Source organism: Mustela lutreola, chromosome 12 (genome assembly GCF_030435805.1).
Source record: "Mustela lutreola isolate mMusLut2 chromosome 12, mMusLut2.pri, whole genome shotgun sequence".
Classification (NCBI taxonomy): Eukaryota; Metazoa; Chordata; class Mammalia; order Carnivora; family Mustelidae; genus Mustela; species Mustela lutreola.
Genome location: NC_081301.1, coordinates 97,632,626 through 97,776,309, shown reverse-complemented (window position 1 = coordinate 97,776,309; position 143,684 = coordinate 97,632,626). Strand labels below are relative to the sequence as shown.

The 143,684-nt window shown below is 50.2% G+C and overlaps 2 protein-coding genes across 8 annotated transcripts; both read right to left on the bottom strand.

Annotated features, from left to right (window-relative positions):
- Window positions 1-19,494: 19,494 nt before the first annotated feature.
- NXNL2 (nucleoredoxin like 2) lies at window positions 19,495-27,276 on the bottom strand. Its single transcript, XM_059142273.1, has 2 exons — window positions 26,611-27,276; window positions 19,495-20,036 (listed from the first exon to the last, which is right to left on the bottom strand). The coding sequence occupies exons 1-2, from the start codon at window positions 26,910-26,912 to the stop codon at window positions 19,868-19,870; spliced, it is 471 nt and encodes a 156-aa protein (XP_058998256.1). The 5' UTR covers window positions 26,913-27,276; the 3' UTR covers window positions 19,495-19,867.
- A 21,847-nt stretch (window positions 27,277-49,123) lies between these two features.
- Window positions 49,124-127,622, bottom strand: SPIN1 (spindlin 1). Of its 7 annotated transcripts, XM_059142998.1 has the most exons (8): window positions 126,839-126,931; window positions 99,505-99,754; window positions 87,994-88,175; window positions 87,319-87,528; window positions 72,052-72,100; window positions 60,897-61,150; window positions 56,610-56,843; window positions 49,124-52,619 (listed from the first exon to the last, which is right to left on the bottom strand). In XM_059142998.1, exons 4-8 carry the CDS (start codon window positions 87,368-87,370, stop codon window positions 52,420-52,422), a joined length of 789 nt encoding a protein of 262 aa, XP_058998981.1. In that variant the 5' UTR covers window positions 87,371-87,528; window positions 87,994-88,175; window positions 99,505-99,754; window positions 126,839-126,931; the 3' UTR covers window positions 49,124-52,419. The 7 variants fall into 7 exon arrangements, with proteins under 7 accessions (XP_058998981.1, XP_058998979.1, XP_058998978.1 ...); XM_059142996.1 differs by lacking the exons at window positions 99,505-99,754; window positions 126,839-126,931 and adding an exon at window positions 127,483-127,622; XM_059142995.1 differs by lacking the exon at window positions 99,505-99,754 and having other exon boundaries at window positions 126,839-126,956.
- Window positions 127,623-143,684: the final 16,062 nt, after the last annotated feature.

Below are 143,684 nucleotides of genomic sequence, written 5' to 3'. Positions count from 1 at the left end.
GCCTCTGCCTTCGGCTCGGGTCATGATTCCAGGGTCCTGGGATGGAGCCCCGCATCGGGCTCTCTGCTCAGCAGGAAGCCTGCTTCCTCCTCTCTCTCTGCCTGCTTCTCTGCCTGTTTGTGATCTCTGTCTGTCAAATAAATAAATAAAACCTTTGGAAAAAATGACCTTTTGGGGCACCTGGTTGGCTCCGCCAGTTAAACATCTCTTGATTTCGGCTCAGGTCATGATCTCGGGGTTGTGAGGTCAAGTCCTGCATCAGGCTCCGTACTGAGTATGGAGCCTGCTTAAAATTCTCTATCCCTCTCTCGGTCCCTGCCCCACCCTCCTGCTCACTCTCTCTCTAATTTAAAAAAACAAAAACAAAAACAAAAACAAAAGTTTCCCTTTCGCTGGCTTTGTGGTTTGGAGATTACAAGAGTGGCTCCTTGAAACAGAACTGAGTCTGGCACTGCTCCACTGTTCACACGTTCTGTGTTCTCAGGAAAGTTACTCAGCCTCATTCCCTTGGACATGAAGTAATGAAGACCGGTGTACCTGAGAAGTGGAAAACCAATAAGGTGCGTCCTCCAAGGACTGACATGAGGGAGTTATCAGACATGTGGCAGGGAAGATGGTCCCAGGAAGAAGCAGCTTACAGGTTTCCTAGAGACACTGCTGAGAGTCCAGGGAGACAAGTGGCTACAGTTCACAAGACAGGGTACCAGAGAGAGAGAAGAGCAACAGGCAATTCCAGGGACCTGCAGAGGGTTTCCCTGAGTGTCCATCATGTGTGCAGGGCACCACCCAAGGCTGGTTCCAGGACTGAAGGCTAGCGAGACCCATGCTCAGTGCTCCCACAAGCCCAGAACTGCCATGTGACTCCACTAGCCAGGCCTGAAGCTTCCACAGATCATACATTCACAGGTAGGGGCACTCAGATAAATCTTGCCACAGAACTGGGGGATAAGTCACCCTAGACAACACTGCTAAGACCACAAATCTTAAAAGACTAGAACAAATCAAACTGAGTCCATGAAATATAACTGCCCCAGAACAAAGCTTGAGAATATTCATGAGAATACAAAAATATCCAGCACCCAACAAGGTAGAATTCACAATGCCTGACATTCACCAAAAAATATTCGGTATGTACGAAGCTCATAGATATAACCCAGAATGAGGAGAAAAATTCAATCAGTTAAACCAACCCAGAACAGAAACAGATGGGAGAATTTGCAGAAAGGAATGTTAAAACAGTGTAAATGTGTTCTGTAAGTTTTAAAAAATTAAGTATAGACATGGAAGATATATTTTTAAAGCCAAGTCAAACTTTAGATGCGAAAACTATAATGTCTCTGGGAAAAAATAAAATAGATGAATCTACCAGCAGATTAGACACTTCTGAGGAAAAGATTAGTGACTTTGGAGGCATGGCAATAGAAATTATCCAAGTTGAAACTGGGGGAAAGTGATTTTTTTAAAAAGAAGGAAATCAGAAAGAATCAGTAAGTTATAGGACAGCTTCACAAGACCTAATATACACTTAGTCGTGGTCGTGGTCGTAGCAGAAGGGAGTGAGGAGGACAGAAAAAAAATTTGAAGAAATGATGAACAATATTTTCCAAATTTTATAAATATGCACAGATGCATGAGATTCAATTAAGTCCAAACACGAGAAACAAGAAGAAAATGACACCAACTTACATCACAATCAAATTGTTCAAAAACCATTGATGAAGATAAGATTTTTTTTTAAGTGAGAGGGAATAAAACAGTATGTACAGAGGGAAGATGGTACATACAAGAGCAAATTTCATATCAAAAACTATGCAACTGGTAAACAGTAGAATAACATCAACAAAATATTGGAGAGAAAAAAACCTGTTAATCTAGAAATCAATATCCACACACACACAAAAAAAACCTTTAATTTCAAAAGGGCAAAATTCAAACTACTTCAGATTCAAAAATGCTGACAGAATTCTTCACCAGCAGACCCATACTTCAAGAAATGTTAAAGGAGGGCGCCTGGGTGGCTCAGTGGGTTAAGCTGCTGCCTTCGGCTTGGGTCGTGGTCTCAGGGTCCTGGGATCGAGTCCCGCATCGGACTCTCTGCTCAGCGGGGAGCCTGCTTCCCCCTCTCTCTCTCTCTGCCTGCCTCTCTGCCTACTTGTGATCTCTCTCTGTCAAATAAATAAATAAAATCTTAAAAAAAAAAAAAAAAGAAATGTTAAAGGACATCCTTTAGACAGATGGATAATGATACCAGAGGGAGACCAGGATCTAACAAGGGAATAAAGCACCAGAAATGGTAACTACATGAATGCATAGGTATGAGTTCTTCATATTACTTCAACTTTTAAAAAGGTAACTGTTTCAACAAAAATAAGAACTATAGGTTTTTCAATTTCTAACATACATATTAGAAATGTCTGGTGACAACCCCATAGAGGGTGGGAGGGAGAAGTGCGAGCATATGACTGTGGTACAACATCACTGGAAAGAAAACCCTCGTATGTACGTCCCTAACCCTAAATGAACCACTGGAATAACAAAACAAGGTGTTATCCTTAATTACTTGATGGAGAAGATACAGATTATCAATAGTGGGAATTAGAAGTGCCATCACCGGGCGCCTGAGTGGCTCAGTGGGTTAAGCCGCTGCCTTCGGCTCAGGTCATGATCTCAGAGTCCTGGGATCGAGTCCCGCATCGGGCTCTCTGCTCAGCAGGGAGCCTGCTTCCCTCTCTCTCTCTCTGGCTGCCTCTCCGTCTACTTGTGTGATTTCTCTCTGTCAAATTAATAAATAAAATCTTTAAAAAAAAAAAAAAAAAAAAAAAGAAGTGCCATCACCACAGAATCCACATATGTTAAAAAGATAATACAGAAAAACTATGCACAACTTTATTCTAATAGATTTGATGATGAAAAGAAGAACCTAATAGAACTAAAATAAACAAAAGCCATATAGTTAAGATACATAAAACTTGCTGTTCTATCTAAGCAGGTTCAGAGACTCAGAATCTTTGGAGTTTGCCCAGAATGTCTGAATGTGATGACTGGCTTCTGCATTAGCTTGTTAATTAATTTAAATCTTGAAAACGAGCCCACTTCATGAAGTTGGCCAAGGCACTCCCATGTGAGGAAATTTAACTTGTAGATAAAACTGTTCCCACAAAGGAAAACTCCAGAAAATTAAAGAGGAGGAAATATATCCAACCTATTCTATGAGGCCAGATACCTGGTACCAAAACCAGATATGGACATTAAAGGAATAGCAGACTGAAGATCGATATTCCACATAAATGTAGATGTAAAAATTCTAAAAACAATTTTAGCAAATCAAAGCTAATATTGTACAAAAGGGAAAATACATTATCATCAAGTTGGGTTTACCAGGAATGCAAGGTTGGTTTAACACTTGAAAATCAATGCAACTGGAGATAGTAATAAGCTTTAAGATACAAAATATTAAAAATAAGAAAACTATGTTATTATTTCAATAGACATAGGAAAACCCCTCAATAAAACCTCACATCTATTTCTGATTAAGAAAAATAATGTCTTTGAGAATTCGGATTGGAAAGGAGCAGCCTCAAGGTGATAAAGAACATCTACAGAAAACTTAGAGCAAACATAACACTCAGTGGAAATAACTGGATGAATTTTCCCCAAGATCAAGAGACACAGATGCCTGTTCTCAGGACACCCAGTCAACACTGCGTTGGAGGTTCTGTCTGACGTGAGAGGCAAGAAATAGTGATAAAAGACAATCATACTGGAAAGGAAAACTAAAATTGTTTTGTCCACAGATGACATAATCCTCTACGTAAAACTTGATGGAATCTACAAAAAATCTGCTGGAACTAATTAAGTTTAGTAAGTGTGCAGGTTTTGAGATCAATTACAACTGTTATTTCTACCTTTATATGCTAGCAACAAAGAGTCAGAAATTGAAATGCCATTTATAATAGCATCAAAAAATATAAAATGCTTAGGGATAAATCTGACAAAACTGTGCAAGTCCTGTACACTGAAGAACCAAAAACACACCCACATGAATATGGGCGACTGATTCTTTACAAAGACACGAAGGCAATTCAGTGGAGAAAGGACCGTCTTTTTCAACAAACAGTGCTGAAATATTTAAATACCCATAAGTAGAAAATATCCACTTTCATCCATACCCCACACCATATGCAAAAATTAACTCAGTGGGTCACAGACTTCCATGTGAAAGAAGTGTTCAAGAACAGCACCTGGGGGCAGGAGCCTGAGAGAGTCTGAGTCAATAGTCTGCAGGTACTTCACGCACAAAGTGTTGTCCAGGGTCTTCCACACTGTTCTCATCATGAATTGAGAGACATTGGGCTATTTTCATAGGTGCCAAAGGGCAGTAATTGTGGGCCCAGTAAAGAATATTTACGGGGTGCACTTGCTGGGGTACCTGGCTGGCTCAGTTGGTTAAGCATTTGACTCTCAATTTCCTCTCAGTGCATGTTCTCTGGCTCATGAGATCAAGTCCCACATTGGGCTCTGTGCTCAGTGGGGAGTCTGCTTGAGATTCTCTCTCCCCCTCTGCTTCTCCCTATCCCCATGTGCTTACCCTCTCTCTCTCTAAAATAAACATTTGCTAAGATTCTAAAAGTTCTCATAACAAGGACAGACACATGTCCATAGCTGTATGAGATGCTGGGTGCTGACAGTCTCACAAGCTGGCGTCCTCCTGTCTGCCTCAACTTACCCGGTGCTGTGTGTCCATGACACCCCAATAAAACTGGAAAAGTAACATAAACCAAACACGGACAAGGGGCAGACCCGGGAAGACATTTGACATGCAAATGAGTCATCGGCGGTCAGAGAGGCATACTCTGCGAGTAGAGCAGGTGCCGACTGCCTGCCGTGGCCAGGATGGGATGCAAGGCCCGCCCCTCCCTTCACAGCTGCCGGAACTGCAGATGGAACAGGTGTCTGAAAATCAGAACTTAACATTGTGTGCCAAAACCACAAAAATCTCCCCAAATCCCCTGACCTCATAACTACACTTCTGGGAATATACACAAGGGAAATCAAGTGAGAAAGAGACAGAACCACGTGCACAGGGATGTCACCACAGCGTCCATAAATGCAAGCAGGTGGAAGCGGGTGGGAACAGTCTGAGTACCCACCGCAAACCATGCTCCAAGGGGACATCCGCAGCTCTTGGAAACAGCCCGTGAGGAGCATCTTTGGGGACGGCCTTGGGAGCACAAACCTAGGAGAAGCCAGATGTGGGCTACAGGAGACCTAGGCGGTGGTTTCCTTCCTGCATTCTGCTTTCCTGCCCTCGGCACATCCTAGGGACTTCCTAGCCTGGAGTTTGGGGCCCCCTGCTGGTAGAGGGACTTCTAAGTATTTTCGGAATTGTCCAAAAAACAGTACGTGTGTGTGCGGTTTTCCCACTTACAAAATAAGCCCCGGCCATTATGAAATCCTACACTTCCGCTCTGGCTCCAACCACAAGACAGCAAAGCACAGGAGGCTCCGAGCATTCTATTCCCTGAGCTCAGTGCACCCGAGCGAGGCTGGAAGAGCCCCTTTCCCTTGGGCGGGGAGGCCCCTGACTTGAGGGCCTCGCTTGCCAATTGGGGGGTTCATTCTGTACCTTCTGCATGTTTGTGTGTGCCACTCCCATCGCTGAACGAGATGTGAGGAGAGGTAGGTGGAACGTGTCTCTACATCCCCACCGCACGTCCATCCAGCCCCGAGCCTGAGAAATCCAGACTCTCTAGAACAGAAGGTGTCACCAACCCGGTTGCCTTGGGCTCTTGGTCAGTGACTGTTAGGACGACAGAGGCAGAGGGTGTGGGTGTCTCCCTAGGAAGGGGGGTAGATGCCCCCGCCCCTGCGGAGCCCAGACAGACCAGCATGACCCTCTCTGGGGGGACATCAGCCCCTGTGCCAGGCCACCGGCGCAGCCAAGATGCTCAGTGGTCATTTTCATCATGACTATCTCCTTCTGGCCCCAGAACACCTTTCAGAGCTGAGTCTCCCTGTGTGTCCCCCATGCTGGGGAGTCACATGGCCCAGGGAAGAACCCCCCAGGTGCCAAGTTACGTGGGGCACTGTCCTCTACATGCCGCTGCTCAGAGTGGACCCGGGGCCCAGGTGTCCACCTGTGAATCCCCCAAAGCCCCCGTGCTGTGTTGCATCAGCCACTGAATGAGCTGAGTACAAGGGTCCCAGGCTCCCGGGGCTCCTCAGCACCACACAAGCATGCCCTGTACTGGCTGCTTGTTCCCTAGCCCTGCACTCCCTGCTCTGCCTGACCGCATGACCAGGCCCCACACAGCCCTCCCCGGAGCCACACGTGTGCCCACAGCCTCACAGGCATCATGGTCCGGCCCCTGGCAGCCACCAGGCAAGCCCGCCTTGCTGCTACAGCTCAGACTCGGCCCAGAGTCAGAACGCATAGCGTAGGCCAGTCTGTAGAACGTGCACCGTCCTGGCGCTCCCACCCGTGCCAGCCTTGCCATGACCTCGAGACCCGCCGCAGGACATGATCCCATGCTTGGGGGAACGGCTGCTTTTCCTAGCACCCCTGCCGCGGGGCTGCTGGCCAGCACACCCGGCCCCATGGCGTACTCAAGACAGTCCTTCCAGAAGACTCATCGGCATGCAGACACCCCAACAGTGACACCCCTCCCTCTTCCAGACGGCCCCTTGCCAACTGTGACTGCACAGTGCCAAGGGTGGTGCCCACTCCTCCGGCCGGTGGCTGAAGGGCCTTCTAGTTTCATAGGAATTAGAGAAAAGAGGCAATGGCAACCGCCGTTGTAGAAAACACAGTGTGGCCCGAGTTTGAATCACCCATGGTTCTTAGTCCCGCTGCTGCCAAGAAGGAAGCGGTGGACCAGACGGAGAGTGGTGGGCAGGAGCGCAAGGCTGACTGGGCAGCCAGGCAAGGGAGGCGGGCCCCAGTGCATTGCCCACAGAATTGCTAAGTGTAGGGGTTTTTAGTAGCTCCTTTGAGGAACTTTCTTAAGCCATCAGGGTATGCTAAGTTGTGCCAGTCAAGGATTTCATCATGTATCTGTCTACCTGTTAGGTTCCTGTCCACGAGCTGATGGTCTTTTTCTTTTGCTGACATCTGGGGGCTCAGATCTTAACTGCCTCTTGTCCATGATATTGACAAATGCTACTGTGACCTATTGTCTTATTTTAGGATGTTCGGCAGAAGTCATTTCTGCAAAGGCCGCAAAGCAGAAAGTCAGTGCGGTCCTGTCTAGCTTCAGAACAGGATGGCAGGGCTGTTTGCTCTTCGCTGTCCTGGCTCTGTGTTTCCTCGTTGGGGACCCCAGCCCTGACCCCCTGACTGTCTAGCTCATTCCTAACAGTCACCAGAGAAACCCTATGACTTGAGGGAGCCCCACAGGATGCAGGGTGGCCCAAGGAGGCTGCAGCATCCACACAGAGGAGACCCGGGAGTCCATCTCTAACCCCGGCTTCCCTCCTGGTTTCCCCTGGGAGCCCCAAGAGCAGCACAGCGACATCCCTGGGGGACGCTGTACAGACACACACCTGGTACACACAGTACTCAGCAATGGGGTGTCTAAGTCCACAGCCTGAGGCCCATTTCCCTAGGGTGACCCCAGAGTAGGACGTGAGGTCCAGCAGTACCTGCCCCACAGCCCAGCCGAATGGACAGATGGGTCCAAATCCAACCGCTTCCTTGGTATGATTCCTGGGCACCATGTCCACCAATTTCTGCAAAGGGGGGTGTGTCAAGGTGTCATCTCCCGATTCCAGGAGGACCCCATGGACTGGACAAACACAGGCCTCCCTTGCTCGCTTGTATGCTCTCGTTGAGATCAGAAGCACAGGGCAGGAGGACTTCGGGGGCCATTCAGAAGGTTACCAATAATAGAGCGACAAAGCAGACCATGGCCACATGCATGTGACCAACACACTCCATGTTTCTGCAGGACCTCGCATCTGGATGGCAGTTCTCACGGGGTTGGACACTGTGGGGATGTCGACGGGGCGTGTGAACCCCGGTGAGGTCAGAGGTGGAACTCTGCTGCCCAGCCACCATATTTGCAGCGTTGCCACTAGATGTCCCCAACCTATGGGATCTTCACCAGGTTCCTATTTTTTTTTTAATGTAAAGGTCACAACTTGGCCCCATCAGCAACAAACTAAGAAGGCCCCTTTGGGTCCTTTCTGGGGTTAATTTCAACACATCACAGTCGGTCATCGTATAGGTTCCCATTGCAGCCATAATGGAGAACCAAACATGGGCCGTAAGGAAGGGAGCTGGGTCCCCACCGCTCTGAGCTCTGTGCATCAAAAGATGAAACCAGGTACACCTACGCCAGAGAAAATTATCCAGTCTCAGAAAGGAAGGGAGTTCAGACACGCACCACAATGTGGATGCCCGGCGTGGTGCTAATAGGAAGACGCCAGTCATAGGGGGAGAAATCCTGCATTTTTCCACCCAGACAAGGCACTGGGAACTGTCAGAGTCATAGAGAAAGTAAGCAGAATGGTGGCCTGTAGGGGAGGGAGGATCTGGCCGTTGTTCCACAGGCATAATACTGCAGGGGAGGGAGGAGGAAAAGCTCTGGGCACTGATGGTGGCGATGATGTCACCAAAAAGTGAAGGTACTCCACACCACTGGGTTGTATGCTCAGAAGTGATTAACACGGTAAATTTATGCTATGGGTATTTTACTACCATTGAAATTTAAGAACCCAGAAAAGGATGAAATTTAGTTAATAACCAAGTGAAATAGATCAAGACAAAGATGAATGGCAAACTACCCCCCCAATACACACACACAAATTGGACGTTTTCCTAGAATCCAGGGGTAGGCGTCTGGGTGTCCACTCTTAACATATCTGTATGGTTTGGGGTTTTTTAAGATTTTATTTATTTATTTATTTATTTGAGAGTATGAGTGGGAGGAGGAACAGAGGGAGAGGGAGAAGCAGACTCCATGCTGAGTGCAGAGCCTGACGCAGAGCTCCATTTCATAACCCTGAAATCACAACCTGAGCCAAAACCAAGAGTCAGACACTCAAATGACTGAACCACCCAGGCACCCCAGTGTCTCTATATGTCTGAACATTTTCTTAATGAAATAGCAGGGATCACAGCAGCTGGAGGGGACAGTGAGCCATGAGGAGCCCAAGCTCCCAGGAGCAGGCACTGACGCCTAACCGTGGTAGAAACAGTGTGGTCCCTTCGGAGAAGCTGGGGCCGGGGCAAGGGACTGCCCCAGGCTCCATGTTGGGCTGTGGGACACGGCCCTCACGGGAACCATGACGTCCCCATCCGTGCATTCAGTTCCCCACACTTGGAGGACACTGCCACCCCGTTACCACTTACAGATGCTTAGCAAGTGCCTGGCAGACCGTCGGGGTCAGAATGCAGGGTGGTTGGCTGGTGGGTTAGTTGGGGTAGCAGTAGCGTTGTGTGAATCACCTCAGTAACGCCCATCAGTAGAGCACAGCTTTCCTTTCTTTCCAATTCTATTGAGACAGAACTGACATACAGCATTGTGTTAAGTGTGACAGGCCTTCCCCAAGCCCATGGGGACACATGCCCCAACTTTCTTAGAGCACCTGCCCCCCCTGCTGGCGGGGACCAGAGATGCACAACCCAGGACAGGGGGACCAGAAGGCCCACCCTCACAGGAGATCTGGGGACAGGGCCCCCTTCCCCCAACATACACATGCGTGAGCACACACACACACACACACACACACACACACACACACGTGGGGACGCGGAGCCCTGGACCCCGACCCACACCCCAGACTGAACCAGGGCTGGCCACCCTCATCTGCCTGGGATGAGCGAAAGACACCAGAAATAGTGTCTTGGGAGAAAATAAACTTGCAGTTTCTGTTAGCAACCAAAGGGGCTGTTCCCTGCCTGGGGGCAGTTTTAAATCCCATTTGTGAAGTGCGTTTCTGAAGGTGGCTCATGTTCCAGGCACCAGAGCATGGGGGTTTTTTGTCCAAAATTAGAATTCATTTCTATTATTGTCACTGTGAGACTTTCAGTTGTGTTTAGCGCTTCTGACTATGAGCATGTTTTACATTAATATTTATTCATTTTAATAAATAAATATTTCCAGTAACGACCAAGCCAACGTGTATCTGTGGGGATTGCAGGGGTGGGGTTGGGAAGACAGAGTGGGAGGCTGGACTAAACCCTGTAGGGAGGGGCAGGGCGGGCCCACTCGGACCCACAGAGGAGCCCTGTCAGGTGCAGCACTGTTTTTTACTTTCCTGGCTGGTGCTGGGAAATGTCTTCTCCCGCAGTTCCCAGACACGTGGCGGGGCAGGACTCTGCACTCGTGCTCGTGAGCAGGACATACCTGGGGAACTTGTGCTTCAGGAGCCCGAGAAATGAACTCCCAGCAGTGAGAATAAACACGTTTACTACAGAAAACTGTCTGTGACCGGAAAGATCTGCTGGGGTTCAAAAGAATGTTAACACAGCTTCTCAGGGGAGAAAATCCCCGTGATAGGATAATTGCACAGAACTGACCGTTTTCCAAAACAATGACAGAATCTCAGCTTCATCTAAACTGTAAGTGGAACGTCTGGCTCAGAAAAGCTTCCGGAACTAGCTTGTCAATGGGACCTTTGTTGGCACGCTGGGACATATTTCTGATGTGGACATATCTGAGAAAGGACAGAGCTGTGCAACACAGACGTGATAAAATGAAGAGGACTGGCTTTCTCATTATTTTATTTAAAATATGGTGCTTAAAGCCACATCAGCGGTGGCTTTTGTCTCTCACCCTGGGCAGACAGCTGGCAAACAGGGCCTCCTCGTGCTCACACCCCCAGGTGGCTTCCCCCACAGGACTTTGGGCAGAGCTGCAGGTGGGAAAATAGCAAATGTGACCCGAACAGAGACCTGAATGGAGCTGCACCTGCCTGGAGTCCCCAAATCCCCACGAGAACGAGGCCAGGTGTGCCTGCTGCGGGGCAAGAGCCATGTGCCCAGCTGCCCTCTGCCCAGCGGCCATGGCACAGTGGGACAGCCCAGCAGAGGCCACCATGTTGGCCCAACCAGTTCTTGGACTTGTAAGTTGAAGAAAACAAGGTGGTGTTTTACTCCTCTGAACTTTGCAGCAAACACTACCTGTGCAGATCCCACATAAGAACAGTCTCCCCTTCCCCACACAAAATGTTGCTTCTCTTTACAAAGACGTGGCTGGGGTAAAAAGGCGCAAAACCAGCTTCAACTCAAATATCCTTCAAGAGCCCAGGTGAGGGTCGGAAAACCAGTGAGTGAGCATGCACAAGGGGCCCTGCGGAGGAGGGAGTAACAGGAGAAGAAGCCAGGGCCTCCCATAAGGACACTCGCCAAACACCGCTGCTCCCCGCAGGCCAGCGTTCCCTGGTGCCAGCCACCTCCCAACCATGGAGAAAAGCTTCTAAGTCACCAGGTGCTGTGCTCAAGGAAGTTCACTTGAAATATGTTTCTGCAGATCTGCAAACAACACTTCCACAAACAAGCGGTCACTTCCCTTAAATCTCTGCACTCAGGGCACCAGGTGGCTCAGTCGGTTGGGCATCTGACTCTTGGTGTCTGCTCAGGTCATGATCTCTGGGTCATAAGATCAAGCCCCACGTTGGCCTCTCCCCTCGGGGCAGACTCGACTTGAGTTTCTCTCTCCCTCTTCCTCTGCCCTTCTGGTTTGTGCTCTCTCAAATAAATAAAGAAAAATCTTAAAAAAGAAAAAAATCATCTGCATTCACTCTTTGGACCAGAAAAGAGTGGTTCTATCTGCGTTGATCACCCGAGCCCCCCCATTCTGGAGCTTGTTAACTGGGTACTGATGGCAAACCCAGTCCTGCATCGGCCCCTTTTACCTCCTGCTCTTCAGCGGCACGTGTCCGCTCCCTGCCGGCAGGGCCTGAGGACGGAAGCTTCTTCACAAGGACGAGGGCGAGGCTGTGGCAGGCCAGGGAGACCGGTGTCAGATGTCCCAGTAGCAAGTCCGCAGGTGAGTGCTGGTACATATCCTCATCACGCAGAGGATAGGAGCAATGACAGCCTTACAGACAAGCCACTGACCCATCTCAACGTGGGCCGATACAAGGGTCTCTCCAAGGATCCACATTATGGTGTGCGCCCGTGCGTCCATCCCTCTGCTGTGGGTGACAGCACAGTTTTAATGGACCACGTCTCTTGCATGTGTTTGTCAGTTGATAGCCTTTGGCATGGTTCCCCATCTTCAAACACTTATGAATATTTATTTACGAGTCATGAATATTTATGAACAGTGCCACAGTAGGCATCTGTGCATGTGTATTTCCGTGGACATACATTTTCAGTCCTCCTCAGTGTGTATGTACAAGTGGCTGTCTACAAACAAGTGGTTGTACAACCAAACACAATCACCTGTCTATAGACACAACACTTCCAAGTCTCACCGGCACTGACCTCTCCATGGGAGCGTAGCTCAGACTTTACCCCAGATATTGTGGGTATTTCAGATTCAACATTATTGTATGTCCTTCAGTCGTGATGGCATTTCCAATCACAGTCTGACGGCAAGCCAGTCAGTGCCCCTTGGATGAAAACTCTCCAGTCCAGAGTCCCAGTAGAAACCAGTGGCTGGTACTCACAGGCTTCCATCATGAGGCTCGTCTACACCCCACATTAGGCTATGTACCACACAGAGGATTCGTCCACACCAGCGCTCCAGTGTCTAACCCATACCATTTGGAATTAACAACCCGTGAGGACTCGGGCAGCCTTAATGGTTCCCGTCCAAACGCCCAGTTCATACTGTCAGCAGGACGGGTTTACCAGTCTCCTGTCTCATGACACCCCTACCCACACTCAGGGAAAAGTCTGTGCAGACACATCGATTTGTCCGAATGCTCACCCCCATTCGGCTGCCTGCCTTCCTCACTGTGGGCCCTCACCAGCAGCAGGGGACGTGGTCTCCAGTCAGACGTGATATCCACTCCCAGAAAACGTACATCTTTCACACATAGAAACAGGGCTTCAACCAACCGAGAGAAGGCAGGTGCCGAGCCCGCCAGCTACTTCATCAGTGTGTTAAGGCTGGCCTACCTGCAGGCCCTGGTGCTCCTGCCCACACACAGGGGCCCCTCCACACACCAGCAGTTCGAGCTCCAACCATCTGGGGCCATTAAGCTGCAACTGGGCTCCACCAGCTAAACCTGGCATTCTGGGTTGTTAGCAAATGAGCAAGAGTATTAATTGTAACAAGAGCACTTACAGTTTACAGTGTGCTGGATGCTGGTCTTAGACGTTTGTGAGTGTGTGTGTAATCTGTCTGCTCTCCCAATGGCCGACGAGAAAGGTGTAGTAGCTAGCTTACAGGTGAGTGCATGGCATTTCTACACATTTACAGGTGAAGACGCACACGGGAGTTTATTTATAAACAAAAGACTGAAGCCTGGGGAGCATGGCTCCATATTCCCTATTTGCCAAAAGAAAAACACATCTTGAGAAGCACAAGCAAAGCCCAGAGTCCCACCCTATGTAAGAGCACCCAGCATACACCAGGTGAGCGAGTGGACAGTGACCTGGGTGGGCACCCAAGTCTACAAAAGCAGATAGTGCTGAGAAAACAGCACCAAATGAGCAGAGTTACAGATGAATATCTCTGCGAACAGCCTCCAAAAACATTAACAAACTTAATTCTAAATCTCATTAAAATAAGAATAAGAAACGGCCAAGTAGGATCCACCCCTGAGAAGGCAAGGATAGCTCAAAGCGTGCGTCTCGTCGCCAAATTCACAGGGTGAATAAGTCCAAGAAGAAAAACCACATCATCGTCTGCAGAGAAGCTAAAATGGCATTTAAAAAAAAAAAAGTTCCACAGGGGTGCCTGGGTGGCTCAGTAGGTTTAAGGTGTCTGACTTGATCTCAGTTCAGGTCTCGATCTCACAGTCCTGAGTTCAAGCCCTGTAATGGGCTCTCTGCTGGGCGTGGAGCCTACTTAAAAAAAAAAAATTCAGGGGGCGCCTGGGTGGCTCAGTGGGTTAAGCCTCTGCCTTCGGCTCAGGTCATAATCTCAGGGTTCTGGGATCGAGCCCAGCTTCAGGCTCTCTGCTCAGCGGGGAGCCTGCTTCCCTTCCTCTCTCTCTGCCTGCCTCTCTGCCTACTTTTGATCTCTGTCTGTCAAATAAATAAATAAAATCTTTTAATAAAAAAATTCAATATTCATTCCTGATTGAATTTTAATAACACTTACCATAAGTGGATATTTTCTTCTTATGATAAAAAAGGATACCTTAAACCAAAAAACATATCAAACAGGACGCTGAAGAACCAGACACATTGTCACCACGTCCCCACTTGGCTACAAGTCCATTTAAGGAGAGAGATGAGCGCAAGAGAAGCAAATCCAAACAAAGAAGGCAAAGGGGCCATTGCTGGAAGCAGGTGCCCCTGTGCACACTGAGCGCTGGGGGAAAAGCAACACCCTGGCTGAGGACTGGTCTGCGTGCTAAAGGGGCCTCTTTTCTATAAACAGAAACCAGATACAGGGAGAAAAGGCAAGGAAAGCATGCTTTTTACAAAGGCAATAGCACCAAACACACGGGAAGAGGAACAAGCTCGCAGGGCAGCCGGGGGAGAGACCGAGAAGCCACGGATCTCAGCAGCTTCTCCTCCAAACTCAATGTCTAGCTTGTTGTGGAAAAACTACATACTAGAGAATACCCAAGAGAATTCTGAAAATTAAGACAAAGCCAGGGAAGATTAGCTACCAACGTGCCAAACGAGAGTGTGCTTGCCGTGTGAGGCCAGGAAGACCGAGAGAACAGGGCCGGAAGGCTGTCCGGGTCCTCAGACCAGCCACAGTACCGCTCAGAGCCAGCGTCACGGCACCAGCTGTCCACTCGGGCCAGCCAGGAAACGGAGTCTGGGCAGCTGAGTGTGCCATCACTGACACAGTCCCAGGTGCGGCCGTGAGCCACAGGTGGCCACTTGATGGGATATAAATTAGTTACAATGAAACATTGCCAAACACTCAGCTCCTCCGGGCAGGAGCTGCGTCACAATGGGCTGGATGCATATTTCCGTGCACCCTGGCACCTTCCTGACATTTCCTAGGTTCCCCGGCTGGGGGGCCTAGCCTGGCGTGACAGGGGCCACCTGTGGCCACACAGTAAGTGGCCATCCCTAAGGCGGGGCTGGACTCAGACAGGGAGCCTATAGGCAGACTCAGCGCTCAGGAGGAGCATGGGCACCCTGCCAGACTCACGTCCGCTGCTGCCCAGGGAAGCAGCAGGTGCACTTGGCCTCAGGAGGGCTCCACTGTGCTGTCGCCCGGACTAAAGATGCCTGAGCTGTCAAAACGCAGCCACTGCCCTGACCAACCGAGCAGAGAAAGGTTTATTCCCCACACGCACCTCAGAAAGGGAGAGACCTATCTCTCCTTCACTCTTTACCAATTCATGCACAAATTCCTTGTGTCCCAACAGAAATGCTAGGAGTCACCTGGACACAGGCGCTCAACACAGCAACAGTTCAAAATCAGCATTGAGCCCACTGATCTGCGGCCAGACACAGTACTCTACGGGGCCACCCACAGTCATGCTCAGTAGACGTTAGAATCCAGTAAGTCAGGAGCGCCTGGGGGGCTCCATCAGTTGAGTGTCTGACTCTTGATTTTGGCCCAGGTCTTGATTTTGGCTCAGGGTCATGGGATTGAGCCCCAGGTCGGCTCTGCGCTCAGTGATGAGTCGGCTGGAGAGCCTTTCCTTCCCCTTCCCCAGCCCATACTCATGCACTCTCTCTCTCAAATAAATGAATACATAAATAAATAGAATCTTGGAATTCAGTCAACAAGTAGTCATGCGGCATCGAGTACATACCGGTTCTATGAACCAGATATGGATGCAGTTTCTGCTCTCAAAGTAGTTACCTGCTGGTCAGGGAGAAAGATGTAGATAGACATGATGGACGGATACGTGGATGGACAGATGGATGGATGGATGGATGAATAGTTGGACGGATGACGGATATGACACAAACACACTAGAACAATGTGATAGATGATAGATATGATGAATGACTGACAGACAGCTAGAGAGACAGACGGAAACCCAGAGAAGTCTGTCCATGCCAGTGACGCACGAAGGAGCAGGGTGCCATCTGCATAGGAGGGTCAGGGAAGGAGCCTCTGAGGAGCGACACAGGCAGCGTGAACATGGTGAGAAGGTGGCCGGGACATCCACGGGGAGGGAGGCCGAGGGGTTTGTCTGGGAGGAGCGAGCGGACCCAGATCAATGGGAGGGCGATCCCAGGAAGACCTGGCCGCAGTCTGAGGCACTGGGAAGTAGGGACATAACACGACCAGATTTCCACGTGAAGGACAGACCTCCTTGCTGTGTGGACTGCACATTCTGGGAGGTGGGGAGTAGACACCCGGAGCGCAGACAGGGACCGTGGTGGCCATCCAAGTGACAGGCAGGGGGCCAGTTCGAACCTATGCCACCCCAAACAGGAAGCCCTCAGCCTATGCGTGTTGTACGTTCTCAGCGCTCAGAACGCGCTCTGTGGAACAGGCCTGCCCACGTGGGTGCCCTGACCAAGGGGTGGGCGTCGGCTGGCGGCCTGGGAGCCCGGGGACCCTGCTCAGCCTGCTGGCGCTTCTGTGGGTCCCTGCTGACCCTTCCCGTCCCCTTGGGCGCTCCATGGACAACATGGGCAGGAGTCCCTGTGTGTCTGGGTCAACTGCTCTGGTAGTCACCTGTCCACTAGTCCTATCACAGAAAAAGCCACTTCTTATGTAAACCCGAGTCATACAAATTCTATTTATCATCCAGACTCGGAGAGCTTTCCTCACACAGCCCCAGAGCAGTCCCTCTTCCCCATGGCCTGTTCCTTCCAACCGTCGGGGTCCTGCACTGACCCTCTGGGCCTTTAAAGCCCCGGGGGAGGCAGGCGGGCAACCAGAGGCAGAGTGTGCAGAGAGCACCTGAGTGTGGAAGGCTCATGGCCACGGGGAAGGCACCTGTCCCGGGCGGACGGTGGGCAGGGATACAGGAAAGATCCTCTCCAATCCATCGATTCCGCACTTCGGGATGAGCTCCGACTGCACAGGCCGTTTGTGTTCATGTGTGCATTTAACCAACTACGCTGTTAGAGCAGCCCCCAGAAGCCTGAGGCAGCAGGCCCTCTGGCTGAGACCTCCACAGCAGAAGCCGTGAGGCGCCCCCATGCCCACCGGAAGGGGAGCCCCCCACACATGCGGGTACTTTTCCTTCTAAAGCTGGGAGGCGGGGAGGAGAGAGGGACCCCGCAGAGAGTCTTACAAAACCCAGCAGCAGCAGAGAGCTTTGCCATGGCTGGGAAAAATGTTCTTCCTGGCCCCTGTCGTCCAGAAGTCTCACGAAACTTCTTTCCCTAAGAACCTGCTCCATGGACAAGTCCACCCCATCCCCTGGTCCTGTCCCACTGGGGCTTTCTTTCATTCAGTGGGTTAGAGTGACTCTTCCAGGAAAGCCAGGCCCCATGTCCGGGATGCAGCATCAGGAGGACCAGGGAGCCTAGCAGACTGAACCCAGACACTAAACACACTGTATGTGAGGAACTGAGAGAGGAGGGGCAAGAGACGGAGTGATTCTGGAGCTGTAATTGGGGAGAAGCAGGTGGAGGCTCAGGAGGCAGGTAACCAGTGGAAATCCTACTATCTACCCCTGCTGTTCTCCGATGGCAGGACTGAGCCCATGGCTGCAGGGAGCTTCCCTGTGGGGCAGAGAGATGTGGTCCAGGATTCTAACCCACATCCAGATTCATCCAGGGTGACTTGCCACCACACCCTCGGCGTGCAGAGACAGTCCTGAGCCAAACTCCTCCTCCACAACCATGTCAGGCAAACGCAGAGGTCACGGGAAACATGGAGACACAGCTGGGGGCCACGGGAAGATGAGTGATGCCACTCAAGACAGAAAAGGAGACTCACGCAGCACTTGGTCAGTTCACTAAATTAAATAAAAATTTTAAAAAGGAACCTTCCCTGTGGTAAGCACACTGAAAATGAACTTCTCGCTGCTCAAGCAAACCCGCCATTGGAACACATGCAACTGCACAGCCTCACAGAGTGAAATCAGAACAGGGGTTTTAAATTTGGGGAAACACAAGAGCGAACAACAGTAGGATGTGCCAGGAGGCCTAGTGGGAGCAGGTGGTGCCGACCCCAAGGACCACAGCCGTGCGAGCTGGGCCGGCACCAAGGACCATGGACATAGTCGGAGTCATCAGACCCGCCCCAGGGATCCCCTCCACACCTGCATCCAGAGGTGGCTATGAGGCCTCTCATGCCAAAGATGGGACCGGAGCATGGGAGCCCCGGTGAATCGGAGGGCTGTACCCAGGGCGACCAGAGGAGCCGCGGCCAGGCCTCTGCCCACAGTGGGCCAAGGAAGGGGGTTTCCTGACAGACATGGCCAGCGCAGGAGGGGTCACCTTCAAAATGAACCAGCAAGACCACTCTAGAGGGGAGTTCAGAGCCCAATCCCACTGTGGTCTCACCAAACCCATGGGGTCCCTTTGATCTTCGAAAACGGATGATGGGCTTCGACTTAATTCCCCAAACCCGCCAGGGTACCCTGGAGTCCTCCTCAATAAACAAGGAGGGAAAGAACTCAGATTAATAGAAACTACACAGAAAAAAAGACATTAAACTCCTGCTACTGTCCTGGGATGCCTGGGTGGCTCAGTGGGTTCAGCATCTGCCTTCGGCTCAGGTCATGATCCCAGGTCCTGGGATGCTGTCCCCCACTGGGCTCCTCGCCCACCACGGAGTCTGCTTCTCCCTCTCCCACCACCCCTCCTCCGTTCGTGCTCCCTGTCCCTCTGTCTCTCTCTCTCTCTCAGATAAATAAAATCTTAAAAAAAAAAAACAAAAAACTGTCCTGACAGATAGACACACCACACGCTTTCTGTGTATCCATGAACCCAGAGCAGAAGCCTACAGAGGAGGGAGGTGAAAAGCGACTCAGGGAACACATTTGGGGTGTGTGCTGTGCATGTGTTGTTTGTAGCATGTGTGTCTGTGCAGTGTGTGTGTGTGTGTCCTGTGGTGTGTGTTTAGTACATGGTGTGTCTGTGTGGTGCCCTCTGAGAGAGCCACGCCGCAAACCCTCAGCCGAGGGTCCCGGCCAGGGAGCAGGTGGGAACTGGGCCAGAGGGGACCCGGTATTTCTGGATCCCAGCCGCATGAGCACAAGGGGAGGCAGGAGCTGGCGAGGAACCCCAGACAGACCACCTCCTCCTCTTCTTTGCAAAGATAGCGCGTGGGCCTCTGCTTCCGGGATCCACCAGCAGCCCCTCAGAGACGCACATCGGATCTTGAAGATGCAGACACAGCCTGGAAAAGCTCAGGGACTTGGAAACACAGAACCAAGCGTTTGAGAACGGTTTCCCACAGCACTCCTCCCTCCTTGCAAGCGTACTTGGTTTGCCGCAAGGAAGATGATCAGGGGCTCCAGTGGCAATAAGTTTCTTTATTAAAGCATGTGGCTTCTGCAAACCTCGGCAATAAATGGAGGGGTTAGAGCCAGTCACCAACATAAATCCAGACGATGATCCAGACGATCTATCAATAAATGTGCAATGTATCAATAAATGTATCATCTCACCTGAAGAGCAGGTATAAATACATGTTTCCAGGAGCTCCACATGAGCCTGTTCAAGCTCCAGCTCCCGCTGAGAAAGCTATGCTAATAATCACAGGAACTCCTCACCGGCTGCCAGAGGGCACTCCTTCTGGGCGGTGTTCGCACCCCTGCTCTGACATGAGTTCCTCCATGGTAGGCAGAGACTGGAAACCAGCCAGCTCCCCTTCTCCCGTGCTTGCACACCTGCCCAGGCCTGGAGACCCCCATGTCATCCGGAGAAATTCTGAAAGATGTTGGCGGCTGTTACCCAGTTCTGGAAGCAGGCCAGCCCCTGTTCTCGGACCTGCTTCCGCCCTTTGTCGGTGATGACCTCCCCGCTCGGTTTCACAACCACCAGCCTGGGGGTGACTGAGATGTGGTACCTGGTCCTCAGCTCACTGCGGGAAGAAGAGAGTGAGGAGGGCGGGGTCAGCAGGGGCCGCTCAGGTCCCCACGGGCACGTGTGAGGGGACCAGGGCCTCCCCGAGGGCTGCGGACGCTGCTAAGCCTCTGCGCCGGCCGGCCGGCGCGCCCTCCCCGGTGCCCTCTGTACCTGCTCTCCCTGCTGCCGGCCGGTCCTAAGCCAGGGCTCTGCTAGAGGAGCGTCGGGAGGGAGGGGGGGGACTCCAGACCGGAGCTGCTCAACCCACAGCTGCGTGGGACCTCGGAGCGGCTGAACGGTCCTGCAGGCCTGAGAAAATGATTTTTTCATCTCGGCTAATTTAAATCTCAGCAGCCGCATGTGGCGGGTGTCAACCATACTGGACAGCGCAATTCTAAAACCACAGACACCTCCCGTCAATTTGTATCCCTCCTACATTCAAGAAGCGGAAAAGTATCGGGGACACACAGCAGTGCAAGGGAACACTCCGTGAGTTCTAGACCAATGCAAAGCCGTGTGAGGCTTTCTGCCCAGCAAACTCGAGGACAGGCTGATGAACGCTATGACACATTTCTTGGCTCTGTTTCCTGTCAGATGCAGGCCTGTAAGACCTTTTCACAGATTGTGTTCATTTATGGGAAGGAGCGTCCACCTTCTTGATTCTTCCCCATAACCTTCCCCGGGATTGCTATCCTCAAGACAGGGCGGCTGAGGGAAATCACTCCCCACTTCCCAAGGCTCAGGGCTCCCACGAACAGTAAGTGATCTCCCTGATCGTCCCCTCAGGACTATGGTCTTCACGGAACGGAAAGATTCACGTGAGAGCCTCCGCGCCACACCTGCCCGTGATCCCTCCACCACGGTCCTCCTGCTGCCTGGTCCTCCTGCTGCCTTCCGGCTCCCAGATCAAACAAACACAAGCCTAAATCAAGCAGGAAAAAATGTATCCATCTCCACCCAACAGAGATGGCCTCATTTTCAAACATCCACGAGACAGTGACAAAACCAGCATGCTCTCAGCCACAAAGGGATCTTAACACATTTCAAACAAGCAGGGACACCTGGGTGGCTCTGGCTGAGCATCTACCTTCGACTCAGGTCCTGATCTCAGGGTCCTGGGATCAAGTCCCTCCTCAGGCTCCCTGCTCAGCGGGGGGTCTGCTTCTCCTTCTGCCCCTCCCCCTGCTGATGCTCATCCTCTCTCAAATGTATTAAAAAATCTTTAAAAAATAAATAAGTTTCAAATAATCAATAGCACACAGAAACTGTGCTAATTGGAAATTGGAAACCAAACGAAACAATTTTTAGAATGAGTTTAAAAACTAAATAACGGTATTCTACCCATAAAACAGCAGCTCGGACTACAACCCCAGTAGAAGAGAACAACGCAGAATATCCTCTGGACCCCCAGCTGCAGACACCATTAGACACAGAAAGCTGTGGTCTTAAATACTTTTCTGAACAAGTCTCTGTGTAGACGAGCCATGTTGTTTGATCCAAGACGCGCGCCCAGTGCCGCCACGGCAGATGCTGGGAAAGGCACGCCAAACACACGTCACAGACAAACCAGACCTGGCTCCAGGGAAGATGTGTGGAGCAGGGCTCTGCCCGGACCGCCTGAGGGAGAAAGGAAGACACGGGAGCATTGGGAGTCTGGCGGTGGCCGGTCCTGGCCCGCAGTGGACTCCACCTGCTCGTGGAGGCCCGCGGGTGGGTGCGCCCACTCCTGCAACACCCCACCGCTGCCCAGACTGCAGGTTCCCCAAAACCCCACACTGGGCTGGCTACCCCTCCAGCAGCTTCTAGAAGCCAGTTTGCACAGTGTCCCCTAGTTACTCACATAAGGAGTCACAAATGTCTGAGAGAAACAAGTCAGCTACCACACACATGTGGTCATTACTGACACAGACACCGGGCCTAACAAACGCAAGACACAGATGTGGAGAGACAGCAACCGGGGGACAAGCCCGGGCCTCGCTCACCAGCCTGCAGTTCTGGCAACTTGGGGCAGTGGCTGGGGGAGTAGTGCAAGGTGTCACCCAGGTAAGGGGGGGAGACGTCCCCCCCCCCAGTGTTTTCAGAATCCTGTACAACCCCAGAAATTTGAATTGCCTAACAAATTAGCTTTCCCCCAAAGCATAAAACAAACATGAAGAAAAGAGGAACCTCCCGGTAGCCCTTGGTGTAATGGCTGCAGCAAACAGCAGTGGCCCATGAGAGGCTCCGTCCCGCAGCCGGAGCTGATAGGTTCTGTCTGGGCCTCTGCTGTGGGCAGCGTGCCCACCGTCTCACTATGGTCCCAATGGGGCTTACCCCCAAGGCTATGGGTCCCTGGGGCGCCCTAGAGGGTGGTGAGGGCCTCTCCTGGCGGAGCCCACACACACTCCTGACTGCACCCACAAGCCGGCCAGGTGGGGCTCTGGGCATGGGGTCACCCGACCAGCAGCAGCTACCTCAGCAGGGAGAGTCTCCTGCCCCTGCTGGTGGGGGTGGAGCCCACGATCCCGCAGGGGTTCAGGCCTGCCAGTCTCCTGCATCCCCTAGCCCACCCTGCCCCCACCATCCAGGCAGCCCAAGGAGGGAAGCTGAGAACATGCCCTTGACAGTCTGGGTGGTAGAGCCTGGGGCTTGCTGCCCGCCCTCTGCAGCCCTGCACTTTCTGGCACGAACTAGCTGAGGCACAGGGGCCAGCTAGCCGGCCTCCCTGCACCCCAGAGTCCTCACCTACACCATGGGAAAAACGGAACCCTTCTGCCTGGGTTATTGGGAGGGTGAGATGATAAACAGACGTACAGCACCACTAAGGGATCGGCACATAAATGCTCAAAAAACACTAGCTGTTATTGATGGGGAGCCCCCGCCAGTTCCAGCTAGGCTACTGTCCAATGGCTCGGCTAACCAGGCCCGGGATGGGTACCCAGCAGACTTAGAACCCATGAGCCTCCGCAGAGCACTTTCGTGTGTGCCAGGGAAGAGAAGGTGTGAGGGTATGCAGCCAGAGATGCAGCAGCTCTTCTGATCCCTCGAGGAGGGACTGGATGTGCCCGGTGGCCATAGGGGGCAGCATGAGCACGGAGCACACACGGCAGAAACGCGAAGAAACGGCCCTCACCGGCCTCTCTACCCCTTCGATACTGGCTCCTGGCTACGGGGTGTTGAAGTTAAGCTGATCAACAACCTTCACTGTTTAAGATCTGAGCTGTTGCTGTGCTCTCATCCCTCGCAACATAAAACCGGCTCTGACACCACTGGTGGGGGCACAAAGCAAGCCAGGCTTAGGGGAGTGAGGTGGAGTCTGGAATAGACATTTGCTCCAGAATATCTTCAGAGTCAGCCTTCTGGGCCCTCAAATCCCCACCCTGGCAGCCTCCACCTGGGGACAACTGTAACCTTGGAGCCACCTGGAGAGGCTCGTAAGCATCTCCACTGTGTCCCCAGCGAACAGGCTGTGGCTTGGAACGGAGAGCCCCGTAGCCGCGCGCGCACGTTGCCGGTGTGAGAACTCGGAGCACTGTGACTGTCTGGGGGCATCCGAGCTCCCCCCGGCCCTGGGCACCGGGTGCTGTTGCAGTCCCGGATCCCTCCGTTCCCCAAACACAGCACCTCCTCCTCCCTGGCAAGACCCCTTCCGGGTTGCCATAGCAACCCCAGTTCCAGCCTCTCCACCCCCCCCCCCCCAGCAAATCTCTCCAGTTGCTGCAGCCGCCCACTGAGACACAGCCCACAGGCAGCAAGCCCTGAACAGGGTCTTCCCCAAGCTTAGAGACTTCAGAGGCACTTCGCACAGGGGGCAGCGTCCCCAGGGTATGTGGAGGGGCTGCCAGCGGGGAAGGGGGGCTTCAGCACCTGGACAAGCTCTGGAGGTGGGAAAGGTATGGGGTATTCTGGAACACCAGCCATCCAGTCTGGGCAAGAAGAGTGAGTGTGGGGCAGACTAAACATGGACTGAGCCCCAGAGAGCCAGGGTAGCCCCGCTGGGACCAGACTGCCTTTGACGAGAGGAGGCAGGTTCCAGAGCAAGAGTTCATCAGATGTGGACTCTGAGGCAGAGGGAATGAGTGAGAATATGCCAGTGGTCCAGGGCCTAAGGGAGGGAAGTAGCAAGGAGGAGAAAGCCAGACTCCGCAGAACCGGCACCTGACAGGGACGTACTGACTCAGGAGGCCGGGGAGCTGGAACATAGGGCTTGTCGAGAAGCTTAGCAGCGGCATCCACTGGACCCCACCAAAGGGACAGCTCTCATGGGGCCATTCTCTACCCAAGAAATGAAGCCACAGCCAACTGTCTCTCCGTCCAACACAGACCTGTCAGCCTGGACGCTGAGGCATCCATCTGCTGGGCCCATGGTGGGGGCAGTCGAAGCCAGAGCGGACTAGGGGCCTGCTGAAGTACCAGAGCGATCATAACTTGCATGAAAATGGCCATGGAGTGGATTTTGCACGTGACAGTGGAAGACAGGAATTCCTGCTGGCAGACTCGGAACTGGAGGCTCGGGCACTTGGCTGGTAACAAAGAGCAGGAAGACGGGACATACTGTCATCCCTACACCAGCTGCGGGGACACCAGTAAGCAAGTATGTGCCCAGGAAGGAGGGCTGTGGTCGCCCAGCAGCCATCGGGGCCACTGGCCATGCCCAGGGAACCCCCGTGTGAGTTCTCCTCCTCATGCTGGACTCAATAGGTCAGCAGTCGCAGTGGGTGGCCATGAGGGAAGACAGCCCAGGGTCCCTAAGCATGACCAACTGAGTGGGGCCCAGGTGACTCCTTTCCTGGCCTCACCTCCCCAGGCACCACACAGTGTGCCTTGTTCCACACACCTCCAGAAACTTCCCCAAAGGCTGCCTGCAGGCGTCCCTGTGCGAGCTATTTCCATGTTGCCTATGATCTGATTCTGTGTATTCAGGCTGGAATGAGCAGACCTCGGGGTGCAGCTCCAAATAGTCCCATGGAAGCGCCCACTTCCCACCACGGAAACTGCAAGGAGCGCTAATGAGGTCCCATCTGGGAAGTGGAAGGACCAGGAGCTAACCTCACCGAAGGAAAACTGAGGCTGGCTTCTTCCGGGGACCAGGCTGGCCACCTGCCCCGATCTGCTCGGCTGCAGGCAGCGGACCTCAGGGGCTGTGACCACATCCCAGGAGAACCAGAAGGAACCCGGCCAAGCCCTCCCCAGGCGAGGCTGAGCAGAGGGAGGGGCTGAGGCTCGTGGTCCCCTGGAACCCCTTGGAGAGGAAAGGAAGCACCAGGACATAAAGTCAGGTTCCAGAGCGAGGAACACAGGCCCCTCAGTGCCTTGGCAGCGCATCTGTGAAATGGGGCACACAACCACCACCACAGCTCCAAACTCACAAATGAGACACAGGAACACCGTGACACTGGGCAGTGAACGCCTTGCCTCCATCACCACTCGAGAAACCCCAAAGCAGACTCTGCCCAGACCCCCAGCTCTACCCGACTACCCACACGGTCACAGTGTCACCTTCCAAACTGAGTGTGTTCACTCAAAAGCTGCAAGTGACTGGAGTGCTAAGCAGATCAGAGCCATTTCACAGCTACCACGAGAAAAGACCTGGTAACACCTCTTCTGCCAGGTAAATCCCTGAGACCCATCCTCGCTACATCCCTGTCACGTGCCCTAACCATCGACCTTCCCGGAACGAGGCGTCCACCTGGAAGTCTTGAGACTCACCTCCTCACGATCACCCACCCCGTGTGTCAAGGGAGGGGGGGGGTTACACCACACTGACTAACACCCCCCAGAGACAAGAAGCGTGACCCTGGAAAACACACCCAGAAACTCAGTCCACATCTGTTACAGGGATGCTGGGGTAACACAGTTGCGAGGAGCTGGGTACACGCCAGTCTGGAGGCTGTTGCCACAGCACAGACCTCAAGGGACAATCGGTGTCCTGCTCACTGCACTCTGCCAGCCCTGCTGCGGCCGCACCGGGCTCCCTCCGGCCTCTGCCTCCTCACCACCACCTCCTTCCTCCCTCCTCCCCGCACCTCCACGCCCCCACCTCCCCCTCCCTTCGATCTCTCTCCTACCTCCTCTGTCCCCCCCCCCCCGCGCATCCCCCTCCTCACCGCAGGCCCCCCTCCTCACCCCCCCACTGTTGCCCTCCTCTCCGTGGTGAACTTTCTTGGCCTCTGTCATGAACTCTGCTGGACTCCAGGCTTGGTTCTTCCTACAGTTTGGAAATCACAGTCAAACGGCACCCAGGCCAGCAGGGAAGGCGTTCCTCCAGCCTTGGTGACCCGGCTGCCCCCCCACCCCTGAGGGCCGCTGACCCTGGCAGCACCCACAGTGTCCCCAGTTCTGACCTAAGCCTCCTGAGGCTCCCTCTTCTGCTTCCACACTCCTCCCCAAGTCCCGAGCCCCTCCGAGGGGGGTCTCGACCCCTGCAGCAGCCTCAGCGGCCCGGCCCAGCAAGGGGAACAAGGCAAGGTTCCCCAAGCCCTGGGAGAGGTGGCAGCCCCTCTGGAGCCGCTGGGTGGCTGGAGTGGCGAGCACTAGGGACGGGACAGGGGAGAGGCCTGCACGCGGTAGGGGAGGGGCTCCGGGGGGCTACCCAGCCCCGACCCACTCACTGCCGGAGGGGGTCGTAGAAGGGCAGCGCCAGCCAGGCGCCGTGCTGCTCGCGCATGAAGTCCAGCATCTCCTGCTCGCTGCGGTCCGCGGACACGAACACCACCTCCAAGGGCGCGGGGGGCCGCGCCTCGGCCACCAGCTCGGCGTAGAAGCGGCGGAGCAGCGGCGCGAAGTCGCGGCTGGACGCGCACCGGCCCGCGGCGAAGTACAGAGCCACCACCTTGTTCTGCAGCGCAGCCTCGGCCTCCACCCACGCGCCGTCGCGGGTCCGCAGGCGCCGGCCGCCCAGGACGTCCACCATGGCCGAGGTGCGGTGAGGGGCACCCGCGGGAGCGCACAAACTGCCACGCGGGACGGCCCCCTGCCCCGGACGGACGCTTGCACAGGAGGGACACCTGCGCGAGACAGACCCCTGTGGGGGCGGACACCTGCGGCCGGAAGATCCCCGGGGGGGGGGGCAGCAGTGCCGTGCGGGGACCTGGGGCCCCACCGGCTCTTCCAGCCGGCCTCGGCCTCCGCCTCTCGCTGGGGCGGGGGCGTGTGCACTGGGGGAAGTAGGGACACTCACAGACACCCGCAACCCAGAAGCCGCGGGGTCTGCAGCAGCTCCTGCCTCCAGGAGGTGGAGCCGCCTGGCCCGCCCCCGCGCTCCGCCCTCCACACCCTCCCGGGATCCCTGCCCGCCCTCCGCCAGTCCCTCCTCACCCAGTGCCTCCACGCGGCTTCGCAGTCGCCCCTCCCGAACCGCCCCAGCCCTCCGTCTCTGCTCCCCTCCCCCACTGTCCCTTCTGCGCCCCGATCCCCACGCCTTGCGCACCCCGCACCCCGTGCTCCTGCCCCAAGCATCCCGTTGACTCAAGAAGTGACAGTATTAATGTAGCAGGCACGCTGGGGGCCCTGGGGACCCAGGCAGGAGCAAAGCAATTTCAGCTCCTGCCTGGGCAAGGGCAGGGAAGCGGCAGGTGAAGCGGAGGGTGAAGACATTCTGGCAGGCAGCAGATTTAAGGGGTTTAGTGCCCAAAAACTCAGTGACCAAGATAAGTCACATTCTAGGACAGTACTTTAAAAACTTCAAAATCAATGCAAAAACTTCACCATGCACAGAACATCAAACATGCACATAAGGGCGGGATCCCAGCCGGATGAGGTTCTGTCCGACCCATGCCCCTCCAAGCAGCACCTGGGTAACTTCTAGGCGACCCGGAGAAAAATGGCTGAGGAGGCCCTTGCACGTGGAGGTCTGACTTTTGTCAAAACTCAGGCAGAATGGAATGCTCCTAAATTCTAAATGTCATCGAGACTATTTGGACCTGTTTGGGCTTTCTTCCTTTTATCTCAACGGTGAAATTTCCTATGGGGGAAATTTCCAGGTATTTGTATGAATACTGCGTCCTGCTGTGGGAGCCTTCCTGAGACCGTGGTGAAGCCTGGGCACTCTCCCAGGGAGGGGCGATCTGGGGGAACACCCCTTCTCCCCCGGGGACCCTCCTGTGGCTGTTCTATGTGTGTGTATGTGTGGAGAGGACTGCCCTCAAGAAGTCCTGTGGCCAGCAAAGGACACCAGTCCAGGGCTCCACCAGTCTTCAAGGGCCCTTCCTGCCACGTGAGCCTGTGTCACTGGCCTAGGACCCCATCCCGCTGGCTACTCCTTAAGGTGGGAGGGGGCTACAGGGCCATGAGAGGCAGGAGGAGGCACAGCCCCCCACCCCCACCCCACCGCTGCTGGAACCCAGTCTCCTACACACCTTCCACCACCTAACTCAGGAACAGCCACACATGGAATCCCAGAACCAGGATTAGGCACCCCTAATCCTAGCTGGGGCGCTTCAGGTCAGTTCACACTGGACCTCCTTCCGGGCATCTGCTAATCAGCTTTACGCCCTAGATAACCACGGCCAAGTTGGACAGTGCTCCCACTCCTGTTGCTTGTGAACAGCAGCATGAGGGCCTTCTGGGCTCGCTCCACCCCACCCCCACACCCGCCAGCGCCCTCTCCCTGCACTCTGCCACCACTCTGAACAGTCTGTGACCTCTATTCTGCCCTGTCACCCAGTCCTCACCCAGACTGAAGCAGTCTCTTCTGCATGTCCTCCTATCTGATGATCAGACTCTCCTGAGTCCTCCTCTTGCCTGGTGGTTCCCCCGACCCTCCCTGCCTCCTGCCTGTTAAGCCAGTCCTGCAACCTTGAACTGATCAACCTGGCTTACCTTCACCAACAGTCCCCTGCCCTTGGGGTCTCCTCTTAGTGGTTTTCCATCCACGGACCCCACCCTCTCCCTTGGTGGTAAACCCCAAGTCTGCCTGTGTCCAGAGTTGAGCTCAGCTCCTTCCCCACCACAGCAGTACGAAATAAAATCTGCCCAGAGCCTTTAACCAGTATCCAGCTCTGCTTTCCAAACACCTTGGTTGGCTCACAGCCAGGGCATTGCCAACTGACACTGGCTGGCTGGCACATGCGTCATCGAAGCTTCCCGGGGGAGACACTCCAGAATGACCACGGCTCTGCCCTTCTGTGGTCAGCATGCAAGCTCCCCACACTTCTGAATGAGGCTACTCCGCACCACAGACATGTGTCCATGCTATCCATGGTATAGTCTCACTTCCTCTTTCTGAGCGAGCATATGTGGGAAGCCCAGCCAGAGCACCTCTTCTCCACCGTGCCTTTGGATGCTACACCGCAGAGGAACACACGAAGAAAACAGGACCCCAGCCCACTTGACATGAAACGGACTTTTTCTTTTCACTACAAGATGCACACATGATGACTCGTGTATTTCTACCACTGCTTATGAATGCACAAATATTCTCATGGAAACTTTTTCTGCTCTGGTCAGCATAGCAAACAAATTAGACATCCTGGTGTGCAATATTACACCCTGAATTTCCTGGCTTTCAATAGTCACACTGGAGTTATTTATCTTCCCATATTTAAACATTTGTGCCTAGGGAATGATATCATGAGGTCTTCGTGACTCACTTTCAAAATGGTGATTGGCCCCTTGCAGGGAGATGATGCCCAAGTGAGGAAGAGAAGTCTGGCTTTCTCGGTGACCCACTGGGGCCACAGGCAAGTCACCCCCAGGGCCTGGCTTCCCATGGACACCTTCATGTTTAGACTTGGTCAAAACGGTGGCTTCGGGCTGAGGAAGTGCTCCCTGGCCCCACCAAGGGCTTCCCAGGGATGCTTCAGATGATTCTAGAAGCACCTGTGTTGCCCCCGCCAATGGTCTGAAGCACAGAGAGAAGGCGGCAGTGTGTGCAGTCCCCTCCGGCTGCCAGAACAAAGCTACACAGACAGGGACAGCAGAACTTGTATCTCCTAGCCCTAGAGGCTGCAAGTCTGAGAGTGAAGTTCTGGGGAGCCCCCTCCTGGCTTCTGGGCGGCCACCTTCTTGGTGTGTCACCACCTGGCAGAGAGAACCCTCCTCCTCTTCTAATAAAGCTACATCCTACCAGCTCGGGACCTTGTTCACGCAAAATTACCTCCTAGAAACCCTATTTCCAGAGACAGCCCCACCAGGCATAAGGGCTTCAGCATGTGGATTTGGGGACAAGGCTCAGCCCACACACAGTGCTTTGGGGGAAGGCACAGCATGACACATCTCTTAGCCTAAATGTTTAAGGGTCCCGTGTGTGAGAGACCCCAGGCTCCAGGGCCCTCGGAACAAGGAGAAATAAGATGTGTGGGCAAAGAGCAGCCCTGTGGGCGTCCTGGCCAACAGTAAAGCCCAGGACAGGGTGATGGTCCTGGCGGTGGAGGTAGTGGGTGAACAAGGACAGAACAGCTTGTTTGCCAGGACGGAAAGGAACTTCCTGTGAGACCAAAGCTCCATGCTGCCCGTGGTATAGTCTCACTTCTCTTGAACGCCCCCCGCCCCCATATCCCGCATCCCGCCAAACTGTCCTCAGAAACATGCCTGGTGAGCTGCAGGGTGCGCCAGGTTGGGGGTGCCCATGCCAAGGGCTGTGGAATCCCGGTTCACACACCTGCCCCCATCTCTGCAGGAGCAGCCTGGCTGACCCTGCATGCAAGGTGTGAGGTCTGGCGACTAGACCGCCCTCCCCCCGGGAGCATGACCACCTCCCCGACCTGTGTCTTCCTGAGGTTGCTTGTCCCATTCTAAGCCACCAGAAATGGCCTCAGGCTGCATCAGTTCCACATTTGGGGCATCTCTCCGTGGCTCTCTGTGGCTCCCAAGCAGGGCCAGCCACAGCAGCTTGTGGGCTGCACAAAATGAAAACTTGGGGCTAAAGAAAGTGCTACAGTACACAAGCTTCTTCCCTTTTTCCATGGCTCTCTTGCCTTGGCCTGTCATGGCATCTTATTGGCTGCTGAATGTCCCGTTGTGCTGGGCAGAGGGTGAACATCGACCTTGACTCTGGCCAGGGGGTCCTGCCCTATAAGTTGGCCAATGAGCAGCCCCACCACTGTTGGGTTCCTGTCCTGCCAGCTGTTCCCTCACCACTGCATCCACCCTGAGACACTGCCAGTCTCACACATTTCAAGGTGACCCTCTGCACCGAACACCCAGGTGGTGGGGACAGGAGGCCAGGTGGAGCTGGACACTACGGACACCAAGAGGATGGAGCATTCTGGAACCCATCCCCAGGAGGCAGCAGGAATTGGGAGGTGGGACCATGCATGAGCCAAGGGCCTGTCAGACTTCACGTACCCAAGACAGGTTCAAAGATAAAATTATGAAGAACCTCAAAATGGTGACTGCAGAGCACTGAGGCCCAAGCTCAAGGTGGGGCCGCCCAGATTGCGGGAGTCCACACCCATGAACAGCCTTGCTCCCAACTCGGCAACAACCCTATTTCCAAATAATTCTCAGGTCACCAAGCAGCTCCGGGGTCTGCAGGGGCCCTCCGGCCTCAGGTCCTGACCACCTGCGGCTCAGGGCTGCTCGCAGAGGTGAGGCGCTCCTCCTAACCCGTCCAGCGCCCTCGTCCCTCTCCCCAGTGGCCCCACTAGACAGGAAGGCAGTTACCGCTGGAACAGCCATGATTTCGGGAGTCACGGGCCAGCACATGGCCCTTCGGGGTCTGCTGGGAACAAGGAAGGCCCAGGCCCGTGCAGGGCAGGCGGCCTCATAACTACAGACGCTGGCAGCTTGCGCAGAAAGGTCCTACCCTAGCAGAGCGGCCAGCCAGGTGAAAGGCCACCTACAGGTTGTCTCCAGGCCAGACCCAAGTCCCTACCCAGGGCTCCCACCTGCTATGTCCATACGGGACGTTGGGAGATGCCCCATGGTCTCCGTCCAAGCCTCTTGATGCAGAGAGATCCACTCGGTATTTCTTGACCCCCAACTACACCTGTGGAAAACTGTGCACCTTTTTCCTCTCCAGAGACAAACCGAGCGCAGCCACCTTCAGTTTGTCAAGATGAGCCAGCAGCTGCTACAAGTGTCCACTAGAGGCAGTGTCCCCATCATGCCGGGGGCACCGCCGGTCACCGCCGGGGGCTGGGGCTGCAGCCTCTCAACTGAGCAGGTCACAGGCTTGCTCATTTGGAAGCTGCGTCTAACCACAGTCAGCAGGGGCTCTGGGGCAGCTGGAGAGGTCACCCTGCTGAGCAGCCCAGAGAGGATCCACGACACAAAGGAATGCCGGCCATGGGAAAACCCCGGATTCCCACCAGAAAGCAGGCAGGACCTTCCTCCTCCCGCTGGATCTCTCGCGTCTCTTTCCAGACCAGCCCCCACATAAGCTCACCACACACACTCACACACACATGCATGCACACGAAGCCTCTGCTCTAAGACACGCCATCTGCAGCCGCATCTGCACGGGGAGATCGGCTTCCCTATCGGGATAAAAAGTGTGAAGACACAGGAATCACTGTCCTTGTGCTGCCACTGCATTGTGAAATGGGGCTGTGGCACCAATACAAGTGACCAAGCAGCAGACGTGCTCCCGAACCCTGATTTGGGTTCTGGGAAAGCTGGCCCTCTGGCAGGTGAGGGGTCCTGGGAGGAGGGCCCGCCACTAGGCTGGCTGGAACACCATGAAGAACTTCAGCGGGGGCGGGAGAAGGGCCGTCCCAGCCCCAGGCACCCAGCAGCCCAGTCCACTTCATTTCCGACAGGACTGAAGACTTTCCTGGAAGGGGGAAGGCACTGCTGGGGGCTCATTCTGGGGTCACTAGCCCCGACCTGCTGATTTTGCAGACACACTCCCCAGATGCCACGATTAGAACAGAACAGAACCCCTGGACCGGACCTCGTATCACCAGAAACAAGAGGTTCCTGAAGGTTCTGTGGTGCCTTTCCTGTCCCTGACGTCAAACCCACGGTTCTCCCCTCATGGACCCAGACAAGGGGCTTATACTTGTCTGCCCTGTGGACGCTCTGCATCTGCCTCTCCTCCTCCAAGAACAGGAGCCCTGTCCAACCAGGCGGGGACACCTCAGTGTGTGTCTCTCAACACACACAGCCACGCCACTCTCACACCCAGTAAATACTCGGTCTTTGACAGCATCAAATGACAAGCCACATTCACATTTCCCAAACGTCCTCTTCTTATACTCTGTCTGCTCAGGTCAGGACCCACAGAAGAGCTGCCCTTAAATACGGACAGTCAGCCCCTGAACTCTGTCCCAATCTATAAAAGCGCCACCCGCCCTCCCCGCCGCTGTCGTCCATGCGATCTAACTACTGAAGCCATGTCAGATGCTTTCTTGGGGGGAGTTTTAGTTTTCTGTCCCTGGTTTCCTAGAAAATGTTGCTTTGAGGCAGATGGTCATGTTTTCTGGTGAGACTACTGTCCAACTGATGCCATGGGGTTTCCTGCCTCAGTTCAGCAGATACCGATGGACGACTGGTGGTCCAGGTGTGGACGCCCCTGTCCCCGTGCACAGCTCCCCACCAGACCTTCCCTAGGCGGTCTTAGCGCACACTGATGACTCTCCTCTCCATCCACGACTTCGTTGTATTGTAAATGGCAGTTTCCTAATTCTACCCCCGATCTGGGTTCACAAACCAGATTTTTCTGTTCTTTAAAAAAACAAAACAAGGGGCGACTGGGTGGCTCCGTGGGTTAAGCCGCTGCCTTCAGCTCAGGTCATGATCTCAGGGTCCTGGGATCGAGTCCCACATCGGGCTCTCTGCTCAGCAGGGAGCCTGCTTCCCCCTTTCTCTCTGCCTGCCTCTCTGACTACTCTCTCTGTCAAATAAATAAATAAAATCTTTGAAGAAAAAGTAAACAAAAAAACAAACAAAAAAAAAAAAACTCCCTTTCTCTACAGTGGATTTTGAGATGTACCCCAAGCAGAAATGTCTGGATGAACACCTCTCTCCTCACCGGTTTTTACCATGAGTTGACGCCTGGCAACCTTGGAAGAAAACAGGTCAATTTCATCAAGTTGTAGAATGAACTGGTGGATTTTTATAAATCTGATGTGCTCCAGCCTACTGCAGTCATCTCTCTAGTGCTCAAATTGCCACATCTTCCGCCAGTGGGACCCCATTCAAGTTCACTCCCGTGTCCTTTCAAAGTGCCCCTGTAGTCTTTGTTTTTGGGCACAAGTAGCCTCTCCCGTCTGTTTCTTGCCTGAGATACAGAACCAGGCATTTTTCCAAAGAGCCTGGCTCCTGCTTGAGGGATGTTTACGGACCACGCTGGTGGAGAGCAACGCACACTGGCATGGACAGAGCTGGGAAATACGTGTGTTGTGAAAAGAGAAAAACAGAGTCCACACCACCATTTCTAACTTTATACCTATTTCTGTCTCCTTTTGCCTGATTACGCTTTATTCCATAAGACTTAAAACGACTGATAAACTCTCCACTATAAATAGCTTCAAAGTAACAATCATAGTGCTACAAGAAGTCCGTCCCCACCTGAATACAGTTTAGGATCCCCTTGAGGTTCTTCTGTCTTTAGGACCCTTCCAGCTGTGGATTAAAACTGTGCGTTCAAGAAATAAGACCTTTACAGATCATTTACTTCTTAGAAGATGTTTCCACCCAACTCAAATGAAAACCTTATAGTGCTTTTTACTCATTTCTTTGGCTCCCTTAAGCCTTCCTTCAATCATCAGGCGGCAGCCACTCACTCCGTGAGCAGAGATGCCTGGGATCCTGTGTTGCACTTGCAGGACAGACACAGGGCCCCTCCTGCTCCTCGTCCTCAGAGACAGTGGTAGGAGCTACGCAGGATCCACTCCGCAAAGGGCATGTCATCCTCGTCCAACAGCAGCACCGTGACTTCCCTTCTGCACACAGATCACTGGCATGCGATGCTTATTCAGTGGTTAGAGGTTTATTCAGATTTTATTCAGTGAGTTTAGGTTAGTTTTCTAGGAAACCATCCATGTCGTCAGAAGCCCTCATCAGAAGCAATTTGTTGTTCATAATATTATCTTGTAAACTTTAAAAACATCAACTTTGTCTATAATTGGGACTTTTAAATTAAAAACTGTCTGCGGCTTCTCTTCTATGAGCCCTGTTCTCTCTGTCCTCATGTTGGCCACACTCCCTCCTCCACCTGCTCCTCACTGTCTGCCCACATTCCTCTAGCTGCTTCCTTTGGGTTTATTTTCTTGGCTTGAATATTGATCAGTTTTCAATCATTACTCTTTCACAGGTGGATTTAAGGCTACATGAATGTCCACTGAAATCGATCGGTTTAAGGCCATCCCATAAATTTTGACGGGCACTTTTTGTTGAAGTCAAAACACGTTGTAATTTTTATTATGGATTCTTCTTTTGCATGTTTGATATTAGGATGATGACTTTCTTATGCTGTGTCAGGCTTCTGTCACTGATTACTAATTCTGTCTCACTCTGGTCGGGGCTGGGGTCTGTGTGCTGTGACCCAAAGGCCTTCCCAGGGCTTGTTTCCATGCCTGACACCTGGCTGGTGTTTGTAACAGCACTGTGTGTGCTCGACAGACAAGGACACACCAGCTAACTCTCCTGGTGCAGGGGTCTAAGCTCACTAATCGTATTATTCAGATTTTCTCTGCCCTATGACTCCTGTCCGACACAGCCCCCAGTTTCTCAGCGAAGCATGACTCATTTTTCTGTTGTTAGCCTCCAAGAGATCCTGTGCCCCCTCTCCTACGTGTTTTGAGGGTGTGTGCTGTCTCTGCATGGTGACATCATTAGACATTCTCTATACTGCTCTTCTTTGGTCACCAAGTCACGAAGGCATGACTTTTATTCTTACTGATGCTTTTTAACTTAAGGAATGCGGTCTGTCTGATGCTTCCACAGCTACACTGTCCATTTCCAGAGAGCTTTGGTCTCTTTTATCCTGTTATTTTAAATTCCTTTGTTTTTAACCTTTTTTGTGATGGTGCTTTGAGTGTTTGTGCTGCAAACAAGAAGGAACCTGGACTTGTGGCTCGAGCCTTAGAACGTCCCACTTCTGAAGGGCGAGGTCCACCACATGCGCGCATGATGATCACCACAAATCGAGACTCATTTCCACCGTCTTTCTGCTTGCCACTCACTGATGAGCTCTGCTCAGCTGTTAGCCAGTGGTTTCAACAGGGGGCCTCTGTGTGACAGGAAGTCCTCCTCCTTCTGCTCTTCTGTAAACGTCCTCTCTTCTCCCTCCTTCTGGAATAATCTGGGCAGGCGAACCGTCAGCTTTTCCTCGCTCTTTCGGTCTTCACCCAGCTGCATTAGGACGCTGGTTGATGATCTGTTTATGGGGTCTGGGTCTGACTATGCTCACCAGCCCTACAGAATTCTCAGCCACGGATCCCGAGAGGACCACCCCACCCACGCTCTGTGCACCCACCTTCCGGAACCATCCCTGGACATGTACCTGTCTTCTCGCTCTGGCTCTCCCCCTGGGCACCTGGGGTGGCTGCTCACACCTGTGTCCCACTCTTGGTGTCTCATGGTGTCTCTCTTGGGACTTCCGATTGCTCTCAGCACATCTGTCGGAGATTTTGTCACAGGGACTGTGTCGACTGCCTCCAGAGCCTCATTTCCTCAGCGCAGGGCTGCCCATGGCTTCGGAGCATCTCACTCTGCTACATCACCTGAACACACTTTTCTACAAACTGCTCAGAGCAGCCAGCCCCTGGTTCCTTCTGTTCTCTTGGGAACATTAGCAACCAGCAGGACCATGACCTTCCAGTCCCTGCTCCACATCCTCCCCTTTCTAGCTCGCGCCAACACTTCTCCAGGGCAGAGCCAGTCTTGGAAAGTTTGGGGGTGAGGATGTTCTCTCTGGGGGTCCCAGGGCCCCACATGCGGGCAGAGCTGTTACAGCTGGCGCTCTAGACATTCCCATGCCGGTGCCAGCTTTCCATCACCTCCTCACCCTGCGCTGCTGGCGGAAAGCTCGGCCGGAGCAGCGAGGACACCGGCGACCACCCACGTCAGGCGACGGCCAGCGCCGCCTCTGCCCCGGCCACGGAGGCGGCCACGGGCCACAGGCCACGGCAGTGCAGCTTCTGCCCGGCACGTCCCCTCATCGGAGGGTTCCGAGCAGCGCTCCGCCCGGCATCCCCCACGGGAGCCTGACCCGCCGGACGCTCAGCCGGCCCCCGGGGTCACCCGCGAGTGACGCGAACGGCGACCCGACAGGCGGCCACTGCGGGCCGCAGCGTCTCTCCGGGAAGGCACGCGGGCCGCCAGTCCCGGGTCCAGGCCCCTGTCCCCACGCCCCGACGGCCGCGTTCCGTGTCCCCGCGGGGAGGGAGGCGCGGCGCAGATCCCCGCGGCCTCTTTTCCAAGGTCACCAACCCTCCGAGGTTCCCCCGGGCGGCCATCGCGGCCCCCAGGCCCGCGGCGCACGCTCGGCCCCGGCTCTCGGGCGACACCGTCGGGGCCTCGGAGGACGCCTCGGGCCGGGAGACGTGGGCGCGCCTGGCGGAAATGCCACGCCGGGCCCTGCGCTTCCCCGCGGCCGCTTCCACCGCGCCCGGCCCCACGCGCACACGCGCACACGCTCTGACCACGCGCCGCCCGCCCGCGACTCGCCGCCGCCGCGGTTCTTCGGAGCAGCCCGCGCGGCCGGTGTCCGCGGGGTCCGGGTCAGCCGCGCCGGGCGGCGTCGCACTTACCACAGCCGCTCTGCGGGGCTCCCGCCGACACCGCCCGCGCCTCCGCTCCGCCGCGCGGCTGCTTCTCGTCACAGCGCGCCCCGCACAGCCCGGCACAGCCGCGCACAGCCCCGCACAGCCGCGCCCAGCCGCGCCCAGCCGCGCACAGCCGCGCACAGCCCCGCACAACTCGCCAGAAGCCCGCGGAACCACGAACGCGCGCGAGCCCGGCCCAGCCTCCAGGGCGCGCTCCGCGCGGTGCTGACAGAGGGTCGGCGGGGCTCGCAGGAAGCCGGCCCGCACCGCCCTCGCCGGTCACGCAGGTCACGCAGCCCCGCCCGAGTCGGCCGGAGATCGCGCCGGCGGCTCCGCTCCCCGCAGGGCTCCACTCCCCACAGGGCTCCGCTCCCCGCAGGACGCCGCACCTCCGGACCGACCGCCGGTGGAGCGCGGAGCCCCGCGTCGGGCCGCGTCCAGCCCTCGCTCCTCGGCCGCGCCCTCCGCTCCGCAGACGGGGACCGTGCCGGGCCGCGAGCCGGTCGTCGGTGCGGCGGCCTGAGGCCCGATCGCGCAGCCCAGGAGAGGGCGCGGCGCCACCGCACAGGTCCGAGTTCGGGGCCCCACCCGGCGACCCGCTGCACTCCCGCTGAGCGCGACCTCAGGTTCCAAGCTCCGGGGAGTGAAGGGACAAAACCAGAACAAACCCGCAGAGCCAAGGGCTACTCGCCGGCTTCCGTGTTGGTTTCCTCGTTCTCGGCGCTGCGAGACCCGCTTCTGGGTCTGCCTTCCTGCCCGCCCACCGCCTCTTCCACAGCGAGCCCCCCGGGGCCCCCGCTGCAAACTGTGCTGCTAACGGCCGCAAGGGCCCCAGGCAGACAAGTCGGGCTCAGCACGGGCAGGTGCACCTGCCACGGCCACCACAGGGGTCTCCCCCAAGGACCCCGGCCCCCCAGCGACGGGGACATCCCTCCCCTTCCCTGCCTCCCCCAGCCTTGAGCAGGACAATCCACTCGTAAGGACCCCTTCGCCCACTCCCCAGTTCCCACACTCATCATCCTGAAAGGGAAAAACCTTACTTTCTCGAGATTTTAGGCCGGACACGGTTGCCCGGCCTTCATCCTGGGCACAGACGCCGGCCACTCAGCATCAGCATGCCCCTGACCCGGCCCAACTTCCACGGGAACGAGCTTCATCAGTGTCACACACACAAATTCCCAGGCAGCCTTGACTTGGTTCAGACTTCGGGTCTCACGCGGCCATCTTACAACAGCTTCACGCAGGCAGAGCTGATATGCGCACCAAGAACAGCCTCCTTCCAGTGAACGTCCACTCAGTAGATTTATCTACCGTCCACCAACACTACAATGCAACCACAGACACCTCCCGGGCCCACTGGCAGGTAGCCTGCCTTCCTGCTCAGCCCCACAGCCCGAAGTCCACTCTCCGTGTCCTTCACCCTCCTCAGGATGAGGCAGCTATAAAAGGAATCACACACCGTGCTAGTTCCATCTGCTCCCCCCACGCTGTGTCTTGCAGTCCCTCCGGCACAGGCCATGCTGTCCACCCAGGCACACTTCCCTCCGGGGCTCTCACAGACAAGACTCCGACTGGCTTCCAAGTTCCTGCAGACGAGGGCTTCCAGTTCTCACAAGTATCCTCCAGAACCCAAAATCAGATGCCAAGTCTGCATTAACTTCTCAGGCAACCGCGACACGTCCTCCCTGTCTTCACCAGCCTCTGTCACTGCCTGTCACATGTGGGACGGCAGTGACACTAGAGAGAAGTGGCAGCTCTGCGTGCGCCTGCCTTCCCGCTGAACAGCCTTCCTGAATTCAGTCTCCCGCAGATCTTCTCAGAGCGTCCACTCAGCTCCTTCCTTTTCCACTTGGTTTGTCCTCTTTCTGGTGTTCCTTCTAGATTCCAGACACCAGTCCTTCATCAACGTGCCCTGCAAACGTGGCCCTCAGTCTGTGGTTTCCCTCGCTTTCTCGGCAGAAGCTTATGACGCACACATTAGAACTCTGAAGAAGTCCTACTGAGTCGGCCCTAACTTTTACACACCGGGTTTCAGAGCCCCCACAGGAGACTGCTACCCCAGAGCCATGAAGATTCTCACCTGGGATTTCTTCGGAATGTTACAGTGCTGGCTCTTACCTTCAGGTTTATCCACGCTCCATTCTGAGTTAGTATTTGTATATAGTAAAGGCTCTAAATTCACACTTTTACGTGTCGACATCAAATTCTTCCAGCCTCATGTGCAGAAAGAACCACCTTCTCCCCCGTGAGCTGCCCTTGTGCCTTAGAGAAAAACCCACTGACCGGGTGTACAGGCGATTTCAGGATTCTCCACTGTGTCTGAGACGGATCCTGATACCAGCATCACACCATCTTGGTACGATCTTGCGGCAAATTTATAGTAAGCTCTGAAATGAGGAAGCAGAACTTAACAATTTTCATTTTTCAACATTCTTTTGGCCATTTTATTTATACACACACACACACACACAAATATTTTTTTATTATCATTATATTTGGAGTCCTTTCCTATGTCTGTAAAAATTTTAGGAGCAGCCTGCTAATTTCTGCCACAAAACAGGCAGGATTCTAGGAGAGATCGCCACGGACGGAGGAATCCTCCAACCCATGAATGTGTAATTTGCCACGGCTGCGGTGTTCAGTCCCCAGCCTCACTTCTGTTCAGTTTGTTCCCAAGCAGTTTGAGCTTCCCGATGCTGTTATGGATGGAATTAATTTCACTTCAGATAGATCACTACCGTGTTGTCTGCAGAGAAGGGGTTGACTTCTGTATATGGACCTATGGAGCCAACTAACAAATTCGTTAGTTCTCGAGTTTTGTGTGTGTATCCCTTGACATTTTTAACAGAATCGTGTCATCTGCAAATAAAGACGGGTTTATTTCTTCCTCTCCTGTCTGGATGCATACTTTTTTCTCATTTGACTGCGTTAGTACAATGTTGAGTAGAAGGGAAGAGAGTGGATACCCTTGACATTCCTGATCCTACAAGAACATGGTCATTCTTCCACTGTGTAATACAACGTCAGCTGTAGATTTCTTTAAAAAAAAAAAAAAAAAAAGATTTTATTTTTAAGTAATCAATACACCCAGCGTGGGACTCCAGCTTACAACCCTGAGATCAAGAGTCACCTGCTCTCCCCACGGAGTCAGCCAGGCGTCCCAGCTGGGGGTTTCTTACAGAGGCCCTGCTTCAGATTGAGAAACTGTCTTCCTATACCGTGTTTCTAGAGACTTTATTGGAACGAGGTACCACATTTTGACCAGTGACTTGTTTCCTACCTTTGAACGCACCAGTGCCTTGTACCCTTCCACCTAGTAACAGGATGGCGTATGTACACTGCTTTTCTGACACTAAGTCTCACGTGGCTATGCGCCTGAAACCTTCCTAGACAGACACACATCATTATACAGCACCTCACAATTAAGCGGTTTTTCTCTTAAATCAAAGGTTTCTGCAACCCCACACTGGTCAAGTCTATCAGCATCTCCGACAACATTTGCTCACTTCGTATCTAGGCATCATGTTCTGGTGATTCTTGCAGTATTTCAAATTTCTTCATTATCATTATGTTGCAGTATTTCAAATTTCTTCATTATCATTTTATTTTTTACGGTGATCTGAGATCAGTTAATTAGGACCCCCTTAAAACTCAGGTAATGTTTGGCATTTGTTAGCTGTATTTTTAAATTAAGGTACATACATGTATTTTTAGACACATCACTATTGCACACTTAAGAGACTACGATACGGTGTAGGCAGAACTTCTGTATGTACTGGGAAACCAGAAAATTCATCTAACTTGCTGTATCGTGATGCTACTTTATCAGGGATAGAAACCACAGAATGGTGGAGGAGTGCCTGGGTCACGGATTGTTGAAGATTCTGTATCTCTACTCAGAACTCGGGAAGGATACTGGTCCACAGCATCTGGTGACGTTTCTGTCTGGCTCCGAGCCCACAGCTGGCAGGCAGTCCCCCTCTTCTCTTTTCTGAGGCTGTGAAACACAGGCATGATTTCTTCTGCAAACGTTTGGGGGCATTCACCAGCAAAGCTATCTGGCCCTTGGCTTTATTTTGTTTCAGTTTCGTTACTTGTTTTAAGCCCACTGAAATCTCCCCTTCCTTACTGTCTCAGCTGTTTGTGCCGAAGATCTTCCCACCTCCCTTGAGCGGCCAAGTGTGCTGGCATGAAGCTGTGCACCTATTTCCTTACAACCCTAACGACTTCTGTAAGGTTGGTGGTAACGTCCCCTCTCCACTCCTGATAATGGCAATTCGCATCTCTTTTTGTCCTTGGAGCTAAAAGTGCACCAAACTTGTGCATCCTTTCAAAGAACCAGCTACTTACTGGTTTCACTGATTTCTCTCCATTGTCTTTGCTTCCTATTTCAATGATCTCCATACTAATCTTTATTCTTTCCTTCTGTTTGCTTTGGATTTATTTTGCTCCTCTTTCTCCAGTGTTTTTAAAGTAGAATCTAGGACAATGGATTTGAAATCTTTTCCATATTTACAGCTGTAAGTTTCCCTGTGAGCATGGTCACCTGCTCCTCATAAATTCTGCTGTGCTGTGTTGTGATTAACGCTTACTAGGACGTCATATTCAGTTTACAAACACCCAGAAGGCATTCATGAAGGCCAGCAGCAGACCACGGCCACCTGGCTGAAGTCATGGGGACAGCCCACAGCCTGACTCGAGATGGCGAAACACAGGAATGCCAACATGCCGATAATCTGAGCAACCACAGAAAGCATTCACAGAACTCCAAACACAGCTTTCCATTTCAGGAGTTCCAACATCCTTTAAGAGTAAGGTTCTTGAACTAATGCAAAACATAACTGGGAGGGTTAAAACAGTCGGAACAGGGTCATTCGAAACATTTTCCCATCATCCCAGTGTCGAGCTCTGCAAATACTAACAAAGAGGAACACCCATGACTTCTCTGGAGCCCTGAGCCCCTAGACGGCAAGTCTCCGACATGAGTGCCTATCACGTTACTCTGGTTTGGGGAGTTTTCTTAGACTGCAGTTTCCGGAGCCCCAGACTCAGGGAAGCCCAAGACTCCGCATTTCCACTACACCTCGCAGAGACCTCGCCACATCCTGAGGCTCCCTCACAGTGCACTCGGGAACACGAGTCCAAGGTGCACTGGCATCTCGTTCTTACCGCCAGTCCCAAAGACGTCCACTTGGGATGGCGAGCAGCACCTGTGTGCAGTGAATTCCTCTCTCGGCTCTCGGACCCGTGTGCCACAGAGTCATGTTGGACACCAAAGGAAAAGCACACAAAAGCCACGTTTTAGAGACAGAGGTAGCAACAGAGTTTTCCAGAAGGTCTGGTGATGACCATTGTCAGCAGCCTTTGTAAAAAGTACATTAAGTGGTGACAGCATGACGATGACGAAGGTATGAAGACTGAGGCCCACCTGTGAAAGGCAACAGTCCCATCCCTGGGCTCGCTGCCGCCACACGTGGCGCGGCTCAGGCACCGGCTCCAACATGAAGCCCGGGGCCCACCGGCCACACGCTCTGCAAGCTCTGGTCAGGCAGGGAGACCCGCAGTGGCTCCCCAGGCACCACTCAGAAAGAAGCTCCACGTCACACGGTGGACCTGCTCCCAGGTACCACGGCGAGTCCCACCTGCACACACCAGTGTGCAGCAGCCACAGGCCCGGATGGCCACAGCCCGAGGGGGGCAATCCAGCAGGGCCACCTGGGGCTGGGGTTTGGTACGTCTGTGACGCCCTTTCCTCATAGGCCCCAACTGCCCACAGCAGGACCGTCGTGGAGAGAGTATCTACACGACCTGTCTGGGCACAGGAACCAGTTCGGTCATCGTCCTCCCTCCGCCAAGGGGCCTGAGGGGAAGCCAGACGGCTGGGGCCAGGGCCGAGGATTGTCCAGCTTGTCTCTGTGCCCCCTGCTGACCACACAGCCACCATCACCAGGAACTACACTCACACTGGCCACCAGGCCACAGCACAGACTTCAAGGAGGTGGTCCCAGGAGACAGCACCAACCTTCAGGTGGCCTGGGATACCAGTCACATGTCATGGAAAGGCTCGCCGGAGGACAGGCACTTCCAGACTCTTGGCTGAACACTCTGCTTTGCAGGAATGCCCACACACTCAAGGCTGGCGGGCAGCCGACCGGAGCAGGGAGCACAGAAGATGGGCTCCCCGGGGACCCCCAACACACCTGCTCTGAGCAATCCTTCCGAGGTCCACAGGCACTGCTTGGACGATGGTCCTTCTTCCAGCAAAGCACTTCCATGTGTGTCCCTGCGGGAGGATTTTCTTCTCTGGTCACTCAAACCCAGAACGGTTTCGGAAGTATGCTCTGGACAATACTTCCCAGTGACCTAGGTCGTAACCATCTGAAAACATCCATGAGGCAAGACTCTTACAGTTTTGCAAAACCATAAAGAACAAATAAATCAAGCACAAAATTATGTTACTGTGATCCTTAAAAAGGATCCCTAACTAAAGGCATAATTTCACTATACAGACATTACAGGTTTCACCAAGTACAAAGGGGTTTTCAGGTGTTTAGTTATAAAAGGAACTTCATTTTCTTAGAAAAATTAACAACTGGTCTCAAACTAAAGCAGCTGATTATAAGAGCCTCTCAAATCAATTCTGGAGAATTTCCAATTTACCTTCAGTTCAGTGATGTATCAGCATTTGAACAATTTTGTAAAACCCAGCAGTCTTTCCACAGTAGAAGGAAAACATTGAAGCGCAAGTGCCTTGGCTTTCTAAAGTCCTATTTTAAGTTTCTTTCATTTAAACTTTTTGAAATCCACCAAACGGAACAATATCCCCATGAGAAAGGGAAGGCTGGTCTTTTTTCCAAAGGAAGCAGAGGTAACCATATGGAGGGAAATTCAGGAGCTGCTGCCAGGATGGGCGAAGCCACGTCCAGCCCTTCACCCCATGGCCTGCGTGGCAACTAGAACGTGAAAACACGAGACACACAATTCCAGAACACCTACATTAACTAGGACAAGGGTTTCGGGCCTTTCTGCTGCTCCCGGGAAATGAGGTGACAGCTCTCTCCAAGATCCATGCCGAAGCCGCCAGGGTGCACATGCTCTGCCCGGCGGCCCCGTGGACTCCACGGCCCTGACACTCGGTGGCGGCTGGACAACTGGGAACGATGCCAACGGAGGACAGGCTGCAATCTGCGTTCTACCGCGTTGCACACGGCTCTCTGGTTTCACAGAGAAGTAAAATGTCTATGTGGCAGTGCTCACCGGCCAGCGCCCAGGCGTAACTGGTGTGAGGCCACCTGCTGAAAGGTGAGCACCAACAGCATGACGGCTGTATACACACCACGGATGGCCACTTACCAAGCCACTGTCGTAAACGCCACTTATCTCTCCTAAGTGCTTTAAAGAAACGGGAAACATGTTATTCTAGAAAAACAAATTTATAAGTTTAGAGAGTTTAAAGCAAATCCTGCGAGCACAGACACAGAGACGTTTCCAGAAATGGAGACCGGACACCAAAGCCTGCCACGCTGGTTTTCTTGGGTCTGGCAACCCTGCTCCCCCGGAATCTACCTGCCACACAGCACAGCTCCTGCAGTCCCCAGATCACAGCCACTGTGTAACCACACCAACCGGTAACCACGAAGCTGAGGAGGGTTTCCTGGATGACCTGCCTCTCGGAGGTCAGTGCTCTGAGGAGGGGCCACATCGCACGCATGTGTGTTATCTGCAATCTTGCACGGCACCACTGAAAAGCTCACGACTGAAGGATGGAGAACTTCAAGAACAAATATCCCCAGTTTTGTTCCAGGTGCCAGGGAGCTTGTGAAAGTGTTCGTGTACACCCACAGTTACCAAACAGACTAGAAGCGTACGTGCTCTGAAGAACACCTCCGCGTATGGCAGCCGCAGGTTCTGACCTAAAACCTGCTTTTTTTTTTTTTTTTTTTTTTTTTTTAAGATTCTCATTTATTTATTTGACAGAGAGAGATCACAAGCAGGCAGAGAGGCAGGCAGAGAGAGAGGAAGGGAAGCAGGCTCCCTGCTGAGCAGAGAGCCCGATGCGGGACTCGATCCCAGAACCCTGAGATCATGACCCGAGCCGAAGGCAGCGGCTTAACCCACTGAGCCACCCAGGTGCCCCTAAAACCTGCTTTTTAACTAACAACTGATCAGGCCACCAGCGGATGCGGAGGCCTCCAGCACCATGTCTCATGAAAGCAGCATGGCATTCCGGGCCCTGTGACAATGTGAAAACACACGAAAGACTCGTGTGTGCACCTTTATGCACGAAGACTGGGTCACACTCTCCTCAGTCAGGATCAAACAGACTGAGCAACAGCTCGCCAACACCTCCACAATCTTTATGGCAACGATGTATGTGGACCCTAGTGTTCAGGAGAAGGACCCACGAGAACCTTCCTGCCGATGTCCCAGGATGCAGGACACGGGAGCTTTAGTCAGGCATGGGGAGCAGGACCCGCAGGACCACACCACCCTGTCAGGCAGGCCCTGCGCATCGTGCCGTGCGGCCTCTGCGCCAGGCTTAGGTCTGCACCATGCTGGACACAGGCGGGACTGCAGGGAGCCGGGCAGGGCTCTCCCGGTGCACAGCGAGAGCAGGGTCAAGCTGATCTGCCCGCGAGCGCCGGGGGAAGCAGCAGCCGCACCTAGAATTCCGCCACTTCACACTTTCCAGTGCATGAAATTTTACCCGCCCCTTTCATACCAGAACAGCACCTTTGTCACCACCTTACAAATAGTCCGTCAAAAATAATGCCCGGCCAGTACGATTTCTTTGCCAGAGTTAACAGTAAGCAAGCCCTCCTAACTTTTAACATGGGCTGTGGGCTGCATGTGTCCCCCAGATTATGCCCCCACCTCAGAATGGGACTGCATTTAGAGAAAGGGCCTCTGAGGAGGTTACTAAGGTTAAATGAAATTGTACAGGAGGAACCTCACCCAATGCAGCTGAGTCCTTAGAGGCAGAGATCAGGACACAACTACACGCAGCGGGACAACCGCGTGAGGACACAAGGAGCACAGCCATCTAGACGGCAGGGAGAGGCCTTGGGGGACGCCAGCCCTGCCCTGTCTGCACACCGCCCTCCAGCCTCCAGCACCGGGAGAGCAGCTGCTGCGTGAACAACCCCATCCCGTCCTGTGTTTGCTGCTGCTGCAACGCAACCTCACACGTGTCGCATGCAGAGCTGCTTGCACAAACAAACATGCCCTCGGTGGCTTCCCACAGGCCTCATCAGTCAGAAAACGACCCTTGGTGAAAACCGCAATTACGAAGTAACACAGAAAGAGGGCTGGTGAGGACACATCCGTTTTGTGAACATATGAGAGTCCAGCAGACGGACCTTGGGTAACAGGGGCCGGGCCCCCGAGTGAGGACGTGACCCTCCCCTCCGGCTGCAGGATGATGCAGACTGTTGGCTCTGTCCCCTCAGACGCAGTTCTCAGCGCCCGACTGCTTCCCCGCAGGGCCATTCTGGAGAGGACACACCCGACCTTAGCCCAAGCAACATTCTGCTAATAAGGTCCCCACTGCCTGCCACACGCACGCCCGCACACCCATGCGGCCCCCAGGAGAGACCCACTTCCGGGATCAAAGCCCCCCTCAAATCCCTGGAGAGGACACCGGCCGCCTGTCGCACGCACATGGCGCCTGGGCAGCAGCTGCCACTCACTTACACAGCCGGAGGGACAAAGTCAAGGTAAAGCTCTAACGCTACTTTGGCCAACGGACCCCAAAGTCCACACAGACTCCGGAATTTCAATCTGAAGTCGCCAGCTCTAGGTCAGCACCACAGTCTGTCGGTCCTGCTCAGGCGGCATCTGCTGCAGCACCGAGTCAGAGTCTCGAAGTTACACGCACGCAATCCTAGGAAAGGTCCTGGGTAGTTCCCTGAACACCCAAGCCCGGAGCGTGGCAGTTTGACGTGCAGGGACGCGCCCACACAGCAGACAGTAGCCCACTCACCCAACACCAACAGCCAGCGCCGAAATGAAAGGCCAGCCAGGGCCCGCATGTCAGTGTCGCAGTCGCCTGGGCTGGCTGGGCTCAACATGCCCCCCGGCCCAGCATCCTCAAGAAAGAACTATGCAGGAAGAATGCAGGGTCATTTTTAGGCAGAGCGATGTGCACACAATAACCCTAAAGTCGTCCGCCACAGGCTCACGGAGCTGAAGGACTTTGCGGCACAGACAGAAACTGAGAACACCCGCAGAAAAACGCAAAGACTCCCCTAGTTCTCTGGGGCTCGGCGGCCTAAGTGCCTCTAGCCCCAGGGCAGAGGACGAACCAGCTGCTAGACATCAGGAGGGAGACCGTATACTGGGGGCGTAAGGAGACAGGTTTACAGTTCCCCCAGTCCCGGGGCGGAAATGCCCGTGTCCTCCGTGTAACTGGAAGCTAAGACAACACACATTTTGCCAGCGACTTGCGATGGAAGGTTACGCTGGGCTGTGGGCTCTCCAGACCGCACCAAGGCCACTGTCATCCTGGACCCCACACGCCCCCACACCTCCCTCAGGGGCGCCACGGATGAAAGCTGCGCCTCCCGCGACCAGGGGTCCATGTGACGACAGCCAAGGGCTGCGCGACACCTGCCACCCTCGACGCACCACTAGCACTGTGGCCATGCCAACAAGGATCAAACAGGCAGGCCCACTCACCATTCTCCAAGCAGGGACCACTCCCAACAGACCCAGTCACCCGCCTACAGACAGCGGCCAGTGACCGCCAATCCTCCCACGAAACCTGCTGTCGGTTCCAGGGAACACGCTTCAAGAGCTGCACCCGTGGAGGCACAAGGGCTGGTGCGTTGTCTGGAGGGCATGAGACCGGGCGCCCCTGTCCCACGCCTGCCTGCGCCTCCACACAGCCCCAGCCTTAACCATGGGATGTACAGGCCCAGACCAACAGGGAAACACCAAAAACCAAATCTAACTAAAGGCACATCCTGAATCTACTTTTTACCTGACTTGTTAAAATAAAAAATTACCCACGAAGACACAGCACAGAACACGCACCTGTCAACGGTGAGACCTTCCTCGTCCCGCCACCAGGCGATGGAGATCTTCCCCCACACGCTCGCTGGCGGTACTCAAGTACAGAGCGTTAGACAGTATGTAAAGCAAAAGTAGATATGAAAATAAAAAATACACATTATTTAATTCTATTTAAAATAATCAAGTTTAAAATTTTATGATAAATTTTCTCCTTATAAGGAATCCACAAACTTGAGTATTCTGACTCCTGCTCACTGCCCCTCTCCCCTTGGACAACCGAGTGTTACCACACGCGAGAAGCTGGAGCTCCTTCCACTTCCGCTCACATCGGATGGTTCACATGCGGTAGAGAGAGTAAAGGTTACTTAAAATGCTAAAGTCAAACTTTAAAAATGTTTCCAGAAGCAGGTTTAACACATCACATTTTGTTCATGAGCACAAAATTTACAGTCAGAAGTTGCACATAAAGGGTTTATTTTAAATGTTTTAAGGATAGGATAGAGTTACATCATAATTATAAAAATTACTTACAGAATTAACAGATTTATATTGTTTATACTTCTAAATGCAGAGAACAGGGAACTGTCTACACATCGTATAAAATAAAATTAAAAATGAATTCAAGCCTGAAAGATGAGGTCATTTACCTAATTATCAGGTGCGAACACGAGGACCTCTGAACTATGCACATCCGCTCACACCGCACTAATGGTGGAAATACAAAAAGCGCAGCATTTCCAAGGAACCACAGACATTTCAACCATAATTATTTTGTTATAATAATTGTTCCTGTTTTGTCTTTGGAGAACTTTCTTTTTTCTTTTTTTCTTTTTTTAAGACAATCCGCTTGCGCATGTTTTCAGGCACTACAATTTGTGACAATCCGAACAGTCTTCTAATGGGTCCACAGGGTTCAGAGATTCGAGCCCAATGCACTGCGGGGTTTGGCACGTAAAACAAGAATAGGAATGAACTCTGGCTGAGAGGTGACTGGGCGCTTCGAGAATGCACAGTCCCTTCAAATGCTGCACGACAGACAGAGCTGGGAAATCACCTTCTGCTGGCGCTGGCTCGCCAGTGCATTCTCATCCTACGACCACTACAACGGCACAGGAAGCAAATATACAGAAAACAGAAAACAAAATCAAAACAAAGATAGAAAACAAAAAACCTAAATATCTTCCACATGCAAGTTCAGTTAGTTACATTGAACATTCTACTTAGAATAGAGCATGCAAAAAAGGATGGTCTGCGTTTAAGGTTCTCCTCGGAAGCTTCACGTGGCAGCCGGACGTCACACGCACACGACACGGGAACACGATAGCAGGTCAGTGAGGAAGGCTGGGACATTTTATACAGGTTCCGGGCTTGTGTAGTCACAAGTCCCATGATAATTTTGGAAACTCATGTCAGGCTCCTACAACCAGGAACCAACATTCTGATACCAGGAAAAGGCAAGCAATGCATGCAGATCTGAAACGTGAGCCTAGAACGAAGCCTGAAGTACCGGGCGAGGGAGTGGAATCAGTCACCACGCAAGTGTGGGTTAAGCCACCAAAAGAAAAGAGAATTGGGGGGGGGGGGCAGGAAAACAACAGAAAACCCCTTCCCCTTCCTTCCGCCCTCAAGGCAGCAAATGGAAATGATGAAACTAACGGTGATCATCATGTGTCACGTTCATCGGGAGAGTGGCAGACCATGTAGTATCGAAGGTGCTAAAGGTACTCGCAGGAAAACCATGATGTGAGTTGTCAAGTGACGCTGGGAAGGTTGCCACTGACCCAGCCCTCAGGATACTCCAAAGAACACTGGTTTTCAGTCCAAAGTCACTGTACCATGTTCGTACTGTGCACACACCGGACGCCCTACTCTCGGGGCACACGTGTCTACCTGTGCTCGGGGAGCAGACTCAGCCTGGAGACTGGCATGCAGGGACTCCTGACCAGAGCCACTGGGAAAGAGGTGATGGACAGTCGTGCAGCACGACCCCTGCTGAAGCCAGAGAAGTGTGAGACCAGGCAGGCACCGCAGGGAGAGGCGCAGAGGCAGACAAGCTCCCCTCCGCGGCCCGAGGGGAGGCACTGCATTCTAGAGCGCGGGGGTCACTGTCCAACAGCATGACAACGCACAGCCTTCCAAAGGCAAAGCAGGCACCGCGCGGACCGCGCACAGTAAGGCCACCAACAACAGAACCTCCAGTACTGAGAACAGCCGTGACAGAGGCCGCACGGACTGCTGGTAGTCAGCTGGCAACACGTGCATTCAGCCTTCTGCCCGACCCTCAGGTAAGCTCTCCAACCTCCACAAGACACTGCATTCCGTGCGGCCTCTCTCCTGGCTTTCAAACTGGCAGGGCTCATCTGAAACAACGTGACAGATGATGACCAAGTCGCTGCCACCCAACCACTTCTGTGATTCTACTTCGGTCAAAACCACCTTGCAGGAACAAGCCACGAAAGGGCTGTGAGGCTGAGGGCCACAGTCACACCCACAGGCTAGCACGATGACAGGAGAGTCCCCGTCAGCAGAACACCGGGAGCCAAGCGCGCTCAGCACCACAGAAAGTGTCGGGGACCCAGGCCGTGACATGTCTACATACTCTCTGTGGGGAAAAGCTGGGGGAAGCCTTCTGACCACAACCACGTATCAGTAAGAACAGTAATAAAAATAAAAGTGTCCCAGAGAACTTGTCAGAAGGCCACAACACCACTCTCCAACTTGTATGTCTCGGATCAAAGCACTAGGTTCCGCCAGGAACTTACCACATGCACACAAACCACTGGCGCGCTGTTGCCTCCCAAATCACGTACTAGAATCCAGACTGCTGATCGTACAGACTAACAGACCAGGTTGTGCTGTACAAAGCACCCCGGCATCACACCGTGTGGACCAAGTACCTGGGCTTTCCTTTAAAACAAAAAAAGTATTTATGATAAAAAATGTAAACAAAATTCTACAAAGCTTAGAAATTAAAGGCAGCTTTTTACCCAGCTTTCTGTTTTGTTAAATTCTAATGTGGGTCCAGCAATTGTTCACAAATGATTCCTATTCGGACTCATGGTTTAAAGCCTCCAGACTGAAAAGGTGTCTGAACTTCTGACTTCCAAAACACGCTGAACGTCTCTGTGTCTCCTGTGCCCACATTTACTTTTAAGTAAACAGCAGTAATATACGAAATCAGACTGACTGAGGACAAGCACTCCTGTTAAACTGGAGAATATTACTGAACCCCCGCCCCAATCCACAAGGAAAGGACTGCCAAGGAAGCGTGTGGGGGTGTGTGTGTGTGTGTGTGTGTGTGTGTGTGTGTGTGTGTGTGTGTGGCGCGTATGGACACACACGGATGCGGACAGGGAGAGAGAGGTCCATACACGTCTCGACGAAGAAGGCAGTACCGACAGCGCCAGACCATGCTTGCAGCGTGGCAGCAGGTGGGAAGAAGTACGGTGCTGGGGGGGGGGGGGGGGCGGTCCAGTCCAGTTTACACGACCGCGGTGCTATCTTAACTTCACCAAACTTGCCTGTAACTCCCCTCCAGACACGCAGACTTCTCGTAAGAGGAAGGAGTTCTTACACAAAATGCTCTGTGTTCACATCAATCTGTACTATTCAGAACAAACCGGTTCTGCTGGCAGAGATTGTGGGTTCGCAGGGACATTTAAGCTTTCATTAAACTGGAAAGCAATCAAGTCTTTATGTCTACAAATTATACATTTAATAGTTCCACAAATTTGGCCAAGTCCATGATGACATCTAGGATGTTTTCACCAAATCGTAGACGTAAATATGGAAATCGTCATCGAACTTGATGAAGTAGACCGACGGTTTGGCCTCCACCTGGTGAATGACCATGCCAGTCCTCTTGGAGCCGTCCTCTTTGGCGTACTCTACCTGCTTGCCCACCAGGCTGTCCACAACTTCTCCCGGCTCCCGTTCTGCTGGAGGAGAATCGTCTGCGTGGAAGACGGCGGAAGAAAGAATTCAAAGTCAATTTTTACGTAAGTACCAACTCACGTATCTATTTCAATAACAGTGTTTAAAACGTAACATCCGGATTCATCCTAATTATCTAGAGCAAGAGTCGGCCCACTTCTTCTTCAAGGGCCAGAGGCTTGAGGACATAGGTCTCTGCACCCACCAACTGCTCGGCCCTGTGGGTCCTGTGAGAGTAGCTGCGAGGGGCACAGAACCGAAAAGTGTGCCAATAAAACTTTATTTACAAAAACAGTGTGCTGTTCTCCACCCCCTCAGGATGTAGACGTGTCAAGAATTTTGAAAAATCATAATCAGAAATCCCTGTGGCTTCTATTTAATTACAGCTGAGACTGGCTGAGGGGGTGAGGCAAGGAACGGCCGGAGAAAAGCCTGGATGCACAGAACTTCTCAAAAGCCACAGTGACCCTGAAACAGGCCTTCAAGACAGACAACACCTCCTAGGACACGGAGCGTATGCCACTCTCGTCAACACTCTGCTGCTGAAATGAACTGGGACTCCTCAAAGCTTCTTCCTCCCCAGGTTCGCTGCATCTCATTGCTGGTCTTCCTACCCGAGCTCTCGGGTAAGATTTCCCAGGCTCTGGAGATAGGTGCTGAGCGAACCCCTGCCCAGACTAATCAGGACGGGACCTCCAGGACAGCACTGGTCCACAGCAAAGCCCGTGTGCTGGGAATCCTGCCCTGAGCCAGCAGGGCTATGCGGTGTTCTCAGAGCACAGAAACCAGAGCAAACCTCCAGCAGCAAAGACCCAAAGGGCAGGGGATGGAGCCGGGAGGCTACCACCCTCTCTCCAGAAACCCCTGCAGGTCCTGCGTGGGGCGAGCCATTTTGCAAGGAGCAAGAGAGGGCTTCCAGATGCCCTCGGGGGGTGCTGCACCCCACGCTTACCCCAGGCTGCCTGTGCTCTCGCTGCTGGCACATCGCCCCCACCCCAGCCTCACACACAGCCGGCTGCAGTCCCGAGCACGTCTGTCCTTCAACTGCGGACACAGCCCTACCAGGCTAGTCTGACCGCTGGTGCTGACATCACGCACGATGCCAGCCACAAGCCCGCGTCCAGCGGTCATCAGTTCCTCTGAGCAGGAAAGCGATGCCGAACCCAAAGCTCCAGTCCTCTCTTCAAAACTGCTCTTTCCTCAGCAGCGGCGCCAGCCCCCCACGCCCTCGGGGTGCTGCACGCTTACAGAGCATTCCAAAGCCACGACAGCCGGGCCTCTCCGGCGACTGAGCCAAGATGCCAGAGCCTCACACGAAGGCCGCTGCAAGCGCCCGGCTCTAGGACATCACTGGTGGCAGCTGCACTTTCACACTCACAAAACCAGCTGGCGAGCAGGGGAGGAGGCTGAGCGGCTGAGGAAGGGGTAATGGGAGGCCAAGGGGGGCCAAGCGGAGCCCGAGCAGGGGCTAAAGGGGGCCAAGGGGGCACTGGGAGACTCTGCAGACAGCCCAGATGGCCCAAATGCCCCTACACTTTCATGCAGCAAAGCAACAGTTCTTACTGTGGCTCTTTCTCTACAAAAAAGTTAAAAATCAGGGGCACCTGGGTGGCTCAATGGGTTAAAGCCTCTGCCTTCGGCTCAGGTCATGGTCCCAGGGTCCTGGGATCGAGCCCCGCATCGGGCTCTCTGCTCAGCGGGGAGCCTGCTTCCTCCTGTTTCTCTGCCTGCCTCTCTGCCTACTTGTGATCTCTCTCTGTCAAATAAGTAAAATCTTAAAAAAAAAAAAAAAAAAAGCTAAAGATCAACTTCATACGAACAACACTCCTGATAATTAAATTCCTGCCCATAAATCATCCCTGTACAGATTTAGAATGAAAGTATACAGAGCCAAGGACAAAGAAGGTGGAGAGTCAGGGCTGAAGAGCACCTGGCAAGCAGGTTCACGGACTTGTCAACAGAAGAACCTGTACAGGCCCAGGGAACCCTGTGCTGGAGGAAAGCAATGGAGTAGTTTGAAAAAGAACAGGTTTACCCCAAAATGAAACTAGGAAAATAATTCCACTCACAACCACATCAAAAAGAGCAAAGTAGGGATGTATGGGTGGCTCAGTCGGTTAAGCCACTGCCTTCAGCTCAGGTCATGATCCCAGGGTCCTGGGATCCTTGTTCAGCCTGCTTCTCTCTCTGCCTCTGCCTGCAGCTCTGCCTGCTTGTGTTTGCTCTCCCTCTCTCTCTCGATCTGACAAATCAATAAATAAAATCTAAAAAAAAAAAAAAAAAAGCAAAGTATTTAGGAATAAACTTAACAAAGTGTAAAACTAATACTCTGCAAACTACAAGAGACTACTGATGAAGATCTTTAGTTCTCAATAAATGGGAAACTATCCCGGGCTCCTGGGTCAGAAGGCTTCACAGCGTCAAGGCGATCAGAGATTCAAGACAATCTCCGTCAGAATCCCAGCTGACTTCCTTGCAGAAACTGACAAACGGATTCCAAAACTCAGAACACTGTCAGGGACCCAGAAGAGTCAAAACAATTCTGAGAGAGAAAAAGTAGGACTCGGCACCTCTCAATGTCAAAACTTACTTGAGAGCCACATGACTGAGAATGGCACGTGCCCCAGCAGACAGGAGCACAGCCGTCCATCTGCAGCCAGCTCCCTTTCACCACTGGCACCGAAACCAGCCGGCAGGGAAGAAAAGTCTTTCCACAACATGGTGCTCAGGCAACATGCACAAGAACGAAGGGGTGCCCTTCCACCACATCATAAAAATGAACTCAACATGTACTGAAGATCTAAATGTAAGAGCAAGACCTGTAGAACTTGCCAAAGAAACCAAAAGGGTAAATCGTCATGATTTACCAGAAGCATGAGCTCCGAAAGAAAACACTGGACTTCATCACAATTAAAAACTTCTGTGCTTCAACAAGCACCAAGAAAGCGAACAGAAACCCACAGAATAAAACAAAGTGTCTGCAAATCCTACATGGGTCCAGAGACCCCCATCAAGATCCAGACTCTGACGCCGCAACAGAACAGGGGCCCAACTGGGAAACAGGCAGAGGACACCAACAGACTTCTCTCCGAAAAAAACACCAAAAAACGGGGACACTGTCTGGGTGGCTCAGTCGGTGAAGCATCTGCCTTTGGCTCGGATTGTGATCTCAGGGTCCTGGGGTTGAGCCCCACGTCAGGCTCCCTGCTCAGTGGGGAGCCTGCTTCTCCCTCTGTGTTCTCTCTCTCCTTCTCAAATAGATAAATAAAATCTAAAAAAAGAAAGAAAGAAAAAAAGACACAGAAACGGCCAATCACACACAAAAGGATGCCTGACATCTTGAGTGCTCAGGGAAATGTAAACCAAGACCATGACAAGGCAGCATGTCGCAACCACAAGGACACAGTGAAAACATCAGTTATCAGGCTGTGTGTGCATCAGAGCCCTCACACGCAGCTGATGTGCACGGAGAAGGGTGCAACGGGCGCCCAGGTGATTCAACAGTGACCACAGAACCATCAATCCCACTCCTCGGTATGCACCCAAGAGAACTGAAAACATGTGCTCAGACACCCGCAACCCAAGGGCTGGCCGCAGCATCCTTCACCATCGGCAAGAGGTGGACACGCCACAAGCCCCGCGACGGATGACACGCGTGCGCGCAGGGCCGCTGTATGTGGCGTGTAAAGAGATGAAGCACGGACACTCGTCACAACATGACGAGCCTTGAAAACCCTGAGCTGAGTAAGGACACCACATACATGGGCCCACCATTCTCGTCCACGTGCAAATCCGCAGCCTGAAACAGTGCAACTGCACGGAAAACACGTACCCTTGGCAAATGGTGCGAAGTTTCACAAGGCATGCTTGGTGCATGGTGAAAAGAATGATCACTCAACCGCAGTAATCCAAATAAAGAAGAAGCAACTACAAAACGGCTCATCAAACATCTCGTTCTAACCTTCAAGTTCCTCTGGAATCAACAGAACAAAGGCTGTCGACGCACTTACTAGAATCAGGCATAATGCGAAGGTCGCCTTCTTTATAATCGTCTAAAAGCTGGTACATGTACAAGACGGGGTCCTTCTCGTAGGTGATGTAGAACCACGTGTTCATGATGGGGGCGCGTGCCAGGACCATCCCCCTCCACTCGTCCTTGGAGCCGTCCTCCGTCTCAAACATGTGCTCCACCGCCTTGCCGATCATCGTGTCGGCCAGGTGCGCGTCGCTGATCCGGGAGGTCGCTGGGGACGAGAAGCAAACAACGGCTTGCACGGGGTTTTAAGAGACACACGCCTCGAAGGCTGAGCTCACGCGAGGGGGAGGCTGGAAGGACTGACCACACCAGCGGCCCCGGGGCCCCCGGCAGGCCTCAGGGGCCGCACGATGCCAAGCCCCGCGGGCCCCAGACTACAGGATCCCACGAGAACCTGCCATTCTTCTGTGCGCTTTGCTCAACTCCTGCCCGTGGTACTGTGTCTAAATTGGAGATTCCCCGGTTTGCTGGAGGCACAGCGTGCTCTCTGGTACTAACAGTCACTTTCCATGTTGCGGGAAGGACAGCCCGAGGGCAGAAACACTGAACAGGGGCGTCCCGCGCAGCCTCACTCACCTTCCCTCTACGAACACCTACGTCATCACGGGCCAGGGCTGAAAACTAAGAAATGCACTCGTGCCAGGCCCGAGAGGTCAGCCTCGCATCCACTGTGTTTTCGACAGTGGTGGTCACGGAGCCGGAGCCCCGGACGAAACGCCCAGCGCTTCCGCTGCGTCATGTGAAGAACCAACTGCTTCCCTGGGCCTGCCGCCCCCCTCCTTGCCTGTCCCTGCCCCCACGGGCCTCTCCCTCTCCCCACCAGGCTCCCCCGTCTGCGGGACCAGGAGCCACTGTCGCCTGCTCCCACTGCGTCCCCCAGTGGCATCCGCCACCACGTGCTGACACCGTGACGGAAGGAGGACCCTTCCCGTGCGTCTCCCGAGCCTGAGATCCCAGGGCGTCCACACCTGCCTACAGACTAACCCTCAGCCCTGCTCTGCGGGCTTTAGGAGGCAGGCGGAAACTCACCACCTTCCTCTAGCAACACTGGGAAATTACGGAGAATCCTAACGATTTTAAGGTTTCTATGGTCCTCACGTTTTAGACAACTGTCTTTAAAAACAATCAGCACTTCTGTTTTACTCATTCACAAGTGCATCTATCTCTGTTAAAGTACAATTCAAAGGCATACACATTACCATTTCTTTCTCAAGACACCGTTACCCAATTTGATCAGAAAGACATCGTAACACATCCGGTGGCTCTGCTTCCACACGCGACCATTCTAGAATACATAAACCCCCCGCACACTGGAGTAAGGCCCACTGGTTTCGAAGTTCTCAAGCTTGCCCATCTCTGGACTCCCGTCCACGATGCTGACCCATTCCTGAGGATCGGAAAGCGCCCTTCTTCCCGCGGACAACTACGAGACTGCCATGTCAGAGGTCACAAACGACAGCGCTACACACCGCATCTCTCACGAAAAAGACCCTTCCTCGCCAACACGCAGCACGGGGGCGGTGGGGCTCTGCGACTCTCAGCCTCTGCGGTGCGGCTTCCCGGGAGACGCCCGGTTCCCCGCCTGCGTCCCCGCCGACCTGTCGACCTGTCGCGCGCTCCTGGCACACGCCCAAGATCCAGCCTACAAGCCCCTGCTGCTGCCAAGGCGCGTCTCCCGGCGTCTCCCGGTCGGTGTTTTCAGGAAAAGGAGATGCTCCCGTGGGACGCTACGGGACACACAAGCGGCAGCTCGGACGCTGACGCGCAGCACGGACCCTGCGACCCGTCCCCGCGGACCGTCCCCCGGGCACGTGCCCTCAGGCTCTCCCACGCGCACAGAGAACGCGGGCAACTCTGCAGCGAAGCCAACAGCGTGACCCGGCTCCGAGCCCGGCCAGGCCCGCGCGGGCACTTCTGCACAGACAGCAGACGCCGGCAGCGCTCCAAGTCGGGGGCGCAAACCCAAAGCCAGAGCGAGGGACGCGGGCCGGCACGACGGCAGACGAACCCGAGCCCGAGCCCGCGGCGGGAAACCAAACGCCGCCAATGCGTGGAGAACCGAGCGCCGACTCCTCCGTCTCCTCAGTCAAACCCGGAACGCCACTGCCGGGACAAGCCTCCAGGGAAAGGACAGCAGCGGCGGGAGAGGGACCTGACCCCGCAGCGGCCCAGCGGCAGGCGCGGCCCTGGGCCGACCGCGGTGCAGGGGGCCTGGAAGGGGCGCACGCGTGCAGCGCAGTGTCGCGCGGCCTCGGAGGGAAGGAGACGCGGCCACCGGCTAGACGGGGCGAGCCCCCAGCACGCCATGCTGAGGAAGCGGCCGGCCACAGAAAGACAAACAGTCTCAGTCCTGCTGACGGGGTCTGAAGGGGCCGACGTGGCGGAAGCGGAGGGCGGGCGGGGCGGGGCGGGGGCCGGGGAGCTGCGGCTCCCGGGGACAGAGCTGCAGCCTGACAAGATGCAGGGATGTGGAGACGCGCTCCGCAGCAGCGCCAGCGGAATCACCGACACTGCGGAACCGTCAAGGCAGGACATTTCAGGTCCCATTTTTCTTTCCACCAAAATAAACAGTCGGTCAGTCTTGGAGGGGATCCTTTACTGACACGCGATCCCACAGAGAAGACACCGCGTGTGCCGAGTGACGCACCGCGCGCCGCCGCCTTCCTGCGCGGGACGGGCTGAAGGCCACGCGACCCCCAGACTGCGGGGTCGCAGGGAGCACCACAATTAGCTATGACGCGAAGTCCGGGTGCGACACACTGCTGGTCTGCAGGGGGCCCTTGGATTTCCTTTTTAAAATGCTCTGCTGTTTACAAAAGCAACCCGCCTCCTGCTGGGAACTTCTAGAAAAACACTGGACAACTCTGAACAGCCCATCAGCAGAGATACTGACAGATTTCAGGGTATTTTGGTCAAACCAAAATAAAAGGTCTTTTCCTGCCCTACGATGGCAGAAGAACTCAGGAGAATGGGCACAGGCCGCGCAGCAAAATGCAGTAAATCTCACAGGAGCAGACAGTCTCGCCCCAGGGGAGATGCGGACCCAACCTCTGGGTCAGAAGAACACATGACAATCACTTCCTACGAACAATGGAGATGAGCGTTTAGACAGTTTTTAAGACCTTCAGGCTCAGACGCCTCCACGGGAGTCTCTCACGCTGGAAACAGGCCAGCGTCAAGACCAGGAAGAAACCGAGGCTGTGTCTCGGGAGGAAGAGAGGCGTGCGGTGGCCCAAAGGACAGGCGTGCTGCGACAGCTGGCCGAGACGGCGCGCTGCCCGATGAGCTCGCTGCCTTCCATGAATGGGTAGAACAGAGGGAAAGCAAGCTTTCTGAGAGAAACGAGGACGGACACAGCCCCGCTACCCACAGGGAACCCCAACAAAGGACCTGCTGCTCTGGCCGAGCATCAGCGTGGGGGGAGGCACCCGGTCCCAAGAGCACAGCAGCAGAAACAAAGGGCACCGACTGTCCGACCCGACGCTTCCACCCGCCAAGTCCACCTCTGCCAGGACTCCGTCTGTTAACCCGGAGGCCTCTGAAGCCCATCCCCAGAGCATAAACCCGCGCTCACGCACGAGGAGCACGGCCGTCTGCAAACATCTCCGAGTGAACACACGGAAGAAGGTGCTGCGTCCTACTGACCACAACAGTAACATTTTACTTTATTCTTAAAGGTAAAATCAGTCATTACTGTTATTAATTGACAACTTGTGCCTTAAGGAACTAGGTTATGAAAGGGAAGCACGCTGTATAACACTTAAAAAAAGAAAGGCTGTGCTCACTTCCCCATCACTGTGCAAACTCTAAAGACTGTGTGAGCAAGCCCACGGGTTCTGGCGGCCCAAATTCGGGCTGACAGTACAGTATCACTTACGTAGTAATACACATGCTGAGATCACTTCACATAAGGATTCTACAATAAAGGCATAAGCTACTACAATCAGAGTAAGTACACAGCACATTTGAGCTAATAAGAAAATATTCTTACCCATCAGAGTCCACGTGAACAGTGAGCAAAATGTGGGAAATAACCATGTTAGAAATCATCAGATCGTCAGTTTCTTCAGCAACAACTTCATACATCGTTATGTCCTTCACAGTCCCTCAAACTGTGGTTTGAGAGACTGAACTGTGTATCGGGAGTGCGTGCACTCCAGTAAGAATAAAAACACCAGTAATGCAAAAGAATCATCAAAAAGCATCCATTTCGATCATCATTTTTAAAGCATACAACGCACAAATAGTAAAGAGAACTTACCAACTCTATCAGGGAGGACTTCGAGCGCAGAAACTCTTTCATCTTTATTAAGTTCTAGTCCATAAACACAGTCAAATCCATCGTATTTTATAAGATACAAAGAAGGGTTTACAGGCACCTGGTCCAGCACGGTTCCTTTCCACTGGGTGACAGGGCCGTTCCCCTCCTTCCACCCATGCTGAATCCTGCAGCCCACGATGTTCCGCCGGGGCTGGGACACAGGTTTGCTCGGCCCCACACTGCTCCGATGTTTTCTGCATTCACACATATATACACGTAAGGGATCATCTCAGAAGCACCCACCCCTCGATCCAACGCTACCGCTAACCAGCATGCTCTCCTATGGGTCCTCCCAGGCCCGCACTAGCTAGGGGTGCCACTCTCCCGGTCCAAGTGCCTCAAGCTGGGCCCTCGGGGTCACCGTGTGTGCACACGGAGTGCTGGCCACAGGGCTCCCCCTACACCCACTGCGCCGGGCCGAAGAGCACTGCTGCCTTAGGCAAGCTTGGCCCTCATACTGAGCACGAGCACTGCGTTCTCAGCATTCCCGTCCCCTCTAATGGGTGAGCTCACAGTGATCCCAGTTACCAGAGAAAGAGAAGGGCTGCGCACGGGAAGTACCACACATGCGCGTGAGCCCGTTGCTCGTCTAACAGAAATGGGCAAACCGTTCAATCTCACCCACTCAGGATCCCACACCACGAGCCCCCACCACCTTAATCAGTGAGTGAGAAGCCACTAGACATGGAGCTTCTCCTCCTCCCCCACCCCCGGCCGGAGTCCAGGCCGGCTGGCACCCCCATGTCGTACCGCCAGTACTCTCTAGAAAACAGAATCTTACACATTTGCATTTGTGACAAATACTTAACGTAATGTAAAAATTATTGCAGCAACACCAAACCACGTTCTTCCCAGATCATTTAACAACTGAAAAATCTACACCCGATGTTTATTTACAAGCAGTACACGTGGGTCTCGTGATCAGGGAAGGAATCCTGGTCCCTGGGAGTCCGCACATAAGGCCTGGGCTGGCGTGAATATGAGCTGAGGGCCAGGCCCCGCCTGTGCTGCCAGGAGAGCCTCCGGTGGCAGAAAGCTCTCGGCTGCCTCACCGCGAGCGCAAGTGATGAGCGACTGGAGTACACACAAACTCTGAGACAAAAACCAATTTATTGTAGGCTATGAGGTATACAGAGGGATGTATTTCAAGTAGTCAATCCGGTAAACCCACTGGTTCTGTGAGACAGAGGCTCCAGCAAACCACGGCTGCCCGATGAGGTCAAATAGGTGGCTGCAGACCTTCACCTCAGCAAGAAGGGGGCATGGCCCAGGAGGACATCGTGTCACGTCGGGCTGGAGAAGGGTCCCAAGGTTTCGTGCAGTGCTGTAAGGACAGCTGAAATCGTGGGTCTGCCTTCCCCACGCCCTCGCCAAGACTCAGAGGCACCCAGCAAACCTGCCTCCCAGCAAGACAGGGCACACAATCCTTTCCAGGGGCGGGCGCTGCAGGAGACAAAGGAGCTGGGCCTCAGAAGGGACGATGGGGACACCCCCCAGAGGCCTCACACACACAGGTCTCAGAGCTCGGTGGGGAGGACCGCCGTTGGGAGAACCCCAGGCCTCCTCACAAACAGGTGCCTCACAACGGGACTGAAAGGGAAGCACGGCCCAAGACAACACGCCCACTATCAGGCACACAACAGAGGCCAGGACGAGGAAAGAGAGACAGAAGAGCCCAGAAATGAGAAGTAAACTGGAGGAACCCAGCTACCAGACACCCTAGGGCACGCCTGGGACAGAGGACAAGGGGACAGCAGGGGCCAAGCAGTCAGGAAGAGACAGGGACAGACGTGAATTCCAGCTTCTGTAATACAGGAGGACACCAACACAACTGAAGAAAACTTCCCCGGAACAGAAGACAGACATGTGCACAGGCCACCTTGGGAAAGTGGACCTTCAACCACAGACACTAACATTCCAGTGAAACAAACGAACTTCAGAAACGGAGGATCTCGTGGGCATCCAAGCGAAGGACACATCTCATGTAAGGAAAACGGAACATGACGGTGACGCTGGGGCCACCAGACAACAGAGTGCAGTGGGGTTCAGGTTCTCAGCAGGGAAATGTGAGCTGAGGGTTCTCCGCTGCCGTCCGAGGCCCAGGAAGAAATGTCCTGGTCGGGGCCTCCTGAGAAGTCACGGGAGTTTCTGCAGAGGCCAACTGCAGGCTGGGAGCACCTCCAACTGCACACAAATGTGAGGAAAAGGGAAGAGGGGCATACAGCTGCGGTCTGCAGGGGCGAGTGTCAGAGCTACCCTGTGGGGAGAAGACACAAGACACGGCAGAGCGGGACAGAGCGCATCTGAGACCGGCGGGGGGAGGAGAGTGAGGCCCAGACTCAGAGCTGCTCAGGGCAAGGAGCCCCAGGCCCTCCCCAGACACTGCAGCGTGCAGCTCGGTGTAGAGGGAAAGGCCAGGACCACGCACCACTGAGTCTGTGCCCTGCAGCTACGAGCACCGCTCAGCCCCGATGACCGCGAAGTGCGCAGTGTGGGGAAACGGCTGGAATGCTGCCAGCACGGTGTTTCTCCTCCATCCATCCTTCTCCTACTTCTTGGGACATTAGGGCAGAAGTCCGAGTGCTGCACAGTGTGGACGGGGTCAGGCTCTCTGCACAGAGGGCAGAGGCGGGCTCCCAAACCCCAGCAAGGAAGGAATGCAGTCCTGTGCAGCATTCCAGTGGCTCACACAAACACTCCACCGTCACTACCAAAATGACGGACTGACGCTGCAGGTGCACAGTGTCACCGTGGCTGTCACCATGGCCAGGCCACAGTACTCAGGTATGTGGCCAATCATGGCCCCAAGCGTCCTCTGTGAGGGCACTCTTCTACAAGACACGGGAACCAGCAGATGGCCCCACACATGGGTGGGCCTCATCCAATCAACTGAAGGACTTAAAAAAGTGCTCTTATATGAAAGTGCAATCTTCCCTTTTCCCTGGGCTCCAATCTCCGTCCACACGTGTGCATGCACACCTACACACCCACTCACATGCATAATAACCACTGGTTCTGTCTCCTTGGAGAGTAAGACCACAGCCAGAAAAGCTTCTATCCAAGATTCCGAAGCAGGACATCTTCTATTACTGTGATTCTCAACAAAACCACCCTAACTTGGCCAGTTTAAGGGCACAAAGGGGCAGCTGGAGACGCAGAGCAGCAGTGTTCTAGCTCAGCTCTGCGTCCCTTGTACACGCACGAGCAGCGCTGCGCTGTGGCCCATGGCGGTTCTGGAAGAGGAAGCATGGCACCATGCATGGCCATGTTTCTGCACAGGAGGCCCTCGTCATGGCTGTGTCTAGCAAGAGACTCAGAGGTGCCAGTAGCACTCTCCAAAGTGGCTCACGCACCCTTTACCCTAGAACACAGTGGTCCTTCCCTCTGCCTTCATTAAGGGAACCGGAAGTAGCACGTCCTGCTGCCATGCGCGGGACACCAGGGCAGGTCCAGCATCTCTGATATGTGTTATACAGTAAGCTCTTCTGTGTGTCTGTGCGACGTATGTCTCCGCCCACCCACCCCGTGTCTCTCTCGGTCTGTGCGCCTGGGAGGACGGAGGCTTTTGTGCCCCACGCCTGGCTTAGCTCTGGTCTTACAAACCTACCTCTAACCTGTAAGCTGCTGCATTTATAGCTGACGTTCTTCTACTAAAATCTACAATTAATCAAAACCTCAATTTTCCCTCTCCTAGCTCTAACAGGACCAAAAACAAGCAAAAAATTCATAGTAAAAGAAGGAAAATTTCTAAAACAAAAACAAAAACACCCTGGCACATAGTGACCCCACCTGACACTGCTCAAATGTGGGCTGCTGTTCCAAATTTTGTTTTCATTCTCATCTGAGTAACTTTGCAAAAACATTACCTTACTTAGAAACAAACAAGAAAAGAAGGATTTTTGCTACTTCTTGTAACATTCCCATCTCTGGATGTTATCTCTTTCCGAATACACCGGGCGAGGACTCGGATGCCTCCGATGGGTTCAGCGTCACGGACACACTGCCGTGTGCCTCCACACGCAGTCCCGGGGCCCACGAACCGCCTCAGTCCGCGCATCAGGGTCAAGACTGTTCTCTCCCCTCAGAGCCTGTCACTGTCTCCCACCTCCCAAATTACAGAAACCAGATGCCAACAGATCCTTCTGCGTTCTGACTGGTCTTTCTGAGTTGCTTTTAGAATTTCCTTTGCTCCTGCAATCAGAAATGTCATCAGAACGTGTGACTTGTGTTTTTCATCACCCCTCAACTAGCACGTGGTCCGTCTGGAGAGGGCTGTGCAGAACGGTCTCTGGATCTCCTCCCTTCTGCAGCAGAGGCACAGGGTCTCCAGGTCCGTCCTCCACAATCCACCTTCCCCAATGCTGCTCACCTTCCAGAAAGCCTCAGACCAAGTGTTCCTGAATCAGGTAAAAGCAGGTAAAATAGACGGGCTTGAATGTCAGCCTATCTACTGAATATCTTACAGAGCATCTTTAATTTCTAGATACTAATGGCTTGATCTTCTCTTGAACAGCGTCTCGTCAATCACCAAGTCTTTCAACATCAGGGGTAACGTTCATGTCCTTGCCGGATTCCTCTACGGACTCTGCGGGTCGGCCTTATCTGTGCTGGGGGTGCCGTGTGGCCCCCCGCTTAGCTCTCCCATGCTGTGCGACGCTCTCTCCTACCGTCAGCGCTCCTCAGGTGCCTGCTGGTTCCCGGGCCTCCCGTGCTCCATGCAAGCCGGGGTCACGGCGTCAGTGGCTGGGAGCACCTCCTCAGGCCCAGGCGAGCCCGGGCATCGGGCGGGGGCTGCGGGGAGGCCAGGAGGTAAGTGAGCGAAGACCTCAGGAGGGCAGCCAGGACAGGCAAGCGTCCAGGCAGGCGGTCTCTCCTCTTCGGCTGCAGCCAGCCCTGGTGGTGTCCGACCGGCGCAGATTCCAGAGCCTACCCAGGCAGTCACTGTTCACACAGCTTCCTTTTCTCCTCGAAGTGGCAGAGTTCCTCAGCTCGGCTTAGTTTTTACATAAATCTGTTCCAACATGCTTTAGGTCTCCCAGGAATTTCTAAAGTTCTGGCCTGCCAATAGGATGAGGTAGGATGAACCAGTAACAACAAAAACTGCCAATTTTGGGAAGTTATTTTAATGCAAATTATGGGGACGTACAATCCTCTCTCTGCTTCTGGTAGGGATACAGCCCTCCTTACGCAAAACTCGGCAATCCCCCGTCCCAGTGAGTCCAGGGCTGGGAATTTATCTGAAGTGGTGCAGAGGCCCAGCCGCCGCGCTCTGAGCCGAGTCCGTGACGGGAGATAAAGCACGTATCACTGCACACCCCCCCGCCCCCCAGATGCAGACGCTCGTACCACACAGCTATTCGATCCAAGAGAAATGTACAAAATAGGACATGAAAAACTTGTGCACATATAAATACCCCCAGACAGGGAGAAAAAGGGCTTCTCAAACATTTGGTACAGTACCAGCAGCTGTGAGTAGTCCTTGAGCGGCACTAGAAATACTAAGGTTGTCTTCCTGTGGGTTAACCTGTGCTTTCAAATTTTCCTACGATGACTTAAAAGCAGTTCTTTTTACGAGCATGCGAAGCACAATTTTTAAGTTAACGCAATGCGTATCTTCCTTCTGCAAGAAGCTGGACACAAAAACAGATTTACACATCTCCGGGTTACCACTTCCGAACTTCACTCCTGTGCCTGCACTTTAGGCAGGGGTAATGCTACTTGTGGAGCATCATGTCCCTGGCGCTAAAGGAAGATGACGACTCATTAGCAGTCGGGTCCAAGAGACAGAGGTGACAGAGATCATTTTCCCCATGTCAGCACTAAAGGCAAACACAAGCACTTCATGTGACACACTTGTGTTTCAAGTGGAACTCAAGCTCCCCAACTATGAGGACAGGACTCTGCCCGAGGCTCTAGCAGCCAGGGCTTACAGAAGAGTGCTCTAAAATGTCCGTACACGTGTTAAAATATCACGTGTTATTTCATAGTAAGCGTGCACAAATATATGTTGTTTGTAAGCTGATTTAAGTTCTTCCACCCAGCATCGACTGGGCGTCGAGGCTGGGAACTCCCCTGGGTAACGAGTGGTCCGCTCGGGCATCATCTCAGAGTCTATCATCAGGCAAAATGCTGATGGTCACTGAAGCTGGCTGACAGGGCTCAGGACTTACTGTTACTCTATTTTTGTGGACATTTTAAATTGCTCATAACCAGAAAGGTTAAAAATTATATCCTAAACAAGTTCTTAGATTTTATTTTAATTGCAGGGTGACTGGGTGGCTCAGTCGGTTAAGCGGCTGCCTTCCACGTGGGTCGCCATCCCGGAGTCCTGGGACCGAGCCCCGTATTAGGCTCCCTGCTTGGTGGGGAGCCTGCTTCTCCCACCCCCTCTGCTGCCGCTCTCCTGACGCTCTCTCTGTCAAATAAATAAATTCTTAAAAAAATTTTTTTTTAATTTTAATTGCTAATTGCTACTTTAGATAAAAATCAACAGAAACCCTAATAAAAACTAAAGCTGATTTTCACATGCCGAAACAGTACATATGAAAGCAAATGAAGAGCAATGTGTCCGGTTCCCGGGGAAGGCGGCAGCAGACACGCCCTTGGGTCATCTGTGGTGGTTCAAAGCACAGCACCCGGATGCCACACACAATGGAAACAGCTTCTCTAATTTTAAAATGAGGGCTCCCTGAATGTGGTGATGCTGACTCAGGTCCTCCCCGGACGCCCATGTTTTTAACCGCTCTCAATTTCCTGTATGTTCTCGTAACCACTTGCCAGGCCGACACACAGGGTGGCTGCCGACAGACACCCAGACACTTCGCTCTGGGGACGTGGTTGGAGCCGCCGCCAAGTGAAGGACAAGGGTGCCCCGAGTCACCACCCAAATGATTCACAGGTAAAGCACAGAAGCGAGGTGAACCCCTAGGATCACACTGCTCGCTCCTTCTCTCCAGAAGCCACCTCTGAAAGGACTGGCTTCTGATGCCACTGGGAGCCCCTATCAGTCTGCAGGGACAGTGGGTGGGGGCGGGCCCCTCAGCAACCACTCTCACTGCTGCCGAAGGACCCGCGAAGCTCCCGGATGAGGCTGAGAGGAGCCGCAGGCAGGCAGACGGCAACCCAGAGCATGTGCGGAAGCCCACGCTGGCCCCAGAGACCCGAGTCCACAATCCCAAACCTTCTAACCTAAGAGGCTCCCGGGCTCTCTACCCCAGGCACCGCAGCTGGAGAGCACAATTCAGAACCAACACTCATGTCTACGCGTCCACATTCCCAACAAGGTAAACTGCAAATGCAGGGGGCATTTCTGTACCTTGCTCGACACTTTCAACGCTTCGAGTAAGTTCTGACCCGACCACACTATTCGCTCTGCCATCCACAAAGGAAATTCTGTGTTGGAAGATCGTCCACCATTTAACCAGACTCCCTAAGTGCCCGGGACCCACCCCCTAACTGCCCCCCAGGACTGGAAGATCTTACTTTGGTAGCCAGCAGTTAAAGAGGCCACACTTACTCAAATTCCAACCACCACAAGTCTGCGGTGAACCAGCAAGTGCCTATCTCACGCCACGTACATTGTTGTATCATCAACTCCTGCCCCTCTTCCCGTACTCGATTTAGTACCGTCCTAGAAAGGCAGTTCCCTTACTCTGTGTTCCAGCACATTTCAGCATAAAATACTGATTAAACCAAAGTGACTGTCTTTTCACAAGATGCCCACCAGCAAGGAGAAGAAAAAGCTGCTTTTCTGGGATGTGCTGCTTAACACAAATTCTACAGCAGAACCGCCACTGCCGGCTCAACAGGAGAGAGAAACAGCGCGAGCGTCTGACTTCCACCCAAATTGCACTGGGTTCTCGGGCTACTCCGTCTACACGCCAACAGCTGTCCACAGAAGCCTCCCAGAGCCGAGGGCCTTGCAAACGCTGCCCACTTCCCTGGTGTGGAGAGCAGCTCCTCACAAGCTGAGGAAGACATCGTCTCGGTTTTGATGGGCTGAAGTCAGGCAGCACCAGGCTCCATGCTCAACCAGGCCGCGTGCTCCCCACGGACACCACCACTCTGCAGACGGGCCGCGAACACGCTCCCTGCGCAGGCACGGTGTGGGCGCCGTGAGGCCTCTGTGCGTTAAAGGACTCGGGGTTCCTCGACAGGGCTGCCACCCAGGGACTTGAGGATGAGGTGGAGGGGGTTTCTCTCCACCCTCGTCACTGTCAGTGACTAACGTCTTAGGCAGAAAAGTGCTCTCCAGAAATCTCTATACTCGGTGCATGAAAGCCCCGGCCCATTCTCTAAATGCATGTCAGGGGCAATACACCAAAACCCGGAAGCAGAAATACATTCCACGATGCCAACTAGGGGAGGAAAGCAGCAGATTCCCACCTGGAAACTGGAAACAGAACTACGACAGGTGAACTGACCTCAGAGGCCGCCCAACCGTACCTTCCCTTCAAATTCCACCACTGACCCTTGAACAAAGCGGGACTGGAGCACTGAACCCCATGTAGTCTGGGCGAAAATCTGGGTGTAACTTCTGACTCCCTCAAATTTAACAGCTTGGCTGGAAGCCTTACTGATACCCAGAACAGTCAGCTAGCCTCTACTCCACACAGAGTTCTTACCATCCAGCAGCCTGGAGAACAGTGTTACGAACACAGTCCTAAGGAAGACAACACACACACGGCATGGTCCCATGTTTACAGAAATAAATGCAGGTGTGTGTGGACCCGTGCAGTTCCGGCCCAGGCTGTTCGCTGCGACGCATTTCCCAAATCACCTCCTACGAAACCAGGAGACGCCTGTCACCAACTTGTTCCCAAAATGCAATGAGGGGCCCAGCTGCCAGGAGGCACGGAAGCTTTTTCCGTTTACTGGAAGCAGAAACAAGCCACCGCTACACAATTTCTGGGTGCCACGGTGCTCCAACACAGTAGACCTGAGTCCCCGCCGGCACGTGTTTCCTGAGTGTCCCTGGGACTCCCTCCAGCAGGCAGAGGCGTCCACACGTGGGGTTCCTGTTCAGCCCCCCTGGATTGAGGCATGGGTCAGTCCTGCATGCCTGCCTCGCTTGCCGGAGGCCCCAGTGGAGGAAGGCTTGGCTCCAGGCCTTCTTCTCCGTGTGCTTTCCATAAACATGGCACTTGTGGCGAGGGCCCGTCCTGGTCCACGTCAGCGTTCTTAGGCCGGGTAAGCACGGGGCCAGGCAGATGGGAGGAACGTGCCGAGGCGCCCAGCTGAGCCGCCAGCTTCCTGCTTCGCGCCAGCTCCCGGGCAGAGGCCCCGCCAGAGGCGGCAAGCAACGGCCATTCGTAGTGCCTTGTGCAGACCTGCGCGTCCTCGGTGTTTGCGTCCGAACGCCTTCAGATGTGTGCAGAGGTGCGACGACACGGGCCAACGGGAGCAGCCTTCCCTTTCCTTCCGGCTCCCGCTGGCTGCAGAGTACCTGGGGCGCGGCCCTCCGCTCTCTCAATGGAAGGAGCACCAGGTCAAGCTCTGCACACAGGAGCGCACAGGGGTCAGACGCCTTCCGCTGGTACGCATACCAACAGCCCAGTTTAAAAGCAGGTGTTTATTCCTTGTGCTCTGGGGGGAGAAACAACCAGCACCTCGGAAGCAGGAGTTAACGGATGACCACCGTGCTTCAGGTGAGGCTCGTGAAATCCTTGGACAAACCCAACAAGGCCCAAAATCCTAACTAAACCTTCTAGTCCTACCCAGCAATGTGTAAAATGGCTAAAACTGAATGCACATTACATCCTTAAAGCCTTTTATCTTTAACTGATCGGCATGAACTGCTCCGGTCTTGCCAAGTTGACATGTCCCTTGCCTGTCTCCCACGCAGCTACGTTTCTAGCATTACCTACTAGTTAAGGCTTGTATCTGTCTGGTTACCTTTCGCTCAGACCACGGCACTGGTTTACCACTCATGGTAATGCTATGGTAGGGTAACGAGGGGAGACAGTAACATGAATCCCCACATCCCCGGACGTGGCCGAAACATGAAGGTAAGGGGCAAATCCACGGAATCTGAGAAATGCTTTCTCAAACCTCAGGGACACATACATTCACCACAAGGTCACACCTTTCTATTCCAGGTCATTTCTTGAACCACACGGGACAGATATTTACACGTCCACATGTGCTCTGAAACAGGAGGCACGTGTGCACCAACCACCGACCATTAGGAACAGGCGCCTCGTGCTCTTCAGCCCCGCAGGGTGGTGGCCGCGTGCTCACGAGCCTCTCAGTGTGAATAATGGGGAAAGCAAGGCTATAATGAGAGGCTCAGGATGTGCTAGCTGGGGCCAAAGGGTCTCTTCCAGAGTTAACGGTCTACAATTAAGACTCAAAACAATTAGAACTGGTTCGTTAGAGCAATGTCCGTGGTGTGACAGAAGCAACCAGAACCTGGTGGGTACTTGTGAAATCTGTTAAATGTAACTCAGTATAAGCACCGTATTGTCATTTAAAATAGTATCCCAATTTTCTTTTTAAATGTAACTGTGTCATACACAAAGATTTAAGGGAGAAAAAGTGGCCTCTTTATTCTGGTACCTAAAGAATTTAGGATTTATAACATACTGGTCACTTAAAATACATGGCTTTTTAATTCTCTTTCAACATGCGAATGTGTTCCCTAAATTACAAGCTTTTCATTTATTTGAAAATGTTATAAAGCGGTAAGCGAGTGCACCCCTCAACATGCTAGCCAGACCCTCAAGCATGAGCAAAGGCCTCTGTCCACAAGGAGCTCCTTGTCCAGCAGACCAGAGACTGAGGAAAGAACTTGCATGCCAAGGGTGTACAGCCTTCCAAGGAGAGGAGAAGGAGGGCTCACCGCGCACCTGCCACCGTCAGTGGACACCTCCTGCTGTCAGTCCAGCCCCTCGGAGCTGGAGGGGAAATAATGACCCAGAGGCTTTAAGAGGTGGATGGATAGGCCTAGGCAGCCGTAGGCCAGGCCAAGGCCAAGGGAGGAAATGCGCAGTGAGGCAAGACCTTCTCAACCGGGAGGGCATCACGCTGCTTCTCAGACCCGACATGACCCACAGTGGCAACCTGCTATCTAAAAGCAAGTTTCAGGGGTGCTTACTTGTGGGACGTCCTTTTCTTCATCATACTTGCAGACACACCAGCATGGCCTAAAAGAGAAGTGAATATAAGTCAATAAAAGCTGGACAGAAAATACTTCAGAACTCGGAAAAAATTAACTTCTGAAAAACCACTGCGTAAAGCATGAAATGAAAATAAACCATAAACAAGCCAACATATAGAATGCCATCTGTTTATCGAATTCTAAAAAAGGAGATAAAAGGAGTTCTGGGAAGATAAAATGACAGGGACAACAGCTCATCTCCCCAGATCACCCTTACAAAACCACCCAGAACCACATGGACTAAAACCAAAGAAGTGACAATCTTAGCCATAAAGTATGACATATCTGGGGGTAGGAAGGCGTCTGAATGGTGTTCAAAGTCCACTGAGCCACCTCTTTGGACCCATGTGGTAAAAACCACAGAGATGGCTCCTCAGCAGGAAGGCTGAAGGAGCCCCAGGAATCAAAGCTGCTACAGCCCATCCGGGCATCTGGGGACAGGAACAAACTCAGAGGGCTGCGACAGAGTCACGGCGCACCACAGCTCATCCCCACCGCGGCGCGGCAGACTGGACCCCACACCCCCGTGGGTTATCACCAGACAACGAAAGTAACAATGAAGATATTAAAAGTGCTGTAATAAATACGCTCACATATTTAAAGGAACACACACAACACTCAAAAATGAAAAAAGGACTGGAATGAAACTAGTGGAAAACACAGGGTCTGAAATGAAGATCAGCGAATACGGTGAACCACGGACCAGACCCCACAGACCAGCTCCACGACGATGAGGAAGAGCAGGGACAGGAACTGCCTCGGCGGCCGGATGCACAGTAAACTGCACCTACGACCGAGAGGACGGCACGGGAAAGAAGAAACAACTCTGGAAGAAGCAACAGCAGTGGGCCCTCCAGATGTGCTAAGTACGCAAGCTCACGGCCAGTGAGCTCACCCGCACCAAAGACAACCACGCCGGAGCACGTCCCCATCCCGTCTCTGAAAACCAGCAACCAGTAATAAGAGATTTTTAGAAGCTCCTGACAATGCAACACACATTAAACGTAGAGAAATAAAGGCAATGCTGACTCCAGATTCATTGTCAGAACAGCAGAGCCAGGCAGAAGACAGTGGGGTGAACCTGTGGACGCGGCACACGTGCAGCCCCGGCAGCTCCCAGGCCAACGGAATGGAGAACCACGGCGAGCACAGACGCCACGCGCACCAACTGAGAGACGAGACGGAGAGGACGGCTCCGTGGCTAACACCACCCGAGTTAACTTCGAGACAAAGTCACTGAGGATCAAGATGACATTCAAGATGGTAAGAGCCAAAGAACCAAAAAGCCCTTACATTTCACCCCAGCCCGAACGTGTGTGGACCTTGTCCCAGAACAGTGAAGGACACAAGCAAAACCGGACGGGCCGGCAGGACGGAGTCACCCACAATCACATGCACCCATCTGAGCTCCTCCGTCCGTAACAGACGTAAAGCACGGGCAGAAAACCGGCGGAGACACGGAAGACCCGAACTCCACAGACCACCAACACGCACTTTTTCCCAAGTTCACATGAGACGTTCACCCACACACCATCTGCTCCTTGTAACACAAACCCTCCATGCACTTAAAACAACATGGAATCATAAGAAGTTTGTGCTTTGGCCACATGAGAATTAAACGAGAAATAAATAGTATCTGGAAATGCCTGTGTTTTTGAAAATTAAATGACAATCTTCCAGAAGTCCACAGTTCAAAGACAAAACCACCATGAAACTTGATCTTGAAAAACAAATGGAAACACAATCCGTGGAGTGCAGCAAACACGGTACTTACGACAGTGATCAAAATTCACGCTGAGCAACAAAAATAAACAGAAAACAAAGACTCTCTGACCACAGGCTCAGCATGGTGGTTCCCCAGGCTGGAGGCCGGCAGGTTATCCACCAAGTTCTCTCTCCTTGGCCTTACATGGAAGTGTGTGATTTAAACACACATTTCCTTCCCAGTATCCCACTCACAGCTGTCAAGTTAAGTCAACAGGGGTAGAGATGGCCGACTGGTCTCTGCAGGACGATCTGTCCCTGTTCCCAGGGGATGGCGCAGGGCTGCCCTCCTTCCACACGCAGCCAGCTCAGGGATGACAGGAGGACACAGCCTGGAAAGAGGGCAGAGTCCCCCGGAGCGCTGTGGAACACGGCACGGCTTGGGGCAGAAGATGAGGAGAGACGTGCACAAAGACAGGAAGGACTCGCTCAGCGTAGCCGGGCCTGCCCCAGACGTCGGCGCGCCCTCCCCTCCCACGCGAGGACGCCGGGCCAGGACAGCGGACTCAGCATCTGGGCTGCCCCGGCCCGCAAGTCCCCATGCGTCCTCATGGAGCTCTCGTCCCAGCTGGAGGGGACCCTGGCAGAAACCATCTGCGAGTCACCACTCAGGAAACGCCTCCACGGCAGGCGTGCTGTCGGACAAGCAGCCGTTTATGAAATGATCCCCGGGCCACACGAATGAAGGGAAAGCGCGCGTGTCCTCATGGAAACTGAGGGAATCACGGTCACCACGGGAACAAGAGGCTACCAAGACGGAAGGCAAAGAGCTCCTGAAAACTGACGCCACGAAGGGGAGAAGGAGCTATTTCTGTGCTGTACCCCAACGAACAGAAGCTTTCCTGGCAAAGAGTCAACCAGTCTCCTTCGGCTGGTCAGAGGCGCCAAGTCCCAGCAAACCGCTGCCCCGAGCCTGGGGCCACCCGCGGGCGCAGACCATGCCAGCTCAGCAGGAAAGGCCGAGCAGCAACTGCCCAGCGGCCGGGGCCTCGCGATGGAGAAGGCTGGGACGAAGCCTCCGGCCACCAATCGTGCCGAGGGGGCGCAGGGCATCAACGCGCTGGCCCGTCTCACGTCCAGGAGCGCTGCCGGGCTCTCCGGGCAGAGAGAAAAACCCCCTCCTGCCTCCAGCAGGGGGAGGGGGAAAGTCCCCGTTTAGAAATCCAGCGAAGCGCTCAGTTCGCAGCAAGGCCTGCCCTCAAGAGCTCCACCTCGGGCCTGGCTCAGAGCCCAGCGGGCCTGAGGGAAGGGGAATCCCAAGCGCAGCCGCCGGCCGGTCGCCCTGCGGGAGGAGGTGGCCCGCGGCACAGACACGCGAGAGCCCGCGCTCCAGGTGCCCCGACACGGCCCGCGTCGCAGCCACACAGCACCGCACGCCGGACAGCAAACAACGCGGTGTGAAGAGACAGCGAGCACCCGGCCCAGACTCCGCTTAAGACAGGGTTGGGGGGCCCATGAGACGGAGAGTTCTGAGTAACTGTCAGTAAGGAGCTAGGGGCTCTACCCAAAAAAAAAAGTATTCAACATGTGAGAAAAGATGAGTAATGTAAACAGAGAGAAAAATTAAAAGACATGGCAGAGCTCAAACACCGTAACAGAACTGAAGAATGTGTCTGGGGGACTCCTGCCAGAGAAAGCAGAATCATGGCAAGTGCTTGATTAAAAACCACAAAAGGCCGGGAAAAGTGGCAGCGGGAAAAGGAAGAAAGCACGGGGCAAGAACAGAGAGACAGGAGGAAACCGGCCGACGTGAATCCAGCAGTCACCAGGGGCTGCTGAGAAGACTTGCCGAGGTTCAGGACATGCCAACAGAAACCTCCAAACCTGAAAAGCAAAGAGAAAAAAGACAAAAACAGGAAAAAACAAATCAAAATACCCAAGGACCATGGGACAACTACAAAGACGTACCATGTGCACTGGGAACGCCGGGAAGGAGGAGACAAAGGAACAGAGAAGCATCAGAAGCGATAGTGACTGATGATCTCCCCGAATTAAGGTCGAACACTAAACCAGAGATCCGGAAGTTCAGAGAATGCCAAGCAGGATAAAGACCCCCAAAACCACATACAAGGACAAAGAAAAACTCCTGACAAGAGCCAGAGGAAAAACACCTTACGTACAAAGGAACAGGGCAGGAATTACACCCAACGTCTCCTCAGAAATCAAGCATGCAGAGAGAAGATGGAGATGAAGTGTTGGGGAAAAAATTAAAAACCTAGAATTTAATATTGTTACCCTTCAAGAGTGAAGGAGAAGACTTGCTCAAAAAAGCAAAAGGTAAGAGAATTTGCGGCCAGGAGACCTGCACTGTAAGAAATGGGAAAAGAAATGCTTCAGAGAAAAGAAAAATACAGCTGAGAAACTCAAATCTACAGAAAGATCATTAGAGATGGAATCAGTGAAGATAAAACAAAAACTTCTATTTTTATTATTCTTAACAGAACTGGTAACATTTGTTCAGAATACTAGCAACAACATATCAGATGATTATAGCTTACTTATAAGTGAACTGGATTAGTTATGAATGTGTATCCTGCCAACTCTAGGGCAGTCTCTTAAAACAGCAAAAGACCAATGGCAATGAAGAGATAACAGTAATAAATACAGCCAGTATTAATCCAATCATCACCTTAATATCAACGGTCTAAATACACCAATTAAAACATCAAGACTGTCACAGTGGCACAAAAAACAAGACCATATTGTCCTAAAGAAATCCACCGTAAAGATCTATTTAGATTAAAAAGTAGACAGAAGGAAAAAGATACACCATGCTAACACGGATCTAAAGAAATGAGAGTAACTATACTAATTTCAGAGAGATTCCAGAGCAGGGAAGACACCAGGGAAAAAATATATATATTATGATAAAGATAAATCTTTAGCCATAACAATCCTTAATATGTGTGTCTCACAACAAAACATCAAACTAAGGAAGGCAAAACTGTTAGAACTACCAAGAGAAACTGATAAATCCATTATCACAGTTGGATACTTCAATAACCCTCTATCAGAAATGGACACACCCAGCAGGCAGAAAATCAGTAAAGACACAGTCAAACCCAAAACCACCACTAATCAAATGGATGTAACTGACATCAACAGACCACTTTATCCAACAACATTCTAGACCATAAAATACACCTTAATACATTTAAAAGAACAGAAATTCTGCAACAGCTCTCAAACCACAATAAAATCAAACTAACATCAATAACAGAAAAAAAGCTGGAAAATCCCCAAATACTCAGCGATTAAACAACACACTTCTAAATACATAGTTCAAAGAAGAAATTGCAAGACAAATTAAAAAATGTTTTGAAGTAAATAAAAATGGAAATACAATCTACAAAATTTGTGGGATGCAGGGAAAGCAACACGTAGAAAGAAATTTATACCACTGAATGCATGCATTGGAAAAGAGGAAAGATCTAAAATAAAAAATCTAAGCTTCTATCTTAGGAAATTAAAAGAGGAAACCATATTAAATGCAAAGTAAGCAAAAGATGTTATAAGGATTAGGGCGCCTGGGGCTCAGTCAGTGAAGTGTCTGCCTCTGGCTCAGGTTATGAACTCAGGGTCCTGGGACTGAGCCACACATTGGGCTCCCTGCTCAGCAGGAAATTTGCTTCTCTCACTCCCTCTCCCTCTGCCTGCTGCTCTCCCTGCTTGAGCTCTCTCCATCAAATAAACAAATAAGATCTTTAAGAAAAAAAAAAAGAGGTTATTAAAAATTCTAACAGAAATCAGTAATATTTTAAAAAGAAAATAGACAAAAATCAATGAAATCAAAAACTCATTCTTTGAAAAAATCAAAATTGATAAATCTCTAACAAGGATAACTAACAAGAAAAAAGACACAAATCAGTAACCTGAGAAATCAAAGAGGAGACATCACTACAGACCCCATATATACGACAGGTATGAGGAAAACTGATGGAAGAAATCAAAGAACAACTACCTAAATGGAGAGAGATTCCACATTCACAGACAGACTCAGTATTGTCAAGATGTCAATTCTTCCCAGATTTTGCTGAGTGGCTTAGTCAGTTAAGCATCTGCCTTCTGCTCAGGTCATGATCTCAGAGCCCCGGGATCAAACCCCACATGGGGCTCCCTGCTCAGCCCACAGCCTGCTTCTCCCTCTCCCTCTGCCTCTGCCTCTGCCCCTCCTCCCGTCGTTCTCTCTCTTTCACCCTCACTCATTCTTTCTCAAATAAATACATAAAAATCTTAAAAAGAAAAAAGGGGGGGGTCAGTTCTTCCCAACTGGATCTACAGATTCAATGCAATCCCAATCCAAATCCTAGTGAATTATTTTGTGGATATCAACAAACCAGTTCTAAAGTTTATAGGGAGAAGCCAAAGATCCACAAAAGTCAACGCAATATCGAAGGAGAACGAAGTTGGATAACTGACACTATCGAACTTGAAGACATACTATGAAACTACACTAATCAAGACAGCATGGTACTGGCTAAAGAATGGACAAGCAGATCAAATGGAGAACCCCAGAAAAGACCCACACATGGTCAACTGATCTTTGACAAAGGAGCAAAGGCAATAAATTGGGAGAAAAGATAAAGTCTTTTTGATAAATAATGCTGGAATGACTATGCATTCCCCTGCAAAAAAATAAATAGAGACCTTACATCCTTCACAAAAATTAACTGGATGGATCATAGACCTAAATGCAGAGTGCAAAACTATAAAACTTCTCTATAGAGAAGTTAACATAGGGAAAAAAACAAATGACCTTGGTTATGTTGATGACTTTTTAAGATAATACAATGGCACAATCTATGAAAGAAGTGAACTGATAAGGTGGATTTCATTAAATTTAAAAACTCCAGCTCTGTGAAAGACACTATCAAGAAAATGAGAATCTGGCTGTATGTGCTTGGCTGAGGAGCCAATGGAGTAAAACTATCATCTGTGGGATTATGGCTGAATGCTTCTAAGTCAGAATCCTGCCCATCGGAACGACAGGGAAGCACTGAGGAGCCCTGCCTGGCCTCAGATAGCCAGACCCCACTGTCCCACCAGCAGCCCACTGCATTTAGGGACCAGGATCCTGTGCAGAGGGCCTGTCATCCCCAGGGAAACAGGCGCGGCTGGAAAGGGGCCATTCCCTCGCCAGTCACGCAACACACATTAGTGGGGAACCTGGTGCAAAACCATTCACAGACAACCTGCTTCTAGGTCAGGGTTTCATACGTAGCAGAGCAGCTCCCTTACTGTTGTCTACTGAAAGTCAGCCCTAGTCATAGGGGTTTTTAATTCTAAAATAAAATTTTTTAAAAAGGGAAGACAACCAGAAGAAGAAAATACCTGGAAAACATACCTGATGAAGGACTGTTAATCCAAAACATAAAAAGAACTCTTAAAATTCAACCAGAAAACCACCTGATTCAACATGGGCCAAAGAGCTTAACACAAAATGGCAAAAAACATGTATGAAAAGATGCTCTACACATCATAATGTCATCAGGAAAATGCAAACTAAAATCAAGGAGATACCACTCCACATCTAAGAGAATAGCCAAAATCGAGAACACTGGCAACACCAAACACAGCAGAGGATATATAGCAACAGGAACTCTCTTTCATGGCTGGAGGGAATGAGCACTGGTGCAGCTGTGTTAGAAGACAGTCTGGTGGTTCCTTACAAACCATACTCTTACCATATGATCTAGCAATTACAGTCTTTGGTATTTACCCAAAGAAGCTGGAACCAGTCCGCAGAAAAACCTACCCGTGGATGTGTATAGCAGCTTTATTTATAATTCCCTAAACCTGGAAGCAACCAAGACACCCTTTAGTGGGTGACTGGATAAATAACAATGGTATATCCACAAACTGAGTATAACTCAGTACTGGAAAGAAGCAAGCTATCAAGTCATGGAACAGCATAGAAGAACTCAAGTGCATACTGCCAAGTGAGGAAGCCAATCTGAGAAGGCTACATAAAATTCCACTCTCTGCCATTCCAAGAAAGGCATAACAGCGAATACAGTAAAAGGTCAGTGGCTACCAGGGGCTGGGGGAGAGAGGAATGAAGAGCTGAAGAACAGTGGTCTTTCAGAAAGTAAAACTACTCTGACTGATACCAAAATGGTAGATTTGAGTGATTATACGTTTGTCAAACCCCGAGAATGTACAATACCAGGAGTGAATCTTAAGATAAACAATGGACTGTGGGACGTGTCCAATGCAGATGCATCTATTATAACAAATGGACTCTCTGGTGGGGCTACTACTTACGTGGAAAGCTGAGGGAAGGGCACCAGGAGTACATGAGAACCATACATGCTGCTCAATTTTGTTGTGAACTTAAAACGGCTTTAAGAAAATAAAGTCCTGGGCGCCTGGGTGGCTCAGTGGGTTAAGCCTCAGCCTTCGGCTCAGGTCATGATCTCAGGGTCTTGGGATTGAGTCCCGCATCGGGCTCTCTGCTCAGCAGGGAGCCTGCTTCCCTCTCTCTCTCTCTCTCTCTGGCTGCCTCTCTGTCTACTTGTGATTTCTGTCAAATAAATAAATCTTTAAAAAAAAAAAAAAAGAAAGAAAAGAAAGTCGTGGGGCGCCTGGGTGGCTCAGATGGTTAAGCATCTGCCTTTGGCTCAGGTCATGATCTCAGGGTCCTGGCACTGAGCTACACATGGGGTTCCCGACTCAGCGGGGAGTCTGCTTCTCCTTCTTAATCTGCCTCTCCCTCTGCTTGTGCACGCTCTCTGTCTCAAATAAAATTTTTTTTAAATCTTTAAGAAAAATGAAGTCCTTTTTTTTTAAGTCGTATTAGACCTATTCTTTCACCAACACTGAGCTGGACAACCAGAAAGCAATACTAGCAAAGTGGAGGTAAAAGGACTTTCAACACAGACTTCCATACCCAGCTAAATTACCAACGGAGGATACAGACATTTACATTCACATATGGGCTCAAAAATTCCATCTCCCACAAATATCTGGAAGCTACTGGAGAATATTCTTCAGAAAACAAGTGAGGAAAAGATTAACACACAGGATCCAAGAAGCCACAGACATAAGCTGGCACCACAGAAGTCCAGCATGACTTCTGCAACAGGAGCGGAGATCCACGTGGATGCAAACAAGAGGCCAGGGACTTAAAGAAAGTCCTCTCCCCGAAGCTGGCACTACACAGCGGCAAGTTTAAAAAATAACTCCTACCACAGACAAAGTAACTCTGACTTTAACAGAGCTTCTAAAAGTAGAAGAAAATCAGGAGAGTAAAGAACAGAAAAAGGAAGGCCAAAGAGGCCTTACAGCATGTGACTCTACCTCACACATGGAACTACACTGAGACTCCTTTCTGGCCCATCTGATGACATATTACAGCGGCAAGACCAGGGGAGAGAGACACACGCACAGACCGCCTGCTGGTAAGAGGCTAAAACAGTACAAAGCCCATGAATATCTCCCAAAATTACATACGCATTTAAGATCTGATTCAGGTCACCTAGAAATCCATCCGAATGACAATACACGGGCAGGACAAACAGACAAGTGGATTCACTGCAGTCATCATGTCTAATACAGAAGAACAGACACAACCTTAATGTTCGAGTAACTGACCTCCGCACACGTATGAATAACATTCAGCTGCAAAGACGGGGAAGGAGGCCCCCTACAGCCTGCCGAGGAGAGGTCACCAATGCACCCCGTCCTATGGACTGCACCCTGACGTCAGTTTGTCACTGAAAATGGGTGGCATCACTCATCTGAAGATCACAGACTTTCCACAGCAAACAGAGCAAGATCCTTTACTAGGTACTACATCTATTTGTTGATTGAAATGTGAAAAAAAAAAATAGAGCCGTAACTTATAAAATAAACTGTTCTATGACTCACAAAAGTTATTTAAACTGTACTAAACCAAGGTGGCTAAGAAAAACTACCTTCCCTCAAGCTGTGTGAACAGCGGCTCACTCAGAGACAGCTGTTCCAAAACACTCCTGCCTCCTTTTACTGCGCCTCGCTTTGCCCGGTTTTGCAAATACCACGCTTTTGACAAACTGAAGGTCTCTGACAACCCGGCATCAAGAGAATCTATCAGTGTCATTTTTCCCACAGCGTTTGCTCACTTCGTGTCTCTGTGCCACATTTTGGTAATTTTCGCAATATTGCAAACTTCTCATTATTACAATATTTATCACAGTGTTTTGTGATCAGTGCTTGCAACTCACTGAAAGCTCAGAAGATGGTGAGCATTTTTTTTAGAATAAACTTTTTTTAATTAAGGTGTGTACACTAGATGTAATGCTACAGGACCAGTGGGTGGATCATGTAGTTCAGTCTCAGGGCTGTGAGTTCAAGCCCCACACTGGGCATGGAGCTTACTTTAAAAAGAGGAGGGGAGCACCTGGATGGCACGTTGGTTGAGCATCTGTCTGTTGGTTTCGGCACAGGTCATGCCCTCACGGTGGCGGGATCAAGCGCTGGGCTCCACGCTCCGTGGGGAGTCGGCCTGAGCTTCTCCCTCCCTCCCTGCCCCTCCTCCCACTCGTGCACACTCTCTCTCTAAAATGGATTCAAACAAACAGACTTAATCTACTGCACACAGTAGGCAGGCTGCAGCAGAGTGTAAACATAACTCTTAACACACACTGGGAAACCAAGACATTCCTCTGACTCATTTCACTGCAATATTCACGTTATCGTGGTGGTCTAGAACCCAACCCGCAACAGCTCCCAGACATGCCTTCTACCAGCTGTTAATTTTGGGTGGGCTCAGATTTTCCAAAGATAAAGACCCTGTCTGTTCCAGCGGCTCACTCAGGCCTGGAATCCTCATCAATGTCATCCACACCACACTCGGTGCCCCTACCCCTACCAACTCCCACTGTGAACAGCTCTGCCTCTTCAGGAGCTCCCTGTCCCTATGGCTGAGCAAATCTGCTAAGCCCACTTTCCAGTGATCAGAAGCGGCCTCTGGTGGTGAGGCTTCAACAGACATAAAGGTACAGGACTGTAACTTTAAGGGAGAAAACGGGAATTTTGTGAGTTAATACTCTCCTCCTTCAGATTTTCAGAAAATCTGAAAACCCATCTCTAGAGAAAATACCCATTAACCCAGACACTTGGAGGCCCCAATACTGGTCCACCAGGCACCACTGGTGCACTTAGGTGCACTTTAGGAAAACTGTATTAGAGACCTCAATTTCAAACGGGCAGAGAAGTAGAGAATATGACTGACTATACATTCCACTTGTCACTTTAAAGATTTGTATTTATTTACTTTAGAGAAAGCATGCGTGGCAGGGGCGGAGGCTCGGGGGGAGGCTCAGTGGCAGAGGGAGAAGCAGACTCCCCACTACGCAAGGAGCCTGATGCAAAACTCCATCCCAGGACCCCGGGATCATGACCTGAGCTGAAGGCAGACACTTAACTGACTGAGCCACCCAAGCACCCCTCCGCTTTTCACTTTAACCATGGACTCACTCACTGCTCTGGAAGCTTCCTGATGCTGTGCAGGTTTTTCCAAGGTGAGAGTACACATGGAAAACAGGGAGGGCACGGCGACCAGAAACAAGAAGAATCCAGCTAGAGAGGAGGCAGGAGTTCCAAGGACAGCACAGCCGCGGGGCTATAGGCTGCAGCTCAGAGAACAGGGCTGAAAGCACTACGAGAGTCCAAAGGAACCACAGACAGATGGGCTCTGTGGCATTGGCTATGTGGTATATTACACTGACAGTTCTGTAACGCTGTGGGGATTGTTGAAGAGACTTCAAGCTGCAAAGAAATTTAAGCAAACAGAAAAAAAAAAAATTAAGAGGGGCGCCTGGGTGGGTTAAAGCCTCTGCCTTCGGCTCAGGTCATGATCTCAGGGTCCTGGGATCGAGCCCCGCATCGGGCTCTCTGCTCAGCAGGAAGCCTGCTTCCTCCTCTCTCTCCGCCTGCCTCTCTGCCTACTTGTGATCTCTGTCCGTCAAATAAATAAATAAAATCTTTAAAAAAAAAAATTAAGACACAGCACGGTCAGATCCAAGAGCAATGTGTCTACTCAAATTATTTACAATGGTGAAGGTAAACATCAGAAGGGACAAGGTACCTGCTTTCTGTTCTAAGTCTCTTGACATTTTCAACAACAATTTTTTTTATTAATTTGATAAAAATAAAATCAATGTTTTAAAAATATCTGAATTAAACACAGCAAAAATAGTTGCTAAATTTGAGTGTTAGGCACATGGGTGTGTATCATTACTATTCCCTGTACCTATCTGTACCATTCAAGTATGTCATAAAAGGGGAAAAACTGCAATCTTGAATAGACCAGTAAAAACGGAGGCTAACTCTAGGGAAAAACACAAGAAAAATGCTGTGCCACAAAATAGGACTTGCCACCCATCATTAGGTGTATATAAATTACTATTTTAGTGACCAATTTAATTCCAACATAATTAGATGAAAAACTTAAGTTATTTTAAAATAGAAATTCCTAACATGTGGGACCATATATAAAGAGCATGCAAGCACTCAATCTCCGAGTCCTCACTGATGACCCATGCTCTATGTCGAACACAGAGCCCAGGACAAGGGAGTACCCAGTGATCTGTTTACCACCGGGGCACTTTTAAGGCAGGGCTCCACTTCCTCACCCTCCTCCCAATCGAGCACAGTACACGCTCCCTCCCTTGAACCTGAACTGGCAACACAGCAGGAGCTGGCCCGTGTGACTCCCAAGGCTTGGAGCTCTGCCATGGGAGCCTCACAGTTGTGCCTGTTGCTCTGGGCCACTTGCTCCGGGGATGCTGTCATGTCAGTCCAGCTCCCCAGAGGCCCAGAGAGGAGGAGAAAAGTCCCTGGGCTTTCTCTCCAACCACAGCTGAGCCCTGCTGCACCAACCCACCCAGGCTTCTCACTGCAGGAGAAAAAGAAACCCTTTCGGGTGAATTTTCTTTATTTGTTAAGTGGGCACATGCAGAGGAGTTTAAAAGCAACAGAGCCTTTATCTATGTTAACAGGAAGAATGACTTAAGACAATTTTATAAACAGTACTGATCTGGGGATCAGCAACCCTTCCAAAATAGGATCTATTATCACACAACAGAGGGAAGCAAGCGACGCCACCGTCTCATGTTCAAGCATCAAACAAGGGCCGAGGAGAACTTACACAGCACCCACCTTGTCTTTAGCTCTACAAAATGTCAAGGAAGGGGCGCCTGGGTGGCTAAGAGGGTTTAGCCTCTTGCCTTCGGCTCAGGTCATGATCCCGGGGTCCTGGGATTGAGCCCTATATCAGGCTCTCTGCTTGGAAGGGGGCCTGCTTCCCCTCCCCCTCCGCCTGCCTCCCCGCCTCCCCGCCTGCCTCTCTGCCTGCTTGTGATCTGTGTGTGTGTGTGTGTGTGTGTGTGTGTGTGTAATAAATAAATAAAACCTTAGGGAGAAAAAAAAAAAAAGAAATGTCAAGGAAAAGAAAATGGAAGATCAGAGGACTGGCTGGGATTAACAGTCTCTGCCTTAAGAGCAACAGCATCTCTTGGTTTAGATCCTTCAGGCACTCACACCTCAGGACACATCAGTGTAATCTGCTCATTCTTCCTGGTGACAAGGACTCAAGACCAATCAAGAAAACAGGAGTACTGGGGTGCCTGGCTGGCTCAGTAGGTTAAGCCTCTGCCTTCAGCTCGGGTCATAGTCCCAGGGTCCTGGGATCGAGCCCCACGTCGGGCTCTCTGCTCAGCAGAGCCTGCTTCCTCCTCTCTCTCTGCCTGCCTCTCTGCCTACTTGTGATCTCTGTCTGTCAAATAAATAAATAAAATCTTTAAAAAAAAAAATGCTGAATTTGGAATGGTGTGCATAGAAAGAACTCTGGAAAATGAGTTACTATTTCAAATGACAAACGTGGGAGGTTTCACTGATCACCAAAAATTCTGACAGCAGAGGCGCCTGGGTAGCTCAGTCAGTGAAGCATCTGCCTTGGATCCCAGGATCCTGGGCTCGAACCCCATGTCAGGCTCCCTGCCCTGCACTCAGCGGAGAGTCTGCTTCTCTCTCTCTTCCTCTGCCCCTCCCCACCGCTCATTCCCTCTCTCAGTAAGTTCTTTAAAAAAAAAAAAAAAAAAAAAGAAAGAAAGAAAGAAAGAAAACGGCAATTTTTGCAATTAACAAAATAAAACTTCAAATATTTTACTGTAGGGGCGCCTGGGTGGCTCAGTGGGTTAAAGCCTCTGCCCTCGGCTCTGGTCATGATCCCAGGGTCCTGGGATCTGACTCCATATTGGGTTCCCTGCTCATCAAGAGCTTGCTTCCCTCTCTCTCTCTGCCTGCCTCTCTGCCTACTTGTGATCTCTGTCTGTCAAATAAATAAATAAAATCTTTTATAAATAAATAAGAATTTAAAAATTAAATTTTTTACTGTAAATAGTATGATCAATGATAACAATGCTTTTGTGTAGAACAGGTATAATGTGCCAGGCACCTAGCTGAACCCCAACCTGCAAGCTCATTTATTCCTAATAGCCTCAGCACACCCATTTAGGTGATAAAAACCAAGGCTCAAGAAGATGTGCGGTGTGCTCGTATCTATGTGGTCTACGTGGCTGAGACAGCCAGGACCTGACAGAACACTCGCAGATGGCTTACGCATCAGTGTCCTCTCTGGCCCAAAGTAATCTTAAGGACAAAGGTTGAGCAGTGAAATCAATATTATCTTTACAAAAGAGGAGCTAAAATAAAAAAGAGATAAGAGGTACTTAAACATCTTAATCCCTGTGGCTCTTCTACAATTCCAAACACTACCTTAACCAATATAAGAAATAGTTCTAAATCAAACAGCAACCATTTCGGTAGAATTCCTAGTTTTACCAGCATAACTCTCAGGTTCATCTATCGAAGAATCTTAAAATGTTATGACAGACTTTTTCAACATTTAAATGTATTCCTGAATGGAGAGGAACTGAAGTCCTAAAGAAAATACCACTAACTTGTTTCACAGTGTCGCCTGTAAGACTAACCTATTCTAGCTGCACTGCCCGCATCCCACAAAAGAAAGAATTAATTTCTCTTAAATATGTTTCATTTCTATCCATTTCATTCCAATAGGTTCCCTCAAATACACATACGAAAAGCTTTTCTCCTTAAAAATCACTATAAATACCCCAAATCTCACAAGCTCTAGTCCAATCACTTTCACTTCTGTCAAAAAGAAATGATCCACCTTTCCTTTCCTACCGTCCCATCGGACAGGTGTCTACACTTCACTTGCTAATTTAGTGGACAGCTGCAACCTGTTAGAAGGTGAAATGCCCCAGAAAAAATACGAACATGGTCTCTGCCTTTCAAAGGAAGCTGTTCCCCCATGTATGTGTCCGGAGTAGGGGAATGCACAGGGCTTTAAGAACAGCAAACCTACACGAAGGTACTCCTGGCTTTCAGCAACGTTTCACATTCACTACAGAGCGCCAGGACCGCACGGCCTACCTGCATCCGCTCTGGACCGCTGGCCAGGGGTCTTCCCGAATGGGGTCTTCATTCATCTGTATTTAAGTGAGCAGCACAGCTGCTGGACTAGGGTGAAAATTGAATACTCTCCGATTTCAAACTTTTCAGAGAATCTCAATGTTCCTATTAATCCATCATCCAAGTGCCTCTTTTACAAGTTCAGCAGAAACATGTGGACTCATAAGGACTCTGTAAGACAGGGAAGTAACAGTTTGTTACTAAAACATCGCAAGACCAAAAGTACCCTCACTTACGATTTTAAACAGTGCTTTGCCCAGAAGCCACTAGCCGTAGTTCCTCAGACCTGGGCGCCAAGGGCAGCAGCGCCTCCCAGAGGCCGCGCAGAACACCACGCTGCATCCGCCTCCTTCACCCAACCCAGGGGGGCTGCCGCCAGCAGTCAAGGGCGGACAACGGGGTGTCTGTGAGGACAGACCCTGCATGGCCCATCTCCTCGACAGGACACGGGGGCCCAGCCCACAGGGGAGGAGGGGTACCAGCATGGGAACCAAGTTCAGGTCAGAACCTCGGCTGGGCATCGGTCAGCAGCCAGCAGCCAGAGCAAGAGAAAGGAACAGCGCCAGGTAAGAGTGAGGGGCCCTGTGCACTCCCAAGCTTCCAGAAACTGAGCAAAAGATCAGCGAAGCCGTTTACCCTTTCAGCCAAACCGGACTCCAGTTTCAGCCCATGCAGTAATACACAGGTGGAGACAGGGTCTCACAAAACATGAAAATGCTGCAAATCTCACTGAAGCCGAGGACTGCTCTGGGCTGGGTATACTCGGGTTTCATGCAACCACAGGTGTTAAGAAGTGAAGGCAGTGCTGAATTAATTTTCTTGAGACAAAAATGTAACAAAACAGAATGATTAAAAAGCTGTTGGGGAGAGAAGAATCCATTTAACCAATAAAAATTCTTAAGTATACAAAACTTTTTATTATTCAAGGAAGATAGACTTAAAAATGACCACATCTTAGAATTCATGTGTTCAGTGAGTATATCCCCCATTTGAGGCTCAGAAAGGAGGGGGCAGTACAGACCTCAGCCAGGAGCAGCGCGTCTTCTGGATACAGCTCTTCCCCCGCGAGGTCCCAGCGCTCTGCGGCATCACCGCCCGAGGCCTGAGGAGCCCACGACAAGGCTGACATGTGGCCGCCACCCACCTCCCACGTCCACGACAGCCACGTGAGTGGCGCTCCTGGCTCCTGCTCAGCGCCAGCGCCCCCAGCAACCCATCCATGGGACTCCCTTCCTTGCAGGGTCCTGCCTTCCAGAAAGCAGAACGCCACCAGGGTCCCCCCACGACATACAGCTCCACACCCTGCCGCCCACACAGCCACGCAGCCACAGCACGGCCTGACATCGTGGCCTCCAGCCGCCTGAGGACCCTGTGGCCGCGCTCCTCCTCGGCACCACCATTCTCCCCGTTCTTGGCTACAAGGCCTCTGCAAGTTGGCCCTCAGGTCTCCAGCACCCTCCTTTCCAGCCACCTGCTCCCCACCCCACCACGGACCTCCAGGGTCACAGTCCGCACCATCTCAGCACCGAGGACTACCACACCCCCAGACTCCTCGTTCCAAGTCCCGCTTCCCTCACACGGCCACTACCACCCACACTTTCCTGCTGCAACCGCTACCTCCCTCTGTGGCCGCACCACTGTGCCACGGTCCGTGGCCCTCCTCGAGGACTAACTGCCCTCCTAGCTGCTCTGACTCCTCGGACATCAACACAACAGCTACTCCTTTGCTGTTCTCCATTTCCTTACCCTTCCTTTTGTCCTGTCACCTTCATGGCAAAACCCTGACCCAGCTCCCTGCCTCGGTCCACAGCTTTCGCCATGAGGCAGGGTCAAGCTGTTCAGAGCCCGCCTCGAGCGAGCACGCCCAGCGGTCCACCCTCGGGCAGGCCCAGGGGACAGCCCCGCACACGAGAGGCCGGCCCACGCTCGTCACCGGGCGGACAGCGCCCTCCACGCTCCCCGCGCGCCCCGGCCCGAGCGTTCCCAGCAGCGCTCGACGCGAGAACACCCCGCGGTCCTGCTGCTCTGCACAGAGCGACCCTGAAGACTGAGGGACAGGTTACTCTGCACGAGAGCCAGAGTAACGGCCTCCCGAACTAAACACCAAGAACGCGGCCTCCAGGCGCTGCTTCCCGCTGCACACGTCAGGGCGGGTCGCTCGGTCACTCGGACAAACGGGTCACACCTGCTCTACTTGGACACAGCGCCAGGCCCACACAGAAGGAAGAGCTGCGGTGCGGGAAGGCGGCCCCATCTTCGGAATAATCCAGAAACTCGCTGTTCCAGATGCAGCTGATACTCCAACTGCCTAATCGCACCCTGACCCTGAGAGTCCAAAGAGGGGACGCCTCGGTGCTGACGGGCGCCTGGCGTTGCTCTTCCCGCAGCTGCCATGGAATGCTCTGGAAACTTCCCAGAACAAATCTCACTCTTTCCACAGGAAAGAGAAAAACTTAATTTGTTCCAAAAAAGGAAAAAAAAAAACAAAAACAAAAACAAAAACTTTTTAAACATACCTTTAAGTTACTCTATTAAGTGGCTTTCTGTCAACAAGACAAAGCAAAGATAATTTTTTTTTTTTTAATTTTAAATGCTGACATTGTAAAATCTTATTCCTAGGAGAATAGGGAAATACAAAAGCTTTTTTCAAGTAGTATAGAAAATGCTGTCATGGGCCATAAAAAGGCAGTCCTAGGTTTGGAGAGGCCAACGGATGTGGCCACAAGGTGAAAAGGGCCACACGTGCCAGCCCCCCGGGGCGCCATTGCTCACACAGCATTGCCAGAAACGCTGCCATCAGGCCTCTGGACCTCATCCCCAGTTTTCAGTGAGCACAGGTGACAGGGGAGCCACACGCAAGTGTCCACAAGGCTAACAGGCCCCACTCTGCGGACATCCATGTACGGCTCTGGCCGGAGACTACAGGAGCCCCGAGTGCGCTGTGCTGGGGGGAAGCTACACGACCCTCAAGACGAGCGGAGAAATTCAAACACTGTGGCCTTCCCACTGGCCCCTCACACACACTTGTGAAGCCGGGGCGGTACACCCAAATATGGTCCTTCTCAGGAAACACGGACACTTCTAGAGGCAGACTGCCAGAAGGCCTGCAAGTAAATCTCAAATGGTTCAGGAAAGAAAATGAAATACACACACGAAAACTGCGAACTACTAATTCTTAAATCTAAGTGAGGGCGTGCTCATGTTACCCTTGGAACTCTTGTTTCAATTCGAAGTTTTTCACAATAAAAAGTTGGGGAAGAAAAGATCCTGGATTTTCCTTTGCTGAATCCGTGTGCAGTGAACACCGCCGGCTGTCCGGGCTTGCAATTCCACGACACGATCTTTAAAATGTGCCATTAATTCAGTATTCCAACTTGATATTCTCCTCCATAATAATCTTTTTTTTTTTTTAAAGATTTTATTTATTTATTTGACAGAGAGAGATCACAAGTAGGCAGAGAGGCAGGCAGAGAGAGAGAGAGAGAGAGAAGGAGAAGCAGACTCCCTGCCAAGCAGAGAGCCTTGATCCCAGGACCCTGAGATCATGACCTGAGCTGAAGGCAGCAGCTTAACCCACTGAGCCACCCAGGCGCCCTCCTCCATAATAATCTTAAAGGGGACAAGATTCTCACAAACAGTGTCACACAAAAGCACTGTCTGAAAGCACACGCTGTGCGTCACACGCTGCACCCCATGCGGCTGCTCCAGGCCTCACGGCCACCAGGAGGCACATACAGGGACCACACCGCAGCACGAAAGCTACAGCAGCCTGCACAGCACAGGCAGACGGCAAGGAGCACTGAGACAATGTCCTACGCTAACCGCAAACTCGGAGATTGTGTCCGTAAAGGAAGAGAGCGCCACGGAACTCAATGCCGCTATATCCTATGTCAAGAAAGCATAAAAAATGAGTGCTTCCCCGTTTCAGATATAAAAGAAGTAAAAAACACAAAATAGAATTACATATCAAAGTATCTGCAGCCAGCTGTCATCATCACACAGTGCTATTTATAAAAAGGAAATAAAGCTCCAAAACTGTTCAAGCAAAGATGGCAAGTCCCAAGAGGTCTGGGCCCCCGGACGGTCACCAGAAAGTAGAGGAGAGCACTAACGGCCAAAACACATGCAGCACGAGCTGAAGCCGGGCTGCCCAGAGCGGTCTGAAGGCTGTTGTCACAGAGGACCCGGCACAGGTGGGAGGAGCGCGGATGGCCACGAATACAGGAAACCAGTACCCAGCGAAACTCTGAACAGGACCTAAATACTAGATATTAGAGTTGTAAGGAAATATTCTATTATATTATATAGGGAAATATTATAGTTATAAGGAAAAATATCCCTACTGTGAAAAGCGTCATACTCCCTGCATTTTACGGCAAGCTTTCAAGTGGCCCAACAAAAAACTGTCAGTGCAGCGAAGTATTAGTGAATGGCTCTCAGGGGAGGGCAGACGATAGAAAGCTAGCTCCACATTTTCTGTGCATAGAAAATTTCACTTAAAAAGTCTCAGGGGGGCGCCTGGGTGGCTCAGTGGTTGAGGCCTCTGCCTTCAGCTCAGGTCATGATCTCAGGGTCCTGGGATCGAGCCCCACATCAGACTCTCTGTTCAGCAGGGAGCCTGCTTCCTCCTCTCTCTCTGCCTGCTTGTGATCTGTCAAATAAATTAAAAAAAAAAAAAAAAAAAAATCAGGGGGGAAATAAATAAATAAATAGATAATGAATAAAGTCTCAGGGGGAGGGGCGCCTGGGTGGCTTAGTGGGTTAAGCCTCTACCTTTGGCTCGGGTCGGTCTCAGGCTCGGGTCATGGTCTCGGGGTCCTGGGATACAGTCCCACATCGGGCTCTCTGCTCAGCGGGGGGCCTGCTTCCTCCTCTCTCTCTGCCTGCCTCTCTCTCTGCCTACTTGTGATCTCTGTCTGTTAAATAAACAAATAAAATCTTAAAAATAATAATAATAATAATATGAAATTAAATGAAACGAAACAAAAAACAAAAGGTAAAATGTCTCAGGAAGGGGCGCCTGGGCAGTTCAGTGGGTTGAACTGTCTGACTCGGGTTCAGCTTAGGTCACCATCTCTGGGTCGTGTCTGGCTCTGAGCTGGGTTTGGAGCCTGCCTGGGATTCTCTTATATTCCCCCACCCAATGCCCCCACTCACCTGTGCGTGTGCACACACACTCTCTCTCTAAAATGAATAAATAAAATCTCATTTTTAAAAAAAGCCTGGGGTAAAAAAGAGCAGAGGGAGGAGAAAAGGCGAGACTGGACCTGTTGACAACACAGGTTTACTGTAGGTGCTCAAAGGTCTGTGACTTGTTTTCTAAGATGTGACTTTTTTAAATGGATTAAAAAAAAAAAAAAAAACCAGTAAATGGGGCACCTGGGTGGTTCAGTCAGTTAAACGTCTGCCTTTGGCTCATGTCAAGCCCCGCATCAGGCTCTCTGCTCAGTGGGGAGCCTGCTTCTCCCTCTGCCTGCCACTCCCCCTGCTTGTGCTCTGTCAAATAAAAAAATTAAAAAATTAAATATTTTTAAAAATTAAAAAATAAAAAAAAAATTTTAATTAAAAAGCAAGGGGCGCCTGGGTGGCTCAGAGGGCTAAAGCCTCTGCCTTCAGCTCAGGTCATGATCTCGGGGTCCTGGGATCGAGCCCCACATCAGGCTCTCTGCTCAGCATGGAGCCTGCTTCCCCCTCTCTCTCTGCCTGCCTCACTGCCTACTTGTGATCTCTGTCAAATAAATAAATAAAATCTTTAAAAATTTAAAAAGCCATCATTTAAGTATCTTAAAATATAAAATTTAAATGATACTTATATTAATATCAAGTTGCATTTAACATACTAATAAAGAAGCCAATGTACCATTAAATTTAGTTTGTTTTACAACCATTAAATATAACTGATTTCTACCCTGATCCCTTCTACTTTATGTACTGTATTCAGAAACACTACAAGAAGGCGTCCACAGGGTTCAGCAGACTGCCGAGAGGACCATAACCACTGGCCACAAGCAACTCTGAAACCTTTCCAGGCCACCTGCAGTCACCATGTAAAGAACACACACCTCCTGGGAGGGAGGGACTCATCATCACTGAGAACAGCCTCCTGAAAGCCAGAAAATCAAAATGAAATCTAAAAGAATACCCCAGGGGCGCCTGGGTGGCTCAGTGGGTTAAAGCCTCTGCCTTTGGCTCAGGTCATGATCCCAGAGTCCTGGAACTGAGCCCCGCATCGGGCTCTCTGCTCAGCGGGGAGCCTCCTTCCCCCTCTCTCTGCCTACTTGTGATCTCTGTCAAATAAATAAATAAAATCTTTAAAAAAAAAAAAAACAAGAACTATCAGAAACCAAGATTTCTTACAGAAATGGGACGCCTGGGTGGCTCAGTCTGTTAAATGCCTGCCTTCGGCTCAGGTCACAACCCCAGGATCCTGGGATCGAGTCCCACATCAGGCTCCTTGCTTGGCGGGGGGCCTGCTTCTTCCTCTGCCTGCTTGTGCACACTCTCTCTCTGACAAATAAATAAAATCTTTAAAAATAAAATAAAATTTAAGGAAAAAAAAAAGATTTCTTACAGAAATGGCTACCTCCAGGTCAGGTACAGCACACACAGGAGGAGCCAGGAAGACATCCCCAGAAGGATGTCAGAAAGATAGGGGGTTCTCTTAACCATTTTCTTAAGTTCCGTACATGAATGAAAACTTCCATGACAAGATCTTGAACACACACACTTAGAAGGCATCGAAGGACATAATGGGAGCACTCACAGGGGCAGGATTCAGGGAGGTAAACCCCACGTCACGGAGAGCAAGGGGTGGCTGAAAGGCTGACGGCTCTGCTAGGAGCTGAGGACCAGAGCCCCAGGGCTCTCGGGGAGCATCAGAGCAAGGAGAGGGCTGTGAACCCAGGCTGCTGTATCCCTAACTCGGAGCTGCCCACTCCCTCAGACGCCTGGCCCAAGCAAGCATAAATGCTCCCCAGGAATACCATCCCAGACTCTGCATTATTTCAAACAATTTTAAAAACGTAATCTACCGCATGAGCACACATGTGCACACACACAAACTGGCCTACAGAGACAAAAATTCACAGAAACAACAAGTAAGAATGGAAAAAGCAGGCCAGAGTTGCTAGGTATTTGCAGTTGCAAAACCATACTCTAATGTATGCTGGGGGAAGAAATATATAGAAATATAAATTAGTAAACGAAAAATAAAACCGCTGTGAGCGTCATACTCCAAAGGATAAGACCTACTGGAGAAACTGGTAGAAACTTTCGTTAAAATCAAGGTCGACAAAAAGCCTTGATGCTTCCCTGAGCAGACAGAACCAGTTCAGTCATGCAGGCAAAACTCATTCAGCTCATTGTCTGAGACCGACTTAACCTGGGTCGGCCCTCCCTTGTGCCTCTGGAAATGCAAGCAGAAGCTGGGCTGCTTCCCAAGGCTGGTGTGAGGCAACCACTGACCAGCTCCCAATCCCACTTAAGAACACTAGCACCACGACCAAACCTGGGAAGATGACACAGTCACCGACGTCTCCCAGAGGAGCTGCTTTATGACCCCGCACCGCTGAGCCTCTCTCCATGCTGAGTCGAGCGCTCCCAGTTTGCAAACTGGTTTCCGAGTGTGCGCGCGATAAACTTTTGCAGACTGTTACTTCACTGACCCACTGGTCTTACTTTGGCTATTTTGAGCCTTTGACACTTCACAGTGTCAAGCAACAGTGGAATGCAAACAAGACTCCAGTGACTCTGGGGCCAGAGAAAACAGGTGCTGGTGCCCTCAGAGCCCACTGAGCTCTCCCACTGAGCTTTCTCCCCAAACCTGAAATTTTAAGGTAAGTCTCTCTGGGTTCTGAGCCCTCCAACCTTCTTGTGCACACTGGCTTTCTGTCCCTGCTTTGCTCTCTAGTTTCCCTTTGTTGAAACTTCTGGTAAGTCACCCATCCTGTTCAAAGGGGGAGACACAGGGTTCCCAGTGATTTGGAACAGCTGTTAGAAACTAAGGCCCTCAGAGTTAAGGTGTTTCAGGGAATCCAAAGGCGAAGAGGTCCTGGGACCAGGCTCTTGTGCCTTTCTCCAAGAAGAGGTTAACTTCTGGATAACCAGAAACTGTAATGGCCGTTGTGGGCGGGGGGGGGGGGGGCTTTCTTTAGCTCAGCCCACGATAAGGGGCACCTGGAGAAGAGGATCCCCAACCTCTCATAGACCACAATGGAGTGCAGAAGCTTCCAAAACACAAAAATGACTTCAAAAACAGCTCTAAAAGGATCCTTACAGAATGCAAATTAAAAAATTTTCAGTAAAATCTTTGGCCACCTGAGAAAGAAACCTTAACGTACTCCATGTGCCAAGAACCCTATTAGGAGCCAACTACTCTTGAGTTTTGTATCTGAGACATGACTAAAATTTTTTGAAACAGAAGCTGTAAGATCTCCGTGTCTATCTTCAGGTCTGTGATGCCTACGTCCGTGCTGCAGATGTGATTACCTCCTCTGACCACTATTGCCAGAATTAATTTTAAAGGCTCTATTCAACTGGCTTAAAGAAAATCAGACATTTATATAAATTAAGTACACTCTCTGAAACACTGTACTAATCCAAACATTCTTCAAGTTCATTTAATCTGGGAAAATCTCTAATAAAAGCTAGTTTAAGTTTCTTGGTCTAACAAAAACAGGCATGTCTTCAGAGTTCCCAATAATGAACATGATGTAAACAGGAAACTCTCCTACCCAGGTTTACAGATGGAGTAAGCTCATAGTGTCTCTAGGTTATAGAATGTATCAACAAGAAAACAGTTAAGATGATGGTTAATTATTTAATGTCTAATCCAAGCCTCCTTGTTAGAAATAGGCCATTTAAATAAATATAAATAAGAACAAAGTTTCTACTGTTAAACTAACCGATGTTCACTGACTATTTAAATCATTTCCACATTAGATAAACATTAAAGGCTAAGCCTGCTTATCTAATTCCTGACTTTTTAATTTTTACAGGGAAAAAATATTTGACTGTTAATAAATGTGTTTTATGTCAGACTGAAATTTTTTTAATTTATTTATTTGATATTGAAAGAGAGAGAGAATGCCCAAACAGGGGGAGGGGCAGAGGGAGAAGCAGGTCCCCCGCTGAGCAAGGAGCCTCATGTGGGGCTTGATCCCAAGACCCTGAGATCACGACCTGAGCTGAAGGGAGATGTTTAACCAACTGTGCCATCCAAACCCCCCCAAAAAAATTTTATATGAAGCAGAATACACTAGGAATTTTATTTTTTTAAAGATTTTATTTATTTATTGGACAGAGATCACAAGTAGGCAGAGAGGCAGGCAGAGAGAGAGGAGGAAGCAGGCTCCCTGCTGAGCAGAGAGCCTGATGCGGGACTCGAACCCAGGACCCTGGGACCATGACCCGAGCCAAAGGCAGAAGCTTTAACCGACTGAGCCACCCAGGCGCGCCCCTACACTAGGAATTTTAGAACAAACGTATCAGTCTGCTAATCTACTAGAGGATGCTAACATATGACAGACTGCTCACAACGCCCGCCTCCTGGTTTTCCCTGAAAAGCAAAGTTAAGATCTGTTAAAAGCTGGAAAAGGGGAGTGAAAAGTGCACCAGAGAAAGCATGAGAACACTAGAGCAGCGGCACAAATTAACTCCACACAACCATGCGCAGACAAGGCCCGAGGCAGCCGGGCTCCCTAGAGCTCCCTACCACTGCAAACTACTTCACTCTTCTCAAGCTGTGTTTACAGACCCTTAATGAGTTGTGATAAACACTTATTTAAATAGGAAATATAGGTGCACCTGGGTGGCTCAGTCAGTTGACCACCCAACTCTTGGTTTCAGCTCAGGTTATGAACTCAAGGTCCTGGGATCAAGCCCCGGGTCGGGTTCCACACTCACCGCCGAGTCAGCTTGAGACTCCTTCTCCCTCCATCTCTCCTCCCCTCTGCCCTCCCCACACTCACACACGCTCTAAGATCTTTTAAAAAGTAAACAGGAAATACTCACATTATTTGTAGCTACCTATATACATAAATGGATAATACCTATATTCAATGTGTCCATAACTTACAAAGAATTTATTATGCATTTATCTATGGAGAAATAAAAGAATTTCAAATATGCCAAGAGTGCATGCACAGCATACACTGAAAACAGGAAATACATGTCAGTTGATTAGGCTTTTATTTTAGTTACTTACAAGGTTATATAAATATTTGTGGTATGTGCTGGGCCAAAATATACATTGTATTTTTTGCTGTGGAATGATCCCACATGTTTGAAAGCCACTGCTTTGATACCAGAGTATACTGAGCAACAAAAGGTCTAGGAGCCAGCTGGAAACACCAATACAAAACCAGCTCTCTGTCCGTCCTGCACACACACAGCGACAGCCCCAGGCCACGCCGGGCGCACTCTCCAACAGGTCTCTCTGTCCGTCCTGCACACACACAGCGACAGCCCCAGGCCACGCCGGGCGCACTCTCCAACAGGCTCACAGGTTCTCACATTGTTTTCCGTTTTGCAGGCAGGCAACAATCTGTACTTAAAAGAACTCCTATTTCTTGTAACTACAATTCAGTCTTGAACAACACTGGGGCTGGGACTGCCAGCACTGTCAAGAAATCCACATAGAACTTGTGACTCCCCAACACCTTAACCAGTAATTGCTACTGTTGACTGGAAGCCCTGCCTATCATGAAAAGAGTTGGTTAATACATTCTGTATGTTACAGGTATCATATGCTATATTCTCACAATCAAGTAGGCCAGGGCGAAAAGCCCTTAAGAAAATATATTTTTATAGTATTGTCCTGTATTATTTACTGAAAAACGCCTGCCCATGAGGGGGCCCGTGCAGTCCATAGTCCTTGTTTAGGGGCCAATTAGTTCCGGCAAAGCCGGAACTTTGCACGGCTGGGAGTGCCAGGGCAGCTCACTGGTAGTCACGGCTCGGCTGTCAGTTTAGAGGCTGCTGACCCGCCTTCCTCATCTTGGTTCTCCCTCTGCTGAGGGAGACAGTCCTCACCTGTCTTGTTCCCACCTGTCCTATCACGCCCACTCCAGCAGAGCCAAGTCAGAAGCCTCCAGACCTTCTCATACTGTCCTCGCCAAAAGGCACTTGGCTCATGTAAACTATGTACCAGGAATGTACACTCATTCCGTGTAATGCACAAACACTACTGCTATCCTCGAACAGGGAACCCGTGATTACTCTCTAACAACTGCCTTGCCGATTTATTTTCTAGGTAGAGTCTTAAGTTTCATAAATTGTGAGCATCTCAAAGGATAAGGTTGCAACTGTCAGCAGAAAGTATTTATCTGTTTACTTATCTTTGTGATTTTCATTCCTTAACCTCTTTACCTGCTCCCCCATCTGCCTGCGCCCGCCCCTCTGGTGACCAGCACTGTGTTCTCTGTGCTGAGAGTCTGTTTCTCGGTTTGCGTGTGCGTTTACGTGTCTTTTTCCCCTTTGCTCGTTTAACTTCTACATATTAGTGAATTTGTATGGTGTTTATCTTTCTCTAACTAATTTCACTTAGCATAATACCCTCTAGCTCTATCCACATCACTGCAATGGGAAGATTTCATTCTTTTATGAATGACTGACATTCCACAGTCTGTATACACCACACCTCCTTTTTCATGCACCTACTGATAAACGCTTGGGCTGCTGCCATCAGCTGGCTACTGCTGATAATGCTGCCTTAAACACTGCGGTGCATGGCCCCCTTTGGATTAGTACTTCTGTATTCTTCAGGTAAATACCCCATAGTGCTACTGGCTGGAGCGTAAGACAGTTCTGTTTTTGAGGAACCTCCATGCTGTTCTCTAGAGTAGCTGAACCAGCTTGCACTCCCACCAACAGTGAGAGAGGATGCCCCTTTCTTCACATCCTCACCAACACTTCCTGTTGCCTGTGTTTCTTATTTTAATCATTCTGACTGGTGTGAGGAGACACTTCATTGTAGTTCTGACTGCATGTCCTTGATGAGGAGTGATACTGGGCATCTTTTCATGTCTGTAGAACACACGGATGTCTTCTTAGGGGAAATGTGGTTCTTGTCTTCTGACCAATTTTTAATTGGATTATTTGTTACTTTGGTTACTTTCTATCAGTGCTTTACGTATTTTAGATACTAACCCTTTACTAGATGTGTCATTTGCAAACATCTTCTCCCACTCTGTAGGCTGCGGTCTTCTTGACGGTCTCCTTTACTGTGCAGAAGCTCCTTATGTTGATGGAGTTTACTTCTCTTTTGTTTCCATTGCCTCCAGAACTCATCCAGAAAAGGGCTAAGGCTTATGTCACAGAGATCACTGCCTACATTCTCTTCAAAGATTTTTGTGGTTTCAGATCTCACCTTCGGGTCTCTCATCCATTCTGAGTTTATCTATATGGTGAAAGAAAGTGATCTCGTTTTATTCTTTTCTATGTTGCTGTCCACTTGACCAAACATCATTTGTTGAGAAGACTTCTTCCCACTGTATATTCATTCCTCTTATGTCAAAATGTAATTGACCAGGGTTAGGCCTCTGCCTTCAGCCCAGGTCATGATCCTGGAGTCCTGGGATGAGCCCCACATCAGGCTCTCTGCTCAGCAGGGAGCCTGCTTCCCACCCCCCCACCCCACCTGCCTCTCTGCCTACTTGTGATCTCTCCCTCTGTCAAATAAATAAAACCTTTTAAAAAAATTACTTGACCATATAATCGTAGATTTCTAGGTTTTCTGTTCTATTCCATTGATCTATGCATCTACTTTTCTATCGGTATCCTACGACTTTAATTACTATCACTTTGTAACATAACTTGAAATCTGGAATTATAGAGTTCCAGATTTCTCTTTTTCAAGATTGCTTTGGCTATTTGAGGTCGTCTGTGGTTCCACACAAATTTTAGGATTGTAAGCTCTAGTTCTGTGAAAAACGTTGTTGGTATTTTGATAGAGAATACACTGAACTGACAGAATCCTTTGGGTACTATAGACATTTTCAAAATACTTGTTCTTCCAATTCATGAGTAAGGATGAACACTTTCCGTTTCTTTTTGGTGTCAACTTTCATTTCTTTCACCAAAGTTTTATACTTTTTTGAGTAAAGATCTTTCACTTCTTAGATCAAGTCTATTCCCATTTTATTGGTTTTGATGCAAATATAAATGGGATTGTTTTCTTAATTTCACTTTCCTCTGCTTCACTATTGTTGTACAGAAATACAACAGCTTTCTGTACATTGATTTTATATCCTGTGACTTCACTGAACTCATTTATCAGTTCCAGTATTTTCAGTGGAGTCTCACAGTTTCCTTTATACAGTGTCATACATAGATAATCACATAGATAGATATTTACAGTCACCTACAAATAGTGAGAGTTTTACTTCTTCCTCTCCAACCTTTTCTTTCTCTGTATAAAACTGCTATGGTTAGTACATCCAGTACTATGGCGAATACAGTGTTGAGAGGAGACATCCTTGTCTTTTTCCTGACCTTAGGGGAAAGGCTCTCAGTTTTTCCCCATTAAGTATGATGTTCAATAAGGGCTTTTCTCATACAGGCCTTTATTTTGTTGAGGTATGTTCCCTGCTCTGCTTTGTTGAGGAATTTTATCATGAATGGATGTTGTACTTTGTCAAATGCTTTTTCTGCATCTATTGAAAATATTTTTATTCTCTCTTACCAATGTGATATATCACAATGACTGCTTTGTGCATAATAAACCACCCTTGCAACCCAGGAATAAATCTCACTTGATTATGGGGAATAATTCTTTAACATATTGCTGGGATACAAGTTTTGTTGTTTGTCTTTCGGGTTTGTTTGGTTTTTTTTTTTAGATTTATTTTTGCCAGAGAGGGAGGAGAGAAAGGGTGAGCATGAGCAGGGGGGCAGGGCAGAGGGAGAAGCAGATTCTTCACGGACCAGGGAGCCCAAGGTGGGACTCAATCCCAGGATCCCAGCCTCATGACCTGAGCAGACACTTAATCAACTGAGCCATCCAGGCGCCCAGTTTGCTACTGTTTATTTGAGAATTTCTGCATCTTTATTCATGAGAGACTACATTCATGTAGGTCCCCCCCCCTTGTCTTTAACCAGTTCTACTATCAGGGTGATAGTGGCTACATAAAATTTGGAGGTTTTCTTTTTTTTTTAATAGTTTGAGAATAGGTATTAATTCTTCTTTACAAGTTTGGTAGAACTGACCTGTGAAACTCTCTTGTCCTAGACTTTTGTCTGTTGGGAGATTTTTTATTACCGACTCGATCTCCTTGCTGGTAATCAGTCTGTTCAAATTTTCAGTTTCTTCCTATTTCAATTTTCTTAAGTTACAGGTTTCTAGGAATTTCTACTCATCTCTTCTAAGCTGTCCAATTTGTTGGTATTTGATTTTTCATAATATTGTTACAACTATTTGTATTTTTGTGGTGTTGACTGCTACATCTCCTCTCCACTAGGGATTTTTAGTTGGGTCTGGCTTTTTTTTCTTTTTTTAAGATTTTCTTTATTCATTTGAGAAAGAGAGAGAGTGAGAGAGAGCATGAGAGGGGAGAAGGTGACTCCCCATGGAGCTGGGAGCCTGATACGGGACTCAATCCTGGGACTCCAAGATCATGACCTGAGACGAACGCAGTCGCTCAACCAACTGAGCCACCCAGGCACCCGACTCTTCTTTTTTTAATGAACCTTGCTAGGTTTATCAATTTTGCTGACTATTCCAAAGAACCAGCCGCTGGTTTCACAGACCTGTCCTACTGGTTTTTTTTAGTTTCTATTTATCATTTATTTCTGCTCGAATCATTATTTCCTTCCACTTGCTAGATTTGGGTTTTGTTCTTTTTCTAGTCCCTTTATGTATAAGGTTAGATTGTTTGAGATTCTTCTTGCTTCTTGAGGTAGGCCTGTATTGTTATACACTTCCCTCTTAGAACCACTTTTGCTACATCCCAAAGATTTTGGAACACTGTCTTTACACATTCATTTCTTTCCATGTAATTTGTTCTTTTTGATTTCTTGGTTGACCCATTGTTTAGTAGCAGGTTGTCTGACCTCGATGTAATTGTGTTCTTTCCATATTTTTTCTTGTGGGTGATTAGTTCTAGTTTCATAGCATTGTGGTCAGAAAAGATGCATGGTATGACTTCAATTTGAATTTGAGACTTGTTTTGTGGCAGAGTGTGCCATCTATTCTAAAGAACATTCCATGTTGCACTTGAAGACAAAGTGTATTCTGCTTTCTTTGGATGGAATGTTCTAAATATGTCTACAAAATTCATCTGGTCCAGTGTGTCATTCAAAGCTACTGTTTTATTTGGAATGATCTGTCCATTAATGTAAGCAGGGTGCTAAAGTCCCCTACTATTATTGTATTACTATCAATTAGTTACTTTACATGTTATTAACTTTTATTTATTTTGGTGCTTTCATGTTGGGTGCATAAATATTTACAGTTGTTATAGCCTCTTGCTGAGTTGTCCTCTTTATTACTGTGTAGGGTCCCTCTTTATCTCTTATTACAGTCTTTATTTTAAAGTTTATTTGGTCAGGGGCACCTGGGTGGCTCAGTGGGTTAAAGCCTCTGCCTTCGGCTCAGGTCATGATCTCAGGGTCCTGGGATGGAGCCCCACATTGGGCTCTGCTCAGCGGGGAGCCTACTTCCTCCTCTCTCTCTGCCTGCCTGATCTCAGCCTACTTGTAATCTCTGCCTGTCAAATAAATAAATAAATAAAATCTTAAAAAAAAAAAAAAAATAAAGTTTATTTGGTCAGATACCAGTAATGCTACCTGGCTTTTTTTTTTTTTACATCTACCTGCATGAGAAATGTTCCTCCATCCTCTCACTTTCAATCTGCAGGTGTCCTTCGGTCTGAAACAAGTCTCTTGTAGGCAGCATGCGTAGATGGGTTTATTCTTTTTTTATTCTACTCTGTCACCCTGTGTCTTTTGATTAAACATTTAGTCCACTTACACTTACATTCACTAATGATATGTATTTTTCGACTTCTTTAACTTACTTTGTGGTTCCTTCTGTAGATTTTCTCTCATCTTTTCTTCTCTTGCTCTCATGGACTGCTGGCTTTCTTTAGTAATACACTTGGATTCTTTTTTTTTTTTTTAATATTTTATTTATTTATTTGACAGAGAGATCACAAGGAGGCAGAGAGGCAGGCAGAGAGAGAGAGAGGAGGAAGCAGGCTCCCGGCTGAGCAGAGAGCCCGATGCGGGGCTCGATCCCAGGACCCTGAGACCATGACCCGAGCCGAAGGCAGAGGCTTTAACCCACTGAGCCACCCAGGCGCCCCTACACTTGGATTCTTATCTCTTTAATCTTCACTTATCTATGTTTTAGATAGGTTTTAGATCTGTGGTTACCACTACATTTCTAAGTCACATCTACATATAGCAGTCTATATTAATTTGATGGTCACGTAAGTTTAAACCCATTCTTGACTCCTGTCCCACCATTTTAAATATACAGTGTCATATTTTACATCCTTTTTATTTTACAGATCTTTTTATTTTTATAAAAATACTCATTTTTACTGTTTTTGGTTTTTTCTTCTTTTCATAGTCTCCCTCATCTCTCCTTTCCACTCAGTCCCCTCTGGTTATGTCTTTTTTTTTTTTTTTAAGATTTTATTTATTTATTTGACAGAGAGAGATCACAGAAGACAGAGAGGCAGGCAGAGAGAGAGGAGGAAGCAGGCTCCCCGCCGAGCAGAGAGCCGGATGCGGGACTCGATCCCAGGACCCTGAGATCATGACCTGAGCCGAAGGCAGCGGCTTAACCCACTGAGCCACCCAGGCGCCCCCCTCTGGTTATGTCTTGCAGGGCTGGCTCAGTGGTCATGAACTCCTTCAGTTTTTGTCTGAGAAACTCCCTCTCCTACTCTGGATGACAGTCTTGCTGGATAGAACAATCCTGGCTGCAAATGTTTCTCTTTCAGCACTTGACTGTAACACGCCAGTTCCCTTCTAGCTTGCAAACTATTTTAAGATTTTATTTATTTATTTGACAAAGACACAGCAAGAAAGAAAACACAAGCAGAGGGAATGGGAGAGGGAAAAGCAGGCTTCCTGCCAGAGAGCCCAATGCGGGACTCGATCCCAGGACCCCGGGATCATGACCTGAGCCAAAGGCAGATGCTAAACAACTGAGCCACCCGGGAGTCCCACTTGCAAAAATTTTCTGCTGAAAAATCTACTTTATGCCTTATGCAGTTTCCTTGTACATAGCTATCACCTTCTACCGCTTTTAAATGTTTTTCTTTATTGCTACTTTTTGCCACTATGCGTCTTGGGGTGCACTTCCTCGCTTTCAGTTCTCCAGGGGATCTCTGTACCTCCTGCATCTAGATAGTTTCCTTCCCCAGATTCACTAAGTTATTGGATATTATTTCTTCAAATATATTTTCTGCCCCCTTACCTATTTCTTCTGTGACCCCAAAATGCAAATGTCATTACCCTGATGCAGTCACAAAGTTCCCAAAGACTATCCTCAATCCGCGTAACTTCCTCTGCTCTCCTTTGTTCAGCATGGCTAGTTTCCTTTACTCGGTCTTCCAGGTCATTAATTTCTTCCTCCCCTTCACCTAGCCTATTTATTCCACCAGATGTATTTTTAATTTCATTTATTTCGTTCTTGATCTGACTAGTTCTTTTTCTATGTGTCAAAAGTATCACTGATGTCCTCCACTCTTTTCTCAAGTCTGGCGACTATATGATCATTCCTGTAAACTCCCTACCAAGTGTATTACTTCTACCCACTTCACTTGGGTCTCTTGCTGTGGTTCGATCCTGTTCCTTCATCTGAGAGGAGTTTCTCGATCTCATTTTGCCTGATCTTCTATGTCTATTTTTGTGTCTTAAGAAAGTCACTTACTTCTCTTTTTGATAAAAGCCTCGTGAATTAGTCCATAGAGGCCTGCAGTCCAGTGTCCCATTCCTCAGGTCCTGGCACTTCAAGGAGTGTCTCCTATGTGTGTTGTGTGTGCTCTGCTATTAAGTCTCGGGAGCTTTATTCCCTCAGTCCAGTCATCTGCAGTGGCACTCTCTGCCTATTTTTTGCAGTGTTTGGTCCCCAGCAGAGTAGGGTGCATTTTAACATGAGTGTGGTGGTGACATCTGCACCCAAACCGACATCCTGCACAATGTGCGGGTCAGGAGATATGGTGTCGGCAGGGTCTGTCTGACTGAAGGGAGCACGACTGGGAAGGGCAGAGCCACCAAAGTGGGGTGGGAGGGCAGGTTCCAGAGGAGGGTATGGAGTGCAGGTGTAAGCAAGTTAGCTAGGAGTGTCAGCGCCACACTGGTTCCCAAAGGTTGCCTTTTTATCATGCTGGCAGAAGCAGAGGAATGATGCCAGCTCCTTTGTTCTGGGGTGGGGGTAGGTTCCCCTCCCTAAGATCAGTCTCAGTGAGCCATACTTCAAGATGAGCAACTCACTCTCCCAGCTGCCACCAGTGTTCTTGAAACTGCTGGTTCTCTGCTGCATCCAATCAGCTGCCGCGGGTCATGCCAGCTCTTTAAGGGCGGGGGTGCAAGTTACTCATGTCCTTTCCCGGGTTCTAAGCTGAGCCTGCGGATTTTTAAGATTCCAGGCCTTAAGTCCTGCTGATTACAAAAACTCACAAATTCAGGCTCTCCTGCTTTCAAAGGCAAACATTACAAGGATTCATCCTCCCTGTATTTCTAGTGTCCTTGGTATGAAAGTCTGTTTACTGCCTTCTCCTACCACGCTCCCTTCCACCTCCAACGGCCACAGACCACATCTTCACCCTTCCCGCCTCTCTGATGGGGGCATTTGCACAACCTTTAGTTGTGGAGTTTGTTCTGCCAGTCTTCAGGCCATTTTCTCAGTTACTCAGGCTTTAGTGTTATCTAGTTGTATCCATGGGACAAGGGAGCTTAAGGCCCTCCTACTCTGCCATCCTGCCAGCAAACCAACAAAAAGTATTTTGTTTTACACAAATATGTACTACTAGAAATAATGATGAAAGAAAACATATACAAGAAGCAGGAGGTACAGTTTCTGTTAAAAAAGAGATGTGAGGAATGGAGATGCATTTCTGTTGAAGGAAAGAAAGAATTTCATCCTTAAGTAAAATAATTATCCTAGAATAAACAAGGAAAAAAGGAAAAAAAGAACTAAATAGGTATAGAAAAAGTTGTAGAAGGTTTGTGGAAAAAGGAATCTTTTATTTATTTATTTGACAGACAAAGATCACAAGCAGGCAGAGAGGCAGGCAGAGAGAGAGAGGAGGAAGCAGACTCCCGTTGAGCAGAGAGCCCGATGCGGGGCCCGATTCCAGGACTCTGGGATCATGACCTGAGCCAAAGGCAGAGGCTTTAACCCACTGAGCCACCCGGGCGCCCCTGGAAAAAGGAATCTTAAAAAAGATATTTTGTGGGCGCCCAGATGGCTCAGTGGGTTAAGCCGCTGCCAGGTCATGATCTCAGGGTCCTGGGATCGAGCCCCACATCGGGCTCTCTGCTCAGCAGGGAGCCTGCTTCCCTTCCTCTCTCTCTGCCTGCCTCTCCGACTACTTGTGATCTCTGTCAAATAAATAAATAAAATCTTAAAAAAAAAAAAAAAAAGATGTTTTGTGTGTGGTCAAGCTAAGATCAGGATGAACTTATTTAAGTTAAAAGAAAAAAAAATAATTTTAATTTCAAAAATACCCTGGTACAAGATTAGAATTTGGCTTTCTGTTAAATGGACAAGCTTCTTTTCAAATTACCTGTCTGCTCTTAATAAGAAATTATAAACAAAGATTTTTCTACACCTTTAATATAGTAACTTACAAGAATAATTTCCTGTGTCCCACATTGTCTTTAACAGGTCTTTGACTTCTTAGTAAAGTCAGTCTTCTCTACTGAAAGAGCTAAATTTTGTGCAGGTTTTTTTTACATGTTCTTACCACAGAAATCTTTTCACTTTGGTTGAACAGATAACAAAGTATCGCTTCACAAAAAAAACTACAGTCCTATCTGATCAAACGTTCTAAAGCTTTTGACTTCTTTTTTTAAAGGGGGCAATGGCAGGCAGAGGTAGAGGGAGAACCCTTGGGACCATGACTGAGCCAAACACAGATGCTTACCCGACTGAGCCACCCAGACGTTTTTTTTTTCCTTTCTTTAAAAAAAAAAAAAAGAGGGGTGCCTGGGTGGCTCAGTGGGTTGGGCCGCTGCCTTCGGCTCAGGTCATGATCTCAGGGTCCTGGGATCGAGTCCCGCATCGGGCTCTCTGCTTGGCAGGGAGCCTGCTTCCCTCTCTCTCTCTCTGCCTGCCTATCCATCTACTTGTGATTTCTCTGTCAAATAAATAAATAAAATCTTAAAAAAAAAAAAAGACATTAACAATGTAATCTTTTGCTGGTGGAGGGTCTTGCCTCAGTGTTGATGGCTATTAATCCATCAGAGTGTTGGTGGCTGAAGGCTGGGTGACTGTCGTCATTTCTGAAAATAAGATGACCATCGAGTCTGTCACATGGATTGATTCATCTTTCGGGAAAAATTTCTCTGTAGCATGTGATGCTGTATAGTAGCATTTTACTCACAGAACTTCAAAACTGGAGTCCATACTCTCCAACCCTGCTGCTGTGTTACAGCTACGTTCATGTGATATTCTAAATCCTCTGCTGTCATTTCCACAGTCTTCACGGCATCTTCACCGGGTGTAGATTCCATCTCAAGAAACCACCTTTCTTTGTTCATCAGTAAGAAGCAAGTCCTCGTCTGTTCAAGGTTGATCACGGGATTCTAACAGTTCAGTCCCGTCTTCAGGCCGCACTTTCCGATCCTGCTTCTCCTGCTGTTCCCCCACATCTGCAGTGACTTCCTCCACCGCAGTCTTGAATCCCTCAAAGCCACCCATGAGGGCTGGAATCAACTTCTTCCAAATTCCTGTTGACGCCGACATTGTGGCCATGATCACAAATGTAGTTTACGGCATCAAGAAGAATGAATCCTTTCCAGAAGTTTTCAACTGACTTTGCCCAGACCCATCAGGGGCATCACTACCTATGGCAGCTATAACCTTACAAAAGGTATTTCTTCAGTAACACTTCAAAGTCAAAATGACTCCTTAATCCATGGGCTGCAGGACGGATGCTGTGTTACCAGCATGAAGACAGTGATCTCACTGCACATCTCCATCAGAACTTGTGGGTGACCTGGTGCGCAGTCAACAAGCAGTCATTTGTTTTTTGAAAGGAGACTTTTCCCCCTGACAGTAGGTCTTAACAGTAGACTTAATATACTCCACAGACCATGCTGTACACAGACGTGCTATCTCCAAGCTTTGTTGTTCCATTTCTAGAGCACAAAAAGAGTAGATTTAGCATACTACGTAAGACCCCTAAGATTTTCAGAATGGTGAATGACCACCGGCTTCAGCAGCCGCACTAGCCCCTAGCAAAACAGTCAGTGTCCTCTGAAGCTTCGAAGCCATGCACCAGACTTCTCTCCTGCAAGCGAGAAGTCCTAGATAACACCTACTTCCAGGCTGGTTCGTTACACTAAAAATGCTGTTGAATGGAGGCGCCGGCACTGGTTCTCTCAGCCAGACCTTCAGGGTCACCTGCTGCAGCAGCTGCGTCGCTACCTCCTCCTGCGTTGCCTTGCCCTCCCATGTCCGAGCAACAGCTTCTTTCCTGAGCCGCACGAACCCACCTCTGCCAGCGTCAAACTTCTCTTCTGCAGCTTCCTTTCCCCGTCCAGCCTTCTCAGAACTGAAGAGTCAGGGCCTGTCTCTGGGTGACACTCTGGCTGCACGGAGTGCTGCAGCGGCTCTGACCATCTATCCAAAGCCAACTTGCTCCACATCAGCGGTCAAGCTGCTTCACTTCCCCATCGCCGTGTGCTCCCTGGAGCAGCACTCGGAATTTCCTTGAGAAACTTTCTCTGCAGTCACAGCTTGGTTAACTGGTGCAAGAGGCCTCAATCTCAGCCCATTTCAGCTTTTAACACGCCTTCCTCACTAAGCTCAATCATTTCTAGCTTCAGATTGAAAGCTGAGAGCCATGTGGCTCTTCCTTCCAGCTGAACATGCAGAGATTACTACAGGGTGATTAGTTAGCCTATTTTCAATATTGTTGTGTCTCAGGGGATGGCAAGAGACGGGGGAATAGCCAGACAGTGGAACAGTCAGAACATACAAAACATTTTATCGATGAAGTTGACTGCCTTATTTGGTCATGGTCTGTAGTGCCCCAAAACAATTACAAGAGCAAAATCAAAGATCAATGGTCAAAGATCACCACAGCAAGTACCACATTAGTGAAGACATATGAACTATTGTGAGGATTATCAAAATGTGACACAGAGACACAAAGTAAGGAAATACTGCTTAAAAAATGGCACCAGGGCACCGAGCTGTCTCAATAAGAACATGCAACGCCAGACCTGGGGTTGTGGGCTCGGGCCTCACAATGGGTACAGAAAATACTTTTTATTTTTCCTTTAAAGATTTTATTTATTTATTTGACAGACAGAGATCACAAGTAGGCAGAGACAGAGGCAGAGAGAAAGAGAGGAGGAAGCAGGCTCCCCGCTGAGCAGAGAGCCCGATGTGGGGCTGGATCCCAGGACCCTGAGATCATGACCTGAGCCGAAGGCAGAGGCTTAACCCACTGAGCCACCCAGGGACTCCAGAAAATATTTTTAAAAATAAAATCTTTTAAACAAATAAAAAGAAAATGGCGCCAACAGACTCAATAAAGGATTGTCAAACCTTCAATCTGTAAAAAAAAAAAAAAAAAAAAAGAACAAAAACAATATCGAATCCATAAAGCACAATAAAGTGAAATGCAATAAAACAGATGTGGTAAGCCTTACCAAATAAGAATACCAGCCTTTCTTTACACTGTACTTCCATAAAATACTGTAAGTGTGACAGAAATTATATGAAAATCTTAAGAATCTGAAATGTTCTGGCATATGCTTTAAGTCGTAATTCCAGCTACTGTCTTACAATACTGCGTAATACAAAAATAACCAAACCCTCCTGCCAAATACATTATACTAATGTCTCATCTGACCTTTAACCATCACCAAATTTTTTTTTAAAGATTTTATTTATTTATTTGACACAGAGAAATCACAAGTAGACAAAGAGGCAGGCAGAGAGAGAGAGGCAAGCAGGCTTCCTGCTGAGCAGAGAGCCCAATGCAGGACTTGATCCCAGGATCCCGAGATCACGACCTGAGCCGAAGGCAGTGGCTTATCCCACTGAGTCACCCAGGCGCCCAAACATCACCAAATTTTAAGTCTTTTGTCACAATTATCGTTTTACTCTGATGCCTTTACAAAACTATGCCTGCAAAAATGCTTCATCTTCAAGGACATTCCCGGAGAAGTCCCGGAGACAAGTACTCTAGAATAAAGATCTCTGAAACTCTTAAAATTGTAAAACTGAAGTGGGGTAAGAATTTCCAAAACTCTGATGCAGAAACTGGTGAATTCATAAAACTGCTAACAAAAGACAAAGAATTAATTACAGAAGACTGAATAAGCTGATAAAGATGATCATGATTTTTATGACTTCATTTAAAACATTGCTGGCTGTTTAATGCTTCGTTTTCCTGATTTAAAGGACCCCTTTTTCTCCTCTCCTTTAAGCTATCTATGACTAACAGCATTTTAGTAACATTTTTCTAACAAAGTTGTCAATGTATATACTTTTGCATAAGTTCAATAAGAATGTATTCTTCCGGGTTGCACAGGTGGCTCAGTGGGTTAAGCATCTGCCTGCAGCTCAGGTCAGGATCTCAGGGTCCTGGGATCCAGTGCTGTATCAGGCTCCCTGCTGGACCAGGGACACTGCTTCTCCCTCTCCTCTTCCCCCAGCTCGTGCACTCTCTTCTCTCTCAAATAAAATCTTTAAAAAAAAGAAAAGAAAAACGGTTCTCCCTATAACAGAAAACAATTAGACAAGTCCTTGGCTAGGCTTTTTAGCCTAAAGAGACTTTTTTTTTTTTTTAAGATTTTATTTATTTATTTGACAGGCAGAGATCACAAGTAGGCAGAGAGGCAGGCAGAGGGAGAGAGGGAAGCAGGCTCCCTGCTGAGCAGAGAGCCCGAGGCGGGACTCGATCCCAGGACCCTGAGATCATGACCTGAGCCAAAGGCAGAGGCCTTAACCCACTGAGCCACCCAGGAGCCCATAATATAAGCTTCTTTATAAGAATATACCCCTAACCCTCATTCCATGTTCTGATTTCAGTGCTCCTGGTTTGCAAACATATGTCTGGAGGGTGCACAACAAACTTTTACTAATTATTACTTCCATTATTCATTGATTTTACTCTGGCTATTTTGAATCTTTCACAATATCAAAGAACACGGTTTTCCAGAAGTAAAAAAAAAAAAAGGCACAATAAATTTAATGGATGACATTAACAGTAGGCTGACCTTGTTAAAAATTAGTGAACAAAGAGAAATTAGAAGAAAATACTCAGAACAAAGCATGAAGAGGGTAAGAAACTGGGAAGTCTAATATGCTTTAAATGGACTCTGAAAAGGAGGTATTAGGCAAGTGCCTACAAACTTTTTTTGTAGTGCCTACACTATAAAAGATGGTGCCTACAAACTTTTCAAAAGACTGAAAAGAACTTCAGTACAGACTTTATTACACCTGCAAGAACAAAATATACATAAAAATATATACCTAGACACATCATAGTAAAACTGCTGAAAGCCAAAGACATACACACACAAAAAAAGAAAGACCATAAAAGGCGGAGAAATCAGAGGGGGAGATGAACCATGAGAGACTATGGACCCCGGGAATCAAACTGAAGGCTTCAGAGGGAGGGGGTGGGGGATGGGCTAACAGGGTGATGGCTATTAAGGAGGGCACGTGTTGTGAGGGGTACTGGGTGTTATACACAACTAACAAATCACTAAACACTACATCAAAACTAATCATATACTAAGTGGCTAACTGAATAATAAAAAATAAAAATTAAATTTAAAAAAAAGAAAACCCAGGCGCCTGAGTGGCTCAGTCAGTTAAATATCTGCATTCAGTTCAGGTCATGATCCCAGGATCTGGAGTTTGAGCCCCACATCAGGCTCCTTGCTTAGCTGGGAGCCTGCTTCTCTCCCTCTCTCTCTGCCTGCTCCCCCTGCATGTGCTCTTGCTCTCCATCAAATACAAAAATAACATCTTTAAAAAAAAAAAAAAATAGACAGGAGTGACAGCTTCCTTCTCATAAAGAGAACAGAAACCCAACATGTAATTCAGGAACTTCTTTGCACACCTTAGAAGAAAACCAACAAGTTAGACAATTCAATACACATCAAAATTATGCCTTGGGAAAAAAATCAATTTGTGAAATTTTTAGCTAACATAAAGAATTCACTTTTAGCAGTCGTAACAATGGATGAGAAAAATAAAACAGTGTTCTCCAGGGAGGACAATGTTCAAAGATGGAGGACTAGAATTATAGCAATGAATGAAAAACAATGAAAAGGATAAATCTAAATGGTTATGGATTATACAAATTAATAATGTCTTAAGATAAAACAGATACAGAATTAAAGGCATCCAACAGTGGCATATAAGTAAAAATGAGATAAATGGAGTTTAAGGAAGAGAGGGAAATAACAAAATACTACATTTTGAGAAATCAAAGACAGCAGATGTTTTAAAAAACTTCCAGGTTAGGGCGCCTGGGTGGCTCAGTGGGTTAAGCCGCTGCCTTCGGCTCAGGTCATGATCTCAGGGTCCTGGGATAGAGTCCTGCATTGGGCTCTCTGCTCAGCAGGGAGTCTGCTTTCTCCTCTCTCTCTGCCTACTTGTGATCTCTCTCGGTCAAATAAATAAATAAAATCTTTTTAAAAAATAAAAACCTTCCAGGTTAACAAAAAAAAAAAAGAGAGAACCCAAAGAAAAACAAAAAAGGAGAGAAAAAAGTACATTAAGCAAGTATAATAAAGAGAAAATACTTAAGATAAAATTTAAACCCAACTATGTCATTGATTTGGTTAAGTGTCAACAGACCAAAGGTTCCAAATGTAAGAAATATTGTCAGGCTAGATTGTTTAAATTCCAACTATACATTATTGACAACAGACTCATTCAAAATACAAGTACACAGAAAGTATGAAAATAAAGGGCAAAAAAAGGCATACATTACACATATTAACCAGAGAAAAGATAGTGCAACTACACTAATATTCAGCTAAATAAACTCTATCCTAACAATATTTTTGCCTTAAAAAGGGACACTTAATAGTGTTTTAAAAACTCAAGTGATGGGTGCCTGGGTGGCTCAGTTGGTTAAGCAACTGCCTTCGGCTCGGGTCATGACCTGGAGTCCTGGGATTGAGTCCCACATCAGGCTTCCTGCTCCGCAGGGAGTCTGCTTCTCCTGCTGACCTCTCTCATTCTCTCTCTCTCTCTCTCTCTCAAATAAATAAATAAAATCTTTAAAAAAAAAAAAAAACCTCGGGGTGCCTGGGTGGCTCAGTGGTTTGGGCTGCTGCCTTCGGCTCGGGTCATGATCTCAGGGTCCTGGAATCGAGCCCCGCATCGGGCTCTCTGCTCCGCAGGAAGCCTGCTTCCCTCTCTCTCTCTCTCTCTGCCTGCCTCTCTGCCTACTTGTGATCTCTGTCTGTCAAATAAATAAATAAAATCTTTTTAAAAAAATTAAAAAATAAAAAAATAAACCTCAACTGATGAGGAAGACCTACAATTCTAAATATGTATGCACCTAACAATATATCCTCAAAATACATAAAGCAAAAACTACCACACTAAGGAGGAACAGATAAATGCAAGATCGCAATATTAATACATTTCTGTTGCTAAGCCATACAACCAGTAGACTAAAAGGAAAAGCTAGTGAGTATGTTAAATTCAACATGACTAACCAAGTTGAACTAACATATAGGCACTGCATCCAACAAACTGAGAAGCACATTCTTTCCTAGCACACACTGGGTATTTACAACAATTGATCACATGCTGGGCTATAAAGCAAGCTTCAAAAATTTCATAAGCTTTTAAATGGTGTTCTGACCACAATAGAATTAAGATACAAAGAGAAGCGCCTGCGTGGCTCAGTGGGTTTGCGTGGCTCAGTGGGTTAACTGTCTGCCTTCAGCTCATGTCATGATCCCAGAGTCCCAGGATCGAGCCTCACATCAGGCTCCCTGCTCAGCAGGGCATCTGTTTCTCCCTCTCCCCTTCACCACGCTCACATGCTCTACGCCCCATAAATAAATTAAATCTTTATATATATATGCAGAACAGAAAGGATTCTAAGAACAGTGAGACCACTGTGTATGACAACTATAACCGTGGATACATACCACATATTTATCAAAACTCATAGAATATACACCATCAACAGTAAATACTAACATAAAACTACGGACTTAGAATGGTGATGATGTGTCAACAAAGGTTCAGTGATTGTAACAAATGTACAATCTGGTGCAGGATGTTGACAGTGGGGGAGGCTGGGCAGGCCTACGTGGTCAGGGAATAGGGAGATACAGGCGAACTCTATTTTCTGCTCAATTTTGCTGTGAAAACTGCTCTTAAAATGGGCACCTGGGTGGCTCAGTGGGTTAAGCCTCTGCCTTCGGCTCAGGTCATGATCTCAGGGTCCAGGGATGGAGCCCCGCGTCAGGCTCTCTGCTCAGCGGGGAGCCTGCTCCCTACCCCCCCCACCCCACCCCCCGCCTATTTGTGATCTCGGTCTGTCAAATAAATAAAGTCTTTTAAAAAAAATAAAGTCTTAAAAAAAAGATTTATCTGTCAGGTTATGTTAAGTATCCTTTGGTTAAATTAAGAAAACTTAACCCAAAAGAATTCCGACCCCCCACCCCCCACCCTCCTCTTCTCTCCGCCGCACCCCTCCTGTACCGGCCTCTGGTTTCTGCTCACTGTGGACACACAACGACCAGCACTACAGGAAGCTGCATCTGGAAACATCACTGGCAGGAGGAAGGGGATGTGGCACGTCTCACCACTGCTCTTCAAGTTGATTCCAAGAGTCTCTTCTGCTCACATTTCACGGACCAAGATAAATACATGGCCCATCTAACTGAGGAAGCAGGAACCAGATACAACCACACAACCACTAACGACTACAATTACGAAGACCAACAATACCAAATATTGGCGAGGATGTAGAGCCACCAGGATACATTCATTCACTGTGTAAGAATAGAAACTGGTCTATCTGGGGCGCCTGGGTGGCTCAGTTGGTTGGGCGACTGCCTTCGGCTCAGGTCATGATCCTGGAGTCCAGGGATCGAGTCCCACATCGGACTCCCTGCTCGGCGGGGAGTCTGTTCCCCCGCTGACCTCGCTCCTCTCATGCTCGCTCGCATTCTCTCTCTCAAATAAATAAATAAAATCATTAAAAAAAATTTTTTTAATAAAAATTAAAAAAAAAAGAAACTGATACATCCCCTTTGGAAAAGTCTGGCATTATCTACTAATACTGAACATAGACCTACTCCATGACTCAGCAATTCTACTCCTAAGTGTACCGAACACAAAAGTATGCAAGAAACGCATACCCAAAAGTTCACAGCAAGTCCACTCAGGTGAGCCCTGTGACAGCCATGAAAATGAGCCTCTTGATCTCCTACCATGGGGAGCTGCTCCACTCTGAACCCACCAACACGCTCCACACCAGCACCCCACTTCCCACAGGCTGCTTCTAGCCAATGACCAGCCACAAGCAGAATACTAAAGCAGGCTTACTCTTGAAGGACAAGGGACCCTTATGACTCCCAACTCTGGCTGAAGACTCCTCACTGGCCTTGCTTAACTTTCTTAGACCTGCACTGCGGTCCTCAGACTGCCTCCCAAACACTCTTCATCCCTCCTCCTCCACACGCAGCAGACCCCCAAGGTGACGGCAACACCCACACATGGATTCCCGCCGCTACATCCAAATCTGATCCCAACTTGGGACACCTGCGTGGCTCAATCAGTTCAGCATTTGCCATCAGTTCAGGACATGATCCCTGGGTTCTGGAGTCAAGCCATGACCAGGGTGCTCAGTGGGGAGTCTGCTTCTGCCTCTCCCTCTGTCCCTTCCCCCTCTGCTTGTGCTCTAGCTCTCCCTCCCTCAAATAAGATCTTTTAAATAAACAAATAAATAAATAAGCAAACAAACAAACCTGAACTAACAATCTTTTTTTTTTTTAAAGATTTTATTTATTTATTTGACAGAGAGAAATCACAAGTAGATGGAGAGGCAGGCAGAGAGAGAGAGGAGGAAGCAGGCTCCCTGCTGAGCAGAGAGCCCGACGCGGGCCTCGATCCCAGGACCCTGAGATCATGACCTGAGCCGAAGGCAGCGGCCCAACCCACTGAGCCACCCAGGTGCCCCTGAACTAACAATCTTAAGCTGGAAACATTCCAATGTTTATTGAGAATGAAGCCCCATGAATAGTACAACACATGCATGAAACTGCAACTCTAGTGACCACATACATGAAATTCCTGACTAGTCCCAGTTAGCGTGTCACACGCGGTGAATGTACCACTACTTCTATGCATCACACACACACACACACACACTGGAAAGAAAAAGCAAGACTGTGAAGTCAACAGTTCTCAAAGGGAAGGTAAATCTGCTACTGTAACTCAGAGTATGCCATTTAGAGCCAAATTGTTACTGTGTTAGCCAGAACCCTCCTCTTGCCTTCCCCCACCGGCCCACCCCCAGAATTAACCAATTATAAGATTGCTGTGAATCGAACAAACTATTATGCAAATACTTAAAAGCACAGACACAAAGACATACACACATCTTAAAACACACATATAGGGACGCCTGGGTGGCTCAGTTGGTTAAGCAGCTGCCTTCGGCTCAGGTCATGATCCCAGCGTCCTGGGATCGAGTCCCATATCGGGCTCCTTGCTCCGCAGGGAGCCTGCTTCTCCGTCTAACTCTGCCTTCCACTCTGTCTGCCTGTGCTCGCTCTCGCTCGCTCTCTCTGACAAATAAATAAAATCTTTAAAAAATAAAAAATAAAAAAAATAAAACACACATATACAAGCAATGCAAACACAGTTCTGTAACTTCCTTCTTACTAGGTAAAATTTTCCTCTTATTTGTAATAGTAACAGGACAGTCTAGTGTATGGATATAAAATTCACTTATTTTGCCCTAACCCCAACATTGGACAGGTGTTTCAAATTAGTCATATCACAATTACAATCATGAAATATCTTACACATACAGATTTGCGTCCTCACAGCAAATGCACCTGTACAACTAATTCCTATCAGTGGAACAGCAAAGCACAACAGTATAGACATTTAGAAACATCTAAATATAGGGGCGCTTGAGTGGCTCAGTCAATTAAGCATTGATCTCTTGGTTTCTGCTCAGATCATAATCTCAGGATCCTGGGATCAACCCCTGTATCAAGCTCTGTACTCAGCAGGCAGTCTGCTTGAAATTTTCTCCCTCTGCCCCTCCCCCACTCTCTCTAAAATAAAATCTTTTTTTTTTTTAAAGTGTCAACAAGGTTCTATCAAATTACAGTCCCACCAATGACATAATTTATTGAAAAACTGTGTATACCTTAGGTTAATCCTATCGTATTAGACTAATACCTTAGAAATTATGAAAGTGGGACACTTGGGTGGCTCAGTCAGTTAAACATCTGCCTTCAGCTCAGGTCATGATCTCAGGGTTCTGGCATCGAGTCCCACATGGGGCTCCTTGCTCACCAGGGAGCCTGCTTCCCCCTAGGCCTGATCTGCCTGCTGCTCCCCCTGCTTGTGCTCTCTGTGACAAATAAGCAAATAATCTTTTAAAAATTATGAAAAGTAATTATAAGTGGAAGCACATAGTATCACTTCTGTCTTTTACTGAGTCAATTTAAAAAAAACTTCTTAAGATTAAATACCAGAATAAGCCAAAGAAATTACTGGTAGGTGCAACCCAAACATTAATTCTAAATTAAACCAAAACCATTCCAGGGCACAGGGGTGGCTCAGTCGATTGAGCTTCCAACTCTTGATTTCAACTCAGGTCATGGTCTCAGAGTCACAGGATGGAGCCCCATAACCAGAGGGAGGGGGGTCTGCTGGAAATTCTCTCTCCCTCTCCTCCAGCTTGCTCACTTGCTCTGTCTATAAAAATAAACAGATCTTTAAAAAAATAATAAATATGGGACATCTGGGTGGTTAGACATCTGCCTTCAGCTCAGGTCATGATCCTGCTCAGCAGGGAAGTCTGCTTCTCCCTCTGCCCCTCACCCTACTCACACGCTCTCTCAAATAAAATAAAGTAAAATAAAAATACATAAAATACAATAAAACAAGGCCATTCCACAGACATGCCACTCCAGGATCCAACTATCACCACCACATTTATGAATCTTGCAGTTCCCACTGAGAAAAGTGACCGGAGCTCTGTAGGGTACTGGGGCTCCCCTTGCAAACCGCAGTATAAGGCATCTAAATCCTCCCAGGGTGGGTGTGCAGTAGATCTTTCACAACAAGGCTGCTCCCACACACCAATCTCCCTGAGCCTTTTTTTTTTTTTTTTTTTTTTTAAGATTTTATTTATTTATTTGAGAGAGAAACAGTGAGAGAGAGAACATGAGTGAGGAGAAGGTCAGGGGGAGAAGCAGACTCCCCATGGAGCTGGGAGCCCGATGTGGGACTCGATCCCGGGACTCCAGGATCATGACCTGAGCCGAAGGCAGTCGTCCAACCAACTGAGCCACCCAGGTGCCCCTCCCTGAGCCTTTAGATGCCTTCTTCCTCCTGGTATAGCGACACCGTCCTGGCATTCCAGCTTGGCTCCGACAGACTGCCTTTTGATTTGTTTCAGGCAATCAACCAGCACTCTAATCCCTCGAGCTACAAAACTGATCCCAGAATGCCTGCTGATAAGCCCTTAGCAACAAATTCTGCCTAACCCACCTTGTCCCTTCCACCCTTAAGATCCATTCCCACAAATACTCCCCAGGTCCTACCTATATAAGGGCAAACCAGACAATCTTTTGGATCTCCTCCTGAGTCATACTCTATACCTCCCACTTTGGGGCCTGCTGGGTCGATCCTTGGGGGAGGGCAGGCAATTACAGGTTTGCCAGGCAAAGGGAGATGAAGTTCCCCACACAAGGGTTGGAAAAGCTGCTTCTACTGCCAAAAGTAGCACAGTAGAATTCAGTAGGTCTCCAGCTTAATCAGACTCTGACCCCACATTTCTTAATCCAATTTTTAGGATTCCACTTCTTATCAATGCTCTGGTTTAGGAATTTGGAATTCAATTTGCATTTTTTAGGGCCTTCACAGAAACTTTAAAGTCTCTTACATGGAACCTGAGATGGAATTTAAAAGCCTGAGATCATCATTTTGCTCCGCTATGTTTTAACTTGGCTAGACTGAACCACATTCCTCAGAACTTCCTTTCCTGTTTCTGGTTTGGGCCCCAAGAGAGCTGCTGATACAGTGGGCGGAGGGTGCAGCACACACCACAGCACATCTGGAGCCTTCTTCCACCCGCCTGCTGGTTCCCCTCACTGAGACCAGATAGGGCTGGCCTGGCAAGGCTGCTATGGTGGCTCATCTTTTACCCAGGTTCCCTGAGAGTCCCACCTCCTGGGCCATGTGTGCAGTCCAAGACCAAAGTCAGAGGCATCACAACAGACAAAACTTCCATCTTGTCTCATCTAGCAGACCAGACAGAACTACACAACATCTTTCCTTAGACAACTGCCCAGGAGGTTTGAGCACTCAACAACCACGGCACTGAGCTGAGAACTAGAAAAGTAATTAGAGGCAAAACCAGGAATAGTCTCTGCTTTCATAAAGCTCAACTTCCTAGAGAAAATAAAAACTCACTAAGTTACATTAATTTACACTGTAATTTTGTAAGTAGCAATAAGGACAGCACTGTCTCTAACAAGCGAGCCTGACTACAGGATAGTCAGGAACACAACTCCAGAACTTCAGAAAACTGATGGCTGTTGTAACGTGTGATGGACACACAGAGTTCTTTAGACTTTTTTGCCTTTCTCATGAAAATCTGCAAGCTCACGCAAGAAGAATCTCATGAAAAAGGTGGTGCTTGATACAAACTCTAAAAAACGACAAGGAAGAACTACAACAGGACCAAAAAAAAAAAAAAAAAATTCCAGGCAAAGGAAAAAGAACCAGTGCCTTCTGTGGAGAAGATGCCAGGCACAGAAGACTGACGCGCACAGCTGGAGCACGGAAAGCCAGGGGAGATGTGCCGTCAGACGCCGCTGAGGTGCCGAAGAATAAACATCAGGTGCACCCCTGAGATCATGGCACCAAGTTCAGTACTTAAAGCCATTGAGAGCTTTAAGTAAAAGGGTGACATAATCAGATCCAACTTTTTAAACTCTAATTTTTTGACACTAAACAAATTTCAAACACATCTATCTTTTACCCAACAATCTCACTATCTTAAAGCTAAATGTGCACAAATACAAAAACATATCCATAAGGTTATTCCCTGCAGCAACATTTATAAAAGCAACAGAATATCAACAATCCACGTTCATCATTCGGGAAACTACAAGCACAAAAAAATGGAAAAGAGCTTATACAAAGCAATCTCCACAATATATTAATTAAAAATAAAGAACAGCGTTGAGCTCTACCGTCTGTTTAAAAACGAAAAGGAAATAAAAATAGGAGTCCGGGATTCTATTTGCAAAAATTAAACACTGGGCGAATAAACCAGAAATAGAAAGGGGGCACGAGGGGCGCCTGGGTGGCTCAGTGGGTTAAGCCACTGCCTTCGGCTCAGGTCATGATCTCAGGGTCCTGGGATCGAGTACCACATTGGGCTCTCTGCTCAGCAGGGAGCCTGCTTCCCTGTCTCTCTCTCTCTACCTGCCTCTCCATCTACTTGTGATCTCTGTCAAATAAATAAATAAAATCTTAAAAAAAAAAAAGAAAAAGAAAGGGGGCACGACGGGAACGGTGCAGGGACAGCAGTGGGAGAACTAGGAGCACACCCTTCTACCACAGCTTTGCCTTTGAACTACACATACATTTTACATACTAACATTTTTAAAAGTACATTAAACAAAAATTAATGAAACACTTAAAACCTAAAGATTTTGGGACGCCTGGATGGCTCAGTGGGTTAAAGAGTCTGCCTTCGGCTCAGGTCATGATCCAAGGGTGCTGGGATTGAGCCCCGCATCGGGCTCTCTGCTCAGCAGGGAGCCTGCTTCCTCCTCTCTCTGCCTGCCTCTCTGCCTGCTTGTGATCTCTGTGTCAAATAAACAAATAAAATCTTTTTTAAAATAAATAAAGATTTCATACAAATAAGCCAAACTAGCAATTAAACTGGTAACATAATCAGAAAAAAAGTATTTTTAAGTCATTTTATAATTCAGAACATCAACTGTGCATCCATACGTGGACGCAGTTTAAGAACTTTTAAGAACAGAAGAACTGTAATGAAATACAAACAACACTTTGTTATTGGTGTTTTCAAACATCATTTATATACAGCAGAACAATGAAAGCAAAGTTGCAAAGAATGCAAATCTTCGACGTTACAGAAAAAATGATAAAGTAAAAACCCTGCAATGGGGGCGCCTGGGTGGCTCAGTGGGTTAAAGCCTCTGCCTTCGGCTCAGGTCGTGATCCCAGGGTCCTGGGATCGAGCCCTACATCGGGCTCTCTGCTCCGCAGGGACCTGCTTCCTCCTCTCTCTCTGCCTGCCTCTCTGCCTACCTGTGATCTCTGTCTGTTAAATAAATAAAATCTTTAAAAAGAAAAAAAAAAAAAAACCCTGCAATGTTAAATGTTACATTTAAACGGAAAATATCAATATAAAATCAAATTTTATGTATTTCCCAACCTGTCCAATGAGAGTAGAGACATCCCAGTAGCAATACAGACCCACTGCACCAGATTTTGGTATCTAAGTTCCAACCCCAATAGAAGGAGCAGAAAGAACTAGCTGATCAGGAAAGCACAAAGTCTTAGACATCTAGTATCAGAAAGCAACAAACGGTTCAAAGATGAATGGGGTGGCATCCAAGGACAGAGATTCGGCTTAACCCACTGAGCCACCCAGGTGCCCCCAGAGATTCGGCTTAAAGGAACTGCACCACGCCCAAGTGAGGAAAATGAGGACTACTTGATTAAAACACACTGAATACACAAAAATCCATGGGTCCACAGTGGTTTCAAAAGAGAAAAAAGCAAAAAGATACTAACAACAACCCAACCCTGTACACAAGAAAAAGGATATTCTGATCACTTGTCAGGACCTATTAATATCAAGTAAGATTAATTAATATTATTATATTAAGCAATTAATTAATATTTAATTAATATTGATATATAACTAGCTAATTAAGATTAAGATATATAACTAGCTAATATATAAACATACATTCACATATAAATCTATAAACATAGATTCATGTATCTAGGACTACAGAGCTCATTTAAACACAAACAGGTCCAAAAATTACACCTACGCTATAAGGATGTAACTATAAACAAACTGAACTTATTATAAACAAATATAATCTAAGTTAAAAAAAAAAAAGTTGTTCCACCTTGTTTATTTTTATTTAAGTCATTTCTAAATCCAATATGGGGCTTGAACTCATGACCCTAAGGATCAAGAGTCACATGTTCTAAGGAGTAGCACAGGGGACATTGGGAGATGGAGAGGAGAAGTGAGTTGGGGGAAATCAGAGGGGGAGACGAACCATGAGAGACTGTGGACTCTGAGAAACAAACTGAGGATTTTGGAAGGGAGGGGGTAGGGGGCTAGGTGAGCCTGGTGGTGGGTACTGTGGAGGGCACGTATTGCATGGAGCACTGGGTGTGCTGCATAAATGAATTTTGGAACACACACACACAGACACACAAAATTTAAATTAAATTAAATGTTTAAAAATAATAAATTAATAAATAAATAAAGAGTCACATGCTCTTCCAACTGAGCCAGCCAGAGTCCCTGCCTTTTTTTTAAAAAAAAGAGGATACTACAGTCTAAAAATATCTACAATGGTATAAAAAATGCTTTACTAGTCTCTTTAATTACACTGTCAATACTGGCTAAAACATCATCCACGTTGAATGGACCCTTCTCCCTCCACCCCTTCTGCCCCCAAAACTCAACACATTTAACATTCTAGTGACTCCAGACCAATTTCCCTCATCCCAAATGACTTCATCCACCACCTCCCACAGGCTGGACTAGAGATCCTGCGCCAGTACATTCCTCCAGGGCCACCTTTCATGCTGGTAATGCCTTCCAAAGGCTTTGCCCACACCAGCAGCCTTGACGGGGTATGCAGAATGATGTAAAAGCTGCTCCTGACTTCATGCCACAAACACCGGCCATGTGAACTACAGGTGATGTCAGCAGTGATAACGTCATCATCACCATCATCGGTGCCCAAGGTGCACCCACTACAGAGCCCTAGAGGCTGACACTTGATGAAGTAGATGTTCTCGACCTGTTCAACAGACAAACACACTCACACAAGTAAATGCTAACACAGGTCAATCTTTGGTTGGGATTCAAATCCAGGATGGTCTCAAATACCCTCCACGTGCCTCTGCTGCTGCTGTCCCTCCACTTGGACTTCTTTGCTCTCCTGCTCTACACTCTTGACCCTGCTGGAGCACTGCCTTCTCTTCCAGATGCCCTCAGCATCAAACTCCCTCATGGTGTACATGCCGATCTTCTCTACCAGACGGTAGGTCTACAAAGGCACATCTTTATGTATTATGCCCACACATGATGCATTTTAGTAAGAACTTATGGCAATTTTAAGGCCATAACCACCCAACAAAGAATTAAAATTACATTGAATACTGGCGCATAACTAAGTAAACCGTTCACCTCAACATTAACGACACCATGCTAGTAACTACAGCAAAGTTCAAAAGCAGGAAGGGAAGGAAATCAACAATGACTGGCAGTGGTGACTGCATTTCAGGACTGCCCTGAGAACCCTACAAATCCACTTAATTCTTGCAACAGCCTTGTGGGGCGCGTCTCCTCCCAGTTCACAGCTAAGAAATGGCAAGTTCACGAGGTAGGCGGGATCATCTGTGTGGCTTCAGACCAGTCACCTGTGGGGCTGGATTTCCACCCAGACTCTCCAGAGCTGAAGGCCATGGTATCTCCAAGGCCAACTCCAGAGTCTACAGCCTTTTCACAACACCATGTCTGCCAAATCGAACAAAATACTTGGGCAAAATAATTGATTCCCTCCTCCAAGTTCTTCTCATTCAAGGAACAGCAAAGAAAACATTTAATTAAGGCATCAGTAAATATAAGTAAGTATTTATGTAGATATGTATTGACTGCTCTTTCTCAGCAATAAAGACTCTGCTAACTAAACTAAAAGATATACTCAACAGCATTGTTTTTAATCTATAAATAACCCATATGATTAATCCTTCAGATATAGTATCTTTGCCACATATTTTTAATGTACCAGGAAAAAATGCTAAAAATTAAGAAGTGCAGCAAGTCAAGCTATGAGTGTGTGCGCAATCAGGTGAAGCCGGGGGAAATGAAAACACTGTGATTAAATCTCCGCACTTACAACGTCAAATTAATGATTCTCCTATCTTAAGACGAAGAGCCAGATCCGAGATACTGTCCACGAGATGCACACGCACTCACAAACCACACCAACCTGCCGGTCCCCAGTGAAGGTACAGGTATGTAAACTACCTAGGATGCACTCTGAGGAGAGCAACCACCAATGTTTCATTGTGACCTGGATTCCACGGGTGCTGAAGGAAGACAAAACAAAACGAGGTCTGCAGCCAACTATGGAAACAGCACTACAGTATTTGATGCTGTTAACTCTGACCCTAAGGGAGGACAGAAAGCAGCACGGTTTCCCAAACTGAGGTGACCAAGGAACCCTTTGTTCTTCCTGCAGCATCTCAGAACGCGCAGCACCGACACTACCTTAGAGGGCACTGGGCAGCTCAGATGGCTAGGCGTCTGCCTTCAGCTCACGGCTCGGTCTCGGGGTCCTGACCTGGAGCCCGAACACAGGCTCCTTGCTCAGCCGAAAACCTGTTTCCCTCTGCCCCTGCCTGCTGCTCCCCGGCTCGTGCTCTCTTTCCCGCCCCGTCACACCAAGGCGTACACACATAACACACCACCTTAAGCAACTAAGTAAATACCGTTACTGTATCCTGAACTGGGAACGGAAGGTACTGGCAGGGCAGTGCTAGCAAAATTCCTGGGACCCGCCGAAGTCTTTTTTAAAAATTTCTATGCTAAATATGAAGCATAAGAAGAAAGGCCTTTTCTTGCTTTACCCATTTCGCAGCATCTCGACATCACTTCGCTACTCAAGATGAAGATAAAATCCTTTTATTTCTACAAGAAGCTAATACCCACTTTCTGTAATTCTGACCCAAACTGTGCGACCTTCACTTGCTGTCATCAAGGCGAAGAATGAATGTTCTGCAAATGCCCGGCGGCCGTGACTTGGGGGTGCTGCCCACCCACCCAGGCTGAGGGAAGCCCCCCTCCCTGACCCCGTGTGAAATGCCGCCACCTCCGAAGGGCCTTCACGCACTCGGCCCGCCCTGGGAACACCCAAGGGCAGGCTTTCCTAACAAAAGCGGCGCAGAAGGCCGGGACTGCCCCCTCCATCGCCCTCCCAGACTGCAGAGCTCCTTCCAGAAAATTCCAACACAAGAAAGTTACAGGTGCTGGCATCTGGGCAGGCCTGCGGTCCGCGGTCCACGCACGTCGCTCGGCTGAGGCTGTCCTGCCGGCCTCCTGATGGACTCGCCAACACAGCCCCGACGGGCACGGGAACCCCGTCCGGACACGAACCCGCCGGCACACGCGCCAGGACCAGCCGCCGCACCGACGCGCGGGGCGCCCCCCTCCCGGCCCTTTCCACCGCGCGCCCCCAAACCAGGGCCGGGCAGGCGCGCCAGCCCAGCCCGGGCACTGCGCAAGCTTCCGCGCCCTGCGGCTCATCCCGGCGCCCGGGGCGCAGCGCGCTCAAGGTCACCGGGACGAGGGGGCGCGAGGGGGAGACCCCGGCCGGGGCGGGAGACCACCCGAGCCCGCAGGGAGGAGAGCAGGACGGCCCCGCGGCCCCGCCCCGCGCCTCCCCCGCCCCGCCCCGCCGGGGGTCCCGTCCCCCGCCCCGCCCGGCGGGTTATGCAACGCCGCCGCGCCCCGCCCCCGCCGCCCCCCGCCCGCCGGCGCCCGGGCCTGCGGAACAAAGCGCGCGGGGCCCGCGGCCGGGCGGGCCGGGCGGCCGCCATGTTGGCGGGGGCGGCGAACAAAGGCGCGCGGCCCGAGCCCGAGGCCCCCCGCCCCGCGGCCCGGCCGGCAGGGGGCGCTGTGCAGGCGCCGCCCGCGCCCGGACAATGCGCCGCGGCCCGCCCGCCACTCCCCGGGCGCCGCCGCCCGCAGCGCGCCCCGCCCGCGCCCCCTCCCTCCCGAGCGGCGCCCGCTCCCCGGCCACGCGCGGGTCTTACCTGCCGGCCGCCCGGGCCGCCGTCCGCAGCCTGCGGGCCCCGCCGTCCCGCGCCACACTCCCGCCCCGGCCTGACCGAGCCAGACGGCGCCGCCCCGCCCCCGCTCCGCTCCGCGGCCGCCGCCGCCCGCCCCCGGCCGCACGGCGCACGCGCACTGCGCCTGCCGACTGCGCCGGCCGCGCCGCCCGGCCCCGGCCTGACGGGCCGCATTGCGCAGGCGCCATAGCAGCGGGTGGGGCCTGGAGGCCGGGCGGGGTCTGGGGGGCAGCGGGGCTCGGCCGGGAGCCCGGACTGGATCCGGCGACGCTCACCTGGAAGCTGGGCGGGGCCTGGCGTGGCAGTGGGAGGAGTCCCGGGAGCCGGGCTGGGCGCTACTCACCCGGCGACGAGGCAGGTGGGGCGGGGCGGGGCGCGGCCGGGCCCCGGCGTCTGGGCGGGGCCTGGAGGGCGGCGGGCGGGGCCTGGAGCCGCGCACCTGGCGGCAGGGAGGGCGGGGCGAGAGGGAGCCGGACCGGGGTCTGCGGCGGGGCGGGGCTCGGTGGGCGGCAGAGGGGGCAATGGCGCCACTCACCTGGCGGCCGAGGGGATGGGGGGGACGGCGCGGGACGGGGCCTGGCGGCGGGGCCGGGCTTGGAGCTGCTCACCTGGCGGCGGGGCTGGCGGTGAACAGAGCAGGGCGGGCTTAGTGCCGCTCTCACCTGGCGGCGCGGAGGAAGGGAGCAGGGCTGGGCCCGCGGGGCGCTGGGGCCTGGCGCCGCTCACCTGGCGCCTGGGCGCGCGGGACCGAGCTGGGCCGACCTGGCGCCGCTCTGGCCAGGTGGCGGCGTGGGCGGCCGGGGCGGGGCGGAGGGGCGAGGCCGGGCGCGCGTCTCACCTGCCGGCGCCGGGGGCCGCGGGGCGGGGCGGGGCCCGGGGCGGCGGCGGGGCGGGGCCGGGCCCCAGGTGCGCTCCGGGAGGGGGCGATGTTCCGGGCGCGGAGCCCCGGGGTCGGGCGCCGCGGCCTGCGCCGGAAGTCACGCATCCTGGGAAGTTTCGTTTCCGCGTGGCGGGAGGGCTTCCGCGGGCGGCGCGGCCCTGGTCCTGGCACCGACGCCGCGACACGGCCTGCCGCGCGCGCCGCCGGGGCGGCTGAGGCCGGGGACGGCTGTGGGGGCCTCGCCGCAGCGCACGCGCCGGTCTCCCGCGCTGGCCCGCTTCCCGCCGCCGCCCTGCGCCGCCGCCGCCCCTCGCCCCGTCCGCGCGGACCCGGGCCTCGCCCACCCACCCACGTGTGACCTTGAGAGCGCGGCCCCCACCGCCCGCGGGGAGGGTGGAGCAGCTCTCCTTCGAGATGGGGAGCCAGGCGTTCCCACGGCCACTCATGAACCCGTGGACTCGCTGCGCCCAAGATGCCCCTTGAGTGCGCGTGGGCTGTGCGCGGGAGGAAGGGGGAGAGGACGCGGCGAGGACATCGGACTCCCGCGGAGTTCAGTGCGGGACCTTAAGGTTGACTCTAAGCCCCGCGCCGCAGCCGGGAGCGCTGCGCGCGCCGCCCGCACCCCGGGGCCAGGAGCTTTCCTCCCGGCCCCAGCAGCCCGGTGTCCTCCCGCAGGGCGCGGGACCGCTGTGGTTCCTCGAGGGCCGTCGCGCGGCCGTGTCGTGGGAAAGCGTCTCACCCGGCGTTGTCAGGTCGGATGGCGGGGTTTGGAGAGCGCTCTGGGCGCTGGCCTGGCGCACAGCCGGTGGTTAGCAAGCTCCGCGGGATCTGCCTGGCACCTTTTCCGATTCTCCCAGATAGGGCTGTGCGTGCCTGCTGTGGCAATCAAAGCTCGTCTCGGGTGGCACACGAGGCGTGCGCGGGGACCCAACAGGCCACCTGGAGAGCCCGTTTAGACACACAGAGGAGTGTGGCCCTGTGGTCAGCAGTGAAGAAGCACTGAGCGCTGCGAAGTCGTTGCTTCGGTTTGGCGTGGACGGTAATGGAGCAGATCGGGAGCGGGGGGAGCAGGCCGGTGTCAAGGGGGCAGCGGGTCAGTGCTGTCCCTTCCGTGCCTCCACCTTGCCACTGTGGATATTTGAGGCTGAGTAATTCTTTGTTGAGGGGGCGTTTGGCAGCATCCTTGGCCTGTACCCACTTGATGCCGGTAGCACGCACCTTCTCCGACATTATGACGGTCAAAATGGTCTCCAGAGAAAGCCAATTGCGTTTTCCCATCCCCGTCCTCCTGGAGAAGCCCGGGTTTAAATTTTGCCTCTGCTGATGACCACTGGGAGCGGTCCACAATGCACGGGCAGGGAGGTGAGCCAACCCCATGTCGGAAAAGGCCTCCCTCCCAAGCCGGCAACCACCAAGTCCTTCAACCAGAAGTATCTGACCCACCCTCCCCAGAGAAGCCTTGCTCTTTAGCATGCTGAAGGTCAAAAATAGGCTTGTACATCAGCCATGTAAATCTGTAGATTTTTTAAATGAATCTATTTACAGGGGAAAAAATCAGACAAATCCATTGGGAGACATTGTGCAAAACAGCTCCACTGGACTTTTCAAAAAGTCAGTATCAAACCAATCAGAAAAGCTAGGGGATCAGGGCCAGATGTAAGAGACCACAACCAAGTTCTTCACATGACCCTCAATCCTACACCACTTTGCAGGAAAGAAGCTGTAAAGAGATTTGGGGGACAGCTGGAGGACTTTTTTGTATGAAATGTATTTCAGACTGCTGCTGAATTATTAAATGTTTTAGTGTGATGACGTCTGTCGCATTGCCCTGTTCTTAGGAGATATGTTCTGAATTATTTCAAGTGGAGATTCCTGGTGGCTACAACTTACTTTCAAATGGTTCGGAAACAGATGTATTTTATCTAGAGATAAAGCAAATGTAACAAAACATTAACAATTGGTGCATTTAAATAATGGGTGTATGTGTGTTCACTGTCCAGTTCAACTTCTCTGGAAAACTGAAATTTTTCAAAACAATGAGTTGGAAAAGTGGAGCCACAGTTAGGTCAAGAATCTCTAGGATGGGGCGCCTGGGTGGCTCAGTGGGGCGCCTGGGTGGCTCAGTGGGTTAAGCCGCTGCCTTCGGCTCAGGTCATGATCTCAGGGTCCTGGGATCGAGTCCCGCATCGGGCTTTCTGCTCAGCAGGGAGCCTGCTTCCTTCTCTCTCTCTCTCTGCCTGCCTCTCAGTGTACTTGTAATTTCTCTCTGTCAAATAAATATATAAAATCTTAAAAAAAAAAAAAAAAAAAAAAAGAATCTCTAGGATGGGAGGCTCAGGGAGCAGTCCCTGCCACCTGCCAACTTGCTAACCAAGCATTTCCAGAAACTTAAAGGTTGCAGTTTTGTTTGTTTTGTTTTTTATAGTTTCTCAACCACACTTGACTTCTGGAGATTAGGTCAGATGAGCCTACATGTATCCTTTCTTTTTCTTTTTTTTTAAGATTTTATTTATTTATTTGACAGAGATCACAAGTAGTAGGCAGAGAGGCGCATAGAGAGAGGAGGAAGCAGGCTCCCCATGAAGCAGAGCCAGATGTGGGGCTTGATCCCAGAACCCTGGGATCATGACCTGAGCCGAAGGCAGAGGCTTTAACCCACTGACCCACAGGCACCCCTACATGTATTTTTTCTCCTGCAGCAGCTTTGTTGCTGGTAAATATAAATTGTTAATAGTCCAGCCTCTGCTAGGCCTATGTCTGTCTCTCTCTCTCTTTCTCTCTCTCTCACTTTTTAAGATTTTATTTATGTACTTGGGAAAGAAAAATCTAGAGAGCATGGGGGGGGGGGTGTTGGCAAAGGGAGAGGGAATGAGAGAATCTTAAGCAGGGTCCACACCCATCACATAACAGAGCCCAACACAGGGCACCATCCCACAACACTGAGATAATGACCTGAGCCAAAACCAAGACTCAGATGCTCGATCAACTGAGCCACCCAGGCCCCTCTAAGGCTATGTCTCTTAATGTTGGGTCCCTGGGCTCCTATTTGGGGAGAGCAAATTTCTGCCCCAGATTAATAAATCTGTAATACAGGAGTGAGGTGAGCTTAGACCAAGAGCAAACCTTGGTGTATTGGTATACTTACCCCACTGACCTTGTGTTAGTTAAAAACCAAACTTAAGAAGCCTTTTCAAGTTTGGTTGTTTTTTAAGATTTTTTTTTTTATTATTCTTTGGCAGTGATCACGAGTAGGCAGAGAGGCACGCGGGGGGGTGGGCAGAGTGGGGTGCAGGCTCCCAGCTTCCACCTGAGCAGAGAGCCCAGTGCAGGGCTTGATCCCAGGACTGGGATCATGGCCTGAGCTGAAGGTAGAGGATTAACCCACTGAGCCACCAAGGTGCCCCTCAAATTATATTTATTATAAAATAATCCAGTTGTTCAACACCGCAAAAAGTATTCAATATGCATCATATACACTGTGCACAAGGATAATTTGTATTAGTTTAGCCTCTAGGTGGATGAGTTTGATGAGCTTTCCATCTTTTTGTAGAAAGGGAGGCTCTCTCCCTATTGGCTAGTTGCATCATCCTCCCGTCGGCCCAGTACCCCTGGACCCCCCGGGCAGTGGGAGCAAAAGCCGTTGAACTGAGAACACTTGGGCTTCTTTCCTGTCTAATATGTTGATCCTTATGATTGGAGCTCAGGCTGGCCCATCCACTCCCACCTGTGGCTCCAGATTTCTGGCTGTGCTAATGAGGCATCCCTAGCACGTGAATCCTGATCGAACGGCAGCCTTACCAGGACAGGGGCATCAATTCTGTGCTGGTCCTGTTGGGCACTGGGGTTAGATCTCCCGCTGAAAGCCATCTTGATACACACTATGCAGAAGGATGCGTGAGGTCTAACACTGTCATCTGGTGCAAGGGTGTCCAGAGCTTGCTTGCATGGTCGGCAGTGGGGCCAGAAATTGGGGGGAGGGGTCAGGAAAGCTCAGGAAGGGGCAGGGTCTCCTCTGCCTGGAACTTCTCCAGGTATATACCCCGCTCAGGGCCCCTGGAGGCTGGATTCTCCAAGCCTCTTCTCACCCTCCTGTCACTTACTTGATCTCTGGCAAGACCTTTTCTGTCCATTCTCTGTTGTATGTCCACTGCCTGGACTAGAGCAGAGTGAGCAAGGGGTTCACTGAGGATCCTGCACACCATTTGTGGACTACAGATGGCTTCCCAGGTTTGCTGCACAATTTCAGTCCAGATGCTACTCTTCTAGGGGAAGTAATCCTTCAGGGAAAAAAGCAGGTTCTCCAGAGATGCTAATGCAGGCTCTGGAGGGCCACGCAGTCCCAGGCCTAGACCCTGGCCGCTGACCCCTTTCCCCACACCCAGGGTCCCCCAGGGTCCACCTCAACTGGAGGGTGTAAATCCCCTCTTTCCGCTCTGAAGGGAGGGGCCTGGCTACCGGCTACCATCAGGTAGATCCCACACAGAAGCTTCTTCTAAAGGGGGAGGGAGCCAGCCTGTCATAATCCCCTCACCCTGGAAGTCTCGCAGAGGGACAAGAAGGGCCAGAGGACCATTCCCCTTAGGAATCCTGTCTCTCCACAGGCATTGTTGGCTTAAAAACTTGCTCCTGGAACTTCAGCAAAATCACAAATTTGAGCGCCTGCCCCTACCAGGCTTCTCTTGGGCCATCGAAACTGTCAGCGCCCTGCCAAATAAAAAAGAGAGCCCGGAGAGCCTTTCTATTTGTTAAGCCCTGGCTTAACAAATGTCGAACAGCCCAGGCACCATATTAGCCTACATCCACGGCCACAAGAACGTTTCGACTTCATGGAGGGACTGTCACGTGGTGTGAAGGAAGTGTTTGCAGAAAGAATGACTCCAAGAGAAATGGCAGGAGCAGAGTTCAGCTCTCTGGTCAACTGGCAGCTTCCTCCCCTGGTTCACTCCTGGGCCCCTCCCGGTCATTCTCTGCACAGCGGGCAAATAAACGTGCTCAAATGTCTCCTGAGAAGCCTGCCATGACCACCTGCATGTGTCGATTGTTCTCTGGTCTCTGCAACGTACGTGCTGTGTGTCTCTTCAGAGCACTGATTCTCCTTTGCATTCCCATAAAATATTGATTTGTTTATGTGTGTGTTGCCCGTCTGCCACCCCGTTACAAAATCCAGATGGCAGGGCAAGATCCGTCCTTACCAGTATACCTCCTGAAGGAAAGTAAGGATATAGATGTTGGATATAGATGAACTGTTGGATATAGATGAACATATGACTTGTTTCAGGAATACTGGATCGTGTGGATTTATCAGGACGTGCTGCTTGTGGGGATTCAGTTGCCAGGACACTGGGCAATTTAAATTCTCATTACCTACTCTTACAAGATTATATCAAGAATCAAAATAAATTCTGGACAGCCCTGTACACGCAGAAGGGAGTTTCACCATCCAGGAAGACACAGCTAAAGATGTTCAGTGGAGTTTGTGGGGCGGCTGTTGAATCAATCTGGTGCTATCTGGAGGAGAATTTCGAGAATCATAAACTACAGGAGACTATGAAGAAGTCTATGGTAATGATGTTGGGGGACAGCTTTGGGCTGAATGGAATGCTCATGGAAAGGATGATATAACTTCCAAACACCAAGCACACTGGACCCTTGATGGTAGGGGGTTTACTGCTTTGTTGGATGGCACAATGGTCAGGTTGAGAGGGAGGAAATTCTCATCATAAAAAAAAACAAAACAAAACAAGAATTTTGATTAAATGTTATGAGGATAATAAAATTATGTTTATTTCTCTCAACAGATTAGTTTTTCCTGTGTTTGACCTTTACATAAATGAAATGAAACAATGACACGCCTGCCTATCCCATACTCCTTCAATACTCCCAGGGACCCTGTGCACAAACCGGAAGACAGCTACTATAGGTTATACCCCTAGAAGTGGGATCTATGAACGAAGTATATGTGTTACCAGATAAAACACCTATGCAGTGATAGAGTTTCAGATGTCTGTCAATTTATTAGGTGAAAAAACCATACCCATGATAGTTTACACTTGCATTTCTCTCATCATAAGATAAACTGGTCTCTTTACATACGTTTAAAGGTCACTTGGTCCTAGGGAATCCACTATAAACTATTAGAAGTCATAAACGAATCTAGCAAGGTTGCAGAATATAAGATCAATATACCAAAACCAATTGTCGTTTTTTGTGGAGGCCAAGAAAGACTAAGGCCACCCCGTCTCAGGTTTAGCCTTAGCATAAGTACAGCCATCCTGGCTCTGGCAGCCGTCTCCGAACCCTGTGCCCAAGGGCAGAACTTTCCCCTACTTTACTTTAGTTCTAAGAACCCCCGCCCTGCTTTAGTAAACAGGAAGCCCCACCCTGCTTTAATAACAGGAACTCATAAATACCCCTGCCTTAACTAAGCTCGGGGTCCAAGTCCCTACTCCACTGAGTTGGGTGTACTTGGGCCCAAGCCTAAACATGTCACCTCGGGGTCCAAGTCCCTGCTCCGCTGTGTCAGGGATACTTAGGCCCAAGCTTAAGCTTGTTAAATAAACCCGCGTGTGATTGCATTGGTGTTGGCTCCTTGGTGGTCTCTGGGACGCAAAAACTTGGGCACAACAGTTTTAAAGTATAGTAGCAATAAACAAACTAAAAGTGAGATTGAGGAAACCATTCCTACAATATGGATGGCCCTAGAGGGTATTATAATAAGTCAAAGAAAAATGCCGTATGATTTCATTTATATGTGGGATCTAAAAAACAAAACTGGCGCCTGGGTGGCTCAGTGGATGACCTCTGCCTTTTCAGGTCATGGTCTCAGGGTCCAGGGTTCAAGTCCCGCATTGGGCTCTCTGCTCAGCGGGGAGCCTGCTTCCTCCTCTCTCTCTGCCTGCCTCTCTGCCCACTTGTGATCTGTCAAATAAATAAATAAATCTTAAAAAAAAAAAGTTTTCAAAAGAATAAAACAGGAACAAAATTAATTAATAAAAGAAGTGCAAAGTTCATACCCTGAAAATCTCCAAACAGTGTTGAAAAGAAAGAACTGAGTCACAGATTAAAACACTTCGTGCTTACAGGTGACAGTACCTTCCAGATGGCTCTTGGGGTTCAGGGCAATTCCTCTCGAAATCCCAGCTGATTTTTTTTTTTTTTTTTTTCAAAAATTGACAGGCTGATCCTCAAATTTGTGTACAAATGTAAGGGATCCAGATTAGCCAAAGCAATATTGAAAAAGAAGAGTAGAGCATGAGGGATCCCACTTCTCCACTGCTGAACCTCCCGAGATAACGAAGAGGTGGGACCGCCATGGGATCAGAGCTACAGGCGGAGGCACGAAAACAGCCCAGAAATAAACACTCACATTTACAATCAATCAATTTTCCACGGGGAAATCAATTGATTTTCCAAGACAGTGTGATGGGATGCCAGTCTTCTCAACAAATGGTGCTGGGAGAGTGTATATTCACATGCTAAAAAAATGAGGAGGGAACCACCTCCCCAACTGCACGCGGTGTGTTAACTATTGACTCAAACGTGTCAAAGACCTAAATGTAAGAACTATAGAGTGCTGGGCGCCTGGGTGGCTCAGTGGGTTAAGCCTCTGCCTTCAGCTCAGGTCATGATCTCAGGGTCCTGGGATTGAGCCCCACATCGGGCACTCTGCTCAAGCAGGGAGCCTGCTTCCCTCTCTCTCCATGCCTGCCTTTCTGTCTACTTGTGATCTCTGTCTGTCAAATAAATAAAAATCTTAAAAAAAAAAGAAAGAAAACCCACACAATGGGAGAAAATATCTGAAAATCACCTTTTGAAAAAGGACTTGTGTACCGAACAACATAAAGAACAATAATAAGGGGCGCCTGGGTGGCTCAGTGGGTTAAGCGGCTGCCTTCGGCTCAGGTCATGATCCCAGGGTCCTGGGATCGAGTCCCACATCAGGCTCCTTGCTCGGCAGGGAGCCTGCTTCTCCCTCTGCCTCTGCCTGCCATTCTGTCTGCCTGTGCTCGCTCTCTTTCCCTCTCTTTCTCTGACAAATAAATAAAATCGTAAAAAAAAAAAAAAAAAAAAAAAAGAACGATAATAAAACAACAAACAATTAAGAAGGGGCCATGGGTCAGAATACCTAGTTCTCCCAAAATGAGAAGCAGGTGGCCAGTAAGCCCTGGAAAAGACATGGAAAAAAATGTCATCAGCTGTCCAAAGGGCCACAGAGGGTATATTTCTATTTAAACAAATGTCCAGAATAGGCAAATCCATGGAGACAGAAGGATGAGCGGCTACCCAGGACTGGAGACAGGGGTTGGGGAAAGCGCTCCAGGACGGTTGTGGTGACGGGTACACAGCTTTGTGAACGTACCAAATGCCGTCGAGCTGGACACTTTAAATAGGTGAGCTGCCTGCCCTGTGAATTCTCTCTCAACACAAGCTGCTACATAAAGGAGTAAGACAGAAAAACGTCACTGATGGCCGTGGTCTCGTGAATTGTCTGTGGCCTCGGTCTACCCTTCTACTTGGGTTTTTGTTTTGTTTTTCTCCTTTGTTTATAGGAACTCTTTGCACATGGAAGAATATTAGTCCTTAATCACATGCTGGCAAAAGTTTTACCTGATTTTTCGTTGGGTTTCTTATTTCATTTCTGGTGGTTTTGTTTTTCGTTTTGTTTTGTTTTTCCTGCAAAGGTTTAAAAACTGTATATCAGCGGATTTGGTGCTGTTACGTTGCCTCTTCATATTTTTTACCATGTTTGGAAAGACCTTCCCTATAATGAAATGATGTTTTTTTTCCTCTCACAGTCAGAAACTTTTCTTTTTTGGGTTCTTTAGGATGTTAGAATGATACGATATAACTTTAAGCACTAGAAAAGATTAATTTTGACTTTGTCTATAAACATTTCCCCCATGTTTTTAATGTGGCTTTCATCATCAAATACCCAAAACCATTTACATTCATCCTCTATCGTGTTTAAATATTAGTCTGTATCATTCTGAGATGACTACCCTAGAAATCCAAAACACGCTTTCCTGAGGGTCACCAGCTTGTGTGTGTGTGTTTGAGTGTTTAGAAACAGAGCCCAGCACCCTCTTCCCCAGGCCCTATTCTCCTCCAAAGCTTTCTTTGATTTGAAAAATGGGAATAATTAACACACAATGGGAGAGAGTAACTATGTGAAGCCCCAGTGCTTGCAAACAATGGCCCTGAGTGACAGGTGACTTTCACAATGGCCTGCCAGCCCAGCTACCGACTTCAGTTTGGGTGTGTGAGGTTAGTGCCCACCAAGGGTGATCCTGGTCCTTGCCACGCCTCTTCCTGCGGTGAGGGTGACTCAGGCTGAGCGAAGTCTGGCATACGCGGAGGTGAGGACCTGCATTCCGGCGGACGACACAGGTCCAGGTTCACCGCAGTCGTGCAGCCCGTGGCCAGAACAAGGACGGACCTAGACAGCCTGGGGCCACAGGGCTCCTGTGCCGTGATCTGTGCCAAGTCCTCATGGGCCCTTTCCTGCATCAGCAGACTCTGGGCCGGGGAGGAGGAGAGCTTCTTGATCTGGGGAGGGCAGGGCTGACCTCATTTTCTGCCCCAACATTGGTAAATCTGAGTGTCCTTAGGAACTGGAGTTTGAGCCTCAAACCTGGCTCCTAGGCTTCCTGTTTCTGTCTCAAACTACACCCTCTACCCTGAGACCTCCGAAGCCTACTTTGCCCACCAAAAGGCAAGAATTTTGTTCTCTTCAGCTCTTCTGACACTCCTCCATTGAGGCAGAGGGCGTTCGCATGCTCGGAACAGGTGAATTTCAAACGTGTGATCGGGCCGCTAAAAGCCCCACGCATGCCCACGTGCAAACGTGCTTCACGGGAGTGTCTGTACACACTGCTGCACATCAGTACGTGAAAGACAGGGCGCCTGGCAGGCTCAGTCAGTTAAGCGTCTGCCTTTGGCTCAGGTCACGATCCCAGGGTCCTGGGATCGAGCCCCACATCGGGCTCTCTGCTCCGCAGGGAGCCTGCTTCCCCCCTCTCTCTCTGTCTGCCTCTCTGCCTACTTGTGATCTCTGTCAAATAAATAAATAAAATCTTTAAAAAAAAAAAAAAGTCAAAACCTAGTTCTCCAACTTAAACTTATAATTCTTACTACTCCCTGTGTCTAACAAACATTTGCCTCCGTTTTAAGGAGGGGCTTTGAGACAAGTTCCCTCAAGCATTTCGCAAAATACTAGATTTCCTCTGTAAGAGCTTCCGTTGGGTAATGAAGGAACAAAAACGTTCCCGAGTGGTTAGCAACTGTCACAGATTCATACACTGCAGGCGCTTCCAAGTGGACTGATAATGTTTATGAAGAGAAAGATTTCCTTTTAAAATTAAAAAAAAAAAAAGTCCATTCAGTTACTTACATGTTTTTAATTGAAATCATGAGACTGTTGTGCCCCAAGTCCTTAAGCTTTTTTTTTTTTAATTAATTAATTTATTTATTTGACAGATCACAAGTAGGGAGAGAGGCAGGCAGAGAGAGAGGGAAGCAGGCTCCCTGATGAGCAGAGAGCCCAATGCGGGGCTCGATTCCAGGACACTGGGATCATGACCTGAGCCGAAGGCAGAGGCTTTAACCCACTGAGCCACCCAGGCGCCCCAAGTCCTTAAGCTTTTTAAAAATACTTAAAATACCAGGTATGCACAAGAATACTAACACTGGGTTCACGTTGGGCCCTCGGGCGCACACCCACGTTGAAATCTCCCTGGAGTAAAGCGCGCTTGCCCAGCAGACCGCGGAGCGAGGCCAGAACACCCTTCCCGAGCGGTGCTGATCCTCAGCTCCAGAAACCCGTTGTGCCCTCCTCAAAATGGGGGAAACGTTTCTGGCCAAAGGGCCACCCAGCCCACGTTTGCAGGACTCAGGTTAGGTGATATCAATACTGCTCTCCGGCCTGCCCTGAAGACAGTGGCTGAACTTTTCTGCATTTGGCATTTTTGCCTTTTGTGCCTGTAAGATATTTAAATGACATTTCTTGGGTTTTGTACTTCCTGAGGCCCTCACTCTGCACCCACAAGTTCTACGGTCAATTTTTTTTTAAGGTTTTATTTATTTATTTATTTATTTTTTAAAGATTTAATTTCTTTATTTGACAGAGAGAGATCACAAGTAGATGGAGAGGCAGGCAGAGAGAGAGAGAGAGAGAGAGAGGGAAGCAGGCTCCTCGCTGAGCAGAGAGCCCGATGCGGGACTCGATCCCAGTGATGAAGTTCTAGAACCTAGGTGAGGTTTGGTGGGTTGTGGTCCGGAGCCGATGACCAAGAAAGAATTCTTGAGACATCTTTGGTGCAAAATGGTGGTTTATTAAAGCACGGGGACAGGACCCGTGGGCAGGAAGAGCTGCTGCCCCGGGTTGTGAGGGATGGCAGGTTATGTACCCTGCTGTTGGGGGAAGGTGAGGGGAAGGGAGCTTTCAGTGGAGTTTTCATATGCTAAAAAGGGCCTACAAGGTGCCAGGATGTCCCAGGCCTGCCGGGAGGCCTTGCCCTTGCTGCTGGATCAATGTTGTCTTTAGACCAGCCATTAACATTAACATCGTTGGGAGACTTTTTGGTGGGGTGTCACAATCCTGCTATCAATCGTCTTTGTTAGTGAGATTTAGGACATTTGTAAGCCAAGGGAGACTCCTGTCTAGCAGGATTGTGAGCTCTGCAAGTTAACTATTTGCTTATTGTTCAGGGCAGTCAGGGCTGCCTGAGGGATGCTACACTTATGGAGGGGAAAGGGTGGAGGGGGGTGCAAGGCGCCAGCTTTTGCTTTGTCCTCAGCCAGCCTCCTGCTCCCTCATCACCAGGACCCTGAGATCATGACCCAAGCTCAAGGCAACAGCTTAAGCCACTGAGCCACCCGGGTGTCCCAAGGTTTTCTTTATTTATTTGACAGACAGAGACCACAAGTAGTCAGAGAGGCAGACAGAGAGAGAGGGAAGCAGGCTTTCCGCTGAGCAGAGAGCCCGATGCGGGGCTCGATCCCAGGACCCTGAGATCTGACCTGAGCCGAAGGCAGAGACTTAACCCACTGAGCCACCCAGGTCCCCCTCTACAGTCTCTTGAAGGAGTTCCGGACACGCCACCCAGAAATATGCCTCTTTCGTATATTGTTTTGAGTCAAGGCTCTTGAAAAGAGCGAACGCAGGGAGAAGCTTTCTCTGAAGTCCCCTCTTCGAATCGTGATGAGGCCTCAGAGCAGTTCAGCAGGAGTCTGCCTCCAGGGCTCCGTGCACAGGGGAAGACCGGCTCTTATCAGAGCAGAGGAGACTAGAAGCCACCATCAACCACACCCAGACTTTGTCCCAAACTGTTTATGAAGAACAAAAATGCAGCCTGGTAAGTTTGTAGATCTACTTGGCTTTCCCTCCAGCTCCGGGCTGACCAGGGAGGAAGCCCACACAGCAGGTGGGGGTCTCCCAGGAGCTCTGGGAATGCAAGCTTTCTATAGCTGGAAGGGGGCAGAGCTATTAGCAAAAGGGAGAAAGGGCTGTTCGCAGGAGGTACCTTCCCTGCAGGGGAAGGGCAGGGGTCTTACAGGACAGAACCCCCCCCCCTCCCCGGGGGTGGCATGTGCCCCGGGAGAGGGTCTCCTCACTGCTGCCCAGAAGAGTGTTCCTGCCTGGCTAGTCAAGACTGCGTTTCCAAGGCGAGCTGGAACCTGCAGCTGGTCGGGTGTGAAGCCGCGGTTTAGGGACTCCGTCTTGGCGGTGGTTGTTTTGTTTTGTTTCTAAGCCTTTCTTCCGAGAGTCCTGTCATCCTTCCTTCCCCCAAGAAGCCCCCTCCCCTGCCCCTATCAGGATGAATAGAAGCTCTCGCATCCCACTGCCTTTGGGACACTCACTTTTGCCCCGCGACACCCGTTCACGCAATATTAAAATCTAACAAATCAGTATGTCTTCTGTTCTGTGTCCCAGCCGCCGTCAGGCTGTTTCACAGACCGGGGCCTGGAGCCTGGCGCAGGGGAAGGTCTTGCCTCCCCGGCCCCCACCCCCTTCCCTGCCACCTTCCGAGCAAGTGCACCTTCCCAGTCTGGAGAGAGGCACGTGCAGGGAGCCCAGAAGGTGCCACAGGGGTTCAGATGCACCTCGGTGGCCCAGGGGAAAACGCGCAGGCCCTCCAGGACCAGGGTCCCCTCCCCACCTACCCCGGGCACCCCACCATGTTGACCTGCCTGCCTCCGATGCATCGGTGTTTTCCCAACGCTGGGAGATTTTCCCTCATCCCTCGCTTGAAGCAATGTGACTACAAGACAGCGGGGAGCCATTTTCTCCATGCTCCTTCTGCTGGGGGTTGTTGAGTTTGGGTTTTTGTTCTTGTTTGAACAAAACAAGGATTTTGGATTATAGGATTCGCCCAGTACCCCCACCCCGCCCTGTCATGCCGGGCTCACATCGCCACATTACTGGGCAGCTTTCGTGACCCGCAGCTCGGTGCTGTGGTCACAGTTTGGACAGTTTTGCTCTGTCCTCGACAGTCTCCCACGTTATCTACGGTGCCATGAATCCCATCCAGTGCCGTTTTCATGCTAGATGTCGTGTTTTCATTTCTTGAAGGTCCTTCTGTTTGGGTCCCTTTTTCTAGATCTCTGGCGGGCCTTCCTGCCCCTCTGGAGTGTGGTGGTCAAGGCTGCTGTAACGTTGCGTTCCCTGGGGAACTGGGGAACTGGGGTCCTTCTGCACCCGTCTCTACTGATGGACTTTCCTACTATTTGTGAGTTACAGTTTCCAGCCTCTCTGCACATGTAATATTTTATCGCTCGACAGTTGTGGTAAATATGTCCTTGGGTGCAGGATTTTTTTTAAATCCCTTTGGATATTCTTAGCCTTTTCTGGGGCACACCCTGAAGGTGGTGGAGAGGGTTTAATCCTTTTGAGACTTGGTTTACTCTGGAGCCACTCACTCCCACCAAGACAAAAAACCCTTTTGAGTACCTTTCTCAAGATGTGGTTTCTGGGGTTCTCTCCAGGCCAGCTGGTGGAAAGTGAGTCAGCCCTGGAGATTGGGCCACACGGCCGATCTCTCTCTGGCCCTCACCCCCGCAGGTGCTCACACTTTGCAGAACCTGGTCAGGTCTATGCACACAGAGTCCTGGAGCTGTCTGTGATCTGTTTCTTTAAACCTCTCTCCTGGTACTTCATACACCAGCTGTGTGCTGCTCCAGGAAACAAACTTAAGAGCATAAAATCCATAGTCGAGTTTAAATAAAAGCCAGTGGGATTTGAGTTAAATAACAGCACTGTCCATGGCCTGAACAAATGCTGTGCTGTTTAGCTTGCTTTTGGTCTAGAACAATCTCTGCAAAATTCTCATTATTGTTGATCCCATATTATTTTATCCCCTTTGGCAAAAGTTCCTGCTCTTTGTTGGTCTTATTTTGGTTTCATGTAAAATGATTCTTGCTAGTAAAGCTTTTTTTTTTTAAGGTTTTTTAATTTTAAGTCATCTCTGCACCCAGTGTGGGGCTCAAACTCACAACCCTGAGATCAAGAGTCACCTGCTCCACTGACTGAGCCAGCCGGGCACCCCAGTAAAGCTTGTTTTGTTAGGGTACAGAGTTGACCACCCCTCAATTAGACAGAGAACACTCTCGATAATGCAAGTCACACAGCGAGGTTTATTTGACAAGCTTAAGCTTGGGCCCAAGTATACCCACGCAGCGGAGTAGGGACTTGGACCCCGAGCCAGATTACAGTCAGAGTTTTTAAAGGCAGATTAGGGGTGGACTCAGCAGTGGGTGAGGACAAAGGGGGTTATGGATGATGTGAGTCTCTAAGGAATGTTGGAAGCGAGGTCTCCAGGACCCTGAGGGGCTAGCTGTTGTCTGGGGAAAAGGTTATTCCTTACCAATAATAAAAATCTTCTTGTGAGACCCTTTGGATGTATATCAGTGGGTCATATGCTTGGGAATGATCGCTGACACTCTCTTGGAGGTTTAGAGATAAAGTTTCACATTTCTCCTATCCAGTGTCCTTGTTAGTGAGATTTAGGTTTAGAAGAAATTTAACTTTACTTACATTTCCTTCTGCCTCAGCCTCCTTCAGTTTTATGGTGGGGTGGGCGACAGTAGGGTTTAAGGAACTGAGTCATTTGTCTCTGATTGAAAAGATAGCTTCTTTGTTGTAAATCACTAGGACATTTGTAAACCAAGGGCGACTCCTGTCTTGCGGGACTGTGAGCTCTGCAAGTTAACCATTTGTTTTTCTTTTAGGGCAGCCAGGGGTGGCTGAGGAATGAGGGGAGGGGGGGCGGGTGGAGAGGGGGTGCCAGGCGCCAGCTTTTGCTTTGCCAAGAGGGCTGTACTTCTGTCAGGGCTAGACTCGAGGTGGGTACAGCCTTGTTTTTCTTGACCTCCACAGTTGAATCCTAGAGTGAGCCCACTCCTGGGCTGCAGGCATGTCTTCATTTCATCACAGCGGACAGTGACGGCCACCACACAGCCGGCTTCCCACTTGGGAGCAGAAAATGTGTTAGTCACTCAGATAGCATTTTAATCGAATGAGAGGGCAGCTCATTTGTGGTAAGAAACTGAAAACTGGGGTGCCTGGGTAGTTCAGTTGGTGGAGCATCTGCCTTCAGCTCAGGTCACAATCTCAGGGTCCCAGGATCAGGCCCCTCATTGGGTTCTCTGCTCCACAAGAAGCCTGCTTCTCCCTCCCCCTCCACTGCTGCTTCGCTCCTTGTTCTCTCTCTCTCTCTCAAATAAATAAAACTATAAAAAAAGAAAAAGAAGAAAAAAGAATGGAAAATCATCTGGCTTCTCATCCCCCGTTGTCAAGCAAACAAAGAGATAAGGTAGGGTAAAAGATTCACCAGAACACGTCCCAGCCGCAGGCGCGTTTTTTATGCAGATAAGATCTTGCGAAGCATCTTATCGGTAAGTTCAACATAATATCAAAACAAGGTGAGTGCATGA

Excerpts from the sequence above, each read along its gene's own strand:
- NXNL2 (XM_059142273.1), bottom strand. The coding sequence starts at position 26,912 with ATGGTGGACGTCCTGGGCGGCCGGCGCCTGCGGACCCGCGACGGCGCG. Across the intron at positions 20,037-26,610 it reads TTCTACGACCCCCTCCGGCA|TGAGCTGAGGACCAGGTACC; the intron begins GTGAGTGGGTCG and ends TTCTTCCCGCAG.
- SPIN1 (XM_059142996.1), bottom strand. The coding sequence starts at position 87,370 with ATGAAGACCCCATTCGGGAAGACCCCTGGCCAGCGGTCCAGAGCGGAT. Across the intron at positions 61,151-72,051 it reads AAGAAAAGGACGTCCCACAA|AAAACATCGGAGCAGTGTGG; the intron begins GTAAGCACCCCT and ends GTGTGAATGCAG. Across the intron at positions 52,620-56,609 it reads TCGCATTATGCCTGATTCTA|ACGATTCTCCTCCAGCAGAA; the intron begins GTAAGTGCGTCG and ends TCTTCCACGCAG.